Genomic DNA, 115272 nt, shown 5'->3' on the forward strand with positions numbered 1-115272 from the left:
CAGGAATCCAAGGCCCCAGATAAATAAAGACATTTCTTAGCAGAAAAGATATTTCCAAGGGCCTAGAAGCTAGCTCCCAAAAGCTCCCAGGACCAACCTGTCTCCACGATGTGTGGAGTTTGGACAACTCAGGTCTGCTGGATTCAATGCATGAAGAGGCATAGACAGGTGGCAGCTACCAGTTAGACCTTAAACCCACTAAGGCTGAGCCCAGATATTATTTCAGTAACTAAGTTTTAAATAATTCCTTAATCATAGCTATCAAATTCTGATAAGGGAAGAAGATGAGTTTAGAGGAGTGGGAGGATGTTATCAATCAGAAAAGCAGGTGAAGGGAATGGAAGGAGCATAGCAAAGTCATTGTAAAACAGCTTAACTCATAGAGTTTGGGTTTGAAAAAAATATTTTTAAATCTATTTACATTTTCTTTACATGAAAGGTGGGGATAGAAAGAGAGAGGCCTCTCATCTGCTGTTTCACTAGTCAAATGATTACAATGGTGAAAGCTGTGTCAGGTTGAAGCTGGGACCAGGAGCTCAACCCAGGTGTGCCACACAGTAGCAGAAACCCAACTAGCTTGAGCCATCACCTGCTGCCTCACCGATTGCGCGTTAGCAGGAAGCTGGTGCAGAAACAGAGGCAGGGCTCAGTCCTAGGCACTCTGACATGGGATGTGGACATCCCAAGCTGCAGCTTAACCTCATGTACCCCAACACCCACTCTGGGGCTTGGGTTTTTGAGACCCAAAAAGAGAAGCTGAATCTTCATGCAAGGGTCTGGGTAGTAGGTGAAGTCCAACAGTGGCAAGAGAATGAGTGTTGCTCTAAATCCCAAAGCAAAAGAGTACCCCAAGAGCACCCCAAGACTAGCGAAAAGAACAGGAAATGGGTTATGGAGGAAACAAAGAAGCTCTATTCCCAGTGGAAGAGTTGACCTGAGTGTCCTGCAGACTGAACTGAGCACTGTGTCCAGTGTTAGCACATCTTGGGTATAGAGATCCAGACTGGCTTTCAAGGAGGTGGCCAAGCTCCTCCCCCAGGAGCAGCTCAGAGGAAAACAAGGGGGGCCATAGGAGCAGGGGATCCAGGCCCCCTACCTACATTTCAGTACAGACTGAGGGCAAAGAATAAGGACAGAAACTGTGAAGGAATCCCAAGCATTTGGAGTTGGGTGGGGTTTTTTTTTTTTTTTAACGTGTGTGTGTGTGAAAGAGAGAGAGAGAGAAAAAAAAACTATTAGGAGAAAAAATGCTTTTGGAATGTTCACAGCTCTCCATCACTGGAAAGAGTCACCCCCACAACACACACGTCAAGATTTATTAATATATTTGTTTATTGAAAGGTGCTTACAGAAAAACAGAATCTTTCACTTTCTGATCTACTCCCCCAATGGCTGCAAGGGCAAAGTCTGAGCCAAGCCGAAGCCTAGAACTCTGTCCAAGTCTCCCACGTGGATGACAGGAGCCCCAGCACTTGGGCCACCCAAGCAGTAGCAGGGAGCTGGATTAGAAGTAGAACAAGAGGACCCTCAAACCAGTGGTCAGATGGGATAACAGCAATGTAGGCTGTTAGTCGGTCATACTGAGCCACAATACCAGTCCCTAATTACCTTTCAGACAGAAAAAGAGCAATAGGGAGGGGAAGGTATGTGTTCTGCTTTGAGGTCAGACATACAAGGAGAACTCCCACCAGAGAAGATAGCATTGAGGACCACATTTGGAAGAAGGGTAAGCAGGTCAAAATCTGAGAACTTGTAGCTCAGGATAGCAAAGTGAGCCAAGAGCACAATACTATGCAAATCATTGGATCAAAGGGACAGACAGGGTTGTCTTCTTTCCACTGTGACAGAATCCGGGTTTTGGGGCTCCAACACCAACTCCACCTGGCAGCTCAACCCCCTGCGCCTCCCTGTCCCTGCCCCCAAATGTATTCCTCACATACATACTTCTCTTTGGGACTCATATCTGAAAGTGAAGAAGATAGATCTAATTGAAGTGTCCTCTTGCTTAACAACATTGTGTGTGGCAGGGATCACAACGCCCACACACTGTCTTCTTGTAATTGTCATCTGAAAGGAATCACACAGTCCCAGGAACCAGAGAAATCCTGACTCCTCTCATCACAGAATTTTTCCAAACTTACAGATTTTATGGCTTTGAATTACATCGATAACATCAAAATATTGTCATGGCATTATGATAAAATATGTGTTTAATTTGTTTTCTTTCCAGATTCCAAGAGATGACCCTAAGGCATTTAAACCTTGGTCAATCCCTGTAGCATAACACTACTGTCACTTCCTCAAAGGTAAGGTCAGTAAGTTCAAAGATGATTACTCCAACAGAAAAAAAAATCAGCCAATCCAATAGTTTCAAACCATGTTCTATGAATTCTATGACTGCACAATTGTGTAAATTACATTTTAAACCAATTTAGCTGACCCACCATTTTAGCACTTTAACACAAGACGTGTGTTTCGGGATGCTAACAATGAAAAGGTAGGGTGTTTTAACCAACATTAGCAGCTTTTCTTTTCATTTATAGTGAAACTAAACAGGAAACTGCAGTGCATTCAGATATTTTATAATTCTACTCTAATTAGTTTGGGAACTATGATTTGAATGTCCAATACCAAATTCAAATGCATTGATTATTGCACTTAAGATTCACTAGTCGTATTTAGGAAAGCTATATGTTAGTATTTCTTGAACTACATTTTTGTGCTCTTAGCACAAAACACAGAGCAATGAAGACTTTAGACAGTGGCCAGAGTATTTCCCCAGGAATCATGCTGGTCAGAAGAAATACATTTTCATTGTTAGCAAAATAAAATTTTACTTCTCTGCACACTTAACAGCAAATAACAGAAAAGCTGACACATGGTGAAACACAGAGAGCTACATCCTAAATTTAGATACAGCAAGGCTTTCATTGAAAGATAATTTTCCAATTAAATGTCTAAAACAACCACTAGCAGTGTTTTTTTTTTTTTAAGATTTATTTATTTTCTGAAAGGCAGAGTAACTGAGAGGAGAGATAGAGAACACTTCCATCCATTGGTTCAGTCCCCAGATAGCCATAGGTTGGAGCTGAGCCGATCTGAAGCCAAGAGCCAACAGTTTCAACCAGGTCTCCCACACAGATGCAGGGACCCAAGTACTTTTTATAATTATTCTCTTTTCTTTTTCCAGGTGTTTCAGTTTTGCATGAATGAAAAATGCCTTCTTGATTTTCACTGGACTCCAAATTTCTATTCTCAGAATATTATGGATGCAAACACAAACACACACACACACACACACACTATATTCAAGCCTGATCACATTTGCAACATCAATCATTGTCTACAGCTTACTTAGTTAGACCACACATGTACCCTACTATCCAAAGAAAGATTTTATGCAGGTTACTTTAAAACCAATCACAAATATGTTGCTGTAATCATTCATTTCTCCTTTCTGACTGCATGCAGTGCACGTGGCAACAAATAATTCTGCATGATTTTGTTGCATCTCAGTCATCGATTGGCTGTGGGTCTCTATATGTGTATGTAACAGCAAAGGAATAATATTTTCTTCACATAAATCTACTGTTCAATTGGTTAATATTCTTTTGGAATTTAGAGGGTTTTCCTTCTGGCTTTATTAATGAAAAACACCCAATCTACTAAGAGATTTTTCAGAAGTATCATGTGACTCAGTTTCCCATACGTCAAAGTGTGTAACAAGGAACAAAGGAATCGTAGTCATCGTGTCTAAGCTGTTGCATAAAACATGCAGAACGCACCAACTTCTACTAACCTGACACATAGGGGCCTTCAGAGAAGATGAAAACATTGTGCAAATTGGACCTTGCTTTGGCCAGAAACTACAGGGGAAAGCAGATCCTTCACAAGCAAAATTCACAAGGTCAGGCAGAAATTCACCTGGCAGGGTGACCGCCATGGTCTGCAGAGCCTCTGGTAGTTGTAAGACAGGGTGGAGCTAAGCGTGAGAGAAGAGCTTTTCAGTGCCGTCCAGGGAGGCTGCAGGTCCCTGGAGGCCATCAGGTTGGCACGAAGGGACAGGGACACAGCTGCCCGCAGACCCCTCTTCACAGGCTCCCCTAGAAGTCACAGGAAGGATGTGAGGCAGGAGCAGAGAAAAAGAGATTGAGGCAGAAGGAGCAGAAGCAGGACACGTTTCAGAAAGCACAGGATATCTGGTAACTCAGTGGCAATGGGAGGGATGAATGAAGATGAAAACCATAAAAAATAATTTAAAAAAAAAGCTTTTGAAAATAAAATCCTTAACTGTGTAATCAGAACAGGGTAAGAAATTTGTTTCATCATTTGTATCACTTTAAACTGGTCTTTTAGGGCTAAGAATGTTTAATGGACATTAATTCATTTATCAAACTATAAAGCAATTTTAAAAGAATCTGAATGAATAATTATTTTTGTGAGTTGATGCAGTAAAAGCTGGGACAAGGGCCAGCTTTGTCACATGGTATGTCAAACCTTCATGTGTGGTGCCAGCATCCCATATGGACACTGGTTCAAATCCTGGCTGCTCCACTTCTGATTTGGGCTCCCTGCTAATCTGCTAATGTGCCTGGGAAAGCAGGGTAGGCTAGCTGAAGTCCTTGGGCCCCTAAACCCTTGTGGAAGACCGAGAATAAGCTCCAGGTTCCTCCCTTCCAAACAGCCCAGCTCAAGTGCTTCTGGCCATTTAGAGAGTAAACCAGAAGATGAAAAATCTCTCTGTATCTCCCATTCTCTTTCTGTAACTGTCTTTCAAATAAATAAATAAATCTTTAAAAGGAACCAACCTGGGATAGCAGGGCCAGTGTTAAGCTGTCACTTAGGATGCCTACATTCCATATCAGAGTGCCAGTAGTTAGTACTTGATTAATAGTGATACCACCCAATTTAAAAATTTTAATTCGTTTAATCAAAAGGTTGAACAATACCAAGCGAGGCACTGAGGGAGGAAAAAAAAGACAGAGATATTCCATCTGGTGCTTCACTCTGTAAACACCCAGGTTAAAGCCAGGACTCTGGAACTCAATCTGAATTTCACACATGGATGGCAGAGATCCAAGTATTTGAATCACCCACTGTGGTTGGGTTGGCCAGAGTGTGCATTTGCAGGAAGCTGGATCAAAAGAGGAGCTAGTACTTGAGCATCGACTTAAGCAGTGACTTACTATGTCAAATGCCATCCCCATTTCATGCTACCCCTTAACTGCCCACTCTCCACCATGGAACTTGATGTGGTTGTTTTAAAGAAAGCTAGTTTTATCCTACTAAGGTCTGCAAATTTCCCCAAGGCAGTTTTAATACTGCATCTTTAAAAAAATTTTTTTTTCATTTTTTTATTGGAAAGTCAGAGATACAGAGAGGAAGGAGAGACAGAGAGGAAGATCTTCTATCTGTTGATTCACCCCTCAAGCAGCCTCAATGGCCAGAGCCCAAGCAGCTGCAATGGCCAGAGCTGCATCAATCCAAAGCGAGGAGCCCAGAGCCTCTTCTGGGACTCCCACACAGGTGCAGGGTCCCAAAGCTTTGGGCTGTCTTCAACTGCTTTCCCGGGCCACAAGCAGGGAGCTGGATGGGAAGTAGGGCTACCGGGATTAGAACTGGTGCCCAAATGGGATCCCAGCACGTGTGAGTCAAGGACTTTAACGGCTAGGCTACCGTACCAGGCCCAAGAGTTTCTTCTGAGTCTCCCACCTGGCTGCTGGGGCCATCCAGATGAGCCATCTTCCTGCTACTTTTCCCAGGCGATTAGCAGGGAGCTGGCTTGGAAATGGAGCTTGATTTATTTGGTTTTTTTTTTTTTTTTTTTGCAGTGTCATCTTTTTAAAAAAATTTTTAAATATATTTTTATTTGTGAGGTACAATTTTGTGTAGGCTGAGATGCCCCCTGAAACTCCCACTGCCCGTCAGATTTTTCCCATTTTGTTACAATAGTGTAGTCCTTCATAAGGAATCAAAATTCTGTCAGTCTCTTATTTAAGTGTATCCCAATATTGTTGATACAGACAATGTCAGACAGTCCAGTATCCCATTGTCTACACATGTCCAACAGTTCCATTCGGATTCCATCTTTCATCTGGATGCAGGGATGCATGTTCCATTATACCCCCACATCTGGATATGATAGACCCCAGTACTCCATCACTATACATTACCATAAGTGAGAAGCCATGAAACAAGGTCAACAATTGGTATAAGTTACAACAGCCACAACAACAACAACAACATCAACAAATTACAGTACCATAAGAAAAAAAAAAAGAACTTGATTTGGCAGCTGTATGGCATGCCAATGTGGTAGATTGGCTATGTCACAGCTATGTCACAACACCAGCCCCTTATTTTGTTTTTTAACGTTTATTTATTTTTATTACAAAGTCAGATATACAGAGAGGAGGAGAGACAATGAGGAAAATCTTCCATCTGATGATTCACTCCCCAAGTGAGCGCAACGGCCGGTACTATGCTGATCTACCGCCAAGAGCCAGGAAATTTCTCCAAGTCTCCCACATGGGTGCAGGATCCCAAAGCTTTGGGCCGTCCTAGACTGCTTTCCCAAGCCACAAGCAGGGAGCTGGATGGGAAGTGGAGCTGCTGGGATTAGAACCAGCACCCATATGGGATCCTGGGGCATTCAAGGTGAGGACTTTAGCTGCTAGGCCACTGCACCAGGCCCCAGTACCAGCCCCTTATTTTAACAAATGCCATGAACATTATATAATTTGTAATGTAGCTATGATTACCCAAAATGCAAAATTATTTGGAAACATTCTGGTTTCAATTTATCTCTCAGAAGTTCATGTGTTGGGAATGTAATCATGAAATGTATATGGTTATTATATTTGGATGTGGGAGCCTGGGACAATAATTAGAACTAGGCAATGTCAGGAGCGTGGAGTCCAGGGTAGCCTCAATAACTATAAGCCTGAGCTACCCCATCTGCCCTATATCACCAATGCCTTTTGCCATGTTTCAATGCAGCAGAAACCAGGGTCATGCTTACTCGATAGCTTCCAGTACCAGGAACTAAATAAATTTGCTCCTTATAAATGATCAGTCCATGGAATTCAGTCATAGAAAAAGAAAAGGGTAAAACAGCTTGTCATTTCCAACTGTTTTCTAAATAATCCTTTAGAGAAACAAGAGCTTTCACTTGAATTTGTCATCATTCCTATGCAGAGAGAGGAGAGAATGGAAATAAAAAGAGGGACAGGTGTTTGGTGCAGCAGTGCCACTCAGGATGCAGTGCCAGTGCCTGAGTTCACATCCTGGCCCCACTTCTGATTCCAGGAAGCAACAGATGCTGGAGCTCATGGATGTGGCGCCTGCCATCCAAACAGGAGATGCAAACTGTGTTCTTTCTTACCATGCTATACTTTACTTACATTTTGCATGCCCACTATCCCTACTCTCATGAGTGTATTTGGAGGCACGGACAAGATGGGCTGCTGGCTCTGAATATCTCCTGATAACTCCCATTCCTCTCTCACCTGCTGGGGGAGAACTGTGTCGCAGCAGTTGAGATGCCCTTGGGGAGGGCACTGTGTCACTGTGGCACAGCCGCTTCAGCTGCTGCCTGCTACATCTGCATCCCACATGGGAACTGTTTTCAGTCCCGGCTGCTCCACTTCTGATCCAGCTCCCTGCTAATGCTCCTGGGAAAGTACGAGAAGATGGTTCTTGGGCCACCATCATTCATGTGGAGACTTGAAGTTCCTGGCTCCTGGCTTTCGACTGTCCAGTGCTAGTCCTAACCCCAGCAGCTATTTGGGGAGTAAATCAGCTGATGAAAGGTCTTTGTCTCTCCCTTTCTCTATCTATGTAACTCTGCCTTTCAAATAAACAACTCTTTCAAAAAATATAAATTTGTTTTTCTCCTTCTGTCTTTACCTTTCAAATAAATACAAATTTTTTAAATATATATACTTATAGAATCCTGGTGAGAATGATTTTGGGCTATGAATAACTTCAGTATGCTTTAAAGAAAATATTTTTGCTAACCTTGATAATTTTAATTCAAAAACTACTTTGTAAACATCCTCACATCAGATGGTAATACAACCCTTAATGTAACATGATAAAACATAGGTCAGAACTGTCTCTGGATGGTCTCAAATACAAACCAAGGCTCTTAAAGGGAGAAAAGGGGAAAGAAGGCATTTAAGGGGAAAAAAAGTGGGGGGCGATATTCTGGCTGTACTTGTGAGAATTGATCTGCAAGTGGAGAAAAGGTCATAGCGAAGTTAGGAAGTTATCGCAAAAAGTTAGTTAGAAAACCCTAAATCAAGATAATACCAACACTTATAAGAGAAATGTGGCAAGTATTGAAGATGTGCTTTTGCAAGCACAGGTCTCTGTATTAGGTGTGTCTAGCGATACTGAGTAAAAGGATACAATCCTAGGTAGATGAAGGGGATTCATTAGAGTTATAGAGTTATCAGCTCACAGGCGTATGACAGTTGGCAAGTCCCACAACAAGCCATCTGCAGGCCCAGGAGCTGGACTCCAGATATTTGTTCAATAGTTCAGTAGATGGGTTGGAATTCTCTTAAATAGAATCAATGTGCAACCCCAAGAAGCTCTGAGGCTGCCATGCAGGAAAGAGGAGGATGATCTACGGTGCAGCCTATTCAGGGCACAACAGTTGGAGCCAAGTATGTCCTAAGCAGACAGCGTAAATGCCCAGAATGGATAAGATGGGTAAGGAGGGGGGAGAATGAAAAGAATCACTGGATCTGTTAACAATTCCACAGAAGAACGTTAAAGAAAGTAATTCTCCATGAAGTTGGAGGAACAGAGGTCAGATAGTCAAGGAAAACAAGTTGATTCACAAGGGACTATTTCATCAAAACGCTGGACAGGAGAAGCAGGGCCCAGGAAAGGTGATTTCAGGTCACAAACTTTGGGGGTTTTGTAGGTAGCGAGGTAGCAGATGGAGACGGGCCAAGATCTTAAGGGGAAATGAGGTCGCCTCCGGAGACACCGTCTGCCTCTGTGTGGCGTTGTGTAAGGTCCCCAGGGCTTTCTCCCCAGCACTGTCCCATCTGATTGCAGTCAGCACTAGTAAGAGTGCTTCTCAAAGCGTGGCCCCCAGAACATCAGTGTGGCCCATCAGAGAGCTTGTCTGCAAGGCTTTTGCTGCAGGTCCCACACCAGTCCTGCAGAACATGTCAACTCGGCAAGTGGAGCCCAGCCTGCAGTGGACAAACCCTCCAGGGCGTCCTGCCGCTCTCCAAGTCCTCCCCCCGCCCCCCGCAGTCACCTCCCGGGAGGGGGAGACGATGCAGCGGAGGACAGCGGCGGCGTGGAGGCCGCGAAACCTCGCCCTGAACCTTCAGGATAGGCCCGGCTCGCTCCAGGGAAGGACAGCACACGACCCCACCCAGCCAGCCGCCGCAGAGCAGCGTCGCCCCGCTGGGACCTTCGCCCGGGCCCCGGCTGCCAGCCCCAGCCCGCCGCGAGGCGAGGCGTGGCTTCCTGAGGCCCAGCCAGCAGCCCGGCCCGCCCCCGGCCTCGGCCCACACACAGCCCCAGCTCCCTCAGCACCCCCAGGCCCCTGGGCTCTGACTTCCGGCGCCCTGGACTGGGACTCCGGGAGGGTGAGTCCAAGTTGGAGACTGGCGGGGGAGGGGGAGCCTCCTTTTCCCACTCACTCGGTGTGGGGCGAAGCGGGATGACACAGTAGAGGTGGAAACGTAGGCTGGTGGGGGAACAGGCATCCACGCACCCTGGAGCTCGGCAGGACAATAAAGAGCCCTGGAAACCCTTGCTCCCTGCGCTGCCTTCCCTCCCCTCCACTCCCCAAGCTTCCGGCAGTGGAACAGGCGGAGGTGTCGGGCTGAGCTGGGAAGAACGCGAAGTGGTGCAAAGGGAAAGAAATCTCGCGATAGCAGAGCGCCTGGCGGGGGCGGCACCTCTTCCTTCGTCCTCCTCCAGCTCGTCTTAGTTCCGGTCACAGAGGAGACGCCGCCGCAGTTGTCGCCACCTCGGGGATTTCTGGCTCTTTTCTCTTCGCCTTAAATTCGGTGAGGCGCGGCGCCCACTTGGTCCCTGCCGAGGTGGCCGGCTCGTCCGTCGCCGGGCAGAGGGCCAAGGAGGCGGCTGGTCCTGGTTGGAGCCATCGCAGGAGGCCGGGCCGGAGCCGGGGCCTGGATTCGAGGGCTGCCCTCAGCAGGGGAGGCCGGGCGGCGGCGGCTGCGGGGCTGGGTGCGCGCCGCCCGGGCCCGGCCTGGGTAACAAAGCGCCCGTGGCCTCTCTGTTGGGTGGTGATGTACGCGTGGAGGGGCTCCGGCGGGCGGGGCGCGGGAGCCGCCACCACCGCCGCTGCGGCCACCTCCTCCGCCGCTGCTTCCGCGGGAGGGCGGGCGGGCGGGCGGATGTACGGGGCGGCGGGGGCCCCGGCGCGGAGCGCCTCGGCGCCTGTGGTCCGCTCCTTGCGGCGGCCGGCACCACCGGCGACCGGGTCAGTGGACACGGGCCCCCAAGGGGGATCCACGGCGCCCGCTGGCGCCGAGGGAGAGGGGCTCCGGAGCTGGGGCGGGAGCCGTGGGAAGGGTGTGGGTTGCAAGGCACGTGTCTGGGAGGAGACTGGGACTGTAAGGGTGTGGGGTAGAGGAAGCTAGAGCTGCTGACTTACAGCTTTTGCAGGCCCAAGAGGTGCAAACGGCGCCGTGGCCATGGGCACGGTGCTAGGGCTCCATCGAGCTGTGCCCGAGGGAAGAGACTTCCCCCATTGGACGGACTTAGAACTCGCAGACAGGTTTTGACTACCTCTTGATCAAGTTCTGTTGCCCTTAATAATAGTGGTACACATAGGCAGATGGAGAGAGAAATCCGGAAGAGAGTAAACAATTATGTGTTTATGGTGGGGATTTGTCACCGCTCTGGCTTCAGAAGGTCATCTAAGGTTGTAGTTCTGCCATCCTGACTTAGACGCGTTCTCATAAAGAGAAAGCAGATCTTTGAGGTGACATTTAATTCAGGCGAAGGTCAGTTCTTTGTGTTTGCACCAGTTGTACAGTGCCAAGCTAAAGGTGCATTCTGTTGGGCTTAGATGGGTTAGACTAAGGATTGATATTTTGTAGGTGAATGTTGTGGCGTTGGTATTTTTAAGGTCGTGCTTTTTTTCCCCCAGGGTGTCTTTTATGAATAATCAAAAGCAGCAAAAACCAACGCTATCAGGCCAGCGTTTTAAAACCAGGAAAAGAGGTGAGTATCTAAATATTAGCGACATAGGCCCATCTCGATCTCCCAAGTGACAAGGACGCCTTTGCCTGGGCCATCCTCCACTGCCTGACCAGGTGCACAAGCAGGAGGCTGGACCAGAAGCCGAACTCAGCTTACACGGGATGCCTAGCATCTCAAGTGGCAGCCTGCCATCCTGTGCCACCCTCTGGCCCCAGCCATTTATGCGTGAATGTCTGTCTTCATAACTCTGAAATACCTTTTAATTCTATCTTCACGGTTGTTTATTCAAAAGGCAGAGAGAGAAAGGCCAACTGATCAGCGTTTCATCTGCTGATTTAGCCCCCAGATACCCACAAACAGCCCCAAGCCAGGACCTGGTCTCTTGGCCCAGGTCTCCTGGGGCTGGCAAGGATACAGCGACCTCAGGCTACCTCTTAGGATGTGCTTTAGAAGGAAGCTGGGGCCAGAAGAACTGTTAAGGAACCCAGTGCGATATCCCAGAAGGGGTCTCAGAGTTATAGCAATCCCTCACCCTGTCTTGTGTTTTTGTTCTTGAGACAGGTAAATGCATCGCCCTAAAATTTAAGGAAAAAGCACTAGAAAGGAGCTTCAATTTCTAATTAGCTACCTTTCCAAATATACTCATATGTGCTCATATTTCTGCTGCTATCCCAGTTTTTATGTCAGTGTTTAAAGATTTATTTTTATTGGAAAGTCAGATTTACAGAGACAGAGACAGAAAGGTCTTCCATCCATTGCTTTGCTTTGCCGAGTAGCCTTAACAGTCAGTGCTGAGCCAGTCTGAACCCAGGAGCCAGGAGCTCCCATGCGAGATGCAGGGTCCCAAGGCTCTGGGCCATCCTTGACTGCTTTTCCAGTCCACAAGTAGGGAGCTGGAAGGGAAGTGGAGCAACTAGAATATGAACTGGATCCTGGGCATGCAAGGCAAGGACTTTAAGCCATTAGGTTACTGCACTGGGCCCTATGTCAATATATTTTTAAGCAACTTAATGTCCTTTTTGGTGAAGGTAAAATGTTTTTAAAAGAACATCTGTGTTTTCACTAGCTAGCATTTTCAGCAAAACCTTTTTAAATTATTTCTAATTTTTTGATGATTTTTACATATTTGGTTTGGATAATAAGAGTCAAGGGCTACAGGAAGGTGAATGAGACCATTACTTCCACATTTTCTTTTGTTCCTTCTCATATTGGGGGAAGGGGAATAAGGGGAGAAGCCACTCCCAGCTTCCCAGCTGCCTCCATATCCTGGGTTGGAGGACAGCCATCTAATGCCATCCCAGAGTTCCCTGTTGTGGGGCATGCTCTGAAGGCACTGCTCAAGAGGTTATGATAGTTCAGCAGTTCTGAATTACTACTGAACTCGCCACTCCACACATGGTGAAATCTCCAGGATCCACTGGTCAATGTAGTTCACCTTAGAATCTCCGTTTGCCCAGATATTCACTGCCAACACTTGGCTAGGGTAGTTGATGAATTTGTTCTCAGCCTTCTGTTGTGGTACCAGGTGTCCTCTGCAGGCTCCAATGTACTACCATATCCTCCATGTGCACCTGCATATGCTGTTCACTACTGTGCCTAAGCCACTGAGGAGGCCTGGCACTGATATTTGCACTCCATGGTCAAACCATGGAACCTGAAATTCTTTCCATGATTGGGGATTCTGGGTCCAGGATTTCAGTTGGGGGATCCCCAAAGAAACTTCAGCTGAGATGATCCCAGACCTAATTCTTTTGTGTGCTTGCCAGTACAGAATCTGGCAGTTTGTCACCCCCAATCGGCTTATGCACATGCTGGTGGTTGCAAGTGCTGGGTCAGTTTTGTCTCCGGTCCTATACTGTATGTAAACCAACTTTATGTAAACTATGTATTGCATCCTAGTTGGAGCGACCCAAAATAACCCCCACCAGGCCTGTCCCCTGCCCTGGTTCCTGTGCTTACCAGCATGTATAGCAGACTGGTTCAGTCTGTCCCACATCCCATTTAGCTTTTATGCATGTCAATAAGCATTGTGCTTCCCAACTAGCCTCCTTGTCCAGTCCACTCATGGGCCAGCAAGTGCCACTCTGTCAAGGCCATGGCTGCCCCGGTCCTAGTTTTCATGCTTGCCAGTCAGAGTGGCAACCCAGAGGGAGTTGGCAACTTTTACTTTTTTTTTTTTTTTTTTTTTTAATTATTATTGGAAAGGTGGATATGCAGAGAGGAGGAGAGACAGGGAGGAAGATCTTCCATCTGTTGGTTCACTCCCCAAGCAGCCACAGCTGCTAGAGATGAGCCAATCCAAAGCCAAGAGCCAGGAGCTCTTCCAGGTCTCCCACACGGGTGCAGGGTCCCAAGGCTTTGGGCCGTCCTTGACTACTTTCCCAGGGCACAAGCAGGGAGCTGGATGGGAAGTAGGGCTGCCGAGTTAGAACCGGCGCCTATATGGGATCCCAGGTGTGTGCAGGGCAAGGACTTTAACCACTATGCTTCCGTGCCGGGCCCGGCAACTTTTTCTTGAGCAAACAAGGCTAATTTATAAAAGGAGAGCTCCTTACATGGTTGCTAATACTACAGGTTTTTTGAGAGATAAATCAGGCTTTGTCCATGAAAATAATTATAGAACAGGAGGATTCTGTGCATTGTAAGTATTTCCCAGCTTTTTGTATTAGTGGGTGTATTGAATTCTGTAGCAAGGCACTATTTTAGTGATACAAAGCTAAAAGAGTTTTTGTTTAGAGAACGGGGTTAGCCACTGGCTACAAATGTAAGTGGCAGGTGCTTTGACATACACATTATGGAATCTTTCATAATTATTGTCTTCTCCTTGCATTGATGGTGAAGACACCAAAGTCTGATTCATTTTAGTCTTTGATGATTCATTTAGATTTAGCCAGTGAAGTTTTCTTATGGAACAGGAGCTGTAAGGTAGACCAGTTTGGTGGTGATGGAGGAAAACATCTGACTCCTGTGAGTGTGGATTGCTGGTATCACCCATAGATAAATAATAGTAACCAGGTACAGTGTGGTCAGCATCAGGGAAAGATGTCATTTCCCGTTTCTGATAAAGCTCTTTCTTGGCCTCCTGGCTGGGGCCCGTAACCATCTCTTGTCCCAAGACTAAGGATGTTTCTGAGACATAGGCCCTTCTGTGCTAAAACCAGAAGAGCCCTGGGCAGGTAGGACTGTGTTTTCCTAGTGCAGTGTGACGATTGAAATGTCATCTACCCTAGGTGCTGAAGGGAAAACCTTTCATGGAGCGTAAAAGCAATTCAGTAAAGACTATGTCTGCCCAAAGCTGTGTTCTGAGTCCTTTCTGTTTTCTTGATATTTTGACATTCACAAGAGCTTTCTGACGTATACTGTCCTCATTATCATTAGCCTTATACAGTGGGAGAATAAAGGCTTACAGAATAAGGCTAGTTGATCAAATTTAGGTTAAGTGATCATTAGCATTTCTATTCTGAATGCTACAACAGTACTTTTTTTAAGGTTTGTTTTTATTGGAAACAGATTTAGAGAAAAAGGGAAGGTCTTCCATCCACTGATTCGCTTCCCAAGTGGCCACATCGGCTGGAGCTGAGCCAATCCAAAGCCAATAGCCAGAGCTTCCACATCTCCCACAGGGGTGCAGGGTCCCAAGGCCTTAGGCAATCCACTACCGCTTCACCAGGACAGAAGCAGGGAGCTAGAAGGGAAGTCAAGCAGTTGGGAAATGAACTGGCACCCATAAGTAATGGCATCACAAGATGAAAGATTAGCCTGTTGCATCATGGCATGGCCAGCATGGCCCCCAGAACCGTTTTTACTACCTAATTTCTGTAACTCAGTTTCCTTTCTTAATGGGAATAAAGGTGATTGATAGGAATAAAACAGAGCTCTAACAGTTTATATCAGGTGTTCATTGTGCCATAAATGTGCTCTAAATACCTGGTGAGTGTTTCAGTGCGGGGGACACGGCATTTTAAAGGAAAACAACCAGGAACTGCAGTGTTTGAGCAAAATGTTAGCAGAATGAAATTTAAAGTTTGAAAGAATGGTTGAAATTTTGAAAAATGCTACAAGCAGTGATTAGGGCATTCCAGGTAGAAAATGGGTGAGGCAAAAGACCATGAAATACTACCATACTTAGGCTCATCTTTGAGATGTGCTTGAAAATAGAAGAACTGGCCCACAGCGATAACCTAGAAGCTAAATACTAACCTTGCAGGTGCAGTTTCATATCCTGGCTGTTCCACTTCCTGCTTGTGACCTGGGAAAGCAATAGAGGATTGCCTTAAGACCTTGGGATCCTGTACCCCGGTGGGAGACAAGGAGGAAGCTCCTGGCTCCAAATGGGCTCAGCTCTGGCCCCGTTGCGGCCCCTTGTGGAGTGAACCAGTGAATGGAAGATCTTCCTCTCTGTCTCCCCTTCACCCAGTAAATCTGACTTCCAATAAAAATTTTTAAAATTAATTAGTTAATTTTAAAAAACCCTGCACAATTGTTGTGACTGACCCAATCCTGCCTTACATTTATGCAGGAAAACCTTGGTAAGGGTATCATAGAGTGTGGATTTAGCTTATTTTCCTTTTCTTTCTTTTTTTTTTTTTTTTTTTTTTTTTAGTAACTGTTGCACTAAGATGACATTATGATGAATTGGTAACCTACTCAGTAGCTAAAACTTCAATAGTTGATAATTTCATGACATTTTGGTAAGCATTTTAAAACTTAATGAACTGTTTGGGTTCCCTCTCCTCCAGATGAAAAAGAGAGGTTTGACCCTACTCAATTTCAAGACTGTATTATTCAAGGCTTAACTGAAACTGGTACTGATTTGGAAGCAGTAGCTAAGTTTCTTGATGCTTCTGGAGCAAAACTTGATTACCGCCGATATGCAGAAACACTCTTTGACATCCTGGTGGCTGGTGGAATGCTGGGTAAGTACCTGTTTTGTAGGCTTACCAACAGAGGGAAGTATATTGTATGGAAATTGTGAGCAGTTCAGAATGTGGGCTATAGTGATAAGTGAGTTTGTGCTGTGTTTTGTTTTTTGAGATTTATTTTTTCGGAAAGACAGAGAAAGGTATTTTCAGCTGCTGACTGCAGTGACACAACAGTTGGAGATAGGCCAGGCTAACTGCCGGAGCCTAGAGCTCCATTTGGGTCTTCTGTGCAGGTGGCAGGGATCCAAGTACTTGGGCCATCTTCTAGTGCTTTATCCAGCACATTAGTTAGGATCTAGATTGGAAGCAGAGCAGCCAGGACTTGAACCCGGGTTCATAGGGTGCTGGTACTGCAGCTGATGACTCTTTCATGAGACTGCATTGACCCCCCAGTGTTGTGTTTTTTGCCCTCATGGGCTTGACCATGTTTCCTTCTATGAAACCTAAGTTCTTATAATATTCCCACAGAGTGATTTTTTTTCCTGGTCTGTATTTATACACTCCCTTAATGGAGAAACCCCTGCCTGTTATGTTAAGGAAATACTTCTGTGTTTTAGAAAGCTCTATAATCTAGTCTGACATTTAGAATGCTGCAGCTCCAAATTGAGACATGTGCTGTAGATGTAGAGAGATATCAGCACTAGTTTGAGGTCCTGGCTGCTCTACCTCCAATCCAGCTCCTTGCCTAATGGACCTGGGAAAACTGAGGACAGTAGCCCAAGTCCTTGGGCCCCTGCACTCATGTGGGAGACCCAAATGAAGCTTCTGACTTCTGGCTTTGACCTGGCTCAGTCCTGGCTGGTCACATTTGAGATGTGAGCCAGCAATGAACAATTTTTTCCCTCTGTTTCTCTGTAACACCACCTTTGAAATAAACAAGTAAATCTTTAAATAAAATTATAAAAGTAAAACATACTGGAAGAGAATCGCTTAAGTATTTTTTTAAAAGTTTTCATAGTACTGTAAAAGGAAAGGAATACCATTAATTCTGTAACAAGGAAACTCAAGGAGAGCACTTTGTACCCGCAAAGCCGTGCTATGATGGAATCATAGTTCCATTTTATGCCTGCATAAGTGACATGTAATATAATAGTTACTCGGTGGTAGAACCAAGGGCTTGAAGTTAGTAATATAATGCAATCAAAAAGGCTTAAAGGAAAAAAACTGATAGATTTTCAGGCATGGCCTAAAGAGAATAACGTGATGAATATCTGACCTGTTACCAACTCCGATAGTTAACACAATCCTACTTTAGACTACCACAGGCTTCATGCTGCTACTTTTTTTTTTAATGCGAAGTCTCAATTTGTGGGTTTTGTAGCATAGCCACTCAGAAGCTGGAAGGATTATTTGTATTTGAAAGGCAGAGTTATTGTGACAGGGAGGTAGTTGTATCTACCACCTGGCCACAATAGCCAAGGCTGGTGCAGATTGAAGACTGGAGCTTCTTCTAGGTCTAACATGTAAGTGCAGAGGTCCAAACACTTGGGTCATCTTCCATCTGCTTTCCCAGGTATATTAATAGGGAGCTGGGTTATAAATGGAGCAACCATTGTTTTAACCCATACTTATAGAATGCTGGCATTATTGGTAGAAACCCAACACACTATACCACAATTCCAGCCCCTTTAAATGGTTATTTTTTGTGGGGGAAGTTACATAATCAAAGCCAGCTCTTAGAATCTCCAGTTGAAAGGTTTGGCACTATTCCGTGGGGTGTGCTAAGCTTGATTGCTTTATTTATTCCTGTATGAAGTGTTTTACTTCATTTATGCACATTGAACCAATCAGTTGTTCCTGCTGACAAGTTGATTGCTTTCAGTTCATTTTGAATGTTAGGTTATGTTATTTTATAATGGGAAATCCTTATAGAGTGAGATTGAAATGATTACTACTTCAAAATGAAACTGCAAATTTTTGTGAATTGTACCTTAGCCCCAGGTGGTACATTGGCAGATGACATGATGCGTACAGATGTCTGTGTGTTTGCAGCACAAGAAGATCTAGAAACCATGCAAGCATTTGCACAGGTAAATGAAAGACTTCTTTCCACTTAGCTGCTGCCATCTTAAAGTGCTTAAGGAACATTCTGCCTTTAAAAGATTGCAGGTAGAAAGTAGAAGAAATTGAAGTTTTAAGGGATGCTGTTCTTGGTTCAGACAGATTAGAAACTTTGGAAGCATTGAGGAGAAAGAAACAAAAGATTTGATTGGTTCTTTTTCCCTTTAAGAAAAATGTCAAGTAAAAAGGCAAATTTGTTCCATACTCTGAATTCCATGGCTGAGTCATTTATTGTACTACTGTTTCCTACAGAATTGTGTTTGTACAGTTTCAAGTGGATCCAACCTGAACATTGTTGCCTTATATCAACAACATAAGCCTATTGAAAAGTGGCTAGTATTAAAGTACTCATAGCATTGGTTACTTTATAGGATTTTGGAGTTGACAGACTTCTCAGGCTGTCTTACACAATTACAGTTTGTAAGCTATTACATACAGTGGATAATATACTTGTTTTATGTTCTAGAAATAATATAGGAAGTCCTTGGCTCTGACCTAAGATTTTATCGGTGTGACATCTGCACATATATTAAATCTATTCAGTTTTTCTCATAGGTTTTTAACAAGTTAATCAGGCGCTACAAATACCTGGAGAAAGGTTTTGAAGATGAAGTAAAAAAGGTAAGAGACACATAGTATGGTTGTGGAAAAGATTGGGATCACAAAATCCTAATTAATCAAATCGTAATTCTGTGAAGATTTGAGGTCTTTATTTGTTCCAAACAGATTGCATCAGGCTGAAAATTAAAGTGAAATTTTCTATCAGGGAATGGATGAAAAAGGATTTAAGTTAACATGAGTGAAATTTAGCCTGCCTGGTATTTGAGTCTCTGTCTTAGATATTTTGTGAATGGGTGTACAGAAAATCTGGCAAAGCTAATAGTAGTAGCACATGAAATGCCAAACTTTGACCTGATTATGTTAGCTGGCTTATGAGGTGCATTTTATCACCCATGTTGTGTATATGATAGTGAGTGACGGGGTAAGTGTCTCCTCCGAGATCACTCAGCTAATGAGTGTTAATAACTGAGATACGCCCCAACCCATCCTTTTAACCTGATGTGGGGCACCCTACTGCTTCTCATATATATTTTTTTTAAACTTTAACTGTTTACCTTTGCAGCTGTTGCTGTTCTTAAAGGGTTTTTCTGAGTCTGAGCGGAACAAGCTGGCTATGTTGACTGGTGTTCTTCTGGCTAATGGGACATTGAATGCATCCATTCTTAACAGCCTATATAATGAGAATTTGGTTAAAGAAGGTAATTAACCTTTAGTTAAAGATGGTGTTTAGTTCACTGAGGGTGGGGTACGTAACAGGCTGAAAGGTGATCTGATGAAATTGTTTCCAGTTCAGTAGACATTAGATGTAAATCATTAGCAACTAGATTTAATGGTGTTCTTTAAGCAGACATTATATTTCCAAGATTTAGGTGAAATGTGATTGTTTCCAGTGAAAGTCAAAAGAAAAATGCTGTGGAAACCCAGAGATTAATACCAATTAGAAGACTTGAAAACCAGTCTTCAAGGAAATAGGTGCCTTTGACTTTTTACCATAGCACCAAGTGTAGGAGTCCATTAGAAAGTAGTGAGTGGGGCCAGTGTGGTTCAACAGGCTAATTGTACACTTGCAAGTATAATTTTCCCATGTGGATGCTGGTTCTGTACCTGCTGCTCTGCTTTCCATTCAGCTCCCTGCTTATGGCCTGGGAAAGCAGAAGAAGATGGCCCAAGTCCTTTTAACCCTGCACCTATGTGGGAGACCCAGAGCTTCTGGCTTCTGATTGGTTCAGCTCCAGCCATTATGGCCATTTAGGGAGTTAGCCAGCAGATAGAAGATCTTTCCATCTCACTAAATCTATCTTTCAAATAAAAATAAATCTTAAAATTAGAAGGAAAGAAAGAAACCAATGAGCAAGTTGTAGTAGAAAAGGAAAGTTGGAGAGAAGTGGTAAATGGTGGAATAGGGAAGGTCGGTGTTAAATTTGAGGAGAAAGTGAGTAATCACGTGATAGGAGAGTTTCTGTGATTGATGTCCAGGAAAGTCCTTGTGTTAAGTTATCTCTTCTTTTACAGGGGTTTCAGCAGCTTTTGCTGTTAAGCTCTTTAAATCATGGATAAATGAAAAAGATATCAACGCAGTAGCTGCAAGTCTTCGGAAGGTCAGCATGGACAATAGATTAATGGTATGTAGTATTTTGTTTTATACTGCTGCTAAAAGTTAATGAGAGTGTAATAAGAAATCTTCATTTTTGAATCGATGAAAAGAATGAACATGTATTTCTTCCTCTGATTTAGAGATTATTTAACCATATAAATTTACCTTTCAGGAACTCTTTCCTGCCAATAAACAAAGTGTTGAACATTTCACCAAGTATTTTACCGAGGCAGGCTTGAAGGAGCTCTCGGAGTATGTTCGCAACCAGCAGACCATAGGAGCCCGTAAAGAGCTCCAGAAGGAACTTCAAGAACAGATGTCTCGTGGTGATCCATTCAAGGATGTAAGCTGTTTTATGTAAAAACTTTTTGTAGCCTCTAGCATAAAAATTTTCACTCACTCAAGAATGAATTTGAATTCATAGTTAAATGTTACATTTATGGTTTGCTGTGTGTGTGTACTTCATTAGTGCCTTAGCAAAGCCTAGAAATACTAAAACTTGGAGATCTTGCAGCATTAAAGTCAGTGGGCAGACCCAGTCTTTCCATGTTCCTTGCTAGCTAGCCTATGTGTGAAATGAGGTTGGAACTTAAGGTTCCTTCCAGTTGAATATGTTCTCTGGCTAAGTGTGGTACACAGCTACACCAACTGTACAGAAAGGATGGGTGTCTTGTCTTGCTTAAGGTTATTTATTAGGAAGGAAGAATAACAGCAAGAAATATTCTGTTTGCTTCACTCCCCAAATGGGAAGAAGCGATTGGGGTTCAGTACTCATTTGGAATCTTTTCCAGATCATTTTATATGTCAAGGAAGAGATGAAAAAAAATAACATCCCAGAACCAGTTGTCATTGGAATCGTGTGGTCAAGTGTAATGAGCACCGTGGAATGGAACAAAAAAGAGGAGCTTGTAGCAGAGCAAGCCATCAAGCACTTGAAGGTATTAAAGCTGTGCCTTGGCAAAACAAACTCCTTATAAGTGGAGATAGGTGTGAATTGTCACTTTACTTCTTTTGTCTTTCTTTAATTTGCAGGTTTAAACAAGAGCTTATTTAAAAGTAACATATAAGTCTTCAATGTGATGCTTTCTAATGAGGAAATACTGAAAAATATGAGGGTTTTCCCCCTCTAAAAATACTCATATTGACATTTACCTGCACTGTTGTATTTCTTATTTGACTTAAATGCTTTTAGTACATGTTTTCTGTTTGACCTTTTGATTTTTAGTCCCTATTAAATAGAGTTAACAGAAATTATAGGAGTCATATTCTGAACTGTGGAGAAGGTCATTGTACTGAGTAACCACCTTCTCTGCCTCCCTTTTACACAGCAATACAGCCCTCTACTTGCTGCCTTTACTACTCAAGGTCAATCTGAGCTGACTCTATTACTGAAGATTCAGGAGTATTGCTATGACAACATTCATTTCATGAAAGCCTTCCAGAAAATAGTGGTGCTTTTCTATAAAGGTAATATAAATTTTGTGAGTATATTTTATAATAATCTTTAATTATTCAGTCATAAATTATGTGACCAGCAGCACCCTAGAATTTTTTTATGCTGGTCATGGAGTTGTCTGATAGCATTAAGTGCTAATATTGACTGTCAAATCTAAAGCCTTCTTGTTATGGTTCCAAATTCTGCCTCTCATACTCTGTCCACATCAAAATCTCGCAGTTCTTTACTCAGACCTCCATAGTCTTTGTAAAGCCTGTGTCACTTCACTTTAAGCTCACCACCTAGCATTGGCTTTCTTGTGTCCTTCAAAGCTCATTTAGCATGCTTCTGGAAAGTCACTGTTTCAGTCATTCCCTTTTGTGATCCCGGTTTCAGAAACCTACTCTCAAAGTGAGTGGTAAAGATGCAACCTCTATTGGCTAAGAACCCATTTTTGTTATTTCATTTGCTTTGGTTAGAAATAGAACTTTTTGAAATTCTGTGATTAATCAGACCACCCCTGGTCTAAGTGAATATGGATGATAGGCCTAGTGTGAACACTGTCTCCTGGCTACCTTAGGCGATTTTGTTCATGCCTGTGTTCTGCACTTAGACATGAGACTGATCTGCACAAGCGCACATGCCTCAGTCACTATCCACTTGTATTAAGTGTTCTGAAAAGTATGTTACCTACTTTGCCTATTCATGTTCTTGAGGAACAGATCCTGGAAATCTTCATTGAGTTCATAAGTTTCAGTATTAATGTCTACTGGGTAAATACTTTGTTGTTTTAAATAAAACACATTATTTTGTAAGGCTTGTAAGATGCTGCTTTGGGGGCCTGGCATGATAACCTAGTAGCTAAATCCTCACCTTGCATGAGCTGGGATCATATATGAATGCCAGTTCCTGTACTGGCTGTCCCACTTCCTATCCAGCTCCCTGCTTGTATCTCTGTATCTGCCTTTCCAATATAAATAAACAAATCATTTTTTTAAAAATGCTCCTTAGGACACCTTCATCCCTTATTTGAGTAAGGGTTTGCATCCTAGCTCTGCTTCTAATTCCAGTCCAGTCCCTTGGCCCAAATGCTGCTCTGCTGGGTGCTTTAGCAGGTGGCTGGATCAGAAGAGGAGTACAAGGACTCTAAAGCTGCACCTACTATGCCATAATGCCACCTAGCTTGTTCTACTATTTTTCTTGAAGTTATTAAAGAAACTAATGTTAATGTAACTGTGTCTTCCAAACTTAATGGGATCTTCTTTCCTATCAAACATTTCTATTCAGATGGTTCCAACTCTGCCTCTGATGTAACAATTGATTATTCTTTATAGCGGAAGTCCTGAGTGAAGAGCCCATTCTGAAGTGGTATAAAGATGCACATGTTGCAAAAGGGAAAAGTGTCTTCCTTGAACAAATGAAAAAGTTTGTAGAATGGCTCAAAAATGCTGAAGAAGGTAAGTCTTGGTACAGTGGTACCAGAAAGCTTAGGAGTGCATTGTACCATGGCCTTAGTGAGGGCTTCACAGAGGTCCTGGCTTGTGGTCCTTTCCTGTGCCATCATTTTTACTGAGTATGCATTAGCACGTACCTGAAAATGGTCACTTGTTTTAAGACAGGTGAGAAAAAATATGGTTCCCTTAGAGGAAATCTGAAATTTTTGAGGTGATAGTTGTGAATTTTTGAGATTTGTGAGTACTTTTGAATATTCTCATCTATTATTATTAATGTAATTAAGGATGTATTAATGTAGAAAGGATGTTTATATGATTGTGGTTAAAGGGCTTCAAAAATATAAATAGAAGCTTCCTGTTTTCTGCTACGTAAAGGTTGACTGCATTTTCCCCTCTTCTAGAATCTGAATCTGAAGCCGAAGAAGGTGACTGAATTGTGAAACCACACCCTCAGTAAAGCAAAGGGGAGTTGTAGATACAATGTCATGTCTCATGTGTCCTGGTTCTTACATCTTCCTACCTCCCTATATCAAGCATGATATAAGGGCTTTCATGGCAAACTTTATTTTAATTGTTTCTATGGTTACTGGAAATGTTTAGTTTCTAAAACCATGTTTTAAGTAGCTACAGGAGCTGTAGATTTGAATCTAATGTTGCATTGGTCTTTTCAGTTATCTTCTACCTCCTGTATTTTCTACTGTAATAATGTAATTTAAGGCCTTCCACAATGAACCGTTCACTTTATTCCCTGGGTTTTCTATATCAACAAAGTTTTCAATATGATTTGGTTAATAATTTGTTATAAAAACTCTGTTTGAAATTAAACTGTAAAAGTATCAAAAAGTCTCAAAAAGGCAATGATTTGTGTGATAATTTAATCTGTCCAGAGCCCTGCTCATCACTGAAAATCTCATAGATGGTAGTTGAATTCATTGACATGATTCTTGAGTAGTTGGACTGTTGTTTGCATGTTAACATTTTCTTGCAGTTTTAATTCTATATGTCCTTATGCTCAATTATTTGCTGTTGGGTTACATCCTTAAGACATGAAAAACAAATTTGGGAAATTTGAGAGATCATATATGGCTTAGGTGATGGGAAGAAGTGTTGAGTTACTTGTTTTTCATTTTGGAGAAAATCTCAGCATTCAGTTTATATCTGTAGGCAAGAATAATGAATATTCCTTTCTTAAAAAGCATTTTTAAATGTGCCTGGTAGAAGTCTTGTTTAAAATCTATGTTGAGAATACACTTAGATTTATAGCAAAATCCTTGCAAAGAAAATGATTGATGTACTATCCCCAGTGAAAATGGTAAAACTCAGCATGTGTGAGTTGGGGATCTAATGTAATTTACGTTTCCTGCTGGCTTAGAGTATTTGTAAAGAGTGAATGCAGTGGCAAATTCCCACTTGGGTCGTACTGGAGTGGCTTCATTTTATTAACATATTTTAGTAATTCCTCAAACATCTGGCTAGAAACATAACTCCAAATACAGGGTTTTTTTTTTATTGCTATGAGCCAAGTATTCTATACAGTTGATATTTTATTTTTAATGGCTGCCTTTTAGTTTTCTTTTCCTGCTGCTACCCATCTATGTATGTACTCATTAGGGAGAGAACTGAAAGAGTATGTTAAAAGTGAACATGTTGAAGAGTTTTCAGTTAGTGAGACAGTAAATGTGGATTAAGGCCACCAGAAACTGAGTAAAGATTACCCCTTTGGAAGGTGCCATTCTCACAAGCCAAGAATTTGGTCTTTAAAAGTTCATCTTGAAGGAGGAACTTGTAATTTAACTGATAACATTGTGATCGGGGTGAGGTTGTAAAATGAAGAACGTTCAATAACGTTCATATTTTCCATGCACAGGCAAAATGTATTCACTAGATTTCTACATAATAATCTGCCTTTACTTTGTAATTTGTAGTCCTCAAAAAAAATTTTTTTTTAATAAAGTCCATCCTTACACTTAGGTTTTATAGATCAGTCTTTGTTCTTTGTAAATTCCATGTTAATACTGAGTAGTAGTGTATGTTGTACATTCAGGTGTCTTTATTGTGCAAGCATTAACTAATTGTTCCTTTAATCTTTATAATTCAAAAACTGTAAACACCACAGAATTGTAATGTAGCTGAAACTACATTTACATTTCTATAACCAGATCACTGCATGTTATGCTGTACAAAGTGTACCCTGTTCTATTATATACTGTGTATAGTGAAATAGTGTGTAGTCTTCCAGAACTACATTATGATCTTTGATCATAATTATTTTCTTCATGACACAGTAGTATTTACTTACTACACTAATATGAAGATTACAGTGGATAAGCTGCCCTTGACAGTATAGTATAAAGAAAGGGACTACTTTCTAAAAGACGCTGCAAGTTTTTATTTTTTAACTTTAGAATTTAGCTGCCAGAGCCAACCTATGGCCTCATATGTAATTCTTATAGATCTTAAAATTGTGCTTTTAATTATGATTACATAAATGTTAATTGACTTTCCTAACATGGTATCTGTTTCTAAGGGTAATACTATAATTAAAAGTGTTTAGAACTGATCTTAAGTTTCTTAATTTATTAATATTATCCCAGTTATTTTTTATTCTGTTCTTAAGAAAAAAACATACCAAGCATGCCACGGGCTATTTTAACATAGTTTTTTGTGATGGTGATGAGGGGAATTGCATGTGTCCAAGAAATTGTCTAATTTACTGTTTTCAGACTTTTTTTCCCATTATTAATATACCTCCTACCAGGGAAACTTTTTTGTTTTCTTTCTGTTGGTAACAATTTTTTTTGTTTTTTTTTTTAATATCTCAGATGCATTGTAGACCCACTATACTCTATAAATAGACCTGTTTGGTGCCCATGGGTGCGTACCCCTTTGAGTGCGTACCCCTTTGAGTGCGTACCCCTTTGAGACTGCACACTCCAGTGTATATTTTTAAAGTGATGTGGGGCACCCTAATGGTAGATATGTCTTCCTATATCCCTGGTGTGAAGCAGTAGGTTTTGGTCATGGCCATTAAAAACTAGAAAACACTGTCTGCCAGTCACTGCCTATCTTTGAGCATTTGTGCTTTTTGCACCCAGTCAAGGCATTTCCCTTTGGCTTTGGTGGTTCTTCAGATTCCACTTGATACAGTATCATTATTAAGTATAATCTTCTAGGTTCTTTCCAATCCATAAATGTAAAAATTCTGTGGATAGATGATTTTAACTTGTAGGCGTAATGCTGATGATACTGAAATTTTATTGGTAAATCTGTCATATTCAAATAGGCTTCTTCTAGGAACTGACACAATTATTAGTTAGCTTTGAATGTTACATAAATGCCAAAGTTATAGTGTAAATTATTAGATTACTGAATTAATTACCTTTGTAAAAGTTTCCTCAGATGCTATTTATAGGTGCTGCCATGTAAAACAGGTTAATAAGCATTTCTGTGAGAATCCTAATAAACTGCCTTGCTATGTTTTTTCTTATCTTCACTTTTAGTCCTCTAATCAATGTGATTCACCAGCCTGAAGCCTACAGGATTAAAATACTAGAACTGAAAAGGTTTGTAGGAGTCTTGATTTAAGTAGAATCTGGGGGATGATTTTGACTTCCCAGCAATGACTCCATAATATGCTTTTGCCTGAGAACTTAAGTAAATGTCGGAACCAGTATGAGATGTAAATACCTCAAACTAGGTAAGGTTTTCCTGGCTTTCCTGCTCACTCCATCCTTCCAATCCACTACTTAACAACTGTGAGCAGTTGGCAGCCATATCAAAGCCGTTCTTTGCATATTCTAATGCATTTTAATCTTTTTGCTTTTATTCTAAGATTGTGATGTAGATTCTTGATAAGTGTACTCAAATCACTGTCAGTTCAGTAAACCTTAGTCAGAACCTTAGTTTTTAAAAGCTCAACTGCTGTGGTGCCTACCGTAGTGCCCAAGAGCAGATGGTGATAAAATTCTGCTGAATCCCTTGTTCTGTAGTTTGTCCAGAGGGACCAATGTTTTGTCAAAATCTGCGATGTTTAGATTATTCATGGTTGTATAACAAACCCGGGTGCTACAAAGTTGTCAAGAACAGTTGAGTTCTGTGTCAGGGAGCTGTTTTGTAACTGAAAAGCAAAACCAAGTTAGGACTACCAATTTATGCAACCATGCTAAAGAAAAGAGAGTTAAACATTTATTTATTTTTTAAACCTGAAAAGGTGAGTGCTGGAAACAGTTCAGTAGCTGATGACTTAAGTATTCTCTTAAAAAAAAAAGATGTCCTACATTCTCTGTGAATATATATTGAGAATAGTGGAGGCCGGTGTGGCAAACGAGAACACTGTGTAACTAGGAGTGCAGGTAGCCCTTGGCACACTCAACAAGCTCAAGTACAGCCATCCAACCTAGTAATGACGTTTCTGCATTATTCCTGTGCTTAACTGTGAATCTTGCTGCTTGTCTGTACCCTTGAAATTTAATAAAATTTCATGAGACTTCTTGTTGAAGAAAAATGCGGTGGTTGTTGGTGGTTGTATGGTAAGGCCCAAGTCCTTGATTTTTCCATTTGCCCGTGTATTTATGTGACATATACTTACAAGTGCCATCCTGTTGTCTTCCCAGCACATTAGCAGGGAATAGGATCAGAAGTGGAGCAGCCAGGCAACACTTAAACTGGAGCCCATGTGGGCTGCCAGCATTGCAAGTAGTAGCTTATTAGACAACAATGCTGGCCACCAAACACATACATTTTTTTGTTTGTTTTTAACAGTTGATTTATCTAGAAGGCCCCGCAGGAACTCTCCAGCTGAACGAGCCTTTCCCTCTAATAGCATGTGCACATTATTTAATGTTTCGGGACTGAAGTAAGCAGGAAAGTGAATCCTTGAATAGGGGAACCCTGCTGTGTGCTGAACTGGTGACTGTGCTAGGTACATTCTATCTAGGTACCATGGCTTTACACTTTTGGGTTCCACCATGGGACAGACACAGTAAGCGTTATATTTTGGGGGGTTTAATGTGGACTGGACTCTCCAAGGGCTCAGGAGCACTCTTGGTAGGGAGGAAAACAAGCTGTTCTTTGTTCTGATTCACAGCAGTGCTTCTAGTCTCCAGGTATGTTGGGTTTTCCCCACAAAGATTCAGTTCAACTGCAATATACTGCAATTCTGAGAGCCTCTAACTGGATGCCAAAGGTTGAGCCTCCAGTTCCGGGGACTGCCACACTACCTCAGATACCAGCTACCTAGCTGTACATTTGGTAGATGGTTCCTGTGTCACCATCTTTGCGTTTAGATGATTTGAAACAAATTGGGAATTCAGGTTTCTCCATGAGGGGGAAAGGAACCTAAACATTGGAGACACATCAGCACTAAGAGTTGGGAATTGAATTTACAATAATAGAAGATGTGGGCATCCCAAATGACAGCCCCAGTTTCCTGCCTTACTGAAACTGTTTATGGATAAACCATGAAGGTATATGGGGTGAGGTATGTATAGAGCTGACTTCTTGACCTTTCCAGTGTCACCATGCCCAAAAGCTTAGCAACCTAGTCCTGGGTTTTTATTGTGGCCTGATTAACAAGAGTGTGATCAAAATATTGGCTGCTATTGATGGGTTGCTGTCTAGCCCCTCTGCCTCTCCTAAATTGAGAAACTTTCCCTAGGTGTCCAAAAAATTCTGGGGCCTGGTGTGTGTCATGACTCAACATGCTAATGTACTTACAAATAAGACCCTATATGGGAGTTATGGACAAACTCACCACAAATGACTTGAGACCCAAGTCATATTTTATGTGCAATTTAATTCATCTAGCATACAAAACATCAAAAGAAGGGTCTGTCAGGATTGCACAATTGACTAATCCTACACCTGCAAGCATGGCACCCCATATGGACAACAGTTCATGCCTGGCTACTTCACTTCCAGCTTCTTTCTTGGGGCCTTGGAAAGCAGTAGAGGATGGCCCAAAACTTTGGGCTCCTGCACCCACATGGGAAACTTTATGGCTTTGGTTCAGCTCTGGCCATTGTGGCCATTTGAGTGAAACTGGGTGGGGAATTTTTCCTATAAATCTACCATTCCAATAAAACAATTTTTAAAAACAAAACTAAATCTTAGATGTGGGAGTCATTTGCTTCACTATAAATGGCAATTGCAAGGGTAGCAAGATGGCTCAATTGGCTAATCCTGCAAACACAGGCATCCCACATGGGCACTGGTTCATGTCCCAGCTCCCTGCTGGCTGTTACGGCTGTTTGGAGAGTGAACAAATGGAAGATCTTGCTGGGTCTCTGCAAATCTGCCTTTCCAATAAAAATAAATCTTAAAAAAATATGGCACCTTGATGTTAAGACTTTTCAGAAAATCCATCTCAAGCCCTAGGCAGAGCTCTTGTGTCTCCACCTTTTTGTGACTTAAAATTAGAAAATCGGCTCCTGCATTAAGCAACAGAAAGCTCACACCACTTATTTCTCCTGCCAATCTGGTGTCTGATGTTGGCAATTGGGTTTTGAAGGTTCTACAACAGTGCCTTGGGACCAGTTGGGAGTACCACGGATGTACAGTTAATTCGGTTTCGTCTTGTGTCATGAGCTCTCAGCACCTGGAGAAAGTAGTGACAATATAAACTTGAAGTCCTCAGTGGATTGTAATGGTACCCTTATCCTCCATTGCCAGTATCTTCCCAGGGGGCTGTCACCTTTCACAGGACCTTGATAGGCCTATTACTGAACGCACTACCAACATCCTGGTGGTAATTCACAGCAGCCTCCCATCACTGACAGGAGTGGATATATAAATCTACTAACATGTACTTTATGTTCCCAAAATTTCTCAGTGGTTTTAAAACTTGTTGCAAGATAAACATAGGTACCTTAACATACAGTGAGGTATTTTGCACTCTCCAAAAGGCTGGGGCTGGAGTTGGGCCAGGTAAAATCCCAGGAGCCTGGAGACTCCACATATCAGGTGGCAGTACTAAATAATGCTTCCCAGGCTTATTAGCAAAAAGTTGAAAAAAAGTAGAGTAGATGCTGGTATTAAGAGCAGCAGTTAAAAACAACCATTATATCATCCCCAGTAAGTCCTTCTTGCCTAAACTCTAGTTGTGTCTATTTGGTTTCATTATCTTCAACTTGAAGGCAGCCCAAAAACTGAGCTCCCTAAAAAAAGTTTTAAAATTCAGGTATCTTTCTTCCTCTGGTTTATTACTCAAATGGCTGTAAATGCTGGGCCAGCCTGAAATTAAACACATCTGGGTGTTCCACATGTTCACCTGTTAAGGGACACAAGCATCTTCCACTGCTCTCCAGGCACGAGCAGGAGCTGGACTGAAAGCACAGGAGCGATGACTCAGAGCAGCACGCTAATAGATCTGTGGCTGAATCGGTGCACAACACTAGTACCTTGTATCTTCCAAAACCATGGTATCAGATTGCTTTATTCTGTCAAGTCGCATATTTTAATCCCCCTACCATAATTTTTCTTCTCTGAAACCTAAGTTCTTGAAAAATCACTGAGTCGGGTGATATTTCTCTGACTGTGTTTCAAGTGCAGCAGCAGAGAATCAAATTCAGGCTTAGCTCACCTCATAACACCAGTCCATTTTGTTCTTATAATACAAGCAGAAGAAAATCTTATACAGTAATAAATTTCATAAGCACAAAGTTTATTTTTATTAAATCATTTGGTAATCACTGAAGGATGTTTATTACTTTGGCTATGCGCTTATTAGCAATCAAATTATCCAAGCAAAATAAGCATGGCAATACAAAAATTTAGGAAATGTACAAAGCTGTACAAAATAACATAGTATTTAAAAATTAGACTGATACAGTCTATAATCTCTTTAGAACTATGCAACTATGGTCTATAGAGTTTTTTTAAGTGGATAAAAAAAAGGATGTTTTAAGGCTTCCTTGAGAGTGATTCTTTTGGCTGGATCATACTCCAACATTTTCTGAATGAGGTCAAAAAGAAGTTCATGTTCAGCATCCTGGGAAAGCATAAATTCCTGAAAGGAAAAGAGAAAAAGTCTTTTCTGCATTTCTTCCTCATAAAAATGGAGGGGAAACTCAGTGTGTCAATTCCAAAAGCTTACCTTTAAAGGCTTACAGCGTCTTGAAACATATCTGCCAGCAGAACTGTGCTCATCCCAGTCTAAGCGATCATGATGGAAATATTTGCGTTTCCTGAAAACAAGTGAAAAATTTAGCAGAAGTGATTCATCAGCTGCTGTTTCCCGAGACCAATGATCAGTGTTTAGAATTTCTAGAGAATCAGAAGGTAGCTAGCCATGGAATAGAAGTCAAAGTAATCAATCTACTTAACAGAAAAAGACTTAGTTGCATAAAAGTTAAAGCAGGACTAAAGATGGCACTAGCTATACCACCTACCTGGTTTTCTGTATCATGTGTTTTGGCAGAGGTCCAAGAATCCTTTCCATCATTGCTAAATGCTCTTTACTATCATGTGTCTAAAAGGAACAGAAAGAAAATAACTCATTAACCATCTTATTTTAATAATTTTCCAGTTCGTAATTAGAAGGCACAAAGATGGAGACCACCAAAAGGACAGACTTGGCAAATTACAGCTCATTTATGGTCTCCCAAAAAGGAACTGGCAAAGAACTGTACACCAAACTTCTGTAATGACAAATGCCTCTTAGTATATTCATGTACTGAGTGCTTTTCTTATGCAAAGCCACTGAGAAAAAAAGTCACTTACTGGAAATACTGTAAACCCCAGATAGTACTCAATGAGAATACATCCTATACTCCAGACATCACATGGCTGCGACCATCCTAGAGCTGCAAAATAAAGTGTTAGGAAATGAACCTCAGAATTTCTTAAAGACATTCAAAGTTAATTAAGAACACTTTGTATGTAAAAACTGATGTTAGCTTTAGGATTGTAAAGGAACCACTTAATTTAAGGTTATAAAAATAAAGGTTAGGGCTTTGAAAGCATCTTATTTCAAGTCTCAACCGATTTGACTTTTGGAACTAACTAGTCCCATGTTTGTGACTAGCAACTTGGAGACTTATTTCTTTCCTAGGATCCAATGTCCTAACTATAAAAGTGAAGGCTGTCTGCATAAAGAAATGGAATACAAAAGGCATTAAATAACTTCTGCTTTGAAGTATAAAGGAGTTGAGCAATTCTTACTGCCTACTGACACCACAGTTGTCCTCGTGCTGCGGTGCAGGGTGTCTGGCGGTGATGCTGGTGGCAAGACATCTACACTGGTTGTGCAGAAGGTGGCACATGATTCTAGAAACTACCTACCTAACATTTGACAGGGATGATAAATGACCATGCAACTGCTGAATTATATGCTTACCTATCATTAGAATGTACTCATACTTACCAAACAGTGCACTATAAATCAGTGTGATCTGTTATGCTGGCAGCAGTCTCTTATGCCCTGTTCATCTGCTGCCTCACCTATTTTCATGCTTAGAAGTCTTCTGACTGCATCATACTTGCTGGTGCTTTATTTTTTCTTATTCTAGGAGCAATAAGCTATACCGTATAAACACCCAACTTCCATACATTCTACGATGTTTGTACAACAAAAATGCCTTAATGTATTTCTCAGAATATATCCTAGGTATTGATACCTATTTACCAAGCATGCAAGTGCTCCCACAAAGATTAAATCACTTGTTCAAAATCTTGAACTATCACATAACTAAGAGCTTTAAAAACAAACCTAAAATGACTTCAGGTGCTCTATAGTGTCTTGTAGATACCAGTGTACTGTGATGTTCATCATCATACGTCGCACTTCCAAAGTCTACAACTTTAATATCTGGGTTTATTAACGTTCGCTCATCACGTTTCTGAAAAATATTAAATCATGGTTTACACAGGCATATAATAATCATTTGGAACAATGAAGAAAATACATTGAAGACTTACCATTTTGGGATTATATGCTTCTGTGTAGTCAGACTGTACAAATAAGATGTTTTCAGGCTTTAAGTCTGTGTGAGTCAACTTATTACTGTGCAAAACTGAGAACAGAAAAAAAGCTGATACAATCTTAAAAAAAAATCAAACCAAGCCACACCCCAAACCCTACAAACCAAAAAAATAACATTCTAAGCCTATATAGTCACCACGAACTAAAATGCACTACTCTTCTTACAGCTTGTGCAGTTGAATGTTTCACATATATTCTGCCCTTATTTTTAATTGGCAAATGTGTGATACATGTAAAATCACAGGATGGCTAAATCAAGGGATTTTTTCACACATTATCTCATATTCATTTGGGGGTTGTGACCCGAACACTTAATATAGTAATTGCAGTCAACAGATTATATTAATTCTTTCTTGAACTTACTCCCAAGTGAAATTTCATGTGCTCAGACCAACAGACTCCCTTTCCAACATTAAAAGAAACTAATCAGTCTGGCAATAAATCTCAAATTGGTTCTGTAAGATGCATCAACAACTTACAATTCACAGACTTGCATATCTGATATGCCATCTTCCTGATATGATCCAGTCGAAAAGGTAGAAAACCATTTTCCTTAATGAAGTCATAAGTACTAAGCCCCAGTAATTCAAACACAATGCAAATATGACCATGATGCTCAAACCATTCCAACATCTGAACACAGCGGCTACAAAGACAAGAAAAGTACCATGAGTATATTCTTACAATTCAGTTCCCAAGAGCACTTTCCAAGTTCTAATTTGATACTCACAAGGTACTGTTGGGATCTGTTGTGTTCAAGTGTTCCAGAACTTGTATTTCTGAGCGAGCAGCTTCACAGTATCTATCCACATTTTTTACTATTTTTACTGCTACATGTCTACCTCCCCTGTAATAGAGAATGAGTTTGAAGTTTAAAAATAAGTCTAGTTTGCTATCATTCTCTGCAAACAGTACCATTACTTAATACTATGAACTGTCTTTCTTTAAAATTTTGGTTTAGCCTTCGATTTTGAATGAGTACACATATAAGAAACTGACAATTCAGTCTAAGCAATTAACAAGTCTTTCAAGCATACCATACAATCAGTAATGCAAGCATGCCAAATACTACAAAACACTTTCATTAGACCATTTTTATTAGTTTTGGGGATAATACTTCCTCAATTTGGATCCTATCTAACACATATTTAAACTCAATTCCTCCTGTAATTTCTGTGACTGCCAAATACAATCTCAAAAAATTCTCTGGACAGTTTTACCAGAATGTTGGGATGCAGTGGGGGCCTAGGGAAGAATGCTAGCTCACAGACTTCACAAGCAACTGGAAGCTTCTAACAGAGACCAGAAAAAGATAGAGCAAAACATTTTTTTACCCTATCTTAATTTCAATCATTTGTCACTGAAATGAACTCAAGTAAATTTGTGACACTATTTAGAAGTCACTTGCTGTGGGGGGCTATGCCAGGGCACAGCAAGTTAAGCCTCCATCTGCCATGCTGGCCTGGGATAGCAGCAGAACATTACCCAGTGCTTGGCCCTCTGCCCCCAAGTGGGCCCAAAAGACATTCCTGGCTCAGCACCAGCTTGTTCTAGCCATTGTGGCCATTTAAAGAGTGAATCAACAGATGAAAGATCTCAGCTTTTCCTCTCTCCAACTCTGCCTATTCATTAAAAATGAATCTTCAGGACCCAGTGCGGCAGCCTAGTGGCTAAAATCCTCTCACTGTGCATGCAACGGCACCCCATATCAGTACCAGTTCATATTCCAGCTGATCCACTTCCCATCTAGCTCCCTGCTTGTGACCTGGGAAAGCAGTTGACTCAAAAGATAACTCAAAGCCTTGGGATCCTGAACCTGCATAGGAGACCCAGAAGAAATTCCTGGCTACTCCTGGCTTTGGACTAGCTCAGCTCCAACTGTTTTGCCCAGCTGGGGAGTGAACCAGTGGACAGAAGATTTTTGTCTCTATTTGTAAACCTGCCTTTCCAATAAAAACTAATAAATCTTTTTTTTTTTTTAAAGATTTATTTTTATTATTTTTTCATTGGAAAGGCAGATATACAGAGAGGAGAGACAGAGAGGAAGATCTTCCGTCCGATGATTCACTCCCCAAGTGAGCGCAACGGCCGGTACTATGCCGATCCTAAGCCAGGAGCCTCTTCCGGGTCTCCCACGCGGGTGAGGGTCCCAAAGCTTTGGGCCGTCCTCGACTGCCTTCCCAGGCCACAGGCAGGGAGCTGGAAGGGAAGCGGGGCTGCCGGGATTAGAACCGGCGCCCATATGGGATCCCGGGGGTGCAAGGCGAGGACCTTTAACCACTTGCGCCACAGCGCCGGGCCCACTAATAAATCTTTAATAAATAAATGATCTGAATGGATTTTAAAAACTCAGGAGCCAAGGCATAACCTAACCAGTAAAGTTCTTACATAAGCAAAGCTTCAAAGGCTCTTAATGTTAAATAAAAATCAAGGTTGAAAAACAGACTAAAGTGAGGAAAAAAGGGAAGCCCTAATAATTGTGCTTAGCAGGATAACCAAATACTCATCCAAAGAATATATTCCCAGACTATTAAAAAATACAAAAGGCACATATTTTAACTGACATTTTCTTATACTGAAATGAAAAGACCTAAGTTAAAAATGTATAAACACATTTTAAAAGAGTGCATAAAGCCTACACAAAACATTATAACCCCACTGTAATCTTGGAAGAAACTTACGCTTTATGATCGATGCACTCCACAACTTTCCCAAAAGCTCCTTCACCCAAAGTATCAACAATTTCATCTAAAAAAGAGAAATCAATCTTAGTCATGCCGAGAAGTGGAAATGATGCACTTACAATTAATGCTATCAATGCAGATTATTCTACTTGATGCTACAAATTTCCTTATCATTAGATATTTACTTTATTGATCAACACCACCAATAAACATTAACTACTTTAGGTCTAATTTCATTAATTTCATTTACTGTTCTGGAAGTTCTGTGTAATAAACATTACATTTCTAAAGAAAGCAAAACACAGTCCCTCCCCACCAAAAGAAATGAAAACAACAAACAGAAGAAAACAAAACAAAAATAGAGAAAGAAAGAGATTTTCAAATCCCTGAAAACAATCTACATAAAGATTATGTTATCTGAAAAGTTAATAAGTGTTGAAAAATATTCTATACATCTTGCACTTAGTACGTCTCCACTCTGACAGATCAGGTGACCCTCCTCATCATCCTCTACACTCCTGGTTCTCCTTCGGTGACTCTTCTGGAAACGTCAAGTGGGCGGCACCAAGATCATCCAGCCAATCAATATACCCGAGTGAATTCAGGGCAGAATACGAAATTCATTCAGCGGGGAGATATTCAGGCATTCAGATACACGCCAGGCCACAAACGGTTGGCAGGAGCAATTTCAAATTCAGTCCCCAGAAATTCACAGGGCACATAGTTTATGTTAACAGGAGAAAAACATGGCAAGGAACAGATTTTCAGATAAGATACTCAAAGTGGCAAGGCAACAAAACATAATACAATTGCTTTTCTTAAAAAAAAAAATGCTTAGCTGTAGCATTCACTGAAACATAATTTTAAGTTTCTAGTGTCCTAATTTCATGTTGTAAAACTGTAGGCTGTAATATTTACTTGTTAAAGTAGGCTGTGGCCAAATTAAAATTTCCTAGCTATCTAAGAAAACAAGTATTAAAACAGTAAATAAAATTTAATCCTAATTTTGGGGAGAAAAATATCTGGCATACAAGAATAATACTATGACATTTAAAATATCATCTGAGCTCATCTCCAAATTAATACATAACTCACAAATCTCAATCACATTGTGATTGGCTTACTGGAAGGGACTAAACATGCTCTATTGGAACAGAACATGTTCTACTTTTATGCTAAAGCACCAACTTATCAGAACAAGGCAATTTCTCGAAGTACTTTTAATTGTCTCCATAATTTCAATGGAATAATAATTTGGAGCCAATCACTAACTAAAATCTTACTATAGAATACATATACATACCACATTTTATGAATTCCCTATCCAATGCATAAATACAGAAAAAAAATCCTACAAGTTAAAATTGAGATGGCTTTGTCTCTAACAGAATTTCCTCAAATTCAAACATTCCTGTCCCACATGGGTAATAACATTGAAAATGTTTTAAAACAGCTCATACCCCGTGTGAACGATGATGTGGCGTACTGTGATGAATCCTATGTTTACTTTTATAACTACTTCTTCCACTTCTACCAGAGGACTTGCTACTATGGTTCTGGTATCTGCTCTCATGGTCTCTATGGCGATATCCAGGTTCACATCCTTGACTGTAGTCATTTCTATATTCATCAATGTAGCGTCGACTATGATAATCTTTCTCATTTATAGATCTGCTTTCCAAATAATAGCTAGAGAAAAAAAAATTGTTCAATGTTTTGTGCCAACATCAAATAATAATACATGTTTCTATGTTCTCTTAAAGACTGTCTAACTGCCACCCTCCCCTGCCCCACCGCCAGCACAAGACTTTTACAAACCATCAGAAGAAGAGTCTGGCCCAGGTCAAGCTTGTATTCCAGAGTGCCTGGGTTTCACTCCCTGCTCCACCTCCTGACTGTAGCTATCCACTAATGCAGACCCAGTGAGGTGGCCAAGGCACAGGTCACTGGGTTCCTACCACTCATCCTGGGAGACCTGATGGGAGTGCCATGCCCTATAAATACAAAACAAACACCCTCTCACAGGACACAGAGGAACGGTAAACATTTATTGAGACAGAAGGCGCTCCAATTGGCTGTTTCACTCCCTAAATTCTTGCAATTTAGGCTGGGTGTAGGATCACTTGAGTCATTGCTAGCTCCCAAAGTCTGCATTAGGAATCAGAAACTCAAACCTAAGCAACTGAAATTGGGACAAGGGACACTTTCAGTTGTGTGATACTAATGTTCCCATACAATGTATTTGTACAGCTTCACCTCCTTACCTATCAGATGTTTTAGAGTGATTGTATTTGCAGCGCTTGTTCTCCCGGGCACTGCTATAGGATCGCTTCCTCCGTTTATGACAGCTGCTGCTTCTCCATTTTCCATAATCCCAATCCTTTTCATCCCAATCAGGACAGTAAGTCCTCTTTGAATGTCTCATCTACAAAAAAAAGGCAAAATTTTCCCGGTTTAGTCGCATCCCACAAGGAGCTGTTTAATAAAATCACTTCTTTGTAAATATACCCTTGGTGTGACCTTTCGGGATTGTTTTTTTTTTTTTTCAAATCAAAATTTGGCAGTCGCTTTCATCCCATCCATAAACACTGATAAATCCTGTTGGCACCATGCTCAGAGCGGCAGTTACAACGAAGGTAAATTTTTAAAATAGAAGGCAGAGTGCGAATCCCAACTTATCAACTACCTACCTTCCAGTGACAAAAGCAAGCACAAAACACGTCTCAGAAACTAGCTTCCAATCTAAACATCCTGACCAGCTTTCTGCAATTATCTTTCCAGCGCACACTGCAAGGTCGGTGCAAAACATGTCAGCATCCCAAGGGCTCTGAGCACGCACGGAAACCAATGAGAGCACCAGAGACCCCAAACCCCAGACTCCCCAGGCCGGACGGTACCCAGCGGGGCCGAGCTAGCTTCACACACCATTCCGCGGCCGGCCGAGACCACTGCCTTCCAGAAAGTGGCTTCTTAAACGACTCCATTGACCTCCGGTACCCGGACTGCAGCACAGGTCTCCTCCTACGACCTGGGACCCCGGGAGGAGCCCGCAGCGGCGCCAACGCCACCTCCCCGGGTCTCTAGTCTCTCAATCCGACCTGTCACCACCTCCGGAAGCCACCGCGTCTATCTCTCCGTCCCGCCCGGTCACCCTGTCCCGTCGCCGTTTCCACTGGCTACAGACAAGTGCCCGCAAGCGCTGAGGGATCTCCACACGTTCTAGAACGCCCGCGCGAGCCAGCCCAACAGGGAGCTCCACCGCCTCTTCCCGAGGACGGACCCCGCCCCGCCGCCATCTTGCAACCCTGCCGCCGGAGCTGACAACATGGCGGGCGCCCGGGCTCAGCCCTCCCCACCTGCCCAGCTGCGGAAAGCCGCGCCGCGACGGGGGTGCCCCGTCAAGACAACTCCCTCAGCGTCGGAGAGCACGGGCTGGAGGCCACGGGCCCGCCGAGAGCCGACGATCGCGCCGCCTTTGGGAAGCCTGCGGCTGACGAGGTCGCCGCCGTGGGGGCGGCCGACTGCCGCACTCACGGGGAACACGGCCCTGGCGCCGGTGCGCTCCCTCTGCCGCTTACCGTCGTGCTTGAGACTCCACGCTGAAGGGCACAAAGCTGCGACGGGAACAGGAGAGCGCCCAGCTCTCCGCGACCGGAACACACCACAAAATGGTGCTGACAGTCGCGGCGTCAGGACTCTTCTCGAAAACACGGAAGACGCCCTGAGCGCGTCACCGCCCCGGGGCGGGGCGGGGGCGCGGCCTCCCAGTGCGCAGGCGCCGGGTGCGGGCCTCCAGCGAGGAGGAGGAGGAGGAGGGCGGCCGCCATGTTGGCCACGTCTCCGTTCGGATTCTTACCCAGTGTGTCGCGGCTGGCATTGTTTTCTGCGCTTTGTTACAACTTTGTAGGCAGTGCGTATCCCTCCTCCATATATGGCCCTTATGACTAAAACAAGGTGGCGTTTAAGAAATAAGCTCAAAGACATAAAACAGCATTGGCACCACTTAACCACTGGCACTCCAGAGTAAAAATGTCAGTAAACACAGAAGCATTGTAATAATCAAGTACAGATCTCCTAAGACTGACAACAAAAATTAGTAACACTTGGGGATTAAAGCTATGCGATATAAAACGTGGCCCAAAAAAACCTCTGGCAAAAAAATTTTTTTTAATACTAAAAGCAGAAACCAAAATGATTAGTTAAAAGATGAAACAAAATGAGATCATTAAAACAACTAGCATTTGTTTGTGAGACATATCTAAGACAGGAGAGCTGCAAGCTAACTCCCAAACCTAAGTTCAGAATCAAAACATTAATTAGTCTCCCTTGGGAGAAGAAATAAACCCAGTAAAGGTTTTGATGTCTTGATATAATCAAGGTGACTGAGGTAGTGATGGAAACATTGGTCTGAAATCAACAACAATGCTGGGAAAATGGGTTGATTAGGTGAAAGCCGTGTGGTAAACAGCAGTATGTTAGGAGAGCACCTTCCATATACTGTGTTGTGCCGGATTTTGAAATCCCCAGAAAATCAGGAAGTCTGAAGTCGGTGCTAAGGCATAAAGGTGGTTTATTCAGGTTAGCCTGAGCGCCCCAGCCACTTGCCCCAGCCCATGGGCAGGGGAGGGGCAGCCGCAGCCCAGACTGCAGCAGGATCAGCAGGGAGGACCAAAAGGAAGGAAAGAGAGCCACAGGGAGCCCCGGTTGAGCAGCCCAAGGTTCTTACACATCTTAGGGTATTAATTATACAGTCATGATTTTGCAGGCTTCTATTGGTGGGTTTGAAGCAAGCAACTTTTAAAAAGTATAAATTGATGAGCTATAGGGCGGTGGATCTTATCTAACACCAGGTACCTCCTTCCTGAGGAGTGGTCTGCCTATGTGATGGGCCAGGTATCTTCAGGTGTCCTGCCGGGGGTGTCACTTAGACTATCAGGTCTAGAGTTCACACAGCCCCCAGCCAAGCAATTAAGGCAGAATCACAAAAGGCAGAAAATCTCTAGGTTCTTCAACTGCATGCCAAAAGCTTTACACTTATTTCACTTAATCCTTACAGCAATCAGCTGGAGACACATGGACAAGAAACCAAAAACTTGGAGATCCTCCCTTGCCTAAAATCACCAAGCAGGGGGGACTCAGCTGTGATTCCACATACACTGACTCCACAATTGGCGTTTAAAATTTTTTTTTATTTTCATTGGAAAGTCAGATTCACAGAAAGGAGACAGAAAGATCTTCCATTAGCTGGTTCATTCCCCAAGTAGCCACAACAGCTGGAGCCGAACCAATCTGAAGCCAAGAGTCAGGAGCTTCTTCTGGTTCTTCCACGTGGGTGCAGGGTTCCAAGGTTTTGGGCTGTCCTCAACTGCTTTCCCAGGAGCTAGAAGCGAAGTGGAGCAACTGGGACATAAGCCAGCGCCCATACAGGATCACAGGCATGCAAGGCGAGGACTTAAGCCATTAGGTCACAGCACAGAGCCCACAGCTGGTGCTTCTAACAAGCTCACTGCCTCTTCAAATGAATCCTGGTCTCTCACGTGAATGCAGGGGCCCAAGAACTTCTGGGCCATCCTTTGCTGTTTTCTTAGACATAATTGCTGGAAGCTGGATGTAAGTGGAACAGCTGGGATTCAAACCAGACCAGATGCTGACATTATAACCCATCATGCTGCTAGACCAGCCACCAAAGAATGCTTTAAAAGATTCGTTTCTAAGGGCCTGGCATGGTAGCCTACTGGCTAAAGTCGGATCCTTGCACACCTGGGATCCCATGTGTCATAGTTCCTGTCCCTGCTGCTCCACTTCCTTGCAGCTCCCTGCTTGTGGCCTAGGAGAGCAGCTGTGGACAGGTGAAGGCTTTGGGACCCTGCACTCCTATGGGAGATGGGAAAGAGGCTCCTGGCTTCTGATCAGCTCAGCTCTGGTCATGCCGCAACTTGGGGAGTTAACCAGTGGATGGACATAAGATCTTTCTGTCTCTCTCCCCTTCTATGTATTGGCCTTGCATTTTTAAAAAAGTAAATGAATAAAAGTTTCATAAGTGGGCCCAGCATGATACCCTAGTGGCTAAATCTTTGCTTTGCTTACAGTGGGATCCCATATGGGCACTGGTTCCTGTCCTGGCTGCTCCACTTCCCATCCAGCTTTGCATGTGGCCTGGGAAAAAGCAGTCAAGCACAGCCCAAAGCCTTGTGACCCTGAACTCACACTGGAGACCTCAAAGAAGCTCCTGGCTCCTGATCAGCATATCTCCAACCATTGTAGCCACAGGGGAGTGAACCAGCAGACAGAAGATCTGTCTCTCCTTGTCTTAGTTTTTCTTAAAAAAAAAAAAAAAGGAAGTAACTGGAGAAATGCATTGAGTGCTTTAAATACTTTAGGGACATTTTAGAGCCATTATTGTAAGTCTAAAGACCAGAGGATAGCCTTACTAGACATCTCTGTGTAGTTCCAATTTTGGTATATGCGCTGCTGGAATGAGCACTCTACACCATCTCCTGTCTGTCAATTTAGCTACATGAAGTTACTAGAAAATATTACTCCTAGGATATGGATAAAATTTAGTAGATAATCAGGGCATGCTTTACTGTGGACCAGCATTTTAAAATGAATGTATGTGACAAGAAAGCATCATGATTTTTTTCTAAAGATTTATTTTTATTGCAAAGTCAGATTTACAGAGGAGAGATAGAAAAATCTTCCATCTGCTGCTTTGCTCCCCAAGTGGCCCCAACAGCCAGAGCAGAGCTGATATGAAGCCAGGAACCAGGAGCTTCTTCCGGGTCTCCCACTTGGTTCAAAGTCCCAAGGAATTTGGGTCATCCTCAATTGCTTTTCCAGACCACAAGCAGGGAGCCGGATGGGAAGTGGAGCAGCCAGGACTAGAATTGGTGCCCATATGTTATCCCAGTGCAAGCAAGGAGAAGATAAAGCCACTAGGCTATAACACCGGCCCAAACAAGACTTTATATTTAAAATTAAACAAATATATTGACTAGCAGTTGTAGAAAATAATATGCCATAGGAATGGGCACTAAAGATTCTGTGCTTTCCCTGGCACCACCAGTTCATAGAAAATTTTGTAAACAAGTAGGAGGAGGATACAGTCTCTGATGTAATTACAACAGGGTAAACCACAATGGGTGTGTTCCAATAAACACTTTGTCATGTATTTGTCCAGCTTAATATAGCTACTGAGCAAATGGGTTGGCATGAATAGTTATGTCTTTAATGTGGACATCATTAAGAGGTCGATATGTCTTCTCATTTACTGGTAACTTCTCCAATTCATCTAGAGTTTCCAGACCATCTATTACCCTAAAAGAGAAACAACATAATAAATTAGTTTGCAAAGGTTAAAATATCCAAATATTTGAGGCAATTCATTTCCTTAATAGAAATGGACCATGTTACAGTCCTCCAGTTGAGTATATAACAGAATATTAATTTTATTTTCTGCCATTAAATTCAGCAATAAAAATTCATTTTTATGCTGTTAGTCAACAAAACCAATAGGTAGGAATATTCCTGCAAAAGTACCTAAAATTATATTCTGCTCCATCCATATAGTCAGACAGGTAGCTACAATACAACCAGCAAAAAGGAAACAGACTTGATCAATTTGTTCATAACAATTCAAACACTAAATGTGTTGGTTCTTTCAATTCTCTACTTGGGCGAGTGCCATAAAAGTTAGTTTTGACACTGTTTGCTTGGAATTGATGCAGGCCTTACAGGTTAGTTCCACAAGTCACCCTCCTACTATAGACACAGGGAGCAACCTAACTTTTGCCTACAAATCAGGGATTCCAATGACCCCTTTTTCAGGTACAGTCTTTTGCTACAGATACCCAAATTTCAGGAGGATATTCTGTTTATATCGCGGTACATTATAACTCAGGAACACCCACAGAGATTGCTCAGGCAAAGCGTAGAGCAGGGCTCCCCTCCCAGATATCCTTGTGTTCACCCATCTGTAGCCTGCTCAGCCCTGCTTACAACCCTTAAGGAGACAATGATTTTCAGCCACTAGTTCTTAGTGATGGTACTCTGTCTCCAGCCTCTCTCCCCTTCCTGGAGACCAGAGCTCATGTGAGTGGAAGAGATAGGGAGAGGAACCCCAACCCTCTCATCACACACTGTACTCCTCCAGCAGCCCTTCTCCATCCAGCAGCTCCGCACGGGTCCACGGGAGTCATTTCATTAGTGTCAACTCAGGTATGATTGAGGGGAATTTGCTATGACCAACAAAATGCTTGTCTAATCTTTATCAGGTTTTAGAAGAAAGGTTTAGGAGAAAGGAACAAGGCCAAATCTATATTTCTTCTCATATTACAACACCACAGTAGCCATAGGGAATTTTTTGCTATAGGAAGTACAGAGAAAGCATAGAATGTAACTATTATTGTCAGTATTGTCCTACATGAAGTCCCTGAGTAGATGATGACTTTGCATTTCACTGCCAAATACCTGTATGTTGTTTGCAGTCTTGCTCTTGACGACAGAAAATAATGAACAGTTAGCTCAGCCTGCAACAAGTTCACTACATGCTTCCACTGAGAGAGAAAATTGAGGGCTACATTTAAAGAACATGTTTTAGAAGTCTGATTCTTTTTAAAAAGTGGCTTTTTAGATTATACCTTGTGAAACAATTCAGATCAATTCTTATTCCAATTTTAGTACATGTGCTGCCGACGCGAGCAACAGACCAGTTCTCAAGATTTACAGTATGTTCTAAAGAAACAAAGATAACAGGGCCCGGCGTGGTGGCCTAGCAGTTAAAGTTCTCTCCTTGAATGCGCAGGGATACCATATAATCGCCGGTTCTGATCCTGGTAGCTCCACTTCCCATCCAGCTCCCTGCTTGTGGCCTGGAAAAGCAGCTGAGGACGGCCCAGAGCCTTGGGACCCTGCACCCGTGTGGGAGACCTGGAGGAAGTTCCAGGCTCTTGGCTTTGGATCAGCACCAGCCGTTGCATTCACTTGGGGAGTGAATCATCTGACAGATCTTCCTCTCTATCTCTCCTCCTCTCTATATATCTGACTTTGCAATAAAAATAAATAAATCTTTAAAAAAATAATTAATTAATTGAAAAAAGAAACAAAGATAACAGAACTATACTTTATTTTTCATTTCCACTAAACAGGTATATTAAAAAAATAAAGAATCCCTAAAATGGGTATCAGCAACAACAACCAACAACACAAACCTTTTGATTTTATTCCTAAATGTAGGGCCACTAAAATCTTTTAGTCTTACAGGCGTTTCTGCCATCAAGTCCCTGAGAAAGAGGATATAAACACACAGCTTTCATGGAAAGCAGTCAGGCAGAATTGAGGCAAATTTAGTCCAGCCAAGGATCTAGGATGTGGGCCCCTTGAAGAATGAGAGGAAATTACAGACCATCTTCCGAGAAATGTGTGTGCAATCCATATAACTGCAAGGAATTAATGAAGCTGGAGTTAAGAGCCTTGCTGCTTCTTCTTCTTTTTTTTTTTTTTTTTTGAGGTTTATTTTTATTGGAAAAGCAGATTCACAGAGGAGAGACAGATCTTCTGTCCACTGCTTTACTCCCCAAGTGGCCCCAACAGCCAGAGCTGAGCTGATCCAAAACTAAGAGCCATGAGCTCCCACCGGGTCTCCCACATGGCTGCAGGGACCCAAGGTTATGGGCCGTCCTCAACTACCTTCCCAGGCCACAAGCAGGGAGTTGAATAGGAAGTGGGGCCACCCAGACATGATCTGGCACCCATATGGGATCCTGGTGCATGCAAGGTGAAGACTAGCATGATTTCTGGGTCATTCAGGAAAGTTCTTTAAAGAGCAGCTGACTCAGCTGGCATCCAGCTTCTGGCCTTCCTCTTCCTGGGCGGCTGGATCACAGATGTTCTGGCTGGGGCAGTACTGTCGACATCATGACTATGAAGTAGGCTTTAGGATGATAGCTAATGCTGGTTGAGAAGATGTCTGTGCCCAGAACACTGGTGACAATGCAACCATGATGGCAGTCTGTTTTGTTTGAAAAGATGTTAGCTGCTGTGAACTGCCCTTCTTAATGAAAACACATTACTGTTAATTTATATAACAATCCTGAAAAAAATTTTGCCCCCTCTTTCACAAAATTTGAAAGATAGGGTTCAAAGAGGCTGTAACTTTCCCAATAAGGGGTAGACTTAACTCCAGGTACATTTGCGCTCATATCACTCTTCCCAGTATTTGTACTACTGTCGTAGCCACACTTATGTACCCTTTGCACTGAAATTCTAACAAAAACCATAACCAGGGCAGGTTTCCTGTCAAACGATTAAAATGCTTGTGGAACACTCACATCCCAAAATTGAATGCCTGGGTTTGAGTTCCAGCTCTATTTCTGACTATAGCTTCCTGCTGATAAGCACACCGGAGGACAGCGGGCGACACCTCAGGTAATTTAGTCCCTGCCACTCAGGCAGGAGATCTGGATACAGTTCCTGGCTCCTGACTTCAGCCTGGTCCAGCCCCAGCTAACATGAAATACTGGGAGTGAACCAGTACATTTTTTTTCTGTTCTGTCCCTATCGTTTAAATAAATAAAGTAAAATTAATTCATTTAAAATAAAGTTTTAAAAAATCAATAGAGTACTTACTTCCCAAACACTGTGTACTTCATGTCCAAATGTGGCTGCTTGCCGTAGGTGATGAAGAACTGAGACCCGTTAGTGTTGGGACCATTATTGGCCATCGACACAACCCCCCTAACATTGTGCTGAAAAAGACAATCCCAAGTGTTGTTGACAGAATCATTCCACACATTGAGACAAGACATGTACTCTTTCCCTTTCCAATATTTAAGAGAATAAGGACATATTTAACTGTATTGGGGCTAATCCAAATGTTCAGTTTCTATATGATCTGTGTCCTTGAAAAATTAGAAAACAAACAACTTATAAATCAAAGCACATTTTCCATTTAACTATTACTTTGGAGAATAACAGTCACACTTTCAGTAACACCAATGTGTAGTACTCCTTACGTTTATATTAAGGAATGGTGAACTGGTATGAAATGATCAGGCAGCCAGTAAAGCCAAAATCCCCGTTATCTTTCACATGCACTGAACTCACTAGCTTCTTTATCTAAAAAACTAGGGAGACTGGACTAGTTCAGGGTCTACAGATGATTCACATGCGCACAAGAGTAGGGCAGTTGATCACAGGAAAGAATGCTAACTTCAAGGAGAGATGGAGTCTGGCAAAATGAGTAGCCTAAATCTTGCCTTACAGCATTCACTTTATAAATCGATGGCAACAGAGAATGCTTCTCAGGTTCTTCCCTTCATGGACAACCAACGTACAACCCCAGGCATGGATGAGCTCATGGAGCTTGATGATTATGACACTACTCATGTACACACACTGATTGGACTGAAGATATGACTAAGAATCATACTGTAAAGAGGTGCACAAACATAAAATTCAGTAGCTCCGTTGATGACTCCCACTGCAGCTATTCATCTGATAACACTAATTAAACAAGTCATAGAGCTATAGCTATATACTACCTGGGGCTGGCACTTTGGTGTAGCCGATAAGGCTTCCACCCGTAGTGCTAGCATCCCATATGGGTGCTGGTTTGGGTTCTGGCTGTTCCACTTCCACTTCAGCTCCCTGCCAGTGCGCCTCGGAGGGTGGTACAGACTGCCCAAATGCTTGGGCCCCTGTAACCAAGTGCCAAGTCTTGAAGAAGTTCCTGATTCCTGGTTTTGGATTAGCCCAGACCTGGCAATTGTGGCCATTTTGGGGAGTGAACCAGGGGATAGAAGATCTCCTCTGTCTTCTGCCCCTCTAACTGCGACTTTGCCTTTTAAATAAATAAGCCCTTCTTCAAAATTAATACTTCATTTTCTCCTTGAAAGCTGATGATCAAATGTAATATGAGATATATGTTTTTTTCAGATTTATTTATTTAGTTAGTTGAAAGGCAGAGGGACAGAAAAAAGGGGAGGGACAGAAAGCGCTGGAATAGGATCCCAAGCAGCATTTTAGCTTTAAGCCAAATGTTCACCCCTAGATATATTTCTAACATATGTACCATTTCTAAGTTAATAAAACAAGCATCCATTTACCACTGCTGTGTAATCACAGGGTAATATTTTGCCCTGTGGTGCCAGCATCCCTTTTGGACACCATTCTGTATGTATCCTGGCTGTTCCACTTCTGATCCACTTCCCTGCTTATTCCCTAGAAAAGCTGTAGAGGATGGCTCAAGTCCTTGGGTCCCTGCACCCACACGGAAGTCCCAGAAGAAGCTCCTGGCTCCTGGTTTTGGATCAGCTCAGCTCCAGCAGTTGTGGCTGCTTTGGGGGGTTAATCAGCAAACTCATCTTCCTCTCTGTATATCTCACTTTCCAATAAAAATAAATATCAAAATCTCTAAGTTACCATGTATGCCTATCTGCTTCCTTTTACTCCCGCCCGTGCAAGAGGTAACCACAGATTTACTTGTGAAGATATGTGTTGTTTCCTTTTGCCACTTTCTGAACTCTGTAACATGGTATCATGCAACTTTCGTTTTCTGGAACCTGCTTTTCACATTTAACACTGTTAAATTTCAAAGATTTACACAGGATCAGGCCTTTGGCACAGTGGTTGAGATGTCCCTTGGGATACCTGAGTCCTTGCTTCAGAATCTGGCTTCCTGCCAATGCGCACCCTGTGAAGCAGCAGGGGGTGGCTCAAGAACTTAAGACCCTGTCATCCACACGGGAGACTCACATCAAATTCCTGGCTCCTGCCCTTGATCTGGCCTAACCCCAGCTGCTGTGGGCATTGGGGGGGTGACTGGGCGGTGGGTGGATGTGTTAATTAGCAGATGGAAAATCTGCTCTCTTGCCTTTCAAATACAGTAAACACATTTTTACAGATAAGATTTATACAGGTTTAAGCAGTTATAGCGCACTAATCTTTTTTCAAAGATTTACTAGAGACAGTTATATAGAGAGGAGAGGTCTTCCCTACGTTGGTTCATCCATCAAATGGTCATGACAGCCAGGACTGGGCCAGGCCACAGCCAGGACCCAGGAGCGTGTGCTGGGTCTCTCACATGGGTAATGGCCTAAGCACTCTTCTAGTGCTTTTCCAGGCACATAACAGGGAGTTGAATCAGAAGTGGAACAGGTGGGACTGAAATGGGTACGTGTGTGGAATGATAGCACTGAAGGCTGTGGCTTTACTTGTTATGCCACAGCACTGGCTCCTGATGGATTTTTTAATTTTTATTTTTATTGGAAAGGCAGATTTACAGAGAGAAGGAAAGCCAGAGAGAGAAAGATCTTGCATTTGCTGGTTCACTTCCTACATAGGTTGCAATGGCTAGAGATGAGCCAATCCCAAGCCAAGAGTTAGGAGGTTCTTCCGGGTCTCCTGGTTGGGTGTAGGGTTCCAAGGCCTTGGAACATATCCACTGCTTTCCTAAGGCAGAAGCAGGGAGTTGGACGGAAAGCAGAACAGCCAGGATACAAACTGCCATCCATATGGGATGCTGGCGCTTGCTGGTGGAAGATTAATCAACTGAGCCATTGTGTTGGCCTCCCCTACTTGACCTCTACTCCACCCAGCACCCCCCCCCCGATTGATTTTTCAAAAACTGCTGATTCAGTAAACAAAGGACTGAGGAGGACCTCGTGCAGTAGCCTACTGGCCAAAGTCCTCGCCTTGCATGAGCCGGGATCCAACATGAGTGCTGGTTCATATCCCAGATGCTCCACTTCCCTTCCAGCTCCCTGCTTGTGGCTTAGGAAAGCAGTCGAGGATGGGCCAAAGCCTTGGGGCCCTGCACTCACATGGGAGACCTGGAAGAGCCTCCTGGCTTTAGATCCGCTCAGCTCCAGCCCTTGGGACTACTTGGAGAGTAAACCAGTGGATGGAAGATCTTTTTTTTTTTTTAAAGATTTATTTATTTTTATTGCAAAGTCAGAGATATATAGAGAGGAAGATCTTCCCTCCAATGACTCACTCCCCAAGTGATCACAACGGCTGGTGCTGATCCAAAGCCAGGAGCCTGGAACTTCCTCCAGGTCTCCCACACTGCTGCAGGGTCCCAAGGCTCTGGGCCATCCTCAGCTGCTTTCCCAGGCCACAAGCAGGGAGCTGGATGGGAAGTGGAGCTGCCAGGATTAGAACTGGCGACCATATGGTATACCTGCACGTTCAAGGTGAGGATTTCAGCTGCTAGGCCACCACGCCAGGCCCAGAAGATCTTTCTCTTTCTTCTCTTTAAAATCTGCCTTTTCCAGAAAAATAAATAAATCTTGAAAGAAAGAAAGAAAAGAAAAGAAAAAAGAAAAAGAGAAGTAAAGAAAGAAAGAAAGAGAAAGAAAGAAAAAGAAAAAAGGAAAAAACAAAAGAAAACAAAGACTGAGGGGGCAGGCATCTGACTTTGAAATAAAGATGAGGAAGTCAGAGTGACTGGGTTTGCTAACCATCTCAAGTTGCTGATGCCAGATTCCTGCTAGGGCAGACTCTAGGAAGAAGCAAATAATGGCTCAAGTAGTCAGCTTACCGCCACGCAACTGGGAGACATGGATTGAGCTTCTGCTCCCAGTTTTGGCTTGGCCCAAACCTGGCTGTTGCAGGCAGTTGAAGTATTAAAAAATGGGTGGGAGCATTATGTCCATTTAATTTGAGATTCCAGTATAAATGATGGGCAAAAACTGTCATTTATCTTTTCTGATGCCATTTACCAAGAATGGAAAAGCTATAAAACAGTTTATTATTTTAGTAATGTTAACAATGCTAATCAGTGTAACCATATGTAATAAAGTAGAGTTTTCAAGCCCTGGGATACATACCTTAAGATATTCACTATATTCATCTTCAAACTTCTTGCCCCAAATACTGTTTCCTCCTCTTCCAGTACCTAAAAAGTAACCAAAAAGAAGTATGCTAAAAAAGAATCCAATTTCTCAAATTAAGGGCTATTTTATTGTTCTTTATGGAGAAGTAAAGTTTGATATACCCTCTCATGCTTCCCCACATTTAATTTTACAGAACAGAAGAAAAAAAAAAGTAAAATAACCCTTCTTCTTATCATTCACATTTACAGGCAGCGGCTAGTAACTTTTGCTTACAAAATTCATGGTATGAGGTAGATATTTGGGGCAGTAGCTAAGACAATGCTGGGACACACTGTTCCTATACTTCAGTCCCTGAATTCAAGTACCAGTACTGCTTTCTCTTTTGTGTCCTCTTTTGTATGCCCTGGGAGGAAGCAGGTGGTGACTCAAATACTTGGGTCCCTGTCACACATGGAGATCCAAGATGAGTTCCCAGCTCTGGCCTTTGTCTTGTTCCATCCCAGGGTATTATGGATATTTGGGGAGTGAACCAGGAGATAGAAAATCAATCCATCTCTGACTCTGTCTCTCTGATTTTCTCCATTTCTCTGTATTTCATTATACAAACAAACAAAATCTTCTGAAGGATTTATTCATTTTCATTTGAAAGGCAAATCTACAGAGAGAGGAAGAGAAAGAGGTCTTCTACGTGTGGGGTTATTTTTCAAATGGCCACAATGGCCAGAGCTGATCCAATCTGAGGTCAGGAGCCAGGAGCTTCTTCTGGGTCTCCCACCTGGGGTACAGGCCCAGGGGGACTTGAGTTCCCTCTCCTGCTTTCCCAGACCATAAGCAGGGAGCTGGTCAGAAGTGGAGCAGACAGGACAGGAATCAGAGCTGGCAGTCCTCGCCCCTACATTTTTTTTTTTTAAGTTCTTGCTGCTGTAAAGTAGTTCAAGCATAAAAACTTCATGTGCTTTTATTCTTCTACTCTTTTCCCCTCCTATGGATACAATACATTCAATTTCTTGGATTTTAATTTATAGAAAATCTTACCTGTTGGATCTCCTGTTTGAACCATGAAACCTTTGATATTTCTGTGAAATATACAGCCGTTGTAGTAATTACTAGCACAAAGAGCCAAGAAATTCTGAAGAGAGTAAAAATGATGACTGAGAAATGGTGCAGCAGAAACACATTTAAGATAAAAACCAAAAAAATACCAATCATGCATTGACAATACCACAGAGTCTATCTTTCAGTTACTGCTTTAAGTCATATGAGTCCTCTGCGCCTAGAACACTTGAGTTGCTTTCTGGTGCCCTTGGAATAAAACACAAAATCTTCATCAACAGGGTCTTGTAAGCCCTGGTTATCTGTACGCCTTCTATCATGGCAACACCTACCTGCTACCCACTTCATAAATCCCATCAACATTCCAACCACCATCCACAAAAGGCAGACTCTTCTAGCCTAGGGACCACTGTAGCTGCCAATTCTATACCCAGAACGTTCTCTTTCTAGTTCTTCCATGGAATTGTCTTGATACCTCCGGAACTCAGCTTAAGTGTTACTTTCTTGATGAAGCCCAACCTCACCTTCTTTTTAATACAGGATGAACACACCTAATCCAATCATCCAAAATCTGAAATGCTCACAAAAGGTGATGCAAATATGTCAGAATTTGAAAACCTCTGAAATCTCAAACACTCCGCAGAAGGGATACTTAACCTGTAGTTTTTCTGTATCTCACCACTTTATTTTCTTCAAAGCAACATCACCTTTTAGAACTGATCTTGCCCCATGCCCATTTTCCCAAGCAGAAGGATAGCTTGATGAAGGCAACAGTGTCTAATTCACCGCAATACTCAGGCATACGAGGGGCCTTCAGAAGATTCAGGGAAAACGTGTTGTGCAAATATGAAAAAACCAGGCAAAGATTTTTAAAAACATGTTTGCACCAAAACATACTTATCTTTTAATTCTGTTCATCTTTCAAAGTGTGCTCATACTCCTAGACCTGGCATAACAGTCCTTCATAAATAATCTTTAAAGAATGAATATCTATGGCAGTTCTCTTCTTTCTACCTTGTTATTTATACAGGTGAAATGACGACTAGAACAGTCCTCCTGTAACTTAAGGATGATGTTTCCTGAGGAAAAAGATCCTTGACAACCTTGAATATAGTACAATTACCTCCTTCCCCTCTGGCTCATTTATGAAATGAGGAAGGGAAAGTGGAAATCAGACCAGAGTTCTGATGAGTAGCATGTCCTAACAGGATTTTACAGAGTCTTTAGGTGAGATGGTTCAACTTCAAAATGGTTATCCTGCTAATTGATTTAAATTTAAATTTTTACTTTTTATTCACATAAAGATGACAGATTTCATGCATTTCCTAAATAAATTCCCAAAAGACATCATAATTCCCTTCCTCTTTCCAAATCCCTCCATCTTTTCCCTTACTTTTGTTAGTTTTTGGAAAGATGTAATTTTAATCTAATCTATATTCATAGGCGTAATGCATCACTAACCATAATATTCAATAAGTAAAGTGATTGATCTCTAATATGTAAATAGTGTTACTCACCTCACATGTTTTGGGAGTCCTCTCACAGAAGATCTCTATTTTAATGTCTCCTACATCTGTGTGCAACGTCACAGACTAGAAAGGAGAATGCAAGACAAGTAAGATTTACTTCAATGACTACGTTCTATATTACTGCCTAAGCTAGACAGTAAGGGTGATAACAAAAACAGGAATACTGCTTCAGATATGTCCCATCCACACAACAGTGCTAAGAGATAAGCTATACTTCTTCCTCCAATTTTCTTTCTTTTTTAAAAAAAATTATTTAGGGGCAGGTGTGGTGGTGTAGCAAGCTAATCCTTTGCCTGCAGCACCAGTATCCCGTATGGGCGTTGCTTCAAGTCCCAGCTGTTCCACTTCCAACCCAGCTCTCTGCTTATGGGTGTCATTGTTGGGTGAAGGGACTACCTGAAAACGCCCTCTTATCCTCTTTTCTTTTTTTTTTTTTTTAAAGATTCATTTTTATTATTTTTTATTGGGAAGGCGGATATACAGAGAGGAGAGACAGAGAGGAAGATCTTCCGTCCGATGATTCACTCCCCAAGTGAGCGCAACGGCCGATACTGTGCCGATCCGAAGCCAGGAGCCTCTTCCGGGTCTCCCACGTGGGTGCAGGGTCCCAAAGCTCTGGGTCATCCTAGACTGCTTTCCCGGGCCACAGGCAGGGAGCTGAAAGGGAAGCGGGGCTGCCAGGATTAGAACCGGCGCCCATATGGGATCCCGGGCGTGCTGGGTGAGAACCTTAACCACTGCGCCACTGCGCCGGGCCCAATCCTCTTTTCTTAAACCTTTCTAATCGTGGAACTTAGGCTGAACAGACGGACATTCCTCACCAGCTTATCTCTGGTGGTTTTGATGGCCAAAGAACCCTGTCACCTCACCCTTGGTGACTTCAGGGCCAGATGGCCAACTCTCAAGCCAAGGAGGGAAACTTGGAAGAAATCCCTGGATCCCAGCTAAGGTTAGTCCAGCTCTACTGCTACAGCCATCTGGGGAGTGAACCAGCAGACTGAAAAAAAATCTCTCTGTAACTTTGACTTACAAATAAAATAAATGACCCTGGCCATTGTGGCCATCTGGGCAGTGACTCAGTGGATGGAAGACCTCCCTCTCTCTTTTTTGTTTTTTCTCTGTAACTGTGCTTTTCACAGAATTTTTAAAAAGAAATTCCTTTTTTTGAGAAAAGGCAATGGACATGGAAAGTGTGTTTCTATATCCAAAATGTGCCAAGGCAACCACAGCACCCTGTATCCTTCCCACTATATGACAATGCTAGTCCCAATTTTCACTCTTAAAATATTTACTTTCATCTACTTGAAAGGCAAAAAGTGAAGAGACAGGAATGGGGAATGGCAAGAGAGATTTCCATACCCTGGTACACTCTCTAGTTGCCACTCTAAGATGGCAGGGCTGGGCCAGACCAAAGTGTAGAGCTCCATGTGAGTGTGCCACGTAGTTAGTAAGGGCCCGAGCACTCCCAGAATGCATGAGCAGGAAAGGAGGACCTAAACTGGAGGCGTTAGGGCAAGAAGTGGTATTCCAATGACAGATGTAGGTGTCCTGAGCAGCCGCTTCACTCACTGTGTACACCACCTGCCGACTCAAATTCTTTTTTCAAAATTTATCATTCCACATTGTATGGTGTTATAGCCTATCATTTTTTCATCTTGACACGAACATTTCTAAAAACTACTTATCATGAACGATATTTATGAAAATCCTTTTAGTACTTACCATTTTTTTTAAAAATAATTCCGGCAAGTCCTATTTAAGTTCTCAGCGTCTTTAAGAGAAGCTCGAAAATAAATCTGTTTCCAAAGAAAAGAAAGAATTAAGCACATTGTCCTTTTTCTTAATTCGCAGAGGCTCCGCTTTACCGTCCATTTAAAAGAAAAAGCCTAGGCTAGGATGCCCAGGGAGCAGACTTCCCTAGAGTTGATTTCCTTATTAGTTTCGGGTATCTCCTCACATGTCAAGTCTTCCTACTCTGACAACCCTGCTTAATACCGCCCGACCCCCAGGACCTGCGCTATCCCCTTTTCCCAGATCCCTTACCACTCACCAGATCGTCTCCTCCTTTATTCCGGGGTTTCAACTACTCCGTAGTCGTACAGTACGTTCCCTCCGAGTGTCCCGAGAACTCAAGCAGTGCCGATACGCAGTTCAGCATGCACTTGGAAAAGTCAATGAAAGAAAAGAATGAAGCGCGCCACCCCAAGCCACTTGGGTGAGCAGACAGCATCCAGGTAGGGAGCCACCGGAAGTGAAGCGGGGGATCCATTACGGAAGCGCGCCTCACCTTCTTACCTCCCCTCTCCTCCCTTCTCCTTCCTATAGCAAAATATCTAACTATGACAGTAACTAACATTGCGGAAACAACATAATGTGTCCTCCAGCTGAAATTGGACGGCGAGATGCAGTTTTGTCACTAGAGCAAGAAGCCTAAGCCGGAACTACCTGGCCAACCTCCGGCAATGTTTTCCACACGGCTGTAAAACAGTGGGACCACTTCCGCCAGGTTCCTTTCCTCTCTGCTTAGTTCCGGAAGACTCGGGTTGCCTCCTGGCGAAGCGGTAGTGGTGGTCACGGAGACGTCCCGCACTTGTGAGTCATGGGTAGTTTAAATCCTTGGAGAGGATTGTGTCTCTGCCACAGTTTCTGTTAGGTATAGGGAGTGTAGTTATAGGTTGCTGCAGAAAAAGAGGATCGAAGCCTGCCGTGCCGTAGGAGGGCGAAGGGCAATAGCGGGGGTCACTAACTCAAGGATTTCCACGTCCTGATACTTCACTGGTCTTGGAAGAGGCTGAGAGAAAGACAGACCTTTTCATGTTGTGGGGTTGGCAACAGCAACCCCGGGGTTCACGTTAGGAGCGCGCCACGAGTTGGGCGTTTTTTATGTGCATGATTTACGGGGCAGAACTTAAGCAGTGAAGTGCCTTGCCCGCCGGGATTCAGTGTGCTTCAGGAATGTGCATCCTGTGCGGGGCACTTGCAGCTTCAGGCCATGAGCCTCCGGTTGGCTCCTGGCAGTATCTCGCCACCGTCTTTACCAGAACTCTTCGAAGTGGAAAGGACCCAAGCCTTCGCCAGGACCCGCCACTTCTTCTCTTTGAAGCTGGCCCAATTTAGAGGAGATTGGAGAGTGGATTCGTGTCAGGATATGAATCTGTAGAGTGCAAGTGCTGTCAGAACCAATCGCAGACCTTCAAGACCTTGAGTGGTTTCTAGAAGCGAGTTCCTGCCACGAAGAATGTGTTAACCAAGGGTGAGGATCGGGCAGAATAGCCAAGATGCTGCTTAGGCCGGTGGCCTTCTATTTTGGAATGCTTGGGTTCAGTTCCTTCTCTGATTCCAGTTTCCTGCTAATGTACACTGTGGGAGGCAGCCAAAGCTGGATTGAGTTCTAGGCTCCTGGCCCTCCCCTGGCTTGTGGTCATTGGAATAAAGTATGAAAATAAATAAAAATGTGCAAGAAATATATTGATTATCCAAGTTTTGTTAATTTTTTTGCACTAGGCATTTTTAAAAAACATTTAATTTTTGCCATTGTTGGCTTATGTTTGTTCATTAATTTATAGTTGGTTGTGCTGCTTATATTTTACTGTAGTAAGCAAAAGCTGTTATTCTCCTCTCGACAACCTGTGAGGCAGGAATGGTCTCCCGTTTTTACTTTACTTTTTAAAAAGATTATTACATGAAAACCAGAGTTGGAGAGAGATCTTCCATCTGTTGATTCGTTCCTCGAATGGCTGCAGCAGCCTGGGCTGGGCCAGATAAAGCCAGGAGTCAGGCATTCCTTCTGGATTTCCCGTGTGGGTGAAGGTGTCCAAGCACTTGGGCCATCTTTCTCTGCTTTCCCAGGCACATTAGCAGGAAGCCAGATCAGAAGTGGAGCAGCTGGAACTGGATCTGTTGTTGCTCATTTGGGGTGCCGGCATTGCAGAAGGCAGCTTAGCTCACTGTGCCCCATGCAGGTTCAGTCTCCACTTCTCAGAGGAGGAAGCAGAGCTACAGAAGATTAAATGGCCAGGTTAGCCTGAGATCGTGCTGGGTGTTTGAAGCCAGGTTCGTATGATAATAGTTCTTTGGCCCATGTGCTTAGAAAGCCGGCAAGATCCTGTCCTAAAGTGTACATGTGTGCTGTTTCCTGTGTTTTTGCTTCAGCAACTGAGTCCTGAGTGATCCTGTATGTGGGGATCTTGTATTCGCCTGGTCCCCACCACCGTCCGGCTTGTCCGTTCTCAGATCTGCTCTTCCTCCCGTTCCTTCATGGATCTGAAGACACTCATTTCCTCCTTGAACGACTTCGCACCTCTGTCTTTTGCGGAGAGTTGGGACAATGTGGGATTGCTGGTAGAACCGAGCCCACCACACACTGTAACCACGCTCTTCCTGACCAATGATCTGACGGAGCAGGTGATGGACGAGGCTCTGCAAAAGAAGGCCAACCTCATCCTTTCCTACCATCCACCCATCTTTAGTTCCCTAAAGCACCTCACCTGGACTTCGTGGAAGGAGCGCCTGGTGATCCGGGCGCTGGAGAACCGAGTGGGTATCTACTCCCCTCACACAGCCTACGATGCATCGCCGCAGGGAGTGAACCATTGGTTGTCCAAAGGTCTCGGTGAGAAGCCTCTTATTTCTCTACAAATGCTTTGAAATCTTAGGATGTCTGTCCAGTAGAATTTTTTTTAAGATTTATTTATTTTTATTGCGAAGTCAGATATACAGAGAGGAGAAGAGAAAAGAGGATCTTCTCTTCGATGATTCACTCCGCAAGTGGCCGCAACTGGTGGAGCTGAGCCAATCCTAAGCAAGCTCTTCCAGGTCTCCTATGCTGGTGCAGGGTCCCAAGGCTTTGGGCCGTCCTCTACTACTTTCCCAGGCCACAAGCAGGGAGCTGGATGGGAGATAGAGCCCCCGGGATTAGAACCGGCATCCATGTGGGATCCTGGTGCATTCAAAGCGAGGACTTTAACCGCTATGCTATCATGCCAGGCCCTGTCCGGTAGAATTTTAAGTGCTTTAGGGGCATAGGTGGGTGCTATTCTACTTTATATTCATAGTTGCTAGAATATGGCAGTTAAATTGTTTTTGAAAAATGAAACATCTTTTATCCTTACTGGGCAAGCAGAGAGTAGGAAGTCCCCACTGCTGTTATAGGAACTGAGTTTGTAGCTGCTGCTTCGTGTGGTCGGTGCTTTGGACCCAGGCGCGTGGAAAAATGCATGGGTAGAGCTCTCTCCTCTCCGGGTATACCTGGTGTGCTTCTCAAATAGATGCCTGGGGCTGATGGAGTGTTAGCTCAGGCTCTGCACAATAAAGGAATATTAGCATTGGTTGTTTAGCTTAATTTTAATGAATCTTTTTAGTTTCCTCATTGTAGTCTAGCATTGCTGATGATAAGGATCTTAATTAACGTGGTCAGACTATGAGCTTTTGCAATCTGAATCAGAGTTTAAAACTTAACAAAGCAATACTCACTTCTGTATATTATCTAAAAATCTGTGAGCCAGAGTTTATATGGATTCATTTTATTTGATTGAAAGAGTTACAGAGAGGAAGAGATAGTGATTTCTCCATCTATTGGTTTATTCCCCAAGTGTGTGCAATTACTGGAGCTGGGTGAGGTTGAAGCCAAGGGGCTTCTTCAGACTCTCCCACATGGATCCAGGGGTCCAAGTGGTTGGGTCATCGTCTGCTGTTTTCCCAAGGACATTAACAGGGAGCTAGATTGGAAATACAGCACTTGGGACTTGAATCTGCACCTATATGGGATGCTGGCACTGCAGGAAGTGGCTTTATCTGACAGTGCTGGCCCATATTTTGTTTATTTAAAAGACAGAATGACAGAGAGTGAGGGAGCGAAGGAGACCTTGCACAAATCTCCATAATGGCTAGGGCTGGCCCAGGTCCAAGCCAGGCACCAGGAGCTCCATCCCCCTATGCTTGGCAGGGTGCCTAGGGCTTGATCTGTTCTCCACTGCTTTCCCAGGCACATTAGCAGAAAGCTGAATCAGAAGTGGAGCCAGCTCTTAGTGTCCAAAATTTTCTGAAATGTGGGAGTCTTTTGGAATATAACTATAAAAGTCAATTTGACTTTGTCCACACCAAATGGTGACTAGTGCTACCTATCTAAACATGTGTATGTGTGTTTGTTCTGTAAGCAAATGAAAATGTATCATACAAAAAATACAAATTTTGAGGATGACATTCACCCATATGGTTAAGATGTCTGTATTCCATGTCGAGTACCTGAGGTCAGTATCCCACTCCTGATTCCAGTTTCCTGCTAATTCAGGCTCTGGGAGGCAGTTGAGTTCTTACCCCTCCTGTGGGAGATCAGCTCTGAGTTCCTGACTCATGACTTCCACCTGGCCCACCCAGCCCCAGCTGTGCTGAGCACTGGGTAGTGAACCAGCAGTTGGAAGCTTGCTCTGTGTCTCCTCCCAAGAAAGGGTACTCATTTCTTAGACATTTGCATGATATTTCATCTTTTTATTCTTAAAATGAAGATACAAAGCCTCCTGTTCATTCACACTTGTTTCTCCAGGAGCCTGCACATCCAGGCCCATTCAACCTTGCAAAGCTGCCAGCTGCCCTACAGAGGGAACCCACCGCGTAGAATTCTACATTAAGCACACTGAAGATCTGGACAAGGTCATGTCTGCAATGAAAGAAATTGCAGGTGTTTCTGTCGCTTCTCTTTCTGCTAGGTACATCTTTTTTATTTATGTATAAGGCTCCTCCTTACATACTGATAACCCTTGTACTTAGATTTGAACCAAATCACGTGGCCTGTGGTTGGTATACAGTGTAGCTGTGGTATATTGTGTGTATCCTGGCGTAGAGCATGGCCTGAAGCTTTGGGACCCTGCACCAGCATGGTAGACCTGGGGGAGGCTTCAGATCAGCTCCTTTCCAGGCACTGGGTCATTTGGGTAGAGAACCAGCAGTTGGAAGATCTTTGTCTCTCCTTCTCTCCCTAAATCTGCTCAGACTATCCAATAAAAATAAATCTTTATAAAAAATTGTTGATGAGACTTTCAATAGATTTCAGTCATGAAATCTTTCTATCATACTGAAATACTGTATAGATAGATATTGATAAAAAGAAAAAAATGTTTACAGATTAAGCACGAAGCACTGCAAACATTAAAGTACTGCTTATTCATTCTGTCCAATCCCAGTATCCGCATTCAGGTTGTCTTTTCCTTTGATTTCACAGAAGTTAACTTTCTTTCATTTATTTTAAAAATTTATTTTTATTGCAAAGGCAGATTTACAGAGAGAAGGAGATGGCAGAGAGAAAGAGCTTCCACCCTCTGGTTCATCCCACAAGTGGCCACGATAGCCGGAGCTGAGCTGACCCTAAGCCAGGAGCCTGGAACTTCTGGGTGCCCCATGTAGGTGCAGGGTCCCAAGGCTTTGGACCATTCTCGACTGCTTTCCCAGGCCACAAGCAGGGAGCTGGATGGGAAGTGGAATGGCGGAGACATGAATTAGTGCCCAAATGGGATCCAGGTATTTGGCAAGGGAAAGATCAGCCAATTAAACCATTATGATCATCCCCCCTGGGTATCTGTTTAAACACATAATAGGAACATGAAGAAATGTATAGTTTTGTTTTTTGTGGTCTCCCTAATTCAGTGGTACGATATATTTGTTCTTTCTTATTTGCCAGGAAAGGACTTATTTGAAACACTGAGTTGCAGAGAGGGAGACACCTGCAGTTTCTTTGACCTGCTGGTTCACTCCCCAAATGGCTGCAGCAGCCAGGACTCGTCCAAGCTGAAGCAAAGAGCCTGGAACTCTGTGAGCCCCCCGCGGGGGGCAGGAACTCATGACCTGGGCCACCTTCCACAGCTTTCTGGAAGTGTAGCTGACAGGAATCAGACCAGAAACTCGGGGCGCCAACTGCAGTGCTGACCCCTAACATTTCTTATTTAGTAGGATGTCTTAGAGGTCTTTCCATGTTAGTTTTTTGCTTGATGTGTCATGTTTTTTCCTGTGAATATACTGTTATTTCTTTAAGCATTCTTTCTTTTTTTTTTTAAAGATTTATTTTTATTATTTTTTTTTTATTGGAAAGGCGGATATACAGAGAGGAGAGACAGAGAGGAAGATCTTCCGTCCGATGATTCACTCCCCAAGTGAGCGCAACGGCCGATGCTATGCCGATCCGAAGCCAGGAGCCTCTTCCGGGTCTCCCACGCGGGTGCAGGTTCCCAAGGCTTTGGGCTGTCCTCCACTGCCTTCCCGGGCCACAGGCAGGGAGCTGGAAGGGAAGCGGGGCTGCCGGGATAGAACTGGCACCCATATGGGATCCTGGGCTTGCAAGGCGAGGACCTTAACCACTGCGCCACTGCGCCGGGCCCAAGCATTCTTTCTTAAATTGATGACTTCAGTGTAGCTCCAGTTTTTCAAGGTAAGAGATACCATCTAGGTTTTACTGAAGTCACAGGTAATTGCAATGTTGGCAACTGTGCTTCCAGGTTATCTTTAACATGTTCTTTAGTTCTAGAACTCTGTTATTAGAGAGATGGTGATTAAAACTTATTGAAGCCAGTCATTTTGCAGAGTCTCTAGGGCAATGCTTCTCAGAATCACCTCAGAAGGTAATTCAGGTACTTCCTGTGTCATTAAATATAGGACACTTACTAAAGATGCAGAATTTTCGCTTTTTCCCAGATCTTTATAATCAGAATGGAGTTTGCCTGGGAACCTGTGCCGGAGATTGTCATACTCAGTGATGTTTGAAAGTTATGTGGTGTAGGACTTTGAGAAACTTCAGTATTCTCCAACTCTTTTTGTAGATACTGTTTCACCAGATGTGTGGCATCATCCAGAAGTGTCATCTTAAGAAGGTAGCAGGAGAGCCCAGCGCAGTAGCCTAGTGGTTAAAGTCCTTGCCTTGAAGGCGCCAGGATCCCATATGGGTGTCAGTTCACATCCTGGCTACTCCACTTCCCTTTCAGCTCCCTGCCTGTGGCCTGGCGTAGCAGTCAAGGATAGGACCCTGCACTTATGTCAGATACCTGAAGGAGGCTCCTGGCTTCAGATTGACTCGGCTCCAGCCGTTGCAGCCACTTGGGGAGTGAACCAGCAGAAGGAAGATCTTTCTGTATCTCCTCTCTGTAAATCTGACTTTTCAATGGAAATGGATAGATCTTTAAATTTAAAAAAAGAGAGAAAGAGTGAGAGTAAAGATAGCAGGAAATTTCTGGTACGCAGTTGGATTTGGATTTAAGAATACTTCTAGAACAGTTGGTTTAAAGTGTGTTCCCAGGATTAGAAAGATCCCGTCACCTGGAACTGGTTAAACAAAATACTTTTTCACGTAGACTGGTGGAACCCAAAACTGTGGGGCATAGGAATCAGCACTCTGATTTTATTTTTGTTGTTGGTTGTTTGTTTTTTTGGTTTGATTTTGTTTGTTTTTTTAAGATTTATTTTTATTGCAAGGTCAGATATGCAGAGAGGAGGAGAGACAGAGAGGAAGATCTTCCATCCCAAGTGACCGCAACAGCCGGTGCTGCGCCGATCTGAAGCCAGGATCTTCTTCTGGGTCTTCCACGTGGGTGCAAGGCTTTGGGCCGTGCTCAAAAGCGTTCCCAGGCCATAAACAGAGAGCTGGATGGGAAGTGGGGCTGCTGGGATTAGAACCGGCGCCCATGTGGAAACCTGGTGAGTGAAAGGTGAGGGCTTTAGCCACCACGTCAGGCCCAACACTCTGTTTTAATAAATTCTTTTGAGGATTCTGATGCAGTATACAGTTTGAGAAACATAATCCTAGAACATAGACTAGTTTGGTTTCATATGAGTTCTGTTGGTAAATCCTCAGCATCTTATAACCTAATTCATTATAGCAGCTTGTATCCAAAATTATTTTTTTAAAGTCTACTTTATGTGAAAGGCAGAGTTAACAGAAAGGAAGGAGAGACGAGAGAGATCTTCATCCACTGATTCTCTCCCCAGATGGGCCAGGCTGAAGCCAGAAACTCCACGCATTCTCCCTCGTGGGTGGGAGTGATCCACACACGCAGGCCATCTGCTGCCCTCCCAGGTGCTTCAGCAGGGAGCTGGATTGGAAGCCTTGAGCAGGCTTCAGACTGTGGCCCAAGTGGGATGCAGGCAGCAGCTTAACTCACTGGGTCACAGGCTAGCCCCAGCTGTGTGTTAACATTGGTTATGTTCATCCTACACCAAAAGGTGATTTTACTTTCTAGGATTGATGATGGGGAACACACACGGATCAGCCTGAATTGTACCGAGAAGGCTTTGATGCAGGTGGTCGCCCAGCTCTCCCAGAACAGGCAGCTTTATCAGAGAACTGAGATTCTGTCACTGGAGAAGGTAACAATAAACAAACCAATACATAACTCATAATTTTGCATAAACTGCATTTTAACAGCTTTATAGAGGTATAATTTCCACAGAACTACACGTATCGAGTGTGAATCAGTTGATGTTAGTTTGTTTTTTTGAAAACTTATTTGTGTATTGTTGGATCAGTAGGCTGTTAACTGTTCCCTCAGGAAGTACAGTGGGGTGGTGAGGACATTCCATGTAAAGAATTTTGAGAAGGACATTATTGGTACAGAGAAGTCAGGCTACTTCTTCAAGTTCCTGCAGTTGTGGGTTTGATTTCTTCTTAGTGCCTGTCTTCATTCTTTCTTTCAGCTTGACAGCTGTTTGCCTGACAGTGATACCTATATCATATTTTCTGGCTCAGAATGTGTTGTTAGGTAAAAAAGTCAAAGAACCCACACATATATATAGTTTTTTAATGTTATATTTCTTTTTTTTTTTTTTAAAGATTTATTTTTATTGGAAAGGCCAATATGCAGAGAGGGAAATACAGAGAGAAAGATCTCCCACCCACTGGTTCACGTCCCAAGTGGCCTCAATGGCCAGAGCTGAGCCGATCTGAAGCCAGGAGTCAGGAGCTTCTTCCAAGTCTTCCACGTGGGTGCAGAATCCCAAGGTTTTGGACTGTCTTCGCCTGCTTTCCCAGGCCACAAGCAAGGAGCTGGATGGGAAGCCTAGCAGCCAGGATATGAACCAGAGCCCATATGGGATCCCAGCACATACAAGGCGAGAACTTTAGCCACTAGACTGCCATGGAAGGCTCAAGAATTAATATTTCTAATTACTTGCAGAACCTACAAGTATTTCAGGATATTTCAGGTGGTTTGGATACAAATATGAACCTTGTCTCCACCTCACTCTTTATTATCTTTTGTGGATTTTTTTTTCGGTTTCATTGATGTTATCATTGTCTGCCTTACTTCATATCTATAAGGTGTCTCTCCTCCCTGTTGACTGTGGCGCCACTGTAACTGGAAGCTCCACCTTCCCTCACTTGGAATAACCAATACCTCAGTGCTATCTGACCTGGGTATCTGTAGGCACAGTCTCGGCTTTTCAACCTGTTTTTTTGTTTTGTTTTGTTTTAATTTATTTTGAATTTTATGGTGCAATTCCATGGGGTCTGGAATTTCCCCCCCACACACCAAATTCCCACCTCCTGACTGATTTTCCCCATATTATTACAATAGTCTAGTCTTAACCTGGTGTTTGAAGTCTGTTGCCAGCTTTGCCTGCTTCCCCCAGCAAGTGCTCTGACCTCAGCCGTGCTCATTATTCTTAGATCGCCCTCCCAGGGTCTGCTCTCCTGCCCCTGCCACCTCTGTCCAGTTCCTCACGTTGGAGAACGCCTTTCCAACATGTCCATCCTATCCCTGTCCCCACTGCGCTTAATGGTCCCCCTCTTAGGTTTGTGTTTGATTTTTCCCTAACATGGTGTCCTTCTAGGATCTTTGATGGCACTGCTGCAGGTTCTCCCCCTTGAGTTCCAGCTCATTTAGTCATCCCTTTGTGTCCTCGTGACACTAGCGCATGTCTATAAATAAGGCTGTGAGCCCAGGAAATTGGAGTGGAATTGTCTAGTTAGCATCCCCAGCCTCTAGCCTGGAGTTAGCTTTAGTAAGGTAACCTTGTGCATGTTGCACTGGCTTCAGCATTTGCCACTCTGTACTTTTTCTTTTTCTTTTTTTTTTAAATATTGTTAATTGACATTTTTTTCTACCTCTGTTTCTCTTCAGCCTCTGCTTCCACATACTGGATTTGGACGATTATGCACCCTGGATGAATCTGTCTCCTTGGCAACCATGATTGAGCGAATCAAAAGACACTTGAAACTAACTCATGTTCGCCTAGCCCTAGGGGTAGGGAGGACCCTAGGTAAATAAAGTTCCTTCAATTGTCTCATACACCTACTGCCAACATTGGAGGAAAGGGCAGCACTTGTTTTGTTTTGATCTTGAAAAAAAAAAACACAACTGTTTTTCTAATTTGAAAAGCTAAGTGATAGAAACCATCCATCTGCTGGTTCATTTGAGTTCAGGCTGATCTTAGGAACCTGGAATTCCATCTGGGTTTGCCTTGTGGGATGCTGGCACCAAAAGCAGCAGCTTAGCCCTCTGTGCCATGATGCTTGCCCCTCTTGAGTTTATTATGTGAGGAGAAGATGTTACGAGCTCATGGGAGATGATTGGTTTATTTTATTTGTTGCGATGGGTAGGGTTATAGGGTGGAACCCATCTCATTGTTATATTACATGTTTCTTATAGTGCATGTTCTTTTGTTAATTATATTACATGTTCATTTCATCAGGTTATTGGGGAAGTCTGGTTATTGTAGACCAGTCAGTGTTGCATAGGGAGCAAGGGTTTTTGAGGTAAACTTCCTACCATCAGGTAAAAATTTCAGACAGGAATAACAAGCATGTAACCTAACAGTTAAGACACTGGTTAAGGGCAGGCAGATTTGCAGCATTCCCCAGGACTCAGACCAACATTCCGTGGGGATCCTGGAATCCCAAGAGACAGACTTTAATACTCTGTAGCAACACATACTCCTAACAAGTTATTTAGCTCTTCTATGTCCTTGTAGCTGCGTATATGAAAACTACACTAACGGGGTAGGCAAACAGACTGGCACTTAAGACACCTGCATCTCATATATGAGTGAAGGGGTTAATGCCCGGCTCCAGCTTCCTAGTAACGCAATAGCTATGGTCCAAGTAGTTTGGGTCCTGCCACCCACATGGTGATGTGGATTTCCAGCGTTCAGCCTGAGCTCCACTCAGCTTGGATCATCACGGGCATTTCAGAAGTAAACCGGCAGGTAGATGGTCAGATGTGTAGACCAGATGGTGTTCTAGAATCCTGGCTTTAGCTTGGCTCAACCCCAGCCATTGTGGCCATTTGGAAGTGAACCAGCATATGAGTATCTTTGTTTCTCAAAGTCTACCTTTCAGATAAACAAGTAACAATCACTTCTTGGCCTTTTGGCCAAGATCAAGTGTAGCATCAAATAAATAAATACACCTTGGGTCGGGGGCGGGGGGGGAGATGAAAAACATTCATGACAATTAATTCCAGAGAAAATGCATGGCAGAAGTGGGATTTGACTTTGATCCAACCCCAGACCTGCTACACTGCTAAAAAGTGGTAACTAAAGTGGCTACTAAGGTATTCATTTGAGAAACCTAAGCATTTAGTACTTGAATTTTGACTCCAGAGTTTCTGTTATTTACTTTTCAGATGATGCTCTTTGAGAATATACTGTACTTTTTTTTCATCTTGTTACTTTTTTTTAAAGATTTATTTATTTTTATTGGAAAGCCAGATATATAGAGGGAAATACAGAGAGAAAGATCTTCTGCTTGCTGGTTCAACCCCAAGTGACTGAAATGGCCAGAGCTGAGCCGCTCTGAAGCCAGGAGCTCTTTTTGGTCTCCGATGTGGGTGCCGGGTCCCATGCCTTTGGGCCATGCTCTCCTGTTTTCCCAGGCTACAAGCAGGGAACTGGAAGGGAAGGGAAGCAGCCAAGACACAAACCAGCACTCATATGGGATCCATACAAGGCAAGACTTTTAGCCACTAGGATACAGCGCTGGGCCCAGCATTTTAAGCCTTTTTAAGGCTTTCCCTCCACTGAGAACAGCTGAACAGGACCTCCCTCCCTTCCTCTCGCTATTGTCCAGAGGCCCAGGGAATCTTCAGTTACCCACCAGCAGTGCCACAGCACCTAGAGCTACACCACGAGTACAAGCACTGTTCCATGGTTAATTGGTTTGTGCAGCCACATCCAAAGGAATAATTGAACTGCCAAAGAACGTTCTGTTAAAAACTAGTAGTGGTGGTGTTTTTAGAATTAGTAATCAGTTTGTTAAACTGTGATGAGACGAGAAATGAAATGTTCTGTTTTGAGTTCCTGGTATGAATTATAATAGTCAAATGAAAGGTAACTGAAGTGTTGCTCTCTTGCTTCCCCTGCCTTAAAGAGTCGCAAGTCAAAGTTGTGGCCCTGTGTGCTGGTTCTGGCAGCAAGATCCTGCAGGATGTAAAGGCCGACCTCTACCTCACAGGTAGGACAGCTTGGGGTCTCTCTCAGTGCCAGCTTACTATTTTAGTATTTAAAAGCACCAGATTTTAAGAAAGAGCCTAGCATCTAGACGTTATTAATGTTTTCCGAAACCTGAAACAATAGGAAGGAGATCAGAGTTGGATATACAGTGTATTCATTATGGGGAGAAGTTGTTATTTAAAAATTCATTATTAGATTATCTCAGAAAATTGAGGGTGGGCATCTGACTTGGACAGTCAGGCTCTTTTAAAGATGTATTTTATTTTTCCATTGGAAAGTCCGATATACAGAGAGGGGGAGAGAGAGAGAGAGGAAGATCTTCCTTCCGATGGTTCACTCCCGAAAGTGACCGCAACAGCCAGAGCTGAGCTGATCCGAAGCCAGGAGCCAGGAGCCAGGAGCTTCTTCTGGATCTCCCACATGGGTGCAGGGTCCCAAGGCTTTGAGCTGTCCTTGGCTTTCCAAGGCCACAAGCAGTGGAGCTGCCGGGATTAGAACCGGCACCCTTATGGGATCCTGGTGCATTCAAAGCAAGGACTTTAGCTGCTACACTATTGTGCTGGGCCCTGTAGTGTCTATTTTTATAAAGGGAAATGAATGTGAGATAATTTCTAGCAATGCAGTTCAAAATGTTCAAGTGCCCTTTCTCTGGCTTGATGGAGAAACAGCAACTGTATGGTATGGGTAACTTGAGGTGCCCCTGGTCTGTGAGGCCGCAGCAGGCCTGAGAAGCACCCAGTGAAGGGCCGAGCACTAGCATCTGCAACGTTCAGCATCTCCTGAGCCTCTCCTGGGCTTCCTGTGTATTCAGTTAGTGCGGCTCTACAAACCTGTGCCGGGAAGCTCAACTCCTTAGCAAGCAGATGCTTCTCTCCCTGGCCTGCTGTGCTCTCTGCTTGCTTCGTCCTTTCCCACAGCTGCTATCCTGAGCCAGGCTTCTTTCCTTTGGCTTTACTTGTATTGCAGGGTCTTCACTGACTTCCCTGCCATTGCAGCTAGCGTGTTTATAAGCAAGCAGGCAGCCAGACTTGTCTTGCCTATGGGGGAATCTACTGTCTTCAATATTTTATTATACAGTTCAGAGTTTTTAAAAGGTGCTTGAAATAGAGAAGAGACATGTACTGGGGAGAAAGTACAGAGAATTGAAAATTTGGAGGAATTAAACTTTTTTTCTTAGAATCTTTTTTTTTTTTTAAGACGGTCACGTAATCATCGTGTTTTTTTTTTATGTGACACAGTTTTATAGGCACTGGGATTCCCACCACCCCTCCCATAACCCTCCCCCCACGGTGGATTCCTCCACCGTGTTGTGTGACCACAGTTCAAGTTCAGTTGAGATTCCTTCATTGCAAGCAAATACCAAGCGTAGAGACCGTCATCTTATTGTCCAGATAAGTTCAACGGCTTTTTGGAGAGACCTTCTCTGGTCTGAAGGTAGAGCCAACAGAGTAAAAAGCCAATCAATCAAAAGCCCAACATTGACATTTCCGCAATTGAGGTACATAACAGTTATAGGAGGGGTGTGCAGAGAAATCTTCGGTGCCTTGGTGAGAAGCACTTGCTCTGTGTCCTACCTAGTAAGGTATGTGTGAGTCCATGCTGACCAAGCTTTCCTTGTTGTTCTCTGTTTATCTATTCTAATATGTTTGTGTGTGTGTATTTGGAGGGGGGCTCTGGAGCAACCCTGACAGTCATTGCAGAGAAGGTGGAGACCCAACGTTGGAACTAAGTAAGGACAAGAGAAAGCTTCTCTCCTTGGTCCCGAAAGAAGTTTACTGTTCTTTTGATTCTGAGGACTGCTCTGGGTTCCTGGCTGTTGTTCTGACATTCTTGGATCCCACAAGGAAGATTTCGGGCTTCTTTCATCCCATGTTTCATCCTGGTCGGGAGGGATGCCCTCTGAGTTCACGGGCTCCGAAGGCATTCCAGTTCCCCGTGGTCTCTCGGCAGTTGGGATGCAGTCCTTGGTGCCCGTACTGGTAGTCCTTGGTGGGGATTCTGGAGTCTCCAGGTGTGGGATACAGGCTTCTTCCTGTCCTCCTGCTCCACTCTGGGGTCCACCCCTGCTCTGTGCATATGACCTCCTGTGGCTGTCAGGACTGCTCTTGGTTCCCCCTGTATATCTTTGTAGTTTAACTGTTGCCTAATGTTGTTTTGAATCTATTACCAATAAGTTACCTTTCATTTTCCTGGTAGGTTACACTATATGTCTTCCTCACACATTCTAAGGCTATGGAAGATTTCTTTGCTCTCCGTCCCATTCCTGATTAGCACAAGGTTTTGAAAGTGTAAAAGGTTTTAAAATTGTTCAAAACACATGGGTTGGGACAGTATTAATCACAGGTTTATCTGAGGAAGATTTACTGTCCTTGGGAATCTTTAGGATTAATTCACGTCCCCAAAACACTGTGGATTCAGGTAGAAGCTATCTAACCATCATATCTAACAACGAAAATCCCAGAGCTCCCTGGCCAGGCGGCCAGCATGCCATTAGGCGATAGGCTTTGCCTGCTGGCCACTCACTGCATGACTGCAGCTGCGGCTCGTACGTAGTGGGCATGGGGCAGCCGTCGTGTCCAGCAGCCTCTGCAGCTAGGCCCGCGGAGGTTTCGAATCTTTTTTTTTTTTAAGCAACAATCCTCATATGCAGCTTTTTCTCTTTTTATTGGAAAGCCAGATATCGTGAGAGAATGAGAGACAAAGATCTTCCATCCATTGGTTCACTCCCCAAGTGGTCACAATAGCCACAACTGAGCCAATCCGAAGCCAGGAGCCAGGAGTTTCCTCTGGCCCTCCCATAATGATGCAGGGTCCCAAGGCTTTGGGCGTCCTTGACTGCTTTCCCAGGCCACAAACAGGGAGCTGGATGGGAAGCAGGCAAGCCAGGATTAGAACCCGCGCCAGTGTGGGATCCTGGTGCTTGCAAGGCGAGGACTTTTAATCGCTAGACTGCCGCAATGGGCCTGTTGTAAAAAATTCTTTAAATCCATGTATAGTTTTCATAATACATATTATCCCTTAACTTTATGAAGATCTCTAACAATTCAAAATCATACTTTTCAGTGAATGAACCAATACACAGTATTTTTGGTTTTTGATGTAACATCAGATTCACAAATGATTTTTAATAATTCAAAACATTTTTGCTTGTCCTCCAACACCTTCACAAAAAATGATTTTTTTTTCATCAATAGCATCAGCATTTTCTACTTTCTAAGATCAGAATTTTCTAGTTTCATGTAAGGCAAAAACTCATTTCATCTTTTAGTTGGACTAGGATCAGGGCTGAAGATGTTGGTATTCAGAAAGGAAGATTTTTCTGGAAAGGATACTTAAGATTATCTAAGGTGTTTATTACCTATATAAAAAGCTCTCTGGTGGTCGTCTTCCTGACCAGTGATCATTAATTGTGGCAGTACTGAATGAGTATTACAGATCTGGGTCTGGCTGGATCTGCAGGATTAGACATTTGCTTGGGGTCTGCCAGGAAGTCTTGGTGGAATAGTGTTGGAAAATTAAAGTCATGTTAAGCAAATTATACATGAAGCCCCGATCCCCCGCCATAGTCCCGCTGACTTACACTGATTTCATGCATAGCACCAACTGGGGATTTCTGCTGCTGTGATTTAGCACTCTGAGGGTTCCATGCCAAGCACTGAAGTCTTGGTTCTTTCCCTTTTGGCAGGTGAGATGTCTCACCATGATGTTCTGAATGCTGTTTCCCAAGGAGTAAATGTCATCCTCTGTGAACACAGCAACACCGAACGAGGCTTTCTCTCTGACCTTCGTGACATGCTGCATGTCCACTTGGAGGGCAAGATTAATATTATCCTATCAGAGACAGACAGAGACCCTCTGCACGTGGTGTAAGGCGCACAGGAACATCAAGATGACATCATCTGCAGATCGCATCTCGATTCACAATGCAAAATGGATATGCTCCTGCGAGAATGTCTTAGGATGTACAAGGAAGCCTCAGAGTTCATGGAAATGTGCATTTTGAGAAAACAAGATTTCAATTCTTTTTCCCATTAAAATAAACAATTTTGAATTTCATTTTCTGCAAGCTTTTGAACTGTTCTCACATTATTTCTGGTCTATGTCATTCAACATTCATGAGGTAAAAACTGTTAACTAACATAATAAAGAACAAACATCCAGTAAGAAGGAGCAGCAGGAATCTGTTTACTTAACATTCTTGGGGAAATAAGCAAATCATTCTCTGATTTCATAGTTGGGACATGATAATCTAGATGTCTTTGTCATTGGTTAGTTTTAGAAACAAACTTCAAAAACATGGGCATGGGCGTATAAACATGGGCACAGCTTGAGGCAGTGGCCTGTTGGGGATGATCTGGTCTGTCTGTGGCCCCGTTCTGGGAATCCACCTAAATTTCAATGTCACCTATTTCAGAATGCAGACATTTATCAGGAAGGAGGGATTTTTTTTTTTCTTTTTAGATTTATTTATTTTCCATTTTATTTTTCATTGGAAAGGCAGAGTTACAGGGAGAGAGATCTTCCACCCGCCTGTTCACTGCCCGAGTAGCTGCAACAGAACCGAGCTAATCTGGAGCCAGGAGCCAGGAGCTTCTCCTAGGTTTCCCACATGGATGCGGGTCCCAAGGCTTTGGGCCATCCTCCACTGCTCTCCCAGGGCACATGCAGGGATGGGAAAGGAAGTGGAGCAGCCGGGATATGAACCAGTGCCCATATAAGATCCCAGCACATGCAAGTATTTAGCCAGTAGGCTACTGCGCTGGGCCCCTTGTTTTTGTTTTTTAGAATTTATTTAGAATTTTCATCTGAAAGGCAGAATTACAGAGAAAGGCAGAGACAAAGAGCTCTTTCTTCCACTGTCCCACTCCCCAAATGTCTGCAAACGCGAGCTTGGCAGGACTGAAACCAGAAGCTTCTTCTGAGTCTGCCATTTGAGTGCAATGGCACAAAGCTTTGAGCCATCCTCTGTTGTGTTCCCAGGCCATCAGCAGGAAAGTGGGTTGGGAAATCAAGCAGCCAGGACATAACCAGCACCGGTTTGGATGGCAGCACTACAGATAGGGGACCTTGCTATGCCACGGTGTTGGCATCAGGAAGTTACTTAAAAATGTACTATTTAGTGCTTCTTAGGTGATGTACCTCTAATTTTATAAGCAATATGAAAATATTTAGCAATATGGTCCAGCATGGTAGCCTAGCGGCTAAAGTCCTCACTTGCATGTGCTGGGATCCCATATGGGCGCTGGTTTGCATCCCAGTGGTCCTGCTTCCCAACCATCTCCTTGCCTATGGCCTGGGAAAATAGTTAAGGACAGCCCAAAGCCTTGGGACCCTGAACCCGAGTGGGAGACCTGGAAGAAGCTCTTTGATCCTGGCTTCGGACTGGACAGCTCTGGCCATTTGACCACTTGGAGATTGAACCAGACTGGAACATCTTCTTCTGTCTCCTTTCTGTGTATCTGATTTGCTAATAAAAATAAATAAATCTTAAAAAAAATTAGCTATGAAGATAAAGACATTTTACCAGGTACTCATTGGATACAAGGCTTCATAAACAGTAACAGTTTTAGTCCATAGAAACGGGTATATGGGTAGTATTATTATTTTACAGTTGAGGAAACAGTAGTTTGCTTGTCACTATTGTTATTTGAGCTTGGTAGATAAGAGAGCCATCTACTGGCCCATTCCCCATAGGCCCGCAGCAGCTCCTGGCTGGAGGCCAGCTATCAGGAGCCAGGGACCAGGCTAAGGGATCATGTCCTGCCTCCTAGGAAACTAGAATGGGGACCAGAGCTGGGTCCCTACCCACTCCAGCAAGGGACATGGGCATCACAAGTCATGGCTTAATGGGGCCAGAACCCCATCCCTCATTGCTATTTTTTAAAATTTAATGTGCATCGGAATATTTGGAAATTCAGTTAAAACGCAGACCAACTGAGTTTGTACAATAGGGTCCAAGTATTTTTAAGTTTCCAAATAATCCCAAGAAATGCTAATATTGATACTCTGAGGATTATACTTACCAACAAAAATATAGGGTAAGGCTTGAAGCCAGTGATTAAAATAAAAAAGCTATGAAAACTTGTAACATGCTCTAGGTTTTTTACTCATATTGAAAGTTGCATTTGGGCCCAGTGGGTAGCCTAGCAGCTAAAGTCCTCACTTTGAATGTGCTGAGATCCCATAAGGGCGCCGGTTCTAATCCAGGCAGCTCCACTTCCTTCCCATCCAGCTCCCTGCTTGTGGCCTGGGAAAGCAGTCAAGGAGAGCCCAAAGCCTGGGGAGTCTGCACCTGAGTGGGGGACCTGGAGGAAGTTCCTGGCTCCTGGCTTTGGATCAGTGCAGCACCAGCCACTGCGGCCACTTGGGCAGTGAATCAACTGATGTTAGATATTCCTCTCTGTCTCTCCTCCTCTTTGTATACCTAACTTTGCAATAAAAATTTTAAAAACCCTTTAATTTAAAAAAAAGCTGCAATTCTTCATTCTAACTTAACATATGAAGGAGGCTATAACACCTTTATTATACACCTTAATTTATTACACCTTTGCAAGTACATGTTTCATATCCTCACAACTTCTGAATGACAATATGTAGTAAGTATTCAAAATTACTTCAGATAATTTAATATTTTGAAAAGTCAAGAGGTGGGAAACCCTCTTAAAGGGACAATTAAATAATCACATTAAAACTGGGAAATGAAGTCATTTACTTAACAATTTGTCCATCCTTGGATTTGTGGGAGCCATATGATCTGGGTTTTCTGATACGGCTACTCAAGATGAGCCACACGCCCCCTTACCTGCCAGAATGCAGAAAGGTATATTCTGAACAGAGACTGGCTTCAAATTTGGAATTATTAAGGGGATGGGGGGCAGAGAAGAATGCAATTTAAGTTAGTGATTTTTGTTATATAAGCAAAGTCTACTAACCATTTCCCAAACCCACCCATCTTCTATATGAATGCTAACATATATGATGCTAAGAAAGGCCGAGTGTCTGAAGTAGGACAAAAACAGCAACTCAGTATTAAGCACATTAATGAAAGATAAATGCTCTGTACCCCTATGCCTTTTCTATCATGATAAGAGCACCCAGGACATCCTTCAGGTTTTCAGGTCTGCTTAGTATTACCAGAAACAAGTTAAAAAGGTAGAAGATAGTGGAGCATTGGCAGTGTAGACTTAACAGCGAGTGTTTACAGTGTACTGGTGCTGACACAAATGAACACGCAGTAATTCTGCCAAGATCTGTGCGGTGCATATTCATAAAATTTCATCTGAAACACTAAAAGATATTTTTAGTTTAAAAAAGGCAGCACTACAGATTAAAAGTTACTCTAGGCACACTGACTTTTTATTAACAGTGAAGTCTGCTTATACTGATGCCCACAAATAGATTACACACAGAGATTACAAAAATAAACCAGTAAATATTTAAGGAAAAATGCAAAATTTTACACATTAGGTCATTTAAGATTTTATACATATATTTATATACGTACACATATACTTTACTCTGTAACAGCTTTTTAAACTTTTTTTTTTTAAAGATTTATTTTTATTATTTTTTCATTGGAAAGGCGGATATACAGAGAGGAGAGACAGAGAGGAAGATCTTCCGTCCGATGATTCACTCCCCAAGTGAGCGCAACGGGCCGATACTATGCCGATCCGAAGCCAGGAGCCTCTTCCGGGTCTCCCACGCGGGTGCAGGTTCCCAAAGCTTTGGGCTGTCCTCGACTGCCTTCCCAGGCCACAGGCAGGGAGCTGGAAGGGAAGCGGGGCTGCCGGGATTAGAACCGGCGCCCATATGGGATCCCGGGCGTGCAAGGCGAGGACCTTTAACCACTTGCGCCACCGCGCCGGGCCCAGCTTTTTAAACTTAATATGTTAAGGACAAAGCAAAGTGCAAACCAGCAAATATCATCGTATTATCTATGTTTTTAAAAGAAGAGAGAGCTCCTCAGTCAAACTACTGCCAGTACTTTCCCCCCAAATGACTAGGGATCACAGAATGAGAGAAGAATTCGCTTTCATGGTCTATCCTTTGGCACTAATTTAAAACAACAACAAAAAAATCCTATTCATGTACAAATTTATATATCTTGATTACTTATATTTAAGACTGAACTCTTGATAATTTAACAAAATTATTTATGACAGGAAATTACTTTAAAATTTAAGCACTTTTGGAAATATTTTCATGAAAGGGATTTAGCAGATAAGAGATAAATGAAAAATGCTGATGCAGTACATACTTTATTTCAGTGATGTTTTAACAATATTTCCAACAGTGAAAAATTTCAGGGGATATTTGTAAACTACAAATTCAACACGGTGGTCTAGCCTAGCCTTCTGTTCTCTAATAGGCTCATGTAAATATTTAGGAGATTTGAAATCATGAGTTTAAAACTGGAACTATCTTATACTGAGGTTGAGGTTTCTATGACAGAGGCCTCAAGATTAATTTACACTCAATATCAATATGCTACTTAACCACTTTTTATTCAAGAAAAGAAAAATATGTCGATGTACGGTAATAATGAAATGTCATTTTCTGTTGTTTGAGTACAGCTATAAAATGTAACAAAAGGCTTTTTCCCCTTTAGCCTGGCTTCTCACTTGGATCATGAACATCATGGCACAGATATGAACTATTCCTAAACATAATCCTGCTGTTACTGTGCTTTCTAGATTGAGTATGCACATAAACTCCTTGTGCTTTTCTCACTATCCCACTGGCCCAAGAATGGAGCCTAAATACAACAGGAGAAAGCCAGGTCATTTACCTCTTCCCGGTCTGTACCTTTTGTGCAGTCATTTCAGAAGCAGAAAGCCAGGCCCTGTCACTTTGCATTACAGCCAGTGGTTCTGACACAGTACAGCAGACAGAGCAGACTGACCCGACACCTGTATCTTTGTAACTTGTACACTCTGGAACCAGCACACTTGCAAATAATCAGTCAGCCCGGAGAATAATAAAAAGCCTCTGAAGAATCACGAATATTATCCTTAGTACAAAAAATTTTCAAAAAACATCCAGTCCCAAATAGTCCCTGAGCACACTGTACATTCCCACAAGAAGAATCCAGAGGTAATGAGTAAAAGGCACATTTTCTCCAACTGGAGGACCACTGCATAGTGTGAGGCATGCTAGAGCAGCCAGGCTAGTCAGAAATTCTAATGGATGATGTCTCCCCTCTCAATATTCATCATGTTTGCTGGAAAAATAATCTAAGAGTGGATGTATACTTTCTACCAGAGGAGTGGCTACTGGGGTATAGCAACCCTTCCCGGGAAGGTTCAAGAGCAAAGGAAGGCTTCAAACTTCTTCTTCCTCCTTTTCTAAGAAGTCTGTCAATGTTCCACTGTTAACAGGAATTATTAAATACTCAACTCCATCAGTTCCCTAGAAGATAAAAGAATACCCTTTTAGTCATAATGGACTAAGTAATAAACTAACAGGCTAATAGACTAAATGAACTTCTATAGTAAGTTCAGATACACACACAACATTCCAGTAATGGAGCAATTATCACACCACTTTGCAGAGGACAAGGAGGCTAACCAGAGTTTGGAGGGGGGCATCTTATAAGCCATCTACTCTGCAACACCTGACACTACTGAGTTCTCCATTCTTTTCCATCTTTCGACCAGATCCTTCCCATTGGCTTTTTAAAGATTTATTTATGTTTATTGGAAACACAGATTTACAGAGAGAAGAAGAGCCAAAGAGGAAGATCTAGCCACTTGTTTACTCCCCAAGTGGCCACAATAGCTAGAACTGAGACAATCCAAATCGAGGGGTTGCTCAGGAGCTTCTTTCAGGTCACCAACATGGGTGCAAGGTCCTAAGGCTTTGGGTCATCTTCTATGGCTTTCCCAGGCCACAAGCAGGGAGCTGGATGGGAAATGGAGCAGCCGGGACATGAAACGGCGCCCATATAGGATCCCAATACTTACAAGGGGAAGTTTAGCAACTTGAGCCATCCTGCTGTCCCTCTCCACACCCCAGTTGGCTTTAAAATATGTCAGTTATTGGGCCCGGCACATTAGCCTAGTGGCAAACATTCTCACCCTGCATGTGCTGGGATCCCTTATGGGTGCCAGTTTTAATTCTGGCAGCCCCACTTCCCATCCAGCTACCTGCTTGTGGCCTGGAAAGCAGGAGGATGGCCCAAAGCCTTGGGACCCTGTACCTGCATGGGAGACCTGGAAGAAGTTCCTGGCTCCTGGCTTTGGACTGGCTCAGCTCCAGCCGCTGCAGCCACTTGGGGAGTGAACCATCAGATGGAACATCTTCCTCTCTGGCTCTCCTCTCTATAATTCTAGTGAGACAGCACTGTAAAAGTGGCTGTGCGAGGTCGTCTGAGATGATATGAATAGTAGTGTGGGCAAGATGGTGGTGCCTCAGCCTAAGGTCCAGGGAAAGTGGCTGGATTCAAATCATCAGTTAGGACAAACACACCTATCTTAAGTTTCAGAAGCAATGATAGAATGTAACAGTGCTACAATTTTACATGGGCATGATTACTTGATTAATGTCCACCTTCCCAACTAAATTTTAAGCCTCACAAAGCAAAAGCAGTTAAAATTTTTTCATTAATATATCCCAACAGTTAAGTGCTCATTAAATACAGAGTGAATTAGTGAACTGGGCAGGGGGAACAGAAAGGAATAGTTATTTGGCTCATGCTATGTCTGCTGATGGCCCAAGTCAATCTTTGACGCATCACAGGCCTTCAGTACAAAATAATCAGGTCTGAGTCAAAAGCACACTCGATCTTAAGTAAACAATATGCATTATTCTTGGCACATGTATCACAAAAGTAGAGCCATACCTTCTTTGTTCGTATGAGCTTGTGGTCCCTAAATTCAGTTAACTGAGCCCGCAGTGTCAGATCACTATTAACGAGGAAGGCTTCCCGACACTGCTGGTAAAAATCTTGAAAGGATAGTCCTGTAGAGTTCCAAAGGAGATGAGAATGTAGGTCAGCGTTTAAGATATGGCCACATACATGAGTACCCACAGCAAAGAACGCAAAATGAAAGTGCCACTGGCACGTTAAGGCAGAGCAGCCAGCAAGGGCTGCTAACACAAAGTACCTCTAGAAGAAGCCAAACTACGGGATGCTTAGTTATTGCACATTGTGGCTTTGCTTTTACAGAAAATTAACTGGTCAATACAGTCTATTGGGACAAAATGTGACATAATCCTGTAGAGAGTTTTAAATGGTGAGAATACAGTTGACCTTTAAAGAGGGAATTATTAAAATAAGAAGAAATGAAGAGACACTAAAGTGTTTGTTTAAATAAACACCGTATTTTTTCAGAAAGGAAGAAAATCTTCCAACCTGCCGGAAATGTTTAACTGGCAGACACACACATTCACAGGAAATTTTTAAAGCAGGTCGGGTTTGTCTTCCGACCTGTGCTGGCATTTAACTTGTTCAGCTGTGTAGCTGTAGGGTCACCTGGCAGACACTTACTTAGTGCTATGAAAAACTGCAACGCTATCATCAAAAACATTTCAGAAGGAATTTACAGAGTGAAATAATTTAATACCATAATGTAATATCATAAATATTGGATACCAATGTAAGACGGGTTATCCTGGTTATCGAGTTGATACTTTATTAGCAGCCTGAAAATCCCCCTAAGGAAAAAAAACAAACAGGAATTCAAACCTACAATATTAACATCAAGAAATAACAGTTAATAATAGTAAAACACAAAGAGAATATTGGTTCGTTTACATCACCCTCTCTCCTTTCTCCAAAGGACATTATACGCTTGCCTAGATAGTGGGAAAGGCTTACTTCCTTTTAAGAAAACTAGGAGGACTTTTTCTTTTCCTGATTATAGTTAGTCCTTGCAGAAAAGTTAAAATATATGCTTTCGGGCCCGGTGGCGTGTGGCCTAGCAGCTAAAGTCCTCGCCTTGAACGCACTGGGATCCCATATGGGTGCTGGTTCTAATCCCAGCAGCTCCACTTTCCCATCCAGCTCCCTGCTTGTAGCCTGGGAAAGCAGTGGAGGGTGGCCCAATGCTCTGGGACCCTGCACCCATGTGAGAAACGTGGAGGAAGTTCTTGGCTCCTGGCTTCGGATCGGCACAGCACCGGATGTTGCGGTCACTTGGGGAGTGAATCATCAGACAGAAGATATTCCTATCTCTCCTCCTCTCTGTATATCTGACTTTGTAATATAAAAAAAAGAAGTATATGCTTTCTATAGTGAAAAATATCAATCCCATAACAGTAAGATAATAACCATTAACATTTGTTGTTGAGATCATTTTATATAGGGTGCTATCTCAGATCTTTATAAAATGAAGTGTTGTAGAAATATATGCCTAGGGGCCAATATCTAGTATGGGTTTTGGTTTGTGTCCTGGCTGCTCTACTTCCCATCCAGCTGCCTGCTAATACGCCTTCATATATATGAAGCCAGATTGGAATCAGAGTGGCTGGATGTGAACTAATGCTCCAGAAGGATGCCACTCCTCCAAAATAGTGGCTTCATCCGCTGTGATACACTGCCCTATTGGCATGATTGCACAAAGGGCTCACGGGCATTGGTCACATCTCTGTTGCTTAGCTCTGATCCAATTTCGTGCTAATGGCCTAAAAAAGCAGTGGAAGATGGCCCACTTCCACATGGAAGCGCTGGGGTACTGCACCCAGAGGGGAGAACTGGAGGAATCTTCTGGGTTTTAACTTGGCCCAACTCAGGGCATTGTGGCCATCTGGGGAGTGAACCAGTGATTTAAGATATCTGTCTCTGTCTCTCTCTCTCATTCAGATTCCAAAAACAAATAAAAATCTTTTAGAAATGACCACTTCATAACAAAGTATTGCCATGGACCCCAGAGATGGAGTTTTGTTAAGAATCTTGATCATTCATACTCATACAGATTAAAACATGATACTGAGGTTTGCAGAATGAACTACAAGTGGGGAGTGAATTAGATGGAAGATCTCTCTTTGTCTCTCTTCCTCTCTGTATATCTGACTTTCCAATAAAAATAAATAAACCTTAAAAATAATTGTCCTGCTTTAGACAATAAATGATCCATTTACACCACTGGATTCCACTAAAGCAAATTCCTGGTTGCCAGTGCAGTTTCTAGACACAGAATGAGGTGGTCTATAACTTCAACGATCTTGTGGCTTTGCTTCTGTTTTGTTCTGAGGATGCATTTTTTTTTTCATCTATTATATGGTGTATGGACAAGAGAATAAAGTTGGAAAGAACCAGGTCACCTTGACCAAAGTGTTTCCTCATTACTCTTTTAAGCAAAAGCAATGGTCTTTGCTAATTTCCCCTGCTAAATCTCTTTTTCCCTGCTAAATCTTTAGCAAACAAATATTTTAGCAAACCTGTCCACCTCCCCCCAATAGTTATAATTATATTATGTTTAAATTATGATACAGTATATTCTGGTTTAGGAAAAACTGGTACTTTTTGATACTGTTATTCTTTTTCATGATAAGTTTCGTAGGTATAGGGATTCTACCATCCCTTTCCCAGGGAGAACTGCTTTTTTTTATAATATTCAGTCAGCCCATCTACGAACACAGTGCTTATTTTCATCTTTTTAAACTTAACTTTTTAGTTTCAACAAGGCCTGTTGTTTTGCAACATTTAGTTTTCTTAAATACAGTGCAACTCTAAAATTGTATGTTTTCTGAGAAGGCAAGCTGCTACTAACACCTCTTTCACCGGGCAAATCACGCAATTCAATTTTTGCTGGTTTGTGCTGCATCCAGCTTTTCTTAACTGTCAACAGTTCAGATATGCCTCTTGGTTAGCTGCTAAAAATGCTTTACCAGAGACCAACAGGTATATTAGGGTTGAAATTTTCTAACATTTACTATCCACCTTACTTGTATTGGTCAAATCAGCTATGTGACAGGTTCAGTGTACGATCATAAAATTCAATATGTAATTGAACATTAGCAAGAAATTTAAGTAAATCCACCAGAACTCTGCTTTTACCCATGTTGATCGCTTAGCTTCTCTTATTCATAGATACCACAATCTGTGGAGGAAAAAAACGTTGGCCCTTCTGCGCTATTACTGAGTAGCTTGCCTATTCCATAATCCAGTACTGCTGACTATTATTCCTATTTTTTCTCATTAACTCTTCAACCAATGGGGACTTTTGCATCACAATTAAAACCTCGGGAGTGCATATTTTAAAATGCACAATTCTGTATCTTCATTTTGCCTAGTTTTTAAAGAAACAGGTCTTCATATTTACCTTGCGTTAGGGGTGAGGCTTCGTAAGACATGGGTTAGAGAGCTAAGCGGCAAGGATCCTGACTGCTTAACCAGAAGAGAGTTCTCATAGGAGGTTTCTTCAGTGTAGTGACTGTATGTAGTAGCTTCATACCAGAGCCAGTTATAAAGACTCTGCTTTGCATGATCCCACACTAGAGCACAAGATGAAACAAAAAACAAGAATTACAAGTTACATTCACATTACCAACTACCATGTGCCACCTGCCACAGTGGAGGACAATGAGATAGCATTAAGGAAAACAAATGCTGAAATTTACTGCTTTTGCCACTTCCCCATCTAAATCAGCAACTCAGCATGTAATTTTACTGTGAGTCAACATTTGAATCTTTATTTATACAATGAATGCAAATTATATCGATATATCAAAATTGACAACTTAATGTGTTGTCCCTCCGGATAATCACCAAGTCTCTGATTGAAGGGTGCAAAATAAATATTACAAATATTTTTCCACAAAGAATAGAAAAACACCCAAACAATAATTGTTTTTTCTTTCTCATGTAAATTAAGTATAAAATATACCCTTCTTTATTATCCAAATTTTTATTTCCAGTTATGATGTTCTAAGTCAGACTGGCTACGGCTTTCTTTTGGCAGTTCGTGTTCTTACATATATAATAGGGAAAAAAATACAATGAAAAAACAAACAAGAATTTTGGGAGACTATCCTCAGAAAATGGAGAAAATGTATTTAACTTACTGAGAGGAGCATTGAGATGATCAATAGACGCTATCAGGTATACATTATGCAGAGACGAGAGCTGTCCAATAATTTGCTGGCTCTTGTCTCCTCTCAACATTTGGCTATCCAAATTGTGGATGAGAAGGAAAAGTTCTAAAGAAGAATCTGAAAGGAAATGGAATAATCCAATTATTCTTAAGATTTATTTTATTTTGTATTTGAAAGGCAAAATTATAGAAAGAAGAGAGGGACAGAGGGAAGATTTCATCCTGTAGTCCACTGCAATGGCCAGAGCAAGAACTTGAAGCCAGTAGCCAAGAACTTCTTCCAGGTTTCTTAAGTGGGTGCAGGGTCCCAAGGACTTGGGCCATTCTCTGTTGCTTTTCCGGGTTATAAACAAGGAGCTGCACCAGAAGTGGAGCAACTGGGACTCAGACTGTCACTCATATGGGATGCTAGCATGAGAGAGGAGGCCTAGCCTACTACACCATGGCACCGGTCCCCACTCATTATGTTGAATATTTGTAAAGCTGCAACAATGATTGGAAGGGATATATCAAAGTGGGATGCAATAAGATAACTGCGCTTCAGGCTAAGCAATCTCTCAGGAGATAAGACATTCACTCTTAAAATAGGCAAGACACTGAATTTATCCCAAGAATCAGGAGCCAAAGAAAGCATTTCTAATAAGGCACAGGAATCATAGCAGGATTAGAATATAACAGATTCAGAGTGCACTTATGCACATTGTTTTGTAAAGTAGGAGTGAAAAGAATGTCAAATAAGAAAAAAGTTCTCATTAAGCATTAAGAGATGATACAGAAACCCTGACTGTCACAAAAGCCAAGGCAAGCAACACAGACAGGGAAGAGGTCAAAGGCTCATTATATTTTTACAACGTTGACATTGTAGGATGAAGCTACCGACACCACCATATACAGCAGAGATCAAATTAAGGATTCCAATGGATTTTATAAGGAAATTACAGATGATCATCAAGAATACATTTCAGGGGCCCGGTGTGGTAGCCTAGCGGCTAAAGTCCTCGCCTTGAACGCATTGGGATCCCATACAGGTGCTGGTTCTAATCCTGGCAGCTCTACTTCCCATCCAGCTCCCTGCTTGTGGCCTGGGAAAGCAGTCGAGGACGCCACAAAGCCTTGGGATCCTGCATCCACGTGGGAGATACAGAAGAGATCCTGGCTGCTGGCTCCGGATTGGCACAGCACCGGCCGTTGCTGTCACTTGGAGAATGAATCATCAGACAGAAGATCTCCCTCTCTAACTCTCCTCCTTTCTGTATATCTGACTTTGTAATAAAAATAAATCTTCAAAAAAAAAAGAATACATTTCAGTAGCAAAATAATAATAATAATAATAAAATTACAAAGAAAATAAGGAGACAACTGAGGTTGAAACATGTTTTCAAACACTGAAATCAGATTTCAGCAGCTAAGACACTTCTTGATTTTGGAGGGTCTGTTTCAAATCATGGCTCCTGTGTTTTTCTTTTTTAAAGACTTATTTATGTTTTGTTGGAAAGTCAGATACACAGAGAGGAGAGACAGAGAGGAAAATCTTTTGACCATTGATTGACTCCCCAAGTGGCCGCAAGAAGCCGGAGCTGAGCTGATTCGAAGCAAGCCCTTCTTCCGGGTCTCCCACGCGGGTGCAGGATCCCAAGGCTTTGGGCAGTCCCTGACTGCTTTCCCAGGCCACAGGCAGGGAGCTGGATGGTAAGTGGGGCTGCCGGGATTAGAACCAGCACCCATATGGGATCCCAGCATGTGCAAGGCGAAGACTTAAGCCACTAGGCTATCAGGCCAGGCCCACTCCTGTGTTTCTGATTCAGCTTCCTGTTACTGTGTGCCATGCGAAGCAACAGACGGCTCAAGTATTGAAGTCCTTGCCACCCGCACAGGTAACTCGGACTGGGTTCCAGGTTGCTGACTAACCTCAGCCTGGCCCAGCCTCCTGTGCTAAGGGCACCTGGGAAGGGAACCAGCGGATGGCAAGTCACTTTCTCTGTTTCTGTCTACCTTTCAAATAAAACGAAAAGGAAAAAAAAAAAAAGCTTTTTTTTTAAAAAAAAAATTTTAAAGGCAACTTTAAAATCCGATGAAAACAGAAATAAAATAGTTTCTTTTCTGTAAAATAAAAGCCAAGTGTATTGACAAGTGACTTGAAAAAAATGAGACACTTGGTATATATGACAAAGAACAAGCCTCTTGAAGAACACCAGTAAATGTCTCCTCTGCTAGGGCTGGACGCGCAAGAATCAGTGAAAAATATTCTGAGACGACACACTCCGAAAAACCCCAGGTTCCTTGAATTGTGAGTCTCTGCACTCAATAGTACTTTTTTTTTTTTTTTTAATTTTTATTGGAAAGGCTGATATACAGAGAGAGGAGAGACAGAGAGGAAGATCCTCCATCCGATGATTCACTCCCCAAGTGAGCGCCACGGTCGATACTATGCCGATCCGAAGCCAGGAGCCTCCTTCGGGTCTCCCACATGGGTGCAGGGTCCAGGGTCCCAAAGCTTTGGGCCGTCCTCGACTGCCTTCCCAGGCCACAAGCGGGGAGCTGTATATCTGACTTTGTAATAAAAATAAAATAAATCTTCAAAAAAAAAAAAAGAATACATTTCAGTAGCAAAATAATAATAATAATAATAAAATTACAAAGAAAATAAGGAGGGGCCACCGGGATTAGAACCGGCGCCCAAATGGGATCCCGGGCGTTAAAGGCGAGGACTTCAACCACTGCACCACCGCGCCGGGCCCGAGTCAATAGTGCTTAAACAAACCAAAGTTCCTTTTCAATATTTTAGTTAAGGTAACAAAAAGCAAGCTGTCTATTCTAGTTAAATGAAATTCACTGGAAACTAATACATTGAAACAGGACGAATAAATTCCTTCAGAAAAATCCATATCAGCACTGAGATAAATGGCATTTATTAAGCTCATTCTTTTCTGTGCATACATGCTTATCTTCACCCTAAAACTATAAGGCATCTACTTTATGTTACCTTCTTTAAATCTGTTTATTATCCAGTCTAGCTGATCCAACACACTTCGGAAAGTTCCCACATAGTCAAGAACTTCTTCTGTAATAGAATTCAGGACCTAGATCACAAAAGTGCAACAAGTATTATATTAAGTACAACTTATTCTGTTATACATCTCAGTCTTTTCATAATCTAAGAATTATTTCATATCTTTTTTTTTTTTTTGCAAATTATCAAGTCTTGGGCCCAGCACAGTAGCCTAGTGGCTAAAGTCCTTGCCTTGCACGCGCAGGGATAACATTTGGGTGCTGGTTCTAATCCTGCCAGTCCCGCTTCCCATCCAGCTCCCTGCTTATAATCTGGGAAAGCAGCTCCCGAGGGCCCCAGAGCCTTGCGGCCCTGCACCAATGTGGGAGACACAGAAGAAGCTGGGAGCTCCTGGCTTCGATCAGTGCAGCTCCAGTTATAGCAGTTGCTTTAGGGAGTGAATCAATGGACAGAAGATCTCTGTTTCTCCTCCTCTCTGTATATCTGACTTTTCAATTAAAAAAAAAAACTTTATAAAAAAATCCTTAAACTTACTGAAGTGTATCTAATTCATTTTTTCCCCCATAAGGTATGGTTGAAACGAAATGGAAGAATAGCAAAGACAAGAATGGACAACAAAAGCATTTAGGAAAAGCCTGTAACAACATGAGGAAAATTATAGATTTATCAAAAGAAACAAATACACTTTAACAATACTAGAAACTATCCACAAACATCATTGACACTTTAAGAATACTAGGATTGGGTGTCATGGTGCAGGCTAAACATCTGGTCAGGACACTCACATCCCATTTCAGAATGTTGATCTGAGTCACAGCTACTCTGCTTCTTTTTTTTTTCCCCCACATGGCTCAGTGTTGCAGATGAGGTTTTTTTATTATTATTATTTTTTGTATAAAGTTAGTTTTTATGACTACATGGTTGATCAGGGTGGGAAGGATTGAAATTTAGGGAAAACTGGGTGAACTCACTGCTTCCCAATTGGCTAGTTCTTGTTGTTTCTGGGGGAACGGGGATGACGGAGGGGGAAGGCACTCACGACTTTCTGCACATCCCAGAGCTACTCTGCTCTCACCCAGCCTGACGCTAATGTGAGCAGGAAAGCAGCAGGCGACAGTCCAAGGGACTAATGGGGGATCCCTGGATGGAATTCTGGACTTCCGGCTTCACACTGGCCCACTGCTTCCTGCTGCAGGCATCCGAGACTAAATCAGAGGATGGAAGTTATAGTGATCACTTTGCCTTTCAAATCAATTAATTCATTCAGCTTCCTGCTACTGTGCATCCTTCCTTGGGAGAAAGCCAATGATGGCTCAAACATTGGTGTCCCTGACAACCAGCTAGGAGACCAGACCTGGACTGAGTTCTTAGCTCCTGGCTTAGCCTGGCTGTTTTGGGTCTTTGAGAAAACAAGGAATGGAAGGTATTTCTCAAATAAATCAATCTGTCAATCTCTCTCTGATTCCAAAAAAATGAAAATGATTTTAAAGAAAACTAATAGTCCAAAGGAGAAAGAAAACAAACAAAAAATTAAAACTAAAAGCCAATATTTGAGAGTCAGAAGTAGCATCTTTCTCGTTAGTGTGCAGTATGGATTGGCCAAGGATGTGTATTTGTAAAGTTACTCTCTTTATCATTTTCAACACTTACTGATTTCACAGTGATTCCAGGAAAGAAGCCATTGATGACAACATGAACAGAATCTTGCAGCATGGTGGTTCGAAACCTTTCTAGTAAATCTCTCTTAGAACCCAAACCATAAAGGACAATGTTGAATCCGAGTCTGTCAAAAAGATAATATTCATGAAATTAAAGCTCAATACCTTTTAATAACATCTTTAAATCAACCAATTCTGGGTTAAGTTCATAAGGAATAGGAAAAACCAGGCTAGCGAAACAATAAAATTATTGGTTTCTAAATTTATACAAAGGTATAATTTTATTATTGAAACAACAAGGTTCAGTTGCTTTCTCTCCAGCTTCTGTTGCCTTTCAAGTGACAGATGCCGAACAGGCAAGAGAGACCACGGCCAGCCGAGAAAAGCTACTCAAAATGTTTCACAGGTTGAGGTAGAGTTTAAATTGGAATGGCAAAAGGTGACAGAGGTCTTGTTAAACCACATTAAGGTGCTCATTAGGTTTTCTTCCAAGGACAGGGAGCACTTAAATAACTGATCAGGTGGTAAAGGCAACGTTTTTAACAGCAAGACTGCCGAGGAGCAAAAATTGCCAAAAATAAAGAATTTGAATTAGCTGACATGGAGGAAGATTGAAGGTGTCAAGAGTTTTAAGGAAGTTCAAATCAACAGGACTTGGAGATCGATTAGATGTGCGGGATATGGGGAAAGGGAGAGATTTTCTGCCACAGACACCGATAGGAACGAGGAGGGTACAAGGGGCAGGTGGGAATGATGGTTTCACTGAGTTCCATTTTACATACGCTGAATTATTTAAGGGAAACTTCTAATATACATTCAGATATTCATGTTTGCTGCTGAGGAGATGGTTCTAGGTTGGAGAAAACACTTATGGGAGTCATTCACATACACAAAGCAACTGAAGGCAACAGAGTGAATGAGTTCACCCAGTACACCAAGAAGCAGGGCTTAAGCTAAACCACAGTTCCATGATTGTTCACAGAGGTCAATCAAACAGTATTCATGTAATCATCTCATGCAGTGTAAGATACCCTAGAAATACAACATCCACACCTCCCTGCTGCAATGGGCAAGAATATCAAGACCAGAGCAATAGACACAGGCAACGAGATTTATAGAACTCAGAGTTACATTCATGTTGCCAACCATGAGGTCTATGCTGGGAAGCAAACAAACTGGCAGAGAGGATGACAGTGATGAGCTCTACATTTACATTGCAATGAATCATAGTTACTGAAGAACAAGCTGAGGTCACTGCAATAAAGATAATCATTATTTTTCTAACATAACTCTTGGACATAGTATAGGCAAAGAAAACCAGCATCAACTAGGGGCAATTATAATGATTTCTATCTCTTTACTGCTTAGATCTTTCTTCTTATCCACCCAAGTGACAACATAACTGTGCATGTATATTCACATCATCATACATTGTAAGCATATTTTCAATGTTACGGTCCTTTTTAATACAAGTAAAAAGGTAAATTTAAAAAAATCTTTGATTTTAATCACTCTTCCAACTCAATCTACTTTCCAACTTGATGGAAATTTAAAATTTAACCAAAGCTTTTGAAAAATGATAAATCTGAAAAAACATTCTAAGAAATAATTCTAAATTGGGTCCAGCGCAGTACTAGCAGCTGAAGTTCTCGCCTTGCACACACTGGGATCCCATATGGGCACTAGTTCTAATCCTAGAAGCCCCACTTCCCATCCAGGTCCCTGCTTGTGACCTGGCAAGGCAGTCGAGGATGGCACAAGGACTTGGGACCCTGCACCCACATGGGAGACCCGGAAGATCTGGGCTTCTGGCTTCAGATTGGCTCAGCTTCAGCTGTTGCGGCAGCTTGGGGAATGGATCACTGAATGAAAGATCTTCTCTATCTCTCCTGTATATCTGACTTTCCAAAGAAAATAACATAAATCTTTAAATAAATAAATAAATAATCCTAAATTGGTAAAATGTATTTAGACTAAGTCTGCTCATGAAATTGAAAGACTCTAGTACATGCACACAGTATTACATTAAAAGAAAATAAGCATAGGAACAGATTGTGGCACAGTATGCTATCCACAGGCTGCGACACCAGCCCAGAGCAGAGCACGTGAGGCGCCAGTTCAAGCCCCAGCTGCTCTGCTATCAGTTCAGCTCTGCTCATGAGCCTGGGAAAGCAGTGGAAGAAGGCCCAAGTACTTGGCTCTGGGCCACCCACATGGGAGACCTGGATGCAGTTCTGGGTTCCTGACCTCTGCCCTGCCCAGCCGCAGACAATGCAGCCGATGGGGAATAAACCAGCAGAACCCTCTTTTTCAAAGAAATAAAATAAAACGCTATCAAAACAAAATAAACTAAAACAGAAGCAAAAAGCAAAAACAAAAACAAAACACAAAAAAACACATTATTTCAAGAATTTTGCTGTGGAAAACTTGATGAAAATATAATTGGTGTATCTTTTAATCTTGACAAGTTAGGTTTACAAATATTTGTGAGTAATAGCAAAGAAGTGGTACTTATTTTACCAAGAGCTATCAAGTTTGATAAACTCAATGCACAAATTTCTGAACACCTGTATAACTTCGGAGAAGCCATTTAATGAAATTTCATTTCTATACATAAGTCATAACATTGGGAAAGTATTTGTTTTCTATTTATTTATATGCTAAACATTTTGAGTTCTCTATGAAAGAAAACTAAGTGCTAAATTACTTGGATTTAAACACATAAATACATATTTTCACTTACTGTAAAAGTACTTACTGTAACTGCAGCATCCACTTATGAAACAGATTTTCATATTGTTGATTTAGTTGTTTAAGTTCAGCAGGAAAGGAAGGAGGAACCTTGCTCAATAACTGACGCAAACTTTGCTTTAAAAAAAAGAACAGAGGTAAAATAATCATTCCCATACATGTACATCAATTGAAACTGACACTGTTCCCTTAGAGGTTGATGTGAGAAGAGCCAGCAGTACAAATATTTAATCAGGTTTGGCAAATAGTACATCAACTGATTATACATAACACTCTGAAAATCATTCAAAAATTTGTTTTGGTATAATTTCTAGCATTCTTTTTAGGACAAACTTACATTAGCAGCACAGACTTTGATAAGTGTTATCTAGGACCATTTAAATAATTATAAATTCCAACTATATAACTTGATTTTTTAAAGATTTTATTTTTTATTACAAAGTCAGATATACAGAGAGAAGGAGAGACAGAAGGAAGGTCTTTCATCTGATGATTCACTTCCCAAGTGACCACAATGACCAGAACTGAACCAATCTGAAGCCAGGAGCCCGGAGCCAGCTCTTCCAGGTCTCCCATGTGGGTGTAGGGTCACAAGGTTTTGGGCCATCCTTGACTGTTTTCCCAGGCCACAAGCAGGGAGCTGGATGGGAAGCGGGGCTGCCGGGATTAGAACTGGCGCCCATATGGGATCCCAGCACGTGCAAGGAAAAGACTTTCACTGCTAGGCCACCATGCTGGGTCCAGACTTAAACTTCTGTAAAGATCAATACTATAAGATGATTAAACCTGCCTCCCAGGCTTCACAGAAATTCCAGACAGACTTTTTTTTAAAAAAGAAAAAAAAAAAAAGACTATTTTATTGGAAATGCAGATCATATTTGTGGAGAGAAGGAAAGGCAGAGAAAAGGATCTTCCATCCGGTTGTTCACTTCCCAAATGATCTCAACGGCCAGAGCTCAGCAGATCCAAAGTCAGGAGCCAAGAGCATCTTCTAGGCCTCCAATGTGGGTGAAGGGCCCAAGTCATTGAGCTGTCATCTACTGCTTTCACAGGCCATAAGCAAGGAGCTAAATGGGCAGTGAAGCAGCTGTGGAACACAAACTGGTGCCAATATGAAATCCTGGTGCTTGCTAGGTGAGGATTTAACCATTGAGCCATTGCGCCAGGCCCAGGCAGACTTATAAGCCTAAATGGGTTGTACCCTACACAGTATCTCAATTTGCTAATCCTCCTCCTGCAAGCTCAGGATCACACGTGGGCGCCAGTTTGTATCCTGGCAGCTCCAGCTTCCTGCTCGTGGCTTGGGAAAGTAGTCGAGGACGGCCCAAAGCCTTGGGATCCTGCACCGTTTGAGACCTGGAAGAGGCTCCTGACTCCTGGCATTGCATCGGTGCAGCTCTGGCCATTGCAGCCGCTTGGAGAGTGAATCATTGGAAAGAAGATCTTCCTCTCCTTATCTCTTCCTCTCTGTATATCTGACTTTCCAATAAAAATAAAATTAAAAAATTTTTTTTAAAAAAAGCTCTGGCAAATATCATATGTTTGAAAAGTAAATTTGGGCCCGGCGCAGTGGCGCAAGTGGTTAAGGTCCTCGCCTTGCACGCCCGGGATCCCATATGGGCGCCGGTTCTATCCCGGCAGCCCCCCTTCCCTTCCAGCTCCCTGCCTGTAGCCCAGGAAAGCAGTCGAGGACGGCCCAAAGCTTTGGGACCCTGCACCTGCGTAGGAGACCCGGAAGAGTCTCCTGGCTTCGGATTGGCATAGCATCGGCCGTTGCGCTCACTTGGGGAGTGAATCATTGGATGGAAGATCTTCCTCTCTGTCTCTCTGTGTATCCGCCTTTCCGGTAAAAAAATAATAAAAATAAATCTTTAAAGAAAAAAAAGAAAAGTAAATTTAAAAAACATTAATAAATGCTAATTAAAGGAGATAAATTGCCCTGCAGCCAAAACTCAGAATTTATGCTGCTCAAAAGAAGCTTATTTTTTTTAATGAAAACTATAGCAACAAGTTTTATATGAAGCTTTGCCCAGGTGCCACCAAGTGTTCAATATTCTATCTTTAAAGTACATTTTTGTAAAATTATTTCTATTATTACAAAGGCAGATATATAAGGAGAAGAAGATGGAGAGAAAGATGTTCCATCTCCTGGCTCCCACAGCAGGGACTAAGCTGGTCCAAAGCGAGAATTTAGTCACTAGGCTATCATACCAGGCCCAAGTAAATGTTTTAAAAACAGATTTGTTAATTTATTTCAAAGGCAGAAATTAAGGGAGGAAAAAGTCAGAGACAGAAAGAGAATCTTACATTTGCCAGTTCACTACTTAAAGATGTCAAGAGCCAGGGCTGGGCTAATCAAAAGACAGGGGCCTGGAGCTCTATCCAGGTCTTCCAGGTGAATACAGGCATCCAACAAAGAGGAATCTTCAGTCAGGACCTTCACTGTGCTTATATGGGATGCTGGGATTGCAGGCAGCAGCTCAACTGGCTCTGCCATAATGACAGCACCATAAAGTAAAACGTAAAAAACATTTAAACATTTATTTTTTGGTGTTTAAAATGCAGAGAGAAAGAACTATGAACTGACATCTTCTCTTCATTGGTTCACTGCCTAAATGCTGGCAACAGCCAGAGCCAGGGTTAGGCACTCCCCATATGGGTGGAAGAGACTGAATTATCATCCGCTGCTTCATAGGGCGTGTATCAGCATGAAGCTGCAATGTTACTCAACCAGGACTCAAACCTAGGCACTTTGACATGGCAGCCATGTATCCCAAACCACATCCTAACTGCTGTACCAAGTTCCTGCTCCCTAAAATATTTTTTAATATCAAGATCAAAGCTGCAATGTAGGTCCTCTGATCAACATAGTTTTTATTTGTCCAGACAGTTAAAGAGAAAAAGGGCAACATGTAAGAAAAACTATGGGCTGGGAAAACTGTAGAGCAGGGCCCAAAGCCTTGGAACCTGCATCCATGTGGGAGACCCAAACGAAACTCCTGATTCCCGGCTTCAAATTGGCTCAGCTACTGCCATTGTGGCCACTTGGGGAGTGAACTAAGGAACAGAAGATTTTCTCTCTGTCTCTCCTCTCTGTAAAATCTGTCTTCCCAATAAAAAGACATCCTCCTATTCCTTCTGAAGTTTATAGCCCAACTACTGGCAGCATTTCCACTCATTTATATTGGACACACTTGAATGTAAACTCCAGAATGTTAGAGTATCTATGCACTTTTACTTCAAACTTTGACATCCAGGAAGCTTTACAACCTCAATTCTCAGTCCTCCCTTTGTCACCTGCCTTTGTAGACCTTCCCAACAAAGGGGTGAAGTAGTTACCTGACCTTTGATTTTATTTAGTCAGGTGTTTCACAAAGGCCAGGAGAATAAGACGGAAGTTTTGAATCTCAGATTTAAAAAACCATATGGTTTTCTGTCTTACACCTTTGCCATTCGCAAGAGGGAAAACTTCTCAGCTCCAATGAGAAAGAGACATGAAGCAAATTCTAGGTCAGCCACCCCTGGCTGACCCACACAGGATTAAAAAAAACGGCACCATCCCATGCTGCAGCATCGCTCAGATACGTCATGAACAGCCTCCCCTCCTCCAGCAACATGCTTACTTCCTGGAGATCTTTTGCCTCAAGGTCCTAGGAGGTTCCACTTTGACTCCAGATTAATCCTTCTCCCATGTTACTCTGCACGAATGTCAGTGTCATTTCTTCCTCGAACTTACCTTCTTGACAGTAACATTCCGCTAGATAATACCAACAACACGCAACATCAGCAAAACCCAAGTCACTGTGACTGTTCAGGTGACAGAACCTTATCCCAAGTTCTCTTTTCTTTCATATACTTCAAAAGCACCACGATGCACTTAAGAAAATTCACTAAATTCTGATTTGCACAGTATACTATAATCTTCAGTCATTGTCAAAATGAAGTCTAATTCAATGATTGTTTTTGTCCAATAAAAATGTAATAATTATAATCACATTAGCTGTTTCATTTAACAAGGATAACTCTACTTGTGTACATTTAATCTTCAGATTTGCTACTTACGTTTTACATTTTTTAGGTTACAATAAAAAAAAAACTCTTTCTAGGGTCCAGGTTATTGGGCCCAGGACCTTGGCCTGCCAGTGAAGTGGGTGCCAGATCTGTGAACCCCAGGGATGGGGTGGGAGCCCGGGTCACTTGGCACGGTCCTTGGCCCATCTGCACAGTGGGTGCCAGTTCCATGACTCCTGGGTGTTTGGGGCGGTCCTTGGCCCACCTACGAGAACTGGTCCTCCTTAGTATGAAAGAAAGAGTGGTACACAGCTGGCCCAGATCCACATGGAGGATATGGCAGTCCACTGAGGTCTGAAGAAGAAATCTATACCAAGCCAGATGAAAGAAGAGAGAACAAACTGGACAGCTATGACAGCAAACATCTGGGCGAATGGAGACTCTGAAGTCAACTATGCCAACCAATGGACAATGATAGGGTTCCTACATCCTTAGGCAAAATCAACATTTCAGAACTATGAAATCACCTGGGCAGAATCATCGGTGCGTGTGCCACATTGGGACCATGGGTTGATATGCGTAGCCATTCCCCATTCCTGCGTACTGGGGTGGTTGGGAGGCTTGGTATGGCTTCTTCTTTTATACCCTTCCCCCTCCCCTCAGAAACAGGAAGAAATAAAGTTTGGAAAAAATTATCACACTCACTTTTCCCTAACCCTTGATCCATCCCACCCTGATTAGCTATTTTAACATCATCTAAAATTAAAAAAAATTTTAAAAAGAAATGGAAATGTGTATTATGAAAAAAATAAACTACATACAGATTGAAAAAGAAAAAAACAACTCCTTGTAACATACCTGATCGAGTTTATCTCTCTTTAGCTTCTGCAGTGTTCTATCAGAGGTTAAAACTTTTGAACTACTGTGAGCTTCAAAATATTCTTCTACTAAGTCACTCTGAAAGTGAAAAGAGTAAATGTAGTTATTATTAGTTTCAGGTGTCTTTCATCAAAACCAGAAAATATTCATGCAAAACAAGATGTGTAAAACTATTTCAATAGTATTTTCTTTCAAAAGCATTTAAATTATGGACTGAGGGTACTTAATTCCATTAACAGAGTAGCCCTGAAAACCATACATGTTAAAAGAGATAGTGATGATTAAAAAAAAAGCAACTTGTTCCTAAAATTTGTTGTTATAATACATGATATCCCTTTAGACTAAGTATTAAAATGGATTTACAGGATCTTTGTTTCTCCAACAGTCCTAGCAATTCCTTTAATACTAGTATGATTGAAATAGCACGAGTATGAGGAAGAAATCAAGAGCAAGTTGGAAAAAAAAAAGCAGGTTTCCTACTATTACAGTATAATGGTCTATTCTGACCCTTTGTAGGAGTAATGCCTGGGACGGCAAGGAAGGTAGGCTCCCTACATTGCTCTGAACTGTTACAGAGAATGCCAGAATAACAAACTGGCTTTTTCTGAAGCTAGAATGCTCACAATGAGCTTGTAAAAAGTTCAACATGGAACTATATCATTGACAATGTGCCCTGACTGGCCTACATCAGTGTTATAAGAACAAAACCCTATAAAAAAGGATACACTGAGCAGTTTTGCCTCTAAATGTCCAACTGGTACTGATATGAAAGTACATATTTAAACAGCTGAATTCAGATATCACTATTAGCATTTACTATGGGACTGATGTGTGAATATGAAGATGAGCCAGAATTGAAAGCCCAGAAATGAAAACATATACATGTGTTAAATAACAATGAGAAAGTATAAACAGGTAAAAACAAAAACAAGAACCAGTGTTGATCCCTGTTCTGTGCTTCTTCTGTTAGAGTGGCTGAACTTTATGGTTTTACACAATTGTTCTGTAAGTCTCAAGTCTTTCTCTTCACTTACTGTTTTCTCTCTTTTCATTTTCTTAGAAGCCGTTTCTTTGCAAACAGAAGCTGAAACTACTCTATTCTGTGCTTCACTCTTTTGGCTGCCTACGAATGTCTTACTGTCTTCTTCAGATTCCTGGGCAACCTCTTCCTCATCCTCTGAGTTGGAAGCAGAATATTCACTTTCACTCTCAGAATGAGACCTTGAAACTGTGGAGCGAAAAAAAAAAAATCAGGAAAATTTAACAGTTTGATAAGAGGCATTGTAGGCTATGGAAATCACATGGATTTTGAAGTACCAAAGTCTAAGTCCTGGGTTCATTATTACTAGTGCATGATTTTTACCAGAGCTGGTTGTGTAAATCCTAACCACTGGTTTCCTCATTTGTCAGAAATAACAGTGCCTAACTGGTAACCACTGCAAAGACTATACTAAAATGTATCTGTAACAACTAATAATGCCTGATACACAGGAATGTGGTAGAAATTGTCAATAATATCTAACACTATTCTCCTTTCCAAGAGATTTCCATTTGACTCCATATGGCACTATGTCCTACCCTCTCAGATGAATCATGGTGATCCCTCTTTCCCTCTGCCAAAATTTGCATTCCCTGCCTTCCCTGAAAGTAGGATTGCCTACATAATCCTTTGGCAGTGACACTTCAGAGGCTATTTCCTGGAAGCTTCTGGAAAAGGCTTCCTTTGCTTAGGGAAGAGCCCTTAAAAGCCTCGGAAGCTATTCATTCTGCAACATGAAGTATCAAACCTGAAGTTGAAATATGCTAGTGGCACAGTAAAAAAGACGCATCCTAGGTCCTTAATAACATTGCTGAGTTACTACATCAATCACAGAATTCATGTGCAGATTTCTTGCAATGTGAGATATTTAAGTGTCTAGGGTTTAAACTACTACTCTGTTATTGACTACTGAAACATGCCATCCTACACAGCACTGATCAAACAGCAGCTACTAGTACAACAACTGCTAACACATGGGCACGTACCATTCCAGAACTGATTCCAGAACTACAGCTACATCCACAACTCTCCAGAAACAATACAGTTATACACTTATCAAATAATAAGTATAAAAGCATTTTTACATGTTAAATATGAGTGAAGCAACTCTACCAAATTAATTTATTCTGAACATACACACTTCAGAGAATTATCTAGAGTCAGCACATACAAGCTTAGGTGCTAGAGGGGGAGTGAGGAAGCAGCACTGACACAGCAGGTTAAGCACTGAGATGTAGGCGTCCCACATCGGAGTGTCAGGTGGAATCCTAGCTATTCCTCTGATTCTGATTCAGCTTTCACTCATGTTCTTGAGAAGGCAACAGAAAATGGCCCAAGCACTTAGGTCCCTGCCATCCATGAGGAAGATGAGGATGAAGCTCCCGGCCCCTGTCTTCAGCCCAGCCCAGATTAGACTGCTGTGGCCAAGGAATGGAGGATCTCTGTCTCTTTCAAATGAATACATAAGTCTTCCGAAAAAGAACAGAAAGTTCACCTTTTCTCCGAACAAAATTATTCTTTGTAGTAAGGAAAAATATGAGGGGCCTCAAAACTTTGTTCTTGGTGCAAAAAAAAAAAAAAAAATTGAAATTCATGCATGGATTTTCCATAATATGTATTTTCCATGAACTTTCTGAAGATCCTTGCATAGGACACAGGATGCATCTGGCATGAAATAATAATTTCACATGTTATCTTTTATTGCTGCAGATACTCAATTTTTTTTTCTGATTATCATTTTTATGCTGACTAAAAATATAGTGCTTGGAAAGGTATTCAGATACCAAGGGAGAAGCCTGTTTCCCAAACTGGTTTGATCCCTGGCTTTAACTCTTGACTCAGGCTTCTCCTGGTGCTGACCTGGAGAGGCAGCAATGAAGGTTGTAATGGCTGAATCGGGACACTGACATGGGAGACCTCGCTGGGTTCAAACTGAACTGACCCCAGTCTTTACGGGTTTGGGGGAGTTGAGCAGCAGATGGGAGAACTCATGTGTGTGCGTGTGTGTGCATCTAATTCTCAATAAATAAAATAAAAAGCAGCATTTAAAAGTGAAAAGGGGGTGGTGTTGGGGCACAGCATGATAAACTGCTGCCTGGGATTAGCAGCACCCCATGTAAGTGCTGATTTGAGTCTTAGGTGTTCCACTTCTGACCTAGCTCTTTATCATTGAACTTGGGAAAGGAGCAGAAGATGATCGAAGGACATGGGCAACTACTACTTATGTGGGACACTTGGATGAAGCTCCGGGCCACAGCATGGTCAAGTACTGGTTGTTATGATCATTTGAGCAGTGAGCCAATCAGTAAATGGACTCTCCCGAAGGTTATCTCCCCCACTCTCTTAACTCTGCCTTTCAAATAAACAATTTTTTTTGTAACAAATGGGAAAAGGGGGGATTAATGGAAAAAAGGATTAACAGCTCTATGAAACAATTATCTTAAAAATAAAGTAATATAGCTTTGAAGCCCTGATGTTCAATGCACTTTACAACATTAGCCAATTATTACTGTCAAAGGGATAAGCATCACCAGTGGATTCTGGAGAGGTTTCATTGTGGTTGGAATAGTGAGACTGGCAGCAATTCAGAACTGTTGAACTATCAAAACCACTTGAGCAGGACCCTCAGAGCATGCCCCAGTATCAGGGACCTTGGGATGGTTGTGAGGCTGGGTGTGACTGTGTGACTTCTCCCTTTATCTACCCGCTTCCCCGAGACACAGAAGAAAAAAAAAAAAGAATATGGGAACAAAAGTCTTACCCACTTTCCTGTAACCCTTGAGCCTTTGTGCTATGTAAAGAACATCAAAATAAAATAATTTAAAAAAAATTTTTAAAGGGATAAACATCAAGAAAGGGGACATCTTTCTGAAACAGAGAGGTCCATAAGTTATGTGCTCCACAATCTAAACTTACTTTTAACTGAGCAGAAAATAGAACCCACCTTTATTAACCTTAGTTTGTATGGCATTCAGTCAGGCAAGAACGTTCAATATGAATATGAATGAATGAATGAAACCTTTCTCAAATGTCTCAAACTAAAAAAATTTACTGTAAAGTATTTTAACTTACTTTATTATCCAGTAGCTATTATTAATGTCAGAGTTCTCAGTGTTGGAGTTAAAAAGCTATGTTACTCATCTTTAAAGAATTTTTAGTTTGAGGACATGAGCATATCCCTTCTTTCATGAAAAGTAGTACTTATAATAATTATTGTGATGAGACACGATAATAAAAAGATACTGTTAGATTCAAGTACTTCACTAAGTACTTTTTAAAAAAAGTACAATTTGCGCGTTTGGTTTTTTTTTCTTTATTTTTTATTCTTTTTTGTCTTGTTTTTAAAGATTATATTTATTCTGACTGGAAAGGCAGATCAGATTTACAGAGAAAAGGAAACAAAAGGAGAGATACAAAGAACCTTCATCTGCTGGTTCACTCCCCAAATGGCCAGAGCCCCGAGCTGATCTGAAGCCAGGAGCTTCTTCCGGGTCTCCCACATGGGTACAGGGTCCCAAGGCCTTGAGCCAACCTATTTTCTCTCCCAGGCCACAAGCAGGGAGCTGGATGGGAAGTGGAGCAGCCGGGACATGAACCGGAACCCACATGGGACCCTGGCACTTGCAAAACAAGGATTTAGCCATTGAGTCATCCCATTGGGCCCAAGCACTTTCGATGTTCTTTTCTTCTTTTTTTTTTAATTAATCCTCGAAACAACTCTGAGGTTCAAGTAAATGGCAGGCCAAAAATTTAAAATTACAGTCTCACTCTAGAACTTGTATATTTTACCTTTACTGCCCTTTGTTTAAATGACCATCTTTGTAAAAATTCTGCATAAGAAATACATACCAATTAATCTTTTTCTTAGGCGATGAGGTGTTGTTGATATGTATTCACTTTTGTCGTTGTTCTGTTTAAAAATTAAAAAGCATGATTGTTAAATAGTTATAAGATTGACATGAGTAACTAATTTCAGTAAAATAGATCAGAAAACTGTTTTGCTTTCAATAGACTATAATACATAAAACTAAAAGAAATTTAGGTAAATTTGTTGAAAAAATAAAGAATTAACAAGTATAAGCATTGTGGTACAGCGCATGAAGCTACACATGGAATATCAGTATTCCATATTGGAGAGCCAGGGATGGACCAAGTCCCATCTATGCTCTGACCGTTTCTTACCAAGGCACCTGGAGAGAGCAGGATGGCTCAAGTATTTGAGTTCTTACCGCCCATGTGGCATACCTGGATGGAATTCTTGGCTTTAGCTTGACCCAGCCCTGGCTATTGTGGGCATTATGGAAGTCAACCAATGGATACAAAATCTTTCTCTTTTTCTTGCCTTCTTTCCCTGTCTCCCTCTGTCACTCTGGCTTTCAAATAAATATTTACTTTACACAAATAAAGCAATTTATTTTTTAAATAAATTAAAAAATGAATTGTAGAAAAATAAAATTAAAAAGTAAAAGTTACTAGGATTAAAAAAAACAATATAAATTCCAAATGACTACAATGATATAGAAATTTAATTCCAGACATTAATATAGTCCAAATGTATTTTTATTATTTTGGACAGAAAAAAAAAACCTCTGCATCAGCCTGTCAAGTAATTTTTTTTAAAAAAATTAATTTTTTTATTATGTTTTTATTGGAAAGGTGGATATACAGAGAGGAGAGACAGAGAGGAAGATCCTCCGTCCGATGATTCACTCCCCAAGTGAGCGCAACGGCGGATCCGAAGCCAGGAGCCTCTTCCGGGTCTCCCACACGGGTGCAGGGTCCCAAGGCTTTTGGCAGTCCTCGACTGCTTTCCCGGGGGGCCACAAGCAGGGAACCGGAAGGGAAGCGGGGCTGCCGGGATAGAACCAGCACTCACATGGGATCCCAGGCACGCAAGGCGAGGACCTTAATCACTTGCGCCACCGCGCCGGGCCCAAGTAATTTTTTTAAAGATTTATTTTAAAACACTTTATTTAAAAAAATTTTTACTTGAAAGTTAGAATGACACAGAAAGGAGAGACAAAGAAAGATCGTCTATCTCTGGTTGACTCCCCAAGTGGTCTCACTCACCAGAGCTGGGCAAAGTTGGGACCCCTTAGGTTATCCTCCTCTACATTTCCAGGCTACTTCCAGGGAGCTGATCAGAAGTGGAACAGCCAGGACTCAAACTGGTGTCCATTTGGGATCTGTCACTGCAGGTGCAGGATTAGCCACCATCCCAGCCTCTTAAGCCATGTTTTGAACCATCTGTCACATCAGAATGTAGTGATGAAGGGATGAAAGCAAATGGGGGCTGGGTGGTGGCACAGCATCTTAAGCCACTGTCTGTGACACTGGCGTCCCATATGGGTGTTGGTTCTTCTCGAGACTGCTCTACTTCCAATCTAGCTCCCTACTAAAGGTCTGGGAAAGCAGGAAAAGACTGCCCAAGTCTTCGGGCCCTTGCCACCATATGGAAGATCCAGAGAAAATTCCTGGCTCTAGGCTTCCACCTGGCCCAACACTGGCTATTGTCGCTACTCAAAGAGTGAACCAGCAGATGGACAATCTTTCTCTTTGTAACTCTGGGTTTCAAATAAATAAATAAATTTGCTGCCTAAAATTGTCAGCATCCCATGTGAGCAACAGTTTGAGTCCTAGGTGTTCCATTTCTGATTCAGCTCCTTGCCACTGAACCTAAGAAACGAGCAGACAATGTTTTTTTTTTATTTTATTGGAAAGGCAGATTTACACAGAGAAGAGATAAAGATCTTCCTTCTGCTGGATCACTCCCTAAATGGCTGCAACAGCCAGAGCCAAGCTGGTCCAAAGTTAGGAGCCAGGAGCTTCTTCCGGGTCTCCCATACGAGTGCAGGGTCCCAAGTCATTGGGCCATCCTTTGCTGCCCTCCAGGTCACAAGCAGGGACCTGAATGGGAAGTGGAGCAGCCAGACCACGAACTAGTGCCTATAAGGAATATTGGCATTTACAGGCAAAGCATCACGTAGTTGAATCATCACACTGGCCAATAAATAAATCTTAAAGAGAGAGAAGGAAGGATACAAAGAAACAAAAAGGAAATGAGCATCCCTATGTATTAAAAATATGAGTCTTTCAATGTGTTAGAAATGTTCTATCATTGAAATATTACACTTTGTGAGATTTATATTTACCTTCTGTATTTGAAAAGTATTAAACCTTTCACAGAAGCATAATAGTATTTTCTTCTGAAAGACTACAATACAGGTTGAACATCACTAACTCAAAATTTTGAAATTCTCTAGAATATGAAGTTTTCTGAGTATCAATATGACACCCAAAGTATGGGACTGGTGGTGTAATGCAGTACTTAAGCTGCCACTTGTAATGCCAGAAGCCCATGTGGGCACCCATGGGATTCCTGGCTGTACTGCCTTTGATTCAGCTCTCTGCTATTGCACCTAGGAAAGCAACCAAAGATGGCCTGAGTGTTTGGGCCCCTGCAACCCACATGGGTGATCTGGATGAAATTTCTAGCTTCAGCCTGGCCCAGCCTGGGTCTTTGTGGCCATTTAGGAAAGAATCATCAGATGGAAGGTCTATCTTTTGCTCTTTTTAAGATTTACTTATTTGAAGGGTAGAACTACAGAGACAAAGATTGAGAGAAAGAAATCTTCCAACCATTGGTTCATGCAAATGTCTGACAGTGCTGGCACTGTGGCACAGTGAGTCACCTGCAAAGCAGGCATCCCACATGAGCACTGGTTTAAGTTCCAGCTGCTCTGCTTCCGATCCACCTTCCTCATAATGCTCCTGGGAAAACAGCGGAAGATGACACAAAATGCTTGTGCCCTTACCACCCACTTAGAGCAGGTGGAGTTACTGACCTCTCTGTTTTTCAAATAAACAAACAAATCCTGGATACAATCACCACTCACACACCCAGTGCTCTGCATTCCTCCACCTGGGGCTGCCCATACCCAGGCATGGCCCCTTGAGAAGATACAAGAAAAAACAAAACCACAAAAGTAAAAAAGAGATAAAAATCATCAATTCCTTTTAGCTATCCTGTAATGAATATCTAAACCAAGTTAGTTTTCAAACGTAAAAATTATGAAAGGACAGAGTCCTACATTCCATGAAACTTGGGATCAATCAAGGAATCAAAACAACATTTTGTATAAAAGTATACAAAATCTATAAATTTCTCAGGTCAGCTCCATTAAGTTAAAAAATTCTCAAGGATCAGGGCCAGCACTGTGGTGCAGTGAGCGATGCCAACATCCCCTATGAACAGTGTGGTTCAAGTTCCTGTTGCTCTACTTCTGATACAGCCTCCCTGCTGATGTAAGAGCTGTTTAAAATGAAGGCTTAAACAAGTGGTCCTCTTGGAGCTATAAATTCTGATACTTGCCAATGTTAGATCTGCAAAGTACTTGGGTAGAGTCAGATGGAGTTCCTGGTACTGGTCGCTGAAACCAACTGGGGAATATACCAGAAGATAATAATGCCTGGGAATAATCTTCCCAGAGTAGAAGGAACACAGTGGTTGGGTCCAGGTGGCCTGGTTTCATTTTCCAGGCATATCACTGCAACTTTTAGGAAACTCAGATTGTTCCTCTATAAGTTAGCTGTTACACTAATACTTGTAAATTAGAAACCACTATTTAATTAATGAAATGGCTACTTTCCATCATGTTTTATTAACACTCAGGTTTTTGCTTGTTTTTAGTTAATTGCTTACCTTCAACTGAACTTTTTCTGAATCAGAATGTCCTAAAGAATGAAAAAAAAATTACTTAGTAAAAATAATTCATTTCTTATTAAGGTCTAGTTTCATGAAAATAAAAGTTACAATTTCAGTGTAGAAGTTATCTTGCATACCTGAACTCTCAACTAATGCAGAGGGTAAATTATCATTACTAATATGCAACTACTTCCATTAGTGACAAGCATCTCTTGCATTTCTGTAGCATTCTAAGGAGAAAAGATGAAGCTCTTGTCCTTTTTATTTTTTTTAAGATTTATTTATTTTATTTTTTTTTACAAAGTCAGATATACAGAGAGGAGGAGAGACAGAGAGGAAGATCTTCCGTCCAATGATTCACTCCCCAAGTGAGCACAACAGCTGGTGCTGTGCTGATCCAGAACCAGGAGCCAGGAACTTCCTCCAGGTCTCCCACACTGGTGCAGGCTCCTAGGTTTTGGGCCGTCCTCGACTGCTTTCCCAGGCCACAAGCTGGATGGGAAGTTGGGGCGCCAGGATTAGAACCGGCACTCATATGGGATCCCAGCACGTTCAAGGCCAGGACTTTAGCTGCTAGGCCACTGCGCCAGGCCCTTGTCCTTTTTATTAAAAAAGTATGTGATTTCTCTCCCTTTCACCTTTCAAGAGGCACCTTACCTCCTGGCCCTCTCCTTTTCCCTTCCCTTCTCTTTCTATGGTCTCCTGGTCACTCGGCAGATAAAATTCCTGCTGCAACCGATTCCTGGCTTTTTATTTCTATACTAAGCTAAGGAAAGAACTCAGAGCTTTTCTGGGAACATTTTCCCTGGTGCCCAACATGAGGCGTGAAAAAGATTTCTGGTTCTTGGAGCCACATGGCTTGACTCAACTGAGAATTTACAACCAATTAGAGATTTCTAAACTTCAGATGGACAACCAACTTCTGTCACAGAAACTTGGTTGGCCCAGACCATTGCTCTGTGGATCCCATACCTCCAGGGCCTTCTTTACCTGAACGACGCCCTGTTTCAGCAGCAAATAGCTAGAAGACGTCTTTGCTCTTTACCCCTAGAGGAGGAGGATGTGGGATTCCAAGAGGGGAGCTCTGAGACTGTCCAAGTCCACCATAATCTTGGCCACACCCTCAGGTGAGTGGCACAAGAACTACCTAGTCCTTTCCCAACTGGTTGAGAGACCAACAGTGTAGACCATCTTCTCTGCAGGCTCCTACGCAGACAAGCTGGGATGAGGCAACATTTAAAATCCCAAGATCTTCCTTCAAACTTCAGTGTCTCTCCCGCTCTCCTTTCAAGACACCTCATCTCACAGCTCTCTCCTGGGAAGTGCTTTACCCTTCCCTTCTCTTTTTACATTCACCTGACCATTTTGCAAATAAAACTTCTCTGCCTGCAACTGAAATAAATACATAAATAAGTCTCAACTACTCCACCTCCTATCCAGCTCCCTGCTAATGTGCCTGGGAAAGTGTTGGCCCAAACGTTCGGGTGCATGCACCCATGCAGGAGACCAGCAGAAGCTCCTGGCTTTAGACTGGTCCAGCTGTAGTCATTGTAGCCATTTGGGGAGTAAACCAGAGGACATAAGATCTCTATCCACAACTCTGCCTTTCAAATCACTCACTCATTCAAAAAAAGAAAAGATAGGCCTGGCATGGTAGTCTATTGTCTAATGTCCTCACCTTGCACGTGCCAGGATCACATATGAGTGCCGGTTCTAATCCTGGTGGCCACACTTCCCATCCAGTTCCCTGCTTGTGCCCTGAGAAAGCAGTAGAGGATGGCCCAAAGCCTTGGCACTATGCACTCATATAGGAGACCTGGAAGAAGCTCCCTAATCCAGGGTACAAATCGGCTCAGCCTTGTTCATTATAGCTACCTAGGGAGTAAACCAATGGATGGAAGATCTTTCTCTCTGTATCTTTTCATCTCTGCTTGCGTATCTGATCTTCCAATAAAAATAAAAACAAATAATTCTTTAAAACAAAAAAGAATGGAACAAAGAGAGCCTGCCTCCAGGCTCTCTGGCTGGATCCAGGCATTCCCAAGGAACCTCTTGTCTACAATCCCTCCTAGAGCAGTGCTGAAGGAGACAATCTTCTCTTCACACACACACTGGCTGTATCTACAACTACAGCATGCAACTATGCAGACACAGCTTGAAAATGAAGATGCCAGACCACATACATAATCTGGCTCTGAGCCTTCTACTGATCGTAAATATTAAAGTTAATTGATCAAGGCAAAAAAAAAAAAAAAAAAGACACTGTTCAACACCTAGTTGGTACTTCCATTCAAAACCAGCTGTTCCTGGGCCAGTGAGATAGGCACCACTTAGGATGCCTACATCCCATATGTGAGTGTGAGCTTCAGTCTAGGGCAATCCACATCCAACCCAGCTTCAATTAAGGCACCCTGGGAGGCAGCAGATGAAGGCCAGCGCTGAGTGCCTCCCACTCTGCTGCTGTGGCATGGCCCAAACCTGGCTGTTACAGTCCCTTGGGAAGTGAAGGAGAACATGAAAGACCACTTTTCTTCTTCTAACTTTGTTGCTCTGCCTTTTCTTTATAATGAATCAACAAACATTCGCAGCACATGGCCTCTTTAACTTAAGAAAAAAAAGAGCTGATTCATAATTCTCCACAAATTCTTCAGACTTCCAAATTTCAAAAGCCTTATTTCATTCAGTATTTGCCAAAACCACATCTTCTTCTATGCAATGACACTGGGACTAATGACTTTCTAGTTGACCTGGTAACCTGCATATTATCGAAACATTTTTTTCCCTTTAACTGATTGGTCAATGTGCTTACACTAAGGCATACAGGCTATAATTTCAAATACACCGTTGAATGAGTTTTCAGAACAGAAAGTGGAAAAGACATAAAACCTCATTTGGATAAGATAAAAAAAGTAACATACTCTACCACATAGGTTTTTAATCAAAGAAATGAAGTCTTACCTTTGCTACTTTGAGGAATGTTTATCATACTTTCAGGACCATTCTTCACATCCAATGAGACATTTTTTCTTGGTGTGTTTGCTAGTTCTGAAGCTATCAACAGAAAAATAAATGTATTAAAAAAAACACACCAATCTTTAATGGCAAAGAGCAGATAACTTTATTTCACTTATATTGAATCCTGGTTTAAAAGAAAAAAAAGCCCTGTCAGTTACTTTTATCAGAAAGAGAAAAGAATCTAACCATATTAAAAGTACTAACTTTCACTTTTTTAATAAATCAAGGAATACATACTTCTATTTATTTGAAAGGCACAGAGACAAGAGGTCCTTTATTCACTGGTCTACTCCAGCATGGCACATGCCAAGGAGGTTGAAGCCAGGAGCCCAGGACTCAAACTGGGTCTCCTTTGTGGATAACAGGAATCCAACTGCTTGAGCCATCAACAGCTGCTTCTCCCAAGGCACATTAGCAGGAAGCTATAATGGGAAGTAGAGTTCAGATTTGGACTCAGGTACTCTCCTATGAGATGTGTTTTCCTAATCTTAATTACTCAGGCTTTCCTCTTTATTAGCTGTTTTTCTAGCATCTCCACATCTTCCACTTATCCACAGGCTTCTTCAATACAAATGCAGGGGACAGCCTTGCAGGAAATCTGGAGGGAGTTCCAGACTCCTAACTTCGGCCTGGGCTTCTCTTCACATCGAAAAAGTCTACCACTTTTGGATTAAAGTCTACCACTTTTTGCTTATCCACAGGAAGCAAAAAATAAAAACCTTCACATCAACAAAAAGCCATTTGGAAGATAATATTGGCTTTACGATGAAACATAAAAATTCAGAAACAGGGCCCCGCCGGCATGGCCTAGTGGCTAAAATCCTCACCTTGAATGTGCTGGGATCCCATATGGGCGCTGGTTCTAATCCCGGCAGCTCCACTTCCCATCCAGCTCCCTGCTTGTGGCCTGGGAAAGCAGTCGAGGACAGCCCAAAACCTAGGTGCCTGCACCCATGTGGGAGACCTATAGGAAGTTCCAGGCTCCTGGTTCCGGATCAGGGCAGCACCAGCTGTTGTGCTCACTTGGGGAGTGAATCATCAGACAGAAGATCTTCCTCTCTGTCTCTCCTCCTCTCTGTGTATCTGACTTTGTAATAAAAATAAATAAAATGTTAAAAAAAAAAATCAGAAACAATTAGGGAGGGCCAGCATGGTGGCACAGAATGTTAAGAGTTTCAGCTGCTCCAACTTCCAACCCAGCTCCCTGCTAATGTACCTGGGAAGGCAGAAGATGGCGAAAGTACTTGGGCCCCCCCTTCCAACCACACGAGAGACCAAGAAGAGAACACCTGGCTCCTGGCTTTGGCCTACACCAGCTCCATCTGAGTAATGAATCAATGGATGGAGAGATCACACATTCTCTCTCCTTCTCAACCTGTGTTCCTTATGCCATGTCACAGTACCTCTGTCAAGATGTTAAAACACCTAGAATCAGATTCCTCACTTTTACCCCATTCCGGATTGTATCTCTTCCCTCAGCTGACAAAAATCTCATTAGAAAAATCCCTGCTACACAGGGCCCATCATGGTAGTCTAGCAGGTAAAATCCTTGCCTTGAAGGCGCCAGTATCCCATATGGGCACCAGTTCTAATCCCGGCAGCACCACTTCCCACCCAGCTCCCAACCTGTGTCCTGGGAAAGCAGATGAGGACGGCTCGAAGCCTTGGGACTCTGTATCCATGTGGGAGACCCAAAAGAGGCTCCAGGCTCCTGGCTTTGGATCAGCTCAGCTCTGGCCATTGCAGCTGCTTGGGGAATCAACAAATGGGAGATTTTTCTCTGTGTCTCTCCTCCTCTCTGTATATTTGACTTTCCAATAAAAATTTAAAAATAAATAAACAACACAAAACAAACAAACAAACATAAAAACCCTGCTTAATTGGGCTCAGTGCAGTAGTCTAGTGGCTGAAGTCCTCGCCTTAACACTCATTGTTCTTTTAAGGAATGCTCATCATCTTGAGATAGCAATGAGATGACAGCTATAGGGGAAAGTGGTTAAATAACCCTTAGAAAAGGTAAATATAATTATAAAAATGAGAAAAGCAACATACCTAATTTAGACATCTTTTCTGGTTTTTTTCTATTCTGAAAAGAATAAACTTTATTTCCACCCTCTGTAGCAGAGCCATTTTTCAAGGAATCTGAAAGAGAAAATTCAACCAGCATTTAGAGAAAGAAACAAAGTTAATTAACAGGGAAAAAAAGAAAAAGAAAAACGAAAATAGCCTAAGATCCATGCTCTTTACTGCCTTGCATGAAGATTAAATATAAGAAGTCTTCAGAAACTTCATGGAGCATGGTAGCCTAATAGCTAAGGTCCTCTCCTTGCATGCACCGGGCTTCTATATGGCTGTTGGTTCTAATCCCGGCAGTCTCAGTTCCCATCCAGCTCCCTGCTCATGGCCTGGGAAAGCAGTTGAGGATGGTCCAAAGCTGTGGGACCATGCACCCACGTGGGAGACCCAGAAGAGGCTCCGGACTGGCTCAGCTCTGGTCATTGTGGCCACTGGAGGAAGTGAATGATTGGTCGGAAGTCATCAGACAGAAGAGCTTCCTCTCTGTCTCTGCTCCTCTCTGTATATCTGCGTTTCCAATTAAAATAAATAAATCTTTTTTAAAAAGTTTCATAAGGAAAAAACTTGATAAATGTGCTGAGCACTTAAAGTACATAAGAGACATTTTAGAGCCATTACTGTAAGTCTAAAGACTAGAAGATAACCTTTCTAGACATCTCTGTGTAGTTCCAATGCTAGTACTTGTCCGCCAGATCCAGCACCCTGGCTAATGAGATGCATGAAGCAGAGAGAAAAATCCAGTTTTCCATTAAGCCAGCCATTAAACAGATTTTAAAACTATTTTTAACAACAACAACAACAACAACAAATGCCCTCCCCACTAAAGCTTACTTTCGTTTGGGAAATAGTTATTTTTCACTAACCATACAATATTTGGAGTGAGCATTTAGCATATCAGTTAAAGCCTTTGGCATGTCCTATCAGCATGCCTGGGCTGGCCGCCTGGCTGGGCTCCTGAATCCAGCTACCTAACCTTGTGGCCTCTAGCAGCAGCATGTGATTAGCTTCATGCCACTCACATAACAGACCTAGAATGAATTTATTTTAAAATTTTTTTATTTTTTTTTTATTTTATTCAGTTCTATACTGAGTCCACTGGAAGCATCTGGGGAGTGAATCAGGAAATGAACAGACTTTCTCCCTTAAATAAACAAAAATTTCAAAAACAAAAATACTACAAATAGAACAAATCTGCCTGTGGCCCGGGAAAGCAGTCGAGGATGGCCCAAAGCTTTGGGACCCTGCACCCGCGTGGGAGACCCGGAAGAGGCTCCTGGCTTCGGATTGGCATAGCATCGGCCGTTGCGTTCACTTGGGGAGTGAATCATCAGACGGAGGATCTTCCTCTCTGTCTCTCCTCTCTGTATATCCACCTTTCCAATAAAAAATAATAAAAATAAATCTTTAAAAAAAAAAAGTGATAGTAGCATCACATATGCATGCTGGTTTGTATCCTGGCTGCTTCAGTTTCTACCCAGTCCCCTCTAAAGGACTGGAAAAGCAATGGAAGGTGGTCGAAGGGAGACCCAGAGGAAGCTCTTGGCTTTTGGCTTCAGCCTGCTCTAACTTTGACTGCTGCAGCCATTTGGGGCGTGAACTAGCAAATGGAAGATCTCCCTCTCTGTCTCTGTAACCTCTGACTTTCAAAAGAATAAATAAATCTCAAAAAATGAATTTAAAGCAAAAATTTTCAGATGAGATGTATGATAATAATACAAATCACATACTACTTCTGTATAGTGGGCAATTTCCACTATAAACAGACATACAGTATGCATTTCCCTCCATGAAATACCTTGAACATTTGTTCCCAAAACTTCCACATAGTTCTCATCTTTTAAGACTTCTTGCTCATCTTCTTCCAATTCACATTCTGACTTCTTTATTATTTTTTTTGTGTTCACCAATAGCTGAACTCGCTCCTTCTTTAATTTAGTTCCTAGAGGACATTCAAAGAATTAGAACATGACAGACATAAAATCTTTCTGAAAGCACATTTAAATAAACTGGATCACTTGTATTGTCATTAATTAAAAGTTGGGAGACCTTCTGTCTCTCCTCCTCTCTGTATATTTGAATTTCCAATTAAAAAAAAAAAAGGTGCCGTATGGTAGCCTAGGGGCTGGAATCCTAGCTTTGCATGAGCCAGTATCATGGGAATATGAGCACCAATTCGTGTCCCAGCATCCCCACTTCCTCTCCAGCTCCCTGCTTATGGACTGGGAAAGCCCAAAGCACTAGGACCCTTGCACCCACGTGGGAAACCTGGAAGAAGCTCCAGGCTCCTGGCTTTGGATTGGCTCAGCTTAGGCCATTGTGGCCACTTGGGGAATAAATCAGCAGATGGAAGATCTTTCTGTCTCTCCTCCTCTCTGTATATCTGATTTTCCAATCAAAAAACAAAAAGTTGGAGAAAAGTCATTGTTGTCTCTGATTAAAAACATTCAATACTCTTTCACAGCAAAATGTTTATTAGGGGCAAAATATCTAAATATTTTAAATTACAAAGGGCAATTGTCATTTACTATGATTAGTGGGTATTTTATTTTAAATAAGACCATTATTCCAAATTATTTTTAGTGAGTATAAACACTTTAAATTTTCAATTAAAGCATGAAAGAAAGTAAAAATCAAAGCAGTTTTCATTTAGTCTTACTACATCACCTAGATGTGCTGTATTTTCAAAATATTTAAAATCAAATAATCTATAAGCATTACACAAGCATCTCTTCAACTGTACCTCCTTCTCTATCAAGAATGTGATTAAGAACATCATCATCTCCCACAAACTGAACTTTCAGCATCTTGTCTTCTTTTAATTCCAGGTTATTCATCACAACCTAAACAGAAGCAATCCATCATTTTAAAGGGATGAAGGATTCATACAAACTATGACAGAATATTCACATAATGAATATATATACATATATTTATATGATATCTTAAAAAAGTATTTTAAAGTTTGAAAAAGATTCTATGGATTATTTTACTCATATCGATTTGAGAAGGGCAAAATCAAATCAAGATAATTGAAATACGATCTCAGGAAACAACTGTGCTGCTAAATAAAGCACTAACAACAACAACAACAACAAAGAAAGCATTAACCAACCTACATCATATTAACATAGTAGGGTTAATACACAAGTGTTTAGGAAAGAGCCAGCCAAACAAAGAATATATTGATATTTCCTTAATGTATCAAGCCCGGACAACACAACTCTCAAGAACCTTCCTTCACTTTTATACTATGTCAATCAGGCAACTTATCATTGTGAATGTTGTTTTCCCTGTGACTTTAACAACTTAATAGTAACCACAGACTATTCCAGCACTTTATGTCAACTCCTCAATGAACAAACTTCAGAGTATGACAAGATTTCATTATAAACTATACTTTATAATACATGTATAAATTATAAACAGCATATTAAAATTGTAAATATTTATAATTAAAACAGAAAAAATATTTTATAATACTAAATAATCATTAAATATCATGAAATCTAATACTTTATACTTTGAGTATAAATTATAAATTCATTATGGACCATATTTCAGTATACATTCAGTCTGTATAAAGTCAATGTCCTAAACCTAATTAAGGATCACCCCAAATGTTGTTGCCAATCAGTTAACATAAACTAAGCTGCAATTCTCACTGAACTTCCCTTATAAACTTTGCTTTTGCCTTTTCTTTTGACATAAAATACTGGTCATCTCAATTATTTGCATGTAGACAGCTAGCACTCCTAAATGACTTGCTTCAGTCTTCACTTACCTTTTAAAGAACTATACATTCTGTAGCTGAGAAATTCAGTCCTGTAATTGCAAAAGGAACTCTGTCAAGGTCAGTTCATTGGAATATGAAAACAAAAGAACAAAATCAAGTCCACAAGTTTTAACAAATGTGACAGATACATAAATGTAGTCTTAACAATACCAAGGCTGTCCTCAGCAACACTGTGGCCAGAGAACTCTGGAGACACACTATCCGGAGGAGGGGTGGGAACAGGTGGCAGGCTAAAAGCTGAGCATTTATTGAGTTACACATCACTTTGACTACTTTAGCCATATTCTCATTTAATCCTTACAATCCTCTATGAAGTCTATACTTTATATATGAAAACAATACAAACTTCATTCATAATTTACATAACCACTGCGAGCAAAACATGGCTGGCTTTCCTGGCCATTTTGCTAACTGTTTCACTACAGGAAGTGAACCAGTGGATGGTTCTCTCTCATCTGTCTCTATGTAATTGACTTTCTTTTTTTTTTTTTTAGATTTATTTTTATTGCAATGTCAGATATACAGAGAGGAGGAGAGACAGAGAGGAAAATCTTCCATCTGATAATTCACTCCCCAAGTAACCAGAAGCCAGGAGCCATGCCGATCGAAAGCCAGGAGCCAGGAACTTCCTACAGGTCTCCCACGAAAGTGCAGGGTTCCAAGGCTTTGGGCCATCCTCAACTGCTTTCCCAGGCCACAAGCATGGAGCCAGATGGGAAGTGGGGCTGCCGGGATTAGAATCACTGCCCATTTGGGATCCTGGTGTGTTCAAGGCAAGGACTTAAGCCGCTAGGCCATCACGGTAGGCCTGCAATTGACTTTTAAAATATAAATCTTTTTTAAAGAGAGGCAAAGATCTTCCCTCTGATGATTCACTCCCCAGGTGGCCACAACAGCTGGAGCCGAGCCAATCTGAACCCAGCAGCCAGGAGTCTCTTCTGGGTTTCCACACCAGTGTAGGGTCCTAAGGCTCTGGGCTGTTGTCCACTGCTTTGCCAGGCCACAAGGAAGGAGCTGGATGGGAAGCAGGGCTGCCCAGATTAGAACTGGCGCATGCAAGGCAAGGACTTTAGCTGCTGGCTACTATGCCAGGGCCCAAAGCTGTAATTTTGTGACCCTCTGCTCAACAGATCAATCAGAACACTCTCTACTGTCCAGATTAGTGGTCAGGACCAATTTTACCATTAAATTAACGCGATATAATCTGAATTCCACATTTTGTAACTGTGACACCGTCTAAAGCCATTTACATGAAATGTGTCTCACATGTGAAAAGTACTCATTAAAAAGTATAAACATGGACATAAAAGTGTCCCAGTATAGCTGTTTTGGCTTTAAACTTCAACTCAACAATGCAGATATCTTGTCATTCACACCTCTCAGCCCTTTTGGTCAGAAAGTAATGAATGATGCCCATTTAACGTGCACCGTCATTAGTGAAAAGTACAGGGTCATGCTGTTTTATTTTTTATATCACAATTTAACCAGGGGAAGGTTTAAGGGTTCTATTACGAATTGGCTTTCATCCTTTTAAAGAAGTTCCACCCGAAGAGCCTACCTAGTGCATGGATACTTTACAGCCCAGCCCTATTCCAAGGTGACCGTTAGTAAGGTTCATTCGGGTGCTTCCGGCTGCAACGCCATCAAAGAGGTTCGCGGATCCTGACTCTTCAACATTTGCTTCCCTCCTAGGAGCACTTTAATATTTCCAACCCGCCCCCCTCCCTCCGAAATATTTAGTTTTCTGGTCATTCTGCTTTGGGGTATCAGGCAGGCAGGGATTGAGCACTGCTGGCACACAGGTCTGCCACGGCAGCACAGACTGACGAACGGGTCTCAGCCTGCCTGATAACCGCACCAGGCAAGCACCCGCATCTACAGAAAGCGGGCCTGCGCCTCCCGCGGCCGGCTGCTTAGCCGGCTGCACTCCATCACCTGGGGGTCGGACCGGCCGGCAGCCCGCAGAAGGCACACACAGGTGTAACGCCCCCTGCCCCGCGTGTCCAGGGGAAGGCGTGAGTCGCGCGGCCCCGCCGTCCCTGGACTCACCTCACAGCCCGGAGCTGGGCAGAGAAGGGAGGCCAGATCCCAGCACCCCACAACACACCACTAGGTCTGCGCCGCGCACGGCTCCAGCAACCTCTCCCTACCAGACGCTGCCCCAGGGAGTCGTGGCTTCGGGAAGACGTCTTTGGCCTCCACAGAAACAAGTTCTTTCCATAAACGGTGCACCGGCCAGGACCAGAAAGAATATATCGGGGCGGCTGCCTGGGGGATGGGAGGCCTGCTCGCTCCACACCGAATCTCCCGCCCTGCTCGGGAGGCGGTACCCGGAACAGCCAATGGAAACGGCTTCTGTCAAGAGCGACGGCTTCACTGGCCAGTCGGCGCCTGTCAACCGGTCCTGCTCCCCAGGAAACGGAGGAAAGCGAATCCCTAAGCACTGGGTTCAGACCTTTTTTTTTCTTCCTCTTTCCGTTTCCGGGTCTGAGGAAGCTAGTGGAGGTACCGAGAGTTAAACAGTTGCTGTCTTGAGGTAATCTTGAAAGTGCCCGTTGAGTT

At 42.4% G+C, this 115272-nt stretch overlaps 5 protein-coding genes and 1 long non-coding RNA gene across 10 annotated transcripts; 2 read left to right on the top strand and 4 right to left on the bottom strand.

Annotated features, from left to right (window-relative positions):
* Positions 1-9925: 9925 nt before the first annotated feature.
* BZW1 (basic leucine zipper and W2 domains 1) lies at positions 9926-24075 on the top strand. Of its 2 annotated transcripts, none has more exons than XM_040971959.1 (12): positions 9926-10043; positions 11153-11226; positions 15945-16121; positions 18063-18157; positions 18744-18809; positions 19312-19447; positions 20262-20371; positions 20516-20686; positions 21135-21281; positions 21672-21810; positions 23113-23235; positions 23634-24075. In XM_040971959.1, the coding sequence occupies exons 2-12, from the start codon at positions 11163-11165 to the stop codon at positions 23663-23665; spliced, it is 1260 nt and encodes a 419-aa protein (XP_040827893.1). In that variant the 5' UTR covers positions 9926-10043; positions 11153-11162; the 3' UTR covers positions 23666-24075. The 2 variants fall into 2 exon arrangements, with proteins under 2 accessions (XP_040827893.1, XP_040827892.1); XM_040971958.1 differs by lacking the exon at positions 9926-10043 and adding an exon at positions 10341-10480.
* Positions 24076-30871: 6796 nt separating this feature from the next.
* On the bottom strand, positions 30872-39613 carry CLK1 (CDC like kinase 1). 2 transcript variants are annotated; one of them, XM_040971956.1, is made up of 13 exons: positions 39474-39613; positions 38160-38320; positions 37356-37584; positions 36349-36436; positions 35893-35959; positions 33942-34058; positions 33691-33857; positions 33148-33242; positions 32939-33068; positions 31951-32033; positions 31620-31699; positions 31325-31415; positions 30872-31237 (listed from the first exon to the last, which is right to left on the bottom strand). In XM_040971956.1, the coding sequence occupies exons 2-13, from the start codon at positions 38318-38320 to the stop codon at positions 31094-31096; spliced, it is 1452 nt and encodes a 483-aa protein (XP_040827890.1). In that variant the 5' UTR covers positions 39474-39613; the 3' UTR covers positions 30872-31093. The 2 variants fall into 2 exon arrangements, with proteins under 2 accessions (XP_040827890.1, XP_040827891.1); XM_040971957.1 differs by lacking the exons at positions 36349-36436; positions 38160-38320; positions 39474-39613 and having other exon boundaries at positions 37356-37383.
* Positions 39614-42195: 2582 nt separating this feature from the next.
* LOC121150780 lies at positions 42196-65039 on the bottom strand. The gene is made up of 3 exons (XR_005883029.1): positions 65029-65039; positions 56350-56354; positions 42196-42476 (listed from the first exon to the last, which is right to left on the bottom strand). It is a non-coding gene; the product is annotated as an uncharacterized LOC121150780 (long non-coding RNA).
* On the bottom strand, positions 42815-55579 carry PPIL3 (peptidylprolyl isomerase like 3). The gene is made up of 7 exons (XM_040971963.1): positions 55362-55579; positions 55034-55107; positions 53300-53374; positions 51765-51858; positions 50724-50791; positions 46522-46640; positions 42815-43212 (listed from the first exon to the last, which is right to left on the bottom strand). Exons 2-7 carry the CDS (start codon positions 55034-55036, stop codon positions 43086-43088), a joined length of 486 nt encoding a protein of 161 aa, XP_040827897.1. The 5' UTR covers positions 55037-55107; positions 55362-55579; the 3' UTR covers positions 42815-43085.
* On the top strand, positions 55833-71905 carry NIF3L1 (NGG1 interacting factor 3 like 1). Of its 2 annotated transcripts, none has more exons than XM_040971960.1 (7): positions 55833-55903; positions 57464-57923; positions 59853-60015; positions 63529-63655; positions 65407-65545; positions 67653-67736; positions 71421-71905. In XM_040971960.1, exons 2-7 carry the CDS (start codon positions 57488-57490, stop codon positions 71603-71605), a joined length of 1134 nt encoding a protein of 377 aa, XP_040827894.1. In that variant the 5' UTR covers positions 55833-55903; positions 57464-57487; the 3' UTR covers positions 71606-71905. The 2 variants fall into 2 exon arrangements, with proteins under 2 accessions (XP_040827894.1, XP_040827896.1); XM_040971962.1 differs by lacking the exon at positions 55833-55903 and adding an exon at positions 57026-57364.
* Positions 71906-75062: 3157 nt separating this feature from the next.
* ORC2 (origin recognition complex subunit 2) lies at positions 75063-114997 on the bottom strand. Of its 2 annotated transcripts, XM_040971964.1 has the most exons (19): positions 114760-114997; positions 112699-112739; positions 111658-111757; positions 110713-110856; positions 108894-108983; positions 106785-106877; positions 103824-103855; positions 99971-100031; positions 96117-96310; positions 95062-95160; positions 90200-90309; positions 87434-87566; positions 85757-85853; positions 82745-82891; positions 82003-82174; positions 79332-79393; positions 78579-78697; positions 75620-77146; positions 75063-75271 (listed from the first exon to the last, which is right to left on the bottom strand). In XM_040971964.1, the coding sequence occupies exons 3-18, from the start codon at positions 111749-111751 to the stop codon at positions 77060-77062; spliced, it is 1734 nt and encodes a 577-aa protein (XP_040827898.1). In that variant the 5' UTR covers positions 111752-111757; positions 112699-112739; positions 114760-114997; the 3' UTR covers positions 75063-75271; positions 75620-77059. The 2 variants fall into 2 exon arrangements, with proteins under 2 accessions (XP_040827898.1, XP_040827899.1); XM_040971965.1 differs by lacking the exons at positions 75063-75271; positions 75620-77146 and having other exon boundaries at positions 78616-78697; positions 79303-79393.
* Positions 114998-115272: the final 275 nt, after the last annotated feature.

Source organism: Ochotona curzoniae, unplaced genomic scaffold (assembly GCF_017591425.1).
Source record: "Ochotona curzoniae isolate NIBS_2020 unplaced genomic scaffold, NIBS_Ocur_1.0 contig_2210, whole genome shotgun sequence".
In the NCBI taxonomy this organism is placed as follows: Eukaryota; Metazoa; Chordata; class Mammalia; order Lagomorpha; family Ochotonidae; genus Ochotona; species Ochotona curzoniae.

Bases quoted from the DNA above. Each gene is read 5' to 3' on its own strand.
- NIF3L1 (XM_040971960.1), top strand. From the start codon at position 57,488: ATGTGGGGATCTTGTATTCGCCTGGTCCCCACCACCGTCCGGCTTGTC. The intron at 57,924-59,852 runs GTGAGAAGCCTC...TTGTTTCTCCAG, and splicing joins TTGGTTGTCCAAAGGTCTCG to GAGCCTGCACATCCAGGCCC. The intron at 60,016-63,528 runs GTACATCTTTTT...TTTACTTTCTAG, and splicing joins GTCGCTTCTCTTTCTGCTAG to GATTGATGATGGGGAACACA.
- ORC2 (XM_040971964.1), bottom strand. From the start codon at position 111,751: ATGAATAACCTGGAATTAAAAGAAGACAAGATGCTGAAAGTTCAGTTT. The intron at 100,032-103,823 runs GTAAGCAATTAA...ATTTTTAAACAG, and splicing joins CAGAAAAAGTTCAGTTGAAG to AACAACGACAAAAGTGAATA. The intron at 77,147-78,578 runs GTATGGCTCTAC...TTTATCTTCTAG, and splicing joins AGCTCATACGAACAAAGAAG to GGAACTGATGGAGTTGAGTA.
- PPIL3 (XM_040971963.1), bottom strand. The intron at 46,641-50,723 runs GTATGTATCCCA...TGTCTTTTTCAG, and splicing joins AATATAGTGAATATCTTAAG to CACAATGTTAGGGGGGTTGT. The intron at 43,213-46,521 runs GTAAGTACTCTA...TTTCTCTTTTAG, and splicing joins AAGTACACAGTGTTTGGGAA to GGTAATAGATGGTCTGGAAA.
- BZW1 (XM_040971958.1), top strand. From the start codon at position 10,395: ATGTACGGGGCGGCGGGGGCCCCGGCGCGGAGCGCCTCGGCGCCTGTG. The intron at 11,227-15,944 runs GTGAGTATCTAA...CCTCTCCTCCAG, and splicing joins TTTTAAAACCAGGAAAAGAG to ATGAAAAAGAGAGGTTTGAC. The intron at 19,448-20,261 runs GTAATTAACCTT...CTTCTTTTACAG, and splicing joins TGAGAATTTGGTTAAAGAAG to GGGTTTCAGCAGCTTTTGCT.
- CLK1 (XM_040971956.1), bottom strand. From the start codon at position 38,320: ATGAGACATTCAAAGAGGACTTACTGTCCTGATTGGGATGAAAAGGAT. The intron at 33,858-33,941 runs GTGAGTATCAAA...TTGTCTTTGTAG, and splicing joins ACAGATCCCAACAGTACCTT to CCGCTGTGTTCAGATGTTGG. The intron at 31,416-31,619 runs GTAGGTGGTATA...ACTTGTTTTCAG, and splicing joins CACATGATACAGAAAACCAG to GAAACGCAAATATTTCCATC.